This window comes from Anabrus simplex, chromosome 9, assembly GCF_040414725.1.
Source record: "Anabrus simplex isolate iqAnaSimp1 chromosome 9, ASM4041472v1, whole genome shotgun sequence".
NCBI classification, from domain to species: Eukaryota; Metazoa; Arthropoda; class Insecta; order Orthoptera; family Tettigoniidae; genus Anabrus; species Anabrus simplex.
In genome coordinates this window covers 11,089,578-11,216,841 of record NC_090273.1, presented here as the reverse complement: position 1 = coordinate 11,216,841, position 127,264 = coordinate 11,089,578, and the positions used below count along the sequence as shown (strand labels likewise).

At 41.4% G+C, this 127,264-nt stretch overlaps 1 protein-coding gene across 2 annotated transcripts; it reads left to right on the top strand.

The window, feature by feature from the left end:
• Positions 1 to 20,559: 20,559 nt before the first annotated feature.
• klhl10 (kelch-like protein 10) lies at positions 20,560 to 112,019 on the top strand. 2 transcript variants are annotated; one of them, XM_067153651.2, is made up of 9 exons: positions 20,560 to 20,753; positions 31,264 to 31,515; positions 50,756 to 51,035; positions 51,628 to 51,864; positions 71,605 to 71,774; positions 81,216 to 81,385; positions 96,736 to 96,894; positions 105,350 to 105,554; positions 111,382 to 112,019. In XM_067153651.2, the coding sequence occupies exons 1-9, from the start codon at positions 20,617 to 20,619 to the stop codon at positions 111,716 to 111,718; spliced, it is 1,947 nt and encodes a 648-aa protein (XP_067009752.1). In that variant the 5' UTR covers positions 20,560 to 20,616; the 3' UTR covers positions 111,719 to 112,019. The 2 variants fall into 2 exon arrangements, with proteins under 2 accessions (XP_067009752.1, XP_067009753.1); XM_067153652.2 differs by lacking the exon at positions 105,350 to 105,554 and having other exon boundaries at positions 111,382 to 111,544.
• Positions 112,020 to 127,264: the final 15,245 nt, after the last annotated feature.

Below are 127,264 nucleotides of genomic sequence, written 5' to 3'. Positions count from 1 at the left end.
TAAACACTTTCCCTTCAGGTCATATTGCACTGGATTCAGAAACTATGGCTACGATCTCCATCCAAAGTGGCCCTATAACAACTGGAGTATGTTGCCATGGATTCGGAGCCTCCCTGGGCTTCTGAAACAGCCGTGGCCATGTGAAGAATAATTTTATTCCTTTTTTTAAACCAACTCCTAGGATGTCTTTTGTAGATGTGCACATTCTTCGTGATAATCACAGCTAAAAATTTTACCGTTTAAAAGTTCTGTACATTCTGACACTCAACTCTCCTTCACAACTCCTCGGATACTGGCAACTCATTCCAACATTGGCAGCAAGAAACGTTGCCATCTCATTCCTCGGCGGCATTGGGTAAGTTTGGTAAACAATACGTCTTGGAATCTAAGACAATGATTGATTATTGCACGTGATAGGCACGCTTCTTGTTCGAGCTCACGAAATGACTGCCTGGTGAGGTGACTAGATCACTTCATGTTAATCCATTCAAGTAATCACAATGAAGACCCGGTCATGGTACGTAATTTCTAAGCCAATAAAACGCCCAATTGATTTCATTTTTAGGCACTTAATACTAGAGGTGATATAATGCAATAAGTTGGAGTAGATTCTTCCACTAGATGGCGATGTGAGACCACGGGTGCCCTTCGGTTGTTAGCCACCAATTCTCTCTCTTTCCTTCCAGTACAAAGCTGGGGTTACCGTACGAGCAACAGAGGATACTTTCCTGAAAATAATAGACATTTTTTTTCTATTGACAAAAGTCAAATCATATTCTTTCTTTTTTTCTTTCTTTCTTTCTTTCTTTCTTAATCTGTTTACCCCTAGGGTTGGTTTTTTTTCCCTCGGACTCAGCGAGGGATCCCACCTCTACCGCCTCAGGGGCAGTGTCCTGGAGCGTGAGACATTGGGTCGGGATGATGACCAGTACCTCGCTCAGGCGGCCTCACCTGCAATGCTTAACAGGGGCCTTGGTGGGGGATGGGATGATTGGAAGGGATAAACAGGGAAGAGAGAATGAAGCGGCCGTGGCCTTAAGTTAGGTACCATCCCGGCATTTGCCTGGAGGAGAAGTGGATAAACACGGAAAACCACTTCCAGGATGGCTGAGGTGGGAATCGAAACCCCCCTCTACTCAGTTGGCCTCCCGAGGCTGAGTGAACTCCTTTCCAGCCCTCGTACTACTTTTCAAATTTCGTGGTAGAGCCGGGAATCGAACCCGGGCCTCCGGGGATGGCAGCTAATCACACTAACTACTACACTACAGAGGCGGCCAAATCATATCAGCTAGCCAAGATACGTTTCTCTAAAACAAGTAGGCTACTATAAAACGAAAGCTTTCATGACGATAATTTTCTTTCTTCAATGTTTCAAGAGTGAATTTCACAATGAGGCTCCCTTCACCATCATTATCTCCCAGAGGAAGCAACTTATTTCAAATTTGTATTTTGTTAACACAATTAAAGTTAAAACTGGACTACACACACAAACATAGTGTATTTTTCATATTTTCAATCGTGAACTTGCTTATCTTGCAACGCATTTGTAAATAGGGCATGCTCAGCATTTGAATTGTCGCTAGCAATGGAGAGCAGATGAAAGATTCTCCGTAACTCACTCTGGCACGTGACTGAAGTATTTACATCCCACTTGACTCTCAGTTTCATCATGCTTCCTGTCGTAATATTAATAAACTTTATTCAATTATAAAACCGAAAAAAAAGTCTCTGTGACTCAGTCGGCAGCGCGTCGGCCTCTCACCGCTGGATACCGTGGTTCAAATCTCGGTCACTCTATGTTAGATTTGTGCTGGACAAAGCGGAGGCGGGACAGGTTTTCTCCGGTACTCCGGTTTTACCTGTCATCTTTCATTACAGCAACACTCTCCATTCTCATGTCGTAGCATCTATCATTCATTAATAAATCACTTTGGGAGTAGCGACCCCATCGTACTAATAGCCTATATATTTGCTTCATTCATTACATCCCTGACCCGGTCAATGACTGGAAAAGAGGTTGCAGGTTTTCATTTTTCAAAACTGATGAAACAAAGTATATAATCAATTGAAAATCCATTTCAGTGTGAGGATACTTCAACATCTCTCCAAGTCATTTATTTAGCGTATGTACAACAACCATCTCGAGTTCCATATCAATGTTGGAGAGGGAGAGGGGCAGCGTAAGTCATGTATAGAGCCCCTACAACCTAATGTACTGTAATATGGGCGATTGTATGTTCCTCTTCTCCGCAATCAGATTGTGGTGAAGTGTTCCGTCCCCATCTATCTTGCTCTATTTAGTGTCCTCCACTGTCGTCTGCGAAGGAGAAATCCATGTGGACGCTCGCAGGGATTCTTGATGATGTAATGCTGGGGCAACGAGGATTGCTGTCCTGTACGCCAAGAAGGCTGTCTGGATTTCAGTCGTTTGGCCGGGGTAGCTGCTCTGTCGGAATGTACAGGGAGGAGAGGACTGTTTTCTTCCATAAGTTAAGCAATGACTGTAGTTCTTAGGGACGGAGGTCGGTACCCTGTAATGGTACGCTTTGCTTGGTCCAACCGAGTGTCGCAGTATTCAGCAACGCAATCAGAAAGTGTAGGAGCAGTGGACCTGCCTGCTTTCGAAGGATGTTATTCCCGGTCTTGATCGTGGCTGACATGTTAGAAAGGTGATTGATTCTTATAGGACAAGGACCTATCCAGAGTGACTCCAAGTTTAGAAAATATTCGCGGTGGTAGTTTTAAGTGTTACTACATAGTTCAGTCTGACATTGCTTCCACTCACCTTCATCTCCCTTGTTCTCGTTTGGTACCAACGTTATTAGATTCACGAGAGTAGTTTTCGCCTCACCTTGTGAACTTGTTGCTGTACCACCCCTCCACCACAAGCAGAACTTCTCTGTGATCAACGTGTTTATGGACGGTCCACCACAGAAAAATCAGTTTCTGTAAGGAAAATATGCGCAGTTGTAGATTTTAAAGGTAATGGCAGATAATGTATTGATTAGTTTATCTATTTCATGCTTTCATTTGTGGCGAAGTTAGGGCTCACGGCCCTCTCTTACACGTAAACTTTTTTTTTGCTAGTTGCTGCAGTGCATACTAGATGAAGAAAACCCGTTCACCCAATGACTCACATCACTCAGTTATGGCGACGATGGCATAGGAAAGGCCTAGGAGTTGGAAGGAAGCGGCTGTGGCCTTAATTAAGGTACAGCCCCAGCATTTGCCTGGTGTGAAAATGGGAAACCTCGGAAAACCATCTTCCGGGCTGCCGACAGTGCGATTCGAACCCACTGTCTCTCGGATGAGACCGCATGGCCAACTCGCCCGGTACACCTAAACACATAATAAAGAATATAAACTTCAGAAAACAGAATAATGAACGAATCAAATATCCTAGCTACATTTATTCTTCTATTCATACTGGCATTCACAGCAGCTGGTTAGTTAATCTCGACAAGACCGATCAAAAATGACTAAAGAGGTGCAAGTTCTAACACTAACTGAAGCCTTCCACAGGACATTTGAAAAGAGCGGTTATATGTTGATGAACTATCCACAGGTATCGAGAGTGTAGAAGTCGATCGTGTGTTATGTTCATGACAGGAGGAGAGAGGATACATACTGGGGTTTTGATTCATTCAGCAGATGAAATACGAGAGTTGCAATATGAAGATATCGTATTGTGTCGATTTTTAACCAGAAGAGTATTTTACCATAGGGGAGAAATGCGTTGAAAATTTTATTGAAAATACACTGACTGACAGAGCAAATGCAACACCAAGAAGGAGTGGTTCGAAAGGGATGAAAGTTGGGGAAAAAACAGAGACGGCACGGACGAATAATTGATGTTTATTTCAAACCGATATGCAGGTTACACAATGCGCACGGCATCGACTCAGTAGGATGTAGGACCACCGCGAGCGGCGATGCACGCAGAAACACGTCGAGGTACAGAGTCAATAAGAGTGCGGATGGTGTCTTGAGGGATGGTTCTCCATTCTCTGTCAACCATTTGCCACAGTTGGTCGTCCGTACGAGGCTGGGGCAGAGTTTGCAAACGGCGTCCAATGAGATCCCACACGTGTTCGATTGGTGAGAGATCCGGAGAGTACGCTGGCCACGGAAGCATCTGTACACCTTGTAGAGCCTGTTGAGAGATGCGAGCAGTGTGTGGGCGGGCATTATCCTGCTGAAACAGAGCATTGGGCAGCCCCTGAAGGTACGGGAGTGCCACCGGCCGCAGCACATGCTGCACGTAGCGGTGGGCATTTAACGTGCCTTGAATACGCACTAGAGGTGACGTGGAATCATACGCAATAGCGCCCCAAACCATGATGCCGCGTTGTCTAGCGGTAGGGCGCTCCACAGTTACTGCCGGATTTGACCTTTCTCCACGCCGACGCCACACTCGTCTGCGGTGACTATCACTGACAGAACAGAAGCGTGACTCATCGGAGAACACGACGTTCCGCCATTCCCTCATCCAAGTCGCTCTAGCCCGGCACCATGCCAGGCGTGCACGTCTATGCTGTGGAGTTAATGGTAGTCTTCTGAGCGGACGCCGGGAGTGCAGGCCTCCTTCAACCAATCGACGGGAAATTGTTCTGGTCGATATTGGAACAGCCAGGGTGTCTTGCACATGCTGAAGAATGGCGGTTGACGTGGCGTGCGGGGCTGCCACCGCTTGGCGGCGGATGCGCCGATCCTCGCGTGCTGACGTCACTCGGGCTGCGCCTGGACCCCTCGCACGTGCCACATGTCCCTGCGCCAACCATCTTCGCCACAGGCGCTGCACCGTGGACACATCCCTATGGGTATCACCTGCGATTTGACGAAGCGACCAACCTGCCCTTCTCAGCCCGATCACCATACCCCTCGTAAAGTCGTCTGTCTGCTGGAAATGCCTCCGTTGACGGCGGCCTGGCATTCTTAGTTATACACGTGTCCTGTGGCACACGACAACACGTTCTACAATGACTGTCGGCTGAGAAATCACGGTACGAAGTGGGCCATTCGCCAACGCCGTGTCCCATTTATCGTTCGCTACGTGCGCAGCACAGCGGCGCATTTCACATCATGAGCATACCTCAGTGACGTCAGTCTACCCTGCAATTGGCATAAAGTTCTGACCACTCCTTCTTGGTGTTGCATTTGCTCTGTCAGTCAGTGTATAAACGGAATGCATGTCTTCATTACCTTCTGCAATTTCAGTGTTTCTTCCAATCTTTAAAACACCACAATAATTGAGTATGCAAAATGTAAGAGTCTGGATAAGTTTAGTTGTCATGCTCTGTGGAAGACGTGATGATACTACTACTGTCTGTTTCACGTCACACCGCCACAGATAGGTCTTATGGTGACGATAGGATGGGAAAGGCCTAGGAGTAGGAAGGAAGTGGCCGTGGCCTTAACTGAGGTACAGCTCCAGCATTTGCCTGGTGTGAAAATGGGAAACCACGGAAAACCATCTTCGGGGCTGCCAACAGCGGGATTTGAACCCACTATCTCCCGGCTGCAAGCTCACAGCTGCGCGTCCCTAACCACACGGCCAACTCGCCCGGTGTTATGTAAATCTATAATTAATGCAGTCGTCCCAAGGTGGAGCAGCTATTTTGAGGTACACCCCGAATGGAGGTGAATTTTCCGCACAATTTTATCCACATATTAGCCTTTCCGACGAAAGTATCTGGCAGTGCTAGGAACCGAACCCGTGTCTCCGAGGACGGCAGCTAAAATCGTTAACTGTTACTCTGGGGAGGAGGGCAAGGGAGATAGGCATAATTGTCGAGGTAGGTAACAAACATTAACCTGAGAACAAACTAATCACTTTCACTAGGTTACTGTAACAACTGCTTTAACAACGGGATAATTAATTTCACTTAACAATAATAATAACAACAGAAAGAGAAGTGCCAAATCTTGGAAGAATGAAGGTAATTATGAAATAAAACCAAGGACTATGCAAGACTCGCGGGTAGAAGAATTTGGGAGCTCCTGGTGGTACTCAGCCTCTGGGTCCTGTCAATCGCCCCCAGAAGTGTTTTCTCCACCACCTCATAGGAGTGTTGGGCAGGCCAGCTAACTACTGACTCTGCTAGTACATCAGATATGCTAGCGCTTCCCGTGACTGTTCATTGAAACTTCCATATCAAGCACTACTAGAATGCATGACCAGAACACTATGACACTATGAGAGGAAGTGGGGCTAGCAGGTAAGTGCAAGTTTTGGAGTGAAATGGATAGTGCAGCGGTCATTGTCTGAAGAGAGGGAGTCGGACAGAGAATCACAGCAAATGGACTCGGAGCGATTGTCACTGGTGGCGAATGGCATAAATATTCTCTCCTTAGCTGAAGGGTCAGCGTAGCGGCCTTCAGATCAAAGGGCCCTAGGTTCGGTCTTCGGCTACGTCGATTATTTTAACTGCGTATAGTTCATTCCTTCGTTCCCAGGAATGGCTGTTCGTGATCGTCACAACACAGACCCATGGTGCTCCGTACCGGCCGTGGGCGACCCGAAGAAACGAGAAAAATTCTAGGAAGAAGAAGAAAACTATTTCAGACGATCTACCGACAAGCACAGAGTAAACCCACATAAAATTATCGAGGATATCGTCAGATATCTCAGTTGGTTGAAAGCATACCGCTGTTCACAAGTCCTGAACGCCACAGGTCAGTTGTTTCTTGTACTTTGTTTTACGTCGCACCAAGACAGACGGGTCTTACGGCGACGATGGGATAGGAAAGGTAAATGAAATGGCGTCTGGCTTTTAGTGCCGGGAGTGTCCGAGGACATGTTCGGCTCGCCAGGTGCAGGTCTTTTGATTTGACGCCTGTAGGCGACCTGCGCGTCATGATGAGGATGAAATGATGATGAAGACGACACATACACCCAGCCCCCGTGCCAACGAAATTAACCAATGGTGGTTAAAATTCCCGACCCTGCCGGGAATCGAACCCGGGACCCCTGTGACCAAAGGCTAGCACGCTAACCATTTAGCCATGGAATAGGAAAGGTGAGACCGTGGTACAGCCCCAGTGGCATGTTTTTATAGCGCATGTGGTACGTACAAGCTGTCCAGACTAAATCAATTTGTACTCCCTCTCGAAACAATAACCACCATCCTATGACTGCGTGCTACCGACTGTGCACTTTCCCAGAGCGATACGATACCTACTTCTTGCCTGCCCAGAATGCGACTTCCAATTCTCCTATGGTATCCCCTTTCTGTCACAACGGGGTACCGAAAGATTCTTAACTTGGGAGCGTCAGTTCCTGACCACGAATACTCGTAATTTAACACTGTATGTATGTTCAGTCTTCAGCCCTAAGGCTGGTTGGATCCTCAACAGCTCTGCCATCAGCTGTCATAGATGGCCTAGGCATCACTGAAGAGGCGTACTAGGGAAATGAGGAGTGAGGTAGTTTCCCGTTGCTTTCCTCACCGAGCCAGAAGTTGCTATTACATATCAGTCTGCCAAGCCCACTGAAATGCATGCACCAACCGACCCTATGAGCAACATTTTCACACCATTCATAGCAGGGACTGGCTGCACAAGGAATGGCATTACTAGCAGCGCTCATACCTCAGTCACTTTCATATTGTCTAAGCCAAGGGTAAGACAGAGACAGATCAATGAAAGTAACAAAATTGCTCTAGCCCATACCAGAAGACATAGTGCACTGTAAACACTAGGTCTTGCCAGCAAAGGCATAATTTAACACTAGAACCGCCGAAATATATTTTATACCTAGGACCGCCGATGCAGTCATTTTGACCGCTAATGAAATTATTAAATTTTTGTTCTCGATACGCATAGTTATTCATTATCATTGTTCTGCCTCTGTTTCTGTGCATCGCTTTGTGTTTTTCAATATAGATTAATCAATTAAAATTCGCCACACAGTCGTTACATCGTGGTCAGGAACGTGGTGCTTCGAAGTCTGGATTTTCTATCAAGATGTTACGGCGAGCAAACTTAGCAGGCGTAGTCTTCCCAAAGTCTGCTGCAGTCCATTCTGTGATATCATCAGTACCTAGTAAGGAATTATCAGGTCCTAGAGGGCTTGGTTCACACACCGGCACTTACGGGTTACGTTTTCTACGGTTGTAATAGAATAATTGAAAAATTAATCAGTTCTCAGCCCATGCAAAGAACCATAATTTGAAAACGGTACAACTCGAGGAATTTCACAGAAGTTCATGCATATTGTAATAATAATAATAATAATAATAATAATAATAATAATAATAATAATAATAATAATAATAATAATAATAATAATCCTCTGTAATGTCATGCAATAGGCTCAGAAACTCTTCATCGGTGAGACATATGTACTACAATGTGACAAGATGACGAATTACAATACCGGAGCTGCATAGGAAGCAATGCTCGTAACTATTTTTATTATACCAGAGTTCCATTGTTGTGTTTTCGAACATTACCATTGTTGATAGGATAATTATGAGCAGTGAGAGCTGTGCAGACAAATGTTAAAATACATTTAATCATGATCATTAATGCAGTGGTCAAAATGACCTCTCCGGTGGTTCTGGTGTTAATCCTCATAGAACAGTTACTCGTATGTTGTTAGCTTAAGTCTAGTTCACCCGCAGGCAGAATACATCTATATTAGCCTAGAAAAGCATTATGATTTCGATTTAGGAGCCTGTGTTACTTTAGAAATGTATTTCTAATACCTCGACACAGAAGACAACTGGCCAGTAAAAAATGAAATGGCGTATGGCTTTTAGTTCCGGGAGTGTCCGAGGACAAATTCGGCTCGCCAGATGCAGGTCTTTTGATGTGACTCCCGTAGGTGACCTGCGTGTCGTGATGAGGATAAAATGATGGTGAAGAAGACGCTACATACACCCAGCCCCTGTGCTAGCGGAATTAACCAATTATAGTTAAAATTCCCGACCCTGCCGGGAATCGAACCCGCGATTCCTGTGACCAAAGGCCATCATGCTAACCATATAGTCATGGAGCCTGACAACTGGCCAGTTATGAACAGAAATTGCTGAATGGTATGGACAAAGTCTTGGAGAAGGAGTCATTACTATGTTTAACTCCGTCTTTCAGAGCTGAGCATGTTTCAGTAATTACCCGCTGATTACTCCAGCGTGGACAAGGACTAGAGGATGAAAACTCTGCAGTTCTTTGGTCATATAAACAACCTGGTGGGGGACAAAGATCTCAGCTAAGGTGCCCAGACCGAGTGCACAGGTAATGGCATACAGTCCATTAATGTTCGCTTGTTCTTAAAGGGTAATGAAAGGGCTTTCAACTTGGTGACCACGAGTCCACGAACTGGGTCTGAAACTTGTAAATATGAGCTTGTGATGGTGGATAAAACAACAGGGTAATCTGTCCCACTTATCACTTACGGCAGAAGTAAGGACAACTTTAAAAAATGCAGACTAGTGCAAGCGAAGGAACCCTTTCTTAAGACAACATATTTTGCTAACATCATATTTACATGAACATATTAGGAATATGCTTTTGAACATGTTTGAGGCGAGCATGAACAATACCTAGAGCAGAAAGAAGGAGAATAGAAGTTTGAAAAGTGGTGTTAGAGAAGAATGTTGAGAGTGAGATGAATAGATATGGATAGAGTTCGTGAGAGGAGAACGTCTTGGTGAAATTTTGTCCAAAAGAAGAGAAAGAATGATAGGACAAATCTTCAGACACTCAGAGCTTGTTGAGGGAAGTTTTAATCTGCACTAAGTCTGGTAGTATTCGAGAACCCCAAGACATCGGACCCCACTCTGAGGGACCAACACAAGAGTGGATGTAGGCTGCATTCAGGAATTGGTTTTCAATCAATCAATCAATCAATCAATCAATCAATCAATCAATCAATCAATCAATCAATCAATCAATCAATCAATCAATCAATCAATCAATCAATCAATCAATCAATCAATCAATCAATCAATCAATCAATCAATCAATCAATCAATCAATCAATCAATCAATCAATCAATCAATCAATCAATCAATCAATCAATCAATCAATCAATCAATCAATCAATCAATCAATCAATCAATCAATCAATCAATCAATCAATCAATCAATCAATCAATCAATCAATCAATCAATCAATCAATCAATCAATCAATCAATCAATCAATCAATCAATCAATCAATCAATCAATCAATCTGCACGTGGAGCTGCCATCCAGGTGACAATTCCCTGTCAGTTGTTTACTTAGTTTTATCTTAGACAATTCACAGACTTTTGGAAAATATCAAACATATTCCTCCGTAAATTATTCTACTCCCTAACTCATAAGCGAATATTTAACCCAGTTTGTCCTCTCGAATTCCAACTTTACCTTCATATTATGATGTTTCCTACTTTTAAAAATACTCTCTCCGCTGACAGTTCGGAAAATTGGCCTTAGTCGAGGTGTTCGCCTCTTTACTCTTCACAGACCAAAGTTTACAACATTTTCGTAACACTGCTCTTTTGTAGATCACCCAGAACAAGCCATGCTGCTTTTCTTTGGATCTTTTCCAGTTCTAGTATCAAGTAGTCCCGGTGAGGCCCCGTACACTGTAACCGGGGTCTGCCCAGTGTCTTATACGCCCTCACAATACCCTCATAACCGTATGAAAAGCTCTGTAACCTTTATTTACAAGTGATAACACCAATGAAGATCATTCCTTATATTAACACGTAGGTACTTACAGTGATCCCCGTGAGGTACTATAGCACTGTAAACTCCTCTTGGTAAAACTTACAACTTGACTTTTGATCCCGTTTGCTACCATGACATTGCCTGCAGTCGCTCACAATAGCGTTACTTATTTATTACTGCATACGTAGAAATGACAAACTTAACATAGGATAGAGTGACGTGATTACCTACATCTAACTAGTGCACGGACTGATGACTCAAGCAACAACAACAACAACAACAACAACAACAACAAAATGGGCACTATATAACCACAACATACATGTGTGTCAGAGTTTATCGGGAGCTGATGGTATTACGTGGGGAATTTTGGAATATTATTGTTTGAAGCAGAGCTATTAGGCACTTCTTCTGTAATTTTCTCTACAGGAGAAGTAGGTTATTTGATTTTACGACTTCGCAATTTGATTGTATAGTTTTGACACTACTTATGGGCAGTATTATTGAAGGCATTTCGAGCAATTACGGTTACAAGCTCACTAATAAAACGTTCACAAGTAACACATAAGTGTACGTCATTTAAACTCGCGTAACCAATTCGCGGCAGAAATGAAACTTAAAAATACTCTTCCAGCTGTGAACCATTCGTACAGTCTCATGGACGTATTGCCAACTTACACCGCCTTAACTATTCTCCTATGCTTCCAGTGTCCGATGGTCGTAGAGATTATTGTTTTAAGGGACGATCCTCCCCTGTACAGCAGTTCTAATAATCTAGTATCTTATATTTAGAAGGTCCTGTATAAATTGCAAAGGGAATTCCTCAACTTACAGCGTAAGAATGTCTCATGTATGTTGGTCACGGATCTCTACCAGGGATTTATCATGCAACTCGGAGTTTGGTGCTCATGAACTGATATTCAGTTGTTTGGACATTAAAATGTCACCAAGCAAAAAGCTTTGTTTCGATCGAAACTATCATCTCTTTGTACAGACGAATTATATGAAAGAAACAAGAAGTACACACATGAAACACGTCTATTACAGTTTTTATACAGTTATAACTTGGGAGATTAGTGTCCTAGTAGATATACGTTCAGTATTTTTAGCATAATATTTTAAAATGTATTTGAGGTTATGGTTAGTAATTTTTAGGCATGATTTTAAGCGAAAGATTATGCTATTTGAGATACATTTTTGAGTGAATTTTCATCGTACTTAAAGAATATTTTAATTTTGTTTGTTGACGCCCTTTTTATGATATAGTGATAGATTTAGTGGTATGCGATGCGCGAAAGTACTGAGGAAGATTTCAGTTTCTAAACATTTACTTGTTCTTCATTATCTACGTGTCCAGTTGTAAGAGCAACATGCATCCCAGAAAGAAGAGGAAGGTGAATATGAACTCTCAGCTTCTAAGCCGCTACGTATCGTCTGTCTCAGTATTTGGACTCCTGCTTGGGGTAATTGAAAAGAGAATTTTGATTTTTATCACCAGACTTACTGTTACAGGTACGTTTACACCACGTTGTTTCCAGCGAACATGTCCAATTGTAGTCCTAGATCCAGGATTAGGAGACGTGTGACTGTCATGTAATTACATTGTATTTAGAAAAGCTCAGACATTTCAAGGTTCAACTATGAACGACTTTACCATCCAAAAATAAGGAGTACTTAACAGAAGTTTCTGTGTTGGTATGGTGAAGATGTACTGGAGGCGTGGTCTCGAATCCGTAACGAATTGTATAGTAATTACCAAGTCTACAGAACTGACACGTGAGGATAGGAAAGACACTAATAGTATGTGGGAATCTGAAACTCTAAACATATACTAAGCTTTGACGTGGAAAGTCGAAAAGTGTGGGGGTATTAGAGGCATGCAAAGATATATTGCACGGGACTACGGTTTGTTAGACTGATTTATAACATAACGGGATGAGCCACGTATAATAATAAAGGGAAAATGATTGACTACAGAATATATTTAAATTTTTTAACTTCAACGAGATCCACTGACGATGAATAAGGATATTGATAGTTTCACATACCTATAAGCAAGGGAATAGAGAGGATTGAAACCACTATCGAGGTAGGATTGTATCTTTGACCAGGCATTTTGGAGAAGAGTAGAGGGTTAATGTGATGTGGTTTCAGACTGATCAGGACCAGATTTTCAATATACGTCAAGCGAAGACTTGTTTCGTGGATCTAGAGAAGGCAAGAGTACCAAGCATGGGGGAAATTATGTTGGTCATGCTGATGAATGGGATTTGGGGAGGATTTTTTCAGGCAATCAAAGGGAAACGTGTTAATAATGAGTCCTTAGTGCAAAGTGAGTACGATATGAGAATAAAGTGATGTCAATCGCGAAGAAGCCCTAGAAAATTCACGTCAGGTCGGGAATGCCGAACTGGAACAGATGGATCATTTAAGGTACTAGCTAACGCAGCGAGCACTCGCACGAATCGAATTTTTACATTGGTCTGTTTGCAAGTAGACTTTGCTTTACAGGAGTAAAATTCGGGAGGACTTAGGACATTTAAGGTTGAAGTAACGGATCTGAAACTAGTACACATTGGTGGGAACAATGACAGGAGGTATTCGGAATGAGGACGTAAAGGTTAAGTTGAAAAACTCTATGGATGAAGCTGCATCTCTAAACCAGCTTCGGCGGTGGGGTCATGTGAGTGAATGGAGGAGGATAGGTTAGCTGGGAGAATACGGGCTCTTTCATGGAAGGTAAGACAAGTAGAGGGAAGTATGAGTGTAATGAGACCACAAAGCTGTGGTTCACAGATAGAACGCTGAAGATGTATGTATGTACATACGTATGAATGAAAACCCATGTTCAGTTGTGAAATGAGATATATTTTTTTTGCCATTTGCTTTACGTCGCACCGACACAGATTGGACAGGAAAGGCCTAGGAATAGGAAGGAAGCGGCCGTGGCCTTAAGTCAGGTACAGCCCCAGCATTTGCCTGGTGTGTAAATGGGAAACCACGGAAAAACATCTTCAGAGCTGACGACAGTGGGATTCGAACCCACTGTCTCCCGGATGCGCCCCTAACCGCACGGTCAACTCGCCCGGTTTTTCTCGTTTTGCTTTTTACTAGTGGTTATCGTCGCACTAACACATACAGGTTTTCCGCGACGCTGGGAAGGGAAAGTAGTGGATGCGGTGTTAATTAAGGAAATGGGAAACCACGGAATCCATCTGAAGAGCAGTGGAGTTGGAACCTACCATCTCCTGAACAGCAGCTTTCAGCTATATAATGTATAATACTCTTGGAAACCTCGTCTCTTTGGGATGAGAAGCAAATTAAGAGCGCAAAGAGGGCTTGCATTCAAACAGAAAGGGTTGAAAACTAAGGCGCCAAATTCCTCTTCACCACCTTATAAATTCGCGAGGCCGCTAAGGGCCCTGAACTGAGTTTCAACTTTAACTAGGATTTTGTCAGCCGGTCTGGTCATATGTGAACATTACAGGCACAGTATTGGACACATTCACTGTGCAATGACATGGTGCAAGCGTAAAGCTCATTGTTGTCTCTGTGTATTGACATTTTATTCCAGGTGATGTGTCCGTCGAATGTAAAGTACGCTGTAAGCCTCTCATATGGGGAAATTAAACGCAACAAATTCCAACAACATAGGGTGATTCTTTTATAAACGTCCTTCACGACTCTTAAGTCATAGATCACGGGCGATGCAATGTTTTAGCAAATGCTCTAACTGTCGAATTGAAGTCGAACCTGAACAAGGAACTCCCTGAACTCCATTTGGAACTAAACAATAACGACACTGTCTTGAGGCGTACACTCTAGCGAGCTGTAACCACATACCTTCTGAGCGCGCTCTGCGAGCCTTTGCTGCGAAACAAGCGAGGTGCGCAGAATGCTCATGTGAGCATAGCGCTGCATGCAAAGACGTATGTCTGATATAGAAACAAACCGATACCGTGGAACCCGAAGAACAGGAATTAATACAAGAAGCGGTTGAAGGACGAGGCTGCATTTGACCTAAAGTGAATTTGCTCTCATCGTTCAGCTGGAAGAGAATGAAGAAGAATAAACCAGAGCCGCATCTTTCTTTGTACAATTCATGCTGTCAGAATCTTTGTTGGTGTGTGTCAGGATATACGGCGCACTGAAATGTCTTCACGGCGACCTCAGCTGGTTTTTAAAAGTAGTACACATCACAATATGAAGGTAAAGTTGGAATTCAAGGGGATAAATTGGGACAAATATTCGTTTATAGGAAGAGTAAATAGGGATTGGAATAATTTACCAAGGGAGATGTTCAATAAATTTCCAAATTCTTTGTAATTATTTAAGAAAGGACTAGGTAAACAGCAGATAAGGAATCTGCCACCTGGGCAACTGCCCTAAATGCAGATCAGTGGTGACTGGTGGATGATACATGACGTAGCGTTCATGCGAAGAAGTTATTTATGCAGCCGCTTTTTTAAGCTTATAATATTGAAAAAATAGTTCCATAGTTCTAAACGCCGATGACTTGACAATTCGAAAATCTGAAGATAGTATCGATCAGTTTGACATTCTATACAATTCTGTGCTCATGGTGATTTATTCGCGGAATTAAACACACTTTTGATCATCACCATATACGTGTACTGTACATGTTTCCAGGCCGAGCACTGGCATTCTGTAATTGTGACGAGATTTTTAGGAAGGAACTACCCAAACATTTTCAATGTGAAGGATGGAGGTTGGGCGGAGCAAAACTCAGGGTGACACATGAAGTCGAACGACTCAATCTAGCATCTCAGTCTTAACGTGGAGCGTGCCGTGCCAATGCTGGGATGATAGAATTATACTCGTTACAGTTCATGAGAACAAGTGTTGTATAAAGTCTTTTACTCTTCGCGTTTTGCAGAGGAATTGATATCAAAAGAAGAGACGCCCTTACTATATAAACTGTGAGTTTTTCCTGTAATGCCGATAATTGTGTTTAAGTTCTCCAAGCACAATCACTTCTCCGTCCGGCTGTTTGGCTGAACTTTATCTAGCTCGGGAACCAGTTGGGTATTAGTGTTCGTCACAACACACCACACCACACCACACTACCAACCACTAGTGAATAATTCCTCAGTCAGTAAGGGCAACCGGCCGTAAAACTGAGCTCAGTGCAGATGCAGTGTCGGTACTACCTTATTGGGAAAATAACAGGAAGAAGAAGTTCTTCACCTAGTACAACCATGTTCTTGACGTAGAAAAGGAGATATCTGCTAGACTCAGGACATGTCACCGAGAAGAAAAAACACATGCTGAAACAAGCATACCTCTTAGAAATCTCTATGGGCCTTGTTTTGTAAGTTCTAACTACAATTAATCAAACTCTCTCGTTGTATTCTACTTTAAAACAGTAATCATCACCACCACCACCACCACAAATATTACGAGAGGGAGTAGGCTTGGCACGTTATGTGGACCTCCAGTTTCCCTTATTATCCACAGTTTGAGCTGTGTAAGTGATTTGGTATTTTTGTTTTATATAATCCATCAGCAATGGTGACAAAAGCCAAGCTCATGCAGAAATCTAACATTATTTCGAAACTGAGGCAGAATTTGATTAGAGGGATGGACGTTTATCATTTCTTCTCAGCTGTGTATTAGAGCACATGAACAAGAAACGGAAGAAACAAGCATAAAAGCGTCTTGCCTTCGCAGATGATCTGGCAGTCCTTACGAATTACATCGAATCAACAAAGAGACGAGATGAGGCGACGAAGACTGGTCTCCGAATCTTGTCTGAGAAAACAGAAGTTATGAAAAAGTCAATTCAGCTCCAAGGTTCATGAAGACAAAGAAGAAAAGATTTAGAAAGTGAAGACCGTCAAATATTTTGGTGAGAAGATCCAACACAATGGCACAGAAAAGAAAGCAGTGAGGGAAAGAATTCCGTCGATTGAGCCGGCATGACGGTTAACAAGGAGTATATAACTCAGACATTAGGATATGTTAAAAGTGAACATCTGGCGGGAAGATGTTCTCAAAAAAATGGTATCAGATTTCAAGAGTTTCCAACAAAAATTTGGAAGGAAACCACCAAAGGTCGTCTTCTCGTATGAACGAAGAAAAGAAATAAGCAACCGAATGAAGGGACACTGGCGGTACATCAAAGGCAATGGGGAAGAAGATGAATTTATATCCAATATACTTACATTGTTATCCTGAGGTCCACAGTGGCTCGGATCGAAGTAAAGAAGAATGCAGTCACGTGGGCATTGTTAGAAAATGGCGGCGGTTCGTTACTTAGCAACGGGACGGTGAGCTGCTTCCCGAGTGCCACTTACAAATAAATAAAAATAAAAAGGCCATAGTTTGGACCTGTGTTGGGGGACTGGATGTTTGTTAGGTGCCAGACAGGAATGTCTGGACCACAAGTACTGTGACATGAGTACATGGGAGCCCAGTCTGGGCTTTCGCCTGGACCTTAGACTCGAGTATGTTAACATTTCTTTATTTTTATGTAATATATGTCATTACTTTATAAAGCATTTCTACTTTGATAATCTTCTGAGTAGTCCTGAACTTAATATATTGGAAGGATAGAGGCGTAAGTCATCCTTAGTACCCCTAGTTAAGATTTAGAGCCACTTATCTGAGTCAAGGACAAATTAGTCATTAGTACAAGATTGTGTCTTAATGAAGATAGTACCTGTTTGTTATTAGGAACCAAGTTTCTGCTGCCAGAGACGCTGATTCTTGTACAACTTCATCGGTCCTCCACTAGCCTGGATGGTGCGGTAGGCTCCTCTATCTTTATGCAGAGCTCGTATGAAAACCTTTTTGTGTTCACTGCACACGATTCTGTGTCAATTCCTGTCTGATTCAAGAATGAAGGCTATCACGAATCCTCGTCTGCAGCTAATCTGACTCTAAAAATTATCAGAAAATGTTAACACCATTCTGTATAATTGTTGATTCTATATTTCTAACTTTCTTTCAGTCAGTTTTATTTCTCCGTCATCTTCTTTCTTGAAACTCCTCATGCTGTTGGACACCGAAGTCGTTTAGCCACCATGCATATGCTGTCCTATCCTGATCAATATTTTTCTTCGTCTAGCCATCAGCCTCTCTACACACACCTCCCACTCCAGCCTTGGGCATCCTCTTCCTTGTTTTCCACGGTTCCCACTCTAAATAGTTGCCCCTCTTCTCTATCTGAGTTTGTATGGTGGAGTTCCCGATGTAGAGGGTTTAACTTCTCAGTACCACATAACCAGTGCAGTATATTCTCACATTCGTATCTTCCTACAATCTGACCCTACACATGATTTGCTTTCTGGACTCGGTGGTTCACTCCTGCAAACTGAGTTGGTTATTGTTCCAAGATATTGAAACTCTTTCCATCCCACTGGATACCTAGTTGTTCAACATTTTAGTTTACATATTATTATAGCAGAGCCACTCTCTTCCGACTAGCATATTGACATTTTCTACTGCTTTGCTTTCTTATGAATTATTCTTATCGAGGCCTCCAGACACAGTTCTAAAGATTGTGGCCATCATCATCGTTGATCCACTACAGCAAGCTAGGTACGGTTATAAATTACCCTCCTTCAATGTTTTCTTTCTAACCATATTTGTTGTTCCAGTTTTTATTGCCATCCTGCATCTCTCCCATACTTGATTTTCCCAGATGTCTCTACGACTGTGACAGTCTGATTAAATATGTTTTTGGAGTCTAGTAGAGCCTTCATTTACCGTTCCTTTTCCTGCACAAAATACTAATATTACCAGAAACATTATTGTACAGCCAACGATATCGACCGAACCTCTTCATTGAGTGTTTCGTCTGCAATTAAATGAATATGGCAATTAATTGTTAACCTCTCGAGATTCAAGACGAGATGAAATGAAACCGATAGAGCTTAGTGGATGTACATCTTACGTTATATTTTTGGAAAAATTGGAGAGTTTCGTGTAGAATAACATGTTATGCTCTCCTTTAATTATAGCAAGATTTCCTATTTCGCTATGTACTCAAGAAAGGCTGTTTTCAGAGGATGAAGATGGTCTGGACACGGATTGGCGTTTTTTGTTCAAGGAAGAACGTGTCGAGGTCACATTAATCTTCACTCACCTGAAATGTATCGACCTTGAGTAGCTCAACTAATACCCATTTCCTGAAGGATATTTAAAGTGATATTGCATAGATTTCCGGAGGTGAGCCACTCTTTTTTCGACAGCAATCGAGATTTCTGAAGGATTAAAAAACAAAGAATTTCAGGTAACGTGAGATCATGTTCCTTCTGGATCAATATCGCACGATAATACTGAACATCAGTAGAAAGAACTAGATCACCTATATGTCATCTCAATTTCGAAATTTCACAAACATCTTAAAGAAACTCAGTCTCATCAAACGAAAGGTGCTTTCAGAGACAAGATCAAAAGGGTTAGGGTGGATAAATTCGGCTCATACCCGCAAAAAGATAGTTTTTGATCTCATACTCCTTTCAAGAAAGTTAAATTGTTGAAGGAGAGTCGTGGTGCTACAAGATCCGTCCAGGTGGAAATGCCCACCGCCATCGGAGTGAAATTTACGCCGGAGAAAGACTGAAAACTAGCAGCAAAATCTTCCTTATGTTAAAAATTAGTAAAGATATTTTAATGAATCAGGAACTGGACACGCAAAAGAGAAAGAAAATATTTGTTCAGTAATTGCGGCTTGATTGTAATTGTACTCTTCTCTTTTTAATGAGCGTTAACTTGCGAGAAAGCTGTTGCAAATATCTCATTTGCAAAAAAAAAAAAAAAAAAAAGGGCAAAGAAAACACCAGCACCTTTATTTTTCTGCCCAAGCAATAGCAAAAACATTTTGATTTTGTATATATACGACTAATTATTTTCAATGCCTAATGTGTTGAGTGAGGAACCCGACAATATGTACACTGAGCATGCATATAACAAGTTTGTCCGCTATTCGTGAGTGGATGAAGATATCATGTGAGATTAACTCTGGACATTCATGTTCACCTGACAAGCTACAGTTACATCATACAATCCCAACGTTTTGAAGAAAAGAGCATTCGAAAATTTCAAGCTGATTTTATCACATAACACTTTCAGTCACTATGCTCTTCAACTGTGTCATGAATACCCTGGAAAGTGTGAGGAAATGTTTGGAGTTCACAACAATCAGAAGTCATTAAAATATAAATTCACTTGAAGGTGCTGTATCTTGTGTCTGTCAAGCCATCTTGATATTACTGAATATTTCTCTGAATTATGGTACCCCCTGTGGGTGGGGGCGGTAGAATAACACCCATGGTATCCCCTGCCTGTCGTAAGAGACGACTAAAAGAGGCCCCAAGGGGCTCTGAACTTTGGAGCGTGGGCTGACGACCACGGGGCCCTTATCCGAGTCCTGGCATTGCTTCCACTTACTTGTGCCAGGCTCCTCACTTTCATCAATCCTATCCGACCTGCTTTGGTCAACTCTTGTTCTTTTCCGACCCCCACGCTATTAGGTTTGCGAGGGCTAGGGTGTCTTTCATTTACACACCCTTCGTGGTCCTTGTCTTCCTTTGCCCGATGTCTTCATTTTTCGAAGTGTCGGATCCCTTCCATTTTCCCCTCTGATTAGTGTTATATAGAGGATGGTTGCCTAGTTGTTCTTCCTCTTAAAACAATAATCACCACCACTCTGAATTATGGTATTACTCTGGTATAAGCCGCGAGTTAATGACCTCTGCGATTCAGGAATGGGCTCTATAGTCATATAGTCATATAGCCGATCACTGAACAAATAGAAAGTACACAGTAGGGTGCGAAAAGGGTAAGTCCAATGTTACAACTGAGACGCTAGCAGCTATGAAGGGAGGGACATGTTCGGATGTTTTATTGCGTATTTCTTTGTTCCAGGCGATGGAAGTAGTAGACACATGCTCATCCCACGAACGACTTCTTTCTCGAATTGGGAGATGCATGAGCACGCAGGCGATGCAATCTCTGTACGACCTGCGACAGAATAACCAGTTGTGTGATGCTATCTTGAGACTGGAAGATGGAGGTATTTTCCACGTGCACCGGGCCATTCTCTCCGCCTGCAGCACCTACTTCAGGTATTACTTGTCAAATTCTACTTGGTTTTGGAGTTAATGGTGGAGTTACATCTTTCGCTAATTTACATTTTTAGTGACATTATTATGTAACAAAGTTATTCCTGTCGTTTAAATACTACTGTACGTAGACTCAAAGGAATGTTATCTGTTGTACCTTTAAGAAGTATTGTTCACTCCCTCCAGACATATCTTACATTGAACTGGTCTCGTTAAAACAAATGTGATTCTCGAGCCATAGAATTGCTGCAAAATAAAATCATTAATACAATTTACTGATTACAGCTTTTTTTTTTATGAACTGACCCTTTTTGCCTCTCACAGCATGTGTCCAGTCTTCTGCTTGTGTCTATATAATCTCAAAGTAATCCTGCAGACAATACTCACTTCAGTCCAGCACATCACACTCAAGTTTCAAAAAAATATGATCTGCCTGAAGTTGAACATTTCACGAAGAAATATTGCAACTTATCTAATGAAATGAAATAACTCAAAAGTCTCTTATATTTTTCAACGTCTATTAAATATTTTCGCTGATCTGAAGCAGTTACTACCACATAGGTAACAACAATTTTGTATTCATATTTTATGTTTAGGCTATGTCTACGTTCGATTTATGCAGTAATTATTGTTATTATTGAACATCCAAAGCAGTTTGGAACCCTATTTTACATAGTATACTAGGATTATAGTTAAAATACATATTCAATTTTACAATGAAAATGAATTCATGTATCTAATCGACGGAAAATGAAGTGGATGAAGTTAATAACAGCATGGCTTCTTAAACACATGATACAGGGGTTTTGATAATGCAATGTTGCAATAGTTCAAATGAGAGTTCAAGTCATGCCTTCTTCTTTCACATGCACTGTTTGTGAGGATCCACAAACACACGCGTAGCCATCAGGACGATTGATTTCAAATCTATTAAAATAATAACCAAATTTGCCATGACCGGTCAAAAATTGAGTAATTTCAAATCTTGGCACCAACACGTTACTTTGCAGGCGGTTGAAAATCTCAGGAAAGAATATTTCTCTGGTGACTTGGCCTCTAGTGGAAGAAGTCCAAATGTTGTTCCATTGATGGATCATGTGCTTCTTTATGATTTTTTAGCGTAGCTAGGTGACGTTTTGTCATAAGAAATTTCCAAATTAGATTTAGCCACTGCTTTTGCCAGAAGATCAGCTTTCTCGTTTCCAGATATTCCACAACGACGGTGAATCCAGTCAAGACAGATGTGCGAATTTTGTTGAGCTGTGGTTCTAATAGCTACAGCTATTGGATTCAGTTTATATTTATCGCATTCAACGCAGCTTGCGAATTACTTCATAACTGAGATTTCTTATTGTTAGATTTGCACCATTAGATCGTAGATTTGATCGCCCACAGTTCAACCTGGAAAATAGAGCATGTGGAAGAGAGTTTGTACTGGGATGAGAACACCTCAAAATCGTTTTCATGAACAACGAAGGCGCATCCAACTTTGTCCTGTTCATCTGTGCTTGGTATGCGAGATCCATCTGTGTAAATAAAGCAGTCATGGGTAATTGAACAATTTTCATAAATGAAGTTTTTGAAGAGACTTGGGTGATCAGACTGTAGAAAATGACAAGGTTGCTCTAGAGTGGTATTCAGAATGGGCATTGGTGATACTTTGTTTTTCTTAAAAAAAGTGAGTTCAGCTTTTGCTATCGCCGTAAGAATTAGTGGCTTAATGCCTGCAATAAGAAGAGCTGCGTCAGTAGAGGTGGTGCGGTAAGCACGGGAAATACGAAGAGCAAATCCTCTCTGAATTTACATCAATTTATGCTGAGCCCATTTCTTATCAAGTGTCATTCGAAAAGAGGAAACACAATACAATATCGGAGGTACAAACGCTGTATCATAAATAATTCTTAGTACCTCAGAATTTAGTCCTCAAGAAGGTCTCCAGGCAATAGCTAAACAAACTTACTGCCTTTCTGTTGTAGTTTGTTGAAATGGGCCCTGAAGGTTAACTTCTTGTGAAGCACAACTCCCAGATAAAGAATATAATTTTCCATAGTGATATTTTGTCCATTCATTTTAATTTTAGGCTTTCCTAGTTTCCTTCTACTTGTAACAAGCATAGTTTTCTGGGGATTAAACTGCAATTTATTATCAGAATCCCAAGTAAATAAAATGTAAAATAAAAAGTAATTAATGTGACTACATGGAGCGAACTGTCTGAAGAGTTAGTTGTCTGCGTCATGAAATAAAGTATCTTTCAACCATTATTAAATTTAAACTTAGGAAAATTCTTGTTTCAGCCCTGCCTGATTTAAAATATTTATTTTTTTGTAAATCCCTAACTAAAAACTACAGACGGTGCTGGAATTGAAATGCGGTTGAAAATCTGCCAAGCAATATGGAATTCTAGAAGATGGCCAGAGGAATGGGTACAGTCAATCTTTGTCCCAATCCACAAGAAAGGATCGAGGAAAAAATGTGAAAATTATCGCTCAATTGCTTTGATTTCACATGCCAGTAAAGTTATGCTTCATATCCTGCACAAGAAACTCCGGGCATTTCTAGAGTATCAAATACCTGAAGTCCAGACTGGATTTATGAAAGGAAAAGGTACTCGAGAACAGATCTTAAGCCTAAGACAAATCATAGAAAAGGCTAGAGAATTCAATGTTCCGGTATATCTGTGCTTTATTGACTACCAAAAGGCCTTAGATACTGTCAAATGGAACCATCTTTGGAAAATTTTGGATGACATGGGTTTGCCACTCCATTTGATTGATCTCCTCAAGTCCTTGTATAAGGAAAATACAGCCACTGTGAAGATTCAAAACAAACAGTCTCAGCAGTTTCGTACAAGGGCTGGAGTTCGCCAGAGATGTATCCTGTCACCGTTACTTTTCAATATCTATGGTGAATATGCAATGAGAACTGCATTAGATGGCTGGGACAAAGGGTTTTCCATTGGGGGATGCAAGATCAACAACTTGAGATTTGCTGATGACACCACCTTGATAGCATCATCTGAAGAGGAGTTGACAGAGCTGATCAAGAGAGTAGAGGAAGCAAGCCTAGAGATTGGATTACGCCTAAATCGACAGAAAACCAAAGTCATGATTGTTGATCGTAAGAACAACAGTCCACATATCAAACAGATTGGAGGGTGTGAAGTTGTACATCAGTATGTATACCTAGGCTCCTTACTATCCAATTCTGGTGGTTCCAAAGACGAAATAAAGCGAAGAATTGAAATAGCAAAGGTAGCAATGATCCGTCTGCGGAAGATCTGGAAAGATAACAACATCACCATTAAGACAAAAAAGAAGCTCGTTGAATCTCTAGTCTTCTCAGTGTTCTTGTATGGCGCAGAGACGTGGACCATCCTCAAACGTGATCGTGAACGGATAGAAAGCTTTGAAATGTGGTGCTGGAGGAAAATGTTAAGGATTCCTTGGACAGCTCATCGCACGAACACATCAATCCTGAACCAACTTCAGATAAAAGTTCGTCTATCGTGTAAGGTCTCTCAACGAATTGTACGCTACTTTGGACATATAATGCGCCGAGATGGTAGTCTTCAAAAGCTGATTGTTGAGGGCAAAGTCCAGGGAACCAGACAACGAGGACGAATACCAACGCGATGGACTGACATGGTGAACGGCCCCCTACAGTGTTCTCTCAGAGTAACCACAGTGAAAGCTTTAGATAGGGAAGAATGGCGGAGTATGGCTCATCGGCTTGAGGGCTGAATATTATGATAGTCACGACGCCTCAGTCATGAGGCAAAACGAAGAAGAAGAACTAAAAACGTGTAATCGTTATTTTATCATTTGTTAGGCTATAATTTAGTTTGTTCCAGTCTTCTCGTTTAGATTATCATGAATATAATTGCAGTAGTTTTTATTTAATTTTCATTGGATCTTATTGATTTTTTTGCACATAATGAAATTGTTCCAATTTTATCATTGGTATATCATGATGATGATGATGATCATCACCATCTGGAGCAGTTTCCAACCACAGGCTGGGTCTGCTTGGAACATAAGCTCTCCATCCACCACTTGTGTTCTGTCACTGTCGTCCAGTTCCCTCCTCTTCTTTACACCTTTCAGCCATCCGTCCCTCCGTCTCCTTCCCTTCCCTTCAATTCCATTTCTATTTATTTATTTATTTATTCCTGACTTGCATATGTGACGAAGTTAGGGCTCACGGCCCTCTCCTACACTTAACCACTATAAACAATGACGTTTTAAAATGTGAACATAAAAGTAAGACAGTAATTCTACAAAGAAATAATACTACGGACAGATATACTAAGTTAAAAATCAGTACGGCAATTAGTGTGACAATACTGATAATACTATAAATAGGAAATATAGTAATAATAAGAATAATGAAGTGAAGAAATGAGGTCACGACGCTCAGCAATGAGTAAACCGACTGATGATGATGATGATGATGAATAATGACTGAAGTGCATAATAGATGAAGAAACTCCCAAGAAAAGCATTCGGCAGGCAGATTTGACTTTATTAGAAGAGAAGTAAGGTGCCCAATTTCCATTGGGAGTGTATTCCACAGTCTCAATGCAGTAACTAAAAAGGAATGATTGTAGGAATTGGTTCGATTGAGTGGAATTTCAAGTAGGGAACCAGAACGGGTACTAATTTCATGGAATGAGGAAATGAAACGAAAATTAGAAGGTAGGTAAGTAGGAGTGTTCGACGACAGCACTTGGTAAACAAGTGTCATCAGGTGAAAATTCGTTCGTTCATTTATGCGTAGCCATCCCAATGTTTTGAAATATGGTGTAACATGAGTGTCATGTCGCAGTTGGAAGGCATATCGTATGCATGAGTTTGGTGCTCGTTGAAGTCTCAGTTTGTTCAGCATTTAGATTGACTGTATCACAGTAGTCTAAAATTGGGAATAGTAGTGCTTGGATTAATTTTAAGTTTTTGAGGAAAAGAATTCTTGTGACGTTTCAGGGGATATAGAGCTGCATGAACCTTTCTACATACATTTGTTACGTGTTCATTCCAGGTCAGATTCTCATTGATGGAGATCCCAAGATTAGTTACATTTTTAAGGTACGGTACAGCAATGTCATTGATTATGATTGGAGGAGGATTGATATTGCTTATTACATGTAATAATTTAGAGTTTCCTATGATGGAAAATTTGTATTTTACGAGGATTTAGGATTAAGTGGTTGTTTTTAGAACCAAAACCAAACCCCATGGCACTACAGCCCTTGAAGGGCCTTGGCCTACCAAGCGACCGCTGCTCAGCTCGAAGGCCTGCAGATTACGAGGTGTCGTGGGGACAGCACGACGAATACTCTCGGCCGTTATTCTTGGCTTTCTAGACCGGGGCCGCTATCTCACCGTCAGATAGCTCCTCAATTCTAATCACGTAGGCTGAGTGGACCTCGCACCAGCCCTCAGATCCAGGTGAAAATCCCTGACCTGGCCGGGAATCGAACCCGGGGCCTCCGGGTAAGAGGCAGGCACGCTACCCCTACATAGAACATACTTTTTGGTATCCTCTCTTCTCCCATTCGCTTAACATGTCCATGCCACTGCAGCCTTGATTTTTCTATCTTTTCTGTAGAGGTACCTCATTTATCATTTCCCGAACTCCCTCATTTCTTACTCTGCCCATTCTTCTTAAACCTGTGTATGTCAAATGTATACAGCCCCTTACAGTGAGCTTTGCTCGTTGGAGCCTATCAGATAAAGAGATAAAGTAGAAAATTATAGCCCAGCCAACTCAAATGCTATTTAAACAAGTATATGAAATAATGTTCTGGTTTTAAAGTAAAGAGATTTTGGCGAGTAAAAAGACACTTCTCGCTTTTCTGACGTGTGGGAGTAGTTCGAAAATTTGGTGAACTTTAACACGGCTCAAATCCTGGAAGCCTGTGTGTAGGGAAGCCATGACCCAAGGCAGATAAAGCAGACATTTGTTACACTTCCTGTAGCTGAAAGAAAAGTGTCATGAAGGTCATTCATCTTCAACCCCCACCTTAAACTACAACCATAGTTCGGGGAACAAACCCTGTCCTCTTTTCCATCTAATATATTGAGGCACAGTTGACAGCGGGCATGGGGGAGGAGGAAATGCTTACTTGCGAGTAGTATACTCCTTACTGTGATACTTTACATTTAGAGGATGAAGAGTCCAGCTCCATGGCTCCATGGTCTTTCGTCACAGGGGTCCCGGGTTCGATTCCAGGCATGGTCGGGAAATTGAACAATTATTGGTTAAATTCACTGGCACGGGGGCTGGGTGTATGTGTCGTCTTGATCGTCATTTCATCCTCATCACGACGCGCAGGTCGCCTACAGGAGTCAATTCAAAAGACCAACACCTAGTGAGTCGAACTTGTTCTCTCAACTAAATGCCATACGCTATTTCATTTTACCTGTTCAAGAAAGAATAGTAGCTGGCGATTCTCGGGCAATACCTAGCCTGGCCTTCCGAATATAATTCTTGACATAATTTTGGCAGGTAATCCGCGGAACGTACTGTATATCGAGCGCTGTGTTCACAGTTGGAAAGCGCTAAATGACCACTACTATTAGACATCAGGTACGAAGGAGAAAACACATGTTTTGACAAACAAAAGCACTGTAAAATTGTATCAGAAACAAATTTTCAGATAAGCAAGATCATAGTCAACTAACATAAAATCTGTTTCTGACTGTTGTTTTCAAGGAAAAAGTCCGTATATGCTTCTTGGTGGTAATTATTAATTTGTAAACATTCCAGGCAATATTCTAGCACCGAACATGAAGGGCCATGTGCTACGAAATATGGGAAATATTTTAAACTCAAATAAGACGATTATCTGTTGACCCAGTAAGCATGCAGCAGTATTGAATCCGGTTTTATTACGTGTCTTACAACATAAGAGTAATAATACGAGTACAATGATGCTGAACATCAACAAATCGTCATGGAAACAGCACGTAAGATTACACGCACATGTAGAGGATATACATCGTCAGCGTTATGAGAACAAATACAACCACTTCAAGCAAAATAATATAATCACACATCCGGAGGTCTTCTCGTCTTAAATGTCTCATCAGCAAGTCCCAGTTACATCTGTCCTGGAAAGGAAGAACAACAACCATGTCTAAAAGCTAGGAAGACTTAAATAAATAATCCAAATATTCAACCCTCTTTCACTTCTACTCCTTCCTGTGATGTTGATAATGAAGATTTTCCACTGTTTTAAAATTTCATTTCGTCGTGATATTTTACGACAATAATTATTACTTATGAACGCTCCATGTCCGCCTCTGTGGTGTAGTGGTTAGTGTGATTAGCTGACACTCGCGGAGGCCCAGGTTCGATTCCCGGCCCTGCCACGAAATTTGAAACGTAGTACGAGGGCTGGAACGGGGTCCACTCAGCCTCGGTAGGTCAGCTGAGTAGAGGGAGATTCGATTCTTTTCTCAGCCGTCCTCGAAGTGATTTTTCGTGGTTCCCCACTTCTCTTCCAGGCAAATGCCGGGATGGTACCTAACGTAAGGCCACGACCACTTCCTTCCCTCTTCCTTGCCTATCCCCTCCAATCTTCCCATTCCCCACACGGCCCTTGTGAGGCCGCCTGGGTGAGGTACTGACCCTCCTACCTAGTTGTATCCCACACCCAAAGTATCACGCTCCAGGACACTCCCTTGAGGCGGTAGAGATGGAATCCCTCGCTGAGTCCGAGGAAAAAGCCAACAGATTAAGAAAGAAAGAAAGAAAGAACAAATGCCAACAGTTCCTCTATGCGTAGTTTGTGAGGCGTGCCAAAACAGAAACCTAAGAAGATTGGAGGATCATTTCAAAAAACCCTGAGCGAAGGTAACTCGCAGTTGCAGCGCTGTAGTCCCAAACTTTTCACTGGATAAACTCTAAGACTGGGCATGACAAATCTCGGACGCCCGACCACCCGACGTCAAAAATGAATGGCTTACAGCTAATTACAGCATACTTCCCTCAATTTGGCACAACGGAGAAATAACCGTAAGACCAAGCGGAATGTCCGCTACGCCTCTGCAGTCGGGAGACAAGTGGGTTCGAACCCCACCGTCGACTGTCCCGAGAATGATTTTCTGTCGGTTTCCCAGGCAAATGCAAGTCTAACCACAACCGTTTCCTACCACTTCCCTATACAACTTCATTCACCTTCTTCATTTCATCTTCATCAGCTCCTCGACTGAGGTTGCCGCATTTCATCCCACCTCATGCCCGACCTCGTGCCAGCAAACAGGACAAGGCAGGCATTTTGAGATGAAAAGGAAGAAATTCGTATTGAACCATGATGGACCAAAGGGTTCAGTATATAGTGCATACTTTGAGGAACTTATTTTTCTTACACATTGGTGTTCTGCTGGATCAGATCTGAGCTATTTAAACACTCCAAAATATCTTTTATGATTTGAGATCACATTCCTCACTGGAACAACCTCTTGGGCGGGGCATTTGAACGAGTGTACGGACGCAAGGCAGGTGATGTAAGCAACAAACATTAATGACTTATGAAGTTATTCATCAAACTGAACCTTCGATGTTCGTAATTACGACCGTAGTTGGAGAGTTAAAACTCACTGACGGAATGGCGAAATTAAGGAGAAAAGAAACGAAAACAGATGGTATACGCAAGAAATCAGAAGGCATACTCTAATGAGTGGAGTTAAGCGGATGGCATACGCTCGACTACAGTCCTGGTGAAGTCAACACAGGGACGAAAATACCTTTACTCTGCTTTCAGACCTACTTTGTTGTAGTGGAGTGAAAGCTGGGTGGACTAAGGATATCAAATTCATAAGTTACAAGTAACAGTGACAGTACAAGTCAGAATTATCGCTCGTACAAATAAGTGGGGACAATGCCAGGAGGGTACTCGGAAGGAGGAAGTAAAGGCTGAGTTAGGAATAAACCCGATGGTGAAGCTGGCGGTGGTGGGGTCATGTGAGGCGAATGGAGGAGGGTAGAATAGGTAGGAGAATAATAGACTCGGCCATGGAGAAGCAGAGGGAGACCAAAGTTAGAAGTGTGGAACTACCGAGGAGTAAATAGAGGGTTGTCCAGTCCGTGCGTTAGACTTGGTGCAGGTGGCGGGGGAAATGTATTATCTCAAAGTAGCTGACAGACGGAGGAGCTTGCTTTTTATTGCCTATTTATTGATTTATGGTATTGCCAGAAGAAACCAAGGCGATGAACGGAGTGGTAGAATTTTGATGCGTCTTGTTACTTATTGCCTATTCCTTGGTTTATGGTATTGTGAAAAAATCTTCTTTGGAATAATCACATTAACGATGTTGTAAAGAAAGGCTACACAACATTTCACTTGGTTATGAAGGTATTTAGGGGTTGTAATCATCATCATCATCATCATCATCTGTTTACCCTCCAGGTTCGGCTTTTCCCTCGGACTCGGCGAGGGATCCCACCTCTACCGCCTCAAGGGCAGTGACCTGGAGCTTCAGACTTTTGGTCGGGGATAACAACTGGGGAGAATGACCAGTACCTCGCCCAGGCGGCCTCACCTGCTAAGCTGAACAGGGGCCTTGTGGAGGGATGGGAAGATTGGAAGGGATAGGCAAGGAGGAGGGAAGGAAGCGGCCGTGGCCTTAAGTTAGGTACCATCCCGGCATTCGCCAGGAGGAGAAGTGGGAAACCACGGAAAACCACTTCCAGGATGGCTGAGGTGGGAATCGAACCCACCTCTACTCAGTTGACCTCACGAGGCTGAGTGGACCCCGTTCCAGCCCTCGTACCACCTTTCAAATTTCGTGGCAGTGCCGGGAATCGAACCCGGACCTCCGGGGATGGCAGCTAATCACGCTAACCACTACACCACAGAGGCGGACAGGGGTTGTAATAAGGATGTAAAGAAGAGGGCATATGAGTCTGTGGTAAGACCCCAGTTACAGTATGACTCCAGTGTATGGGACCCTCACAGGATTACTTTATTGAAGAACTGGAAAAGAACCAAAGGAAAGCAGCACGAATTGTTCTGGATGGTTGCCGACAAAAGAGTAGCGTTACAAAAATGTTGCAAACTTTGTGCTGGGAAGACTTGGGAGTAAGGAGACGAGCTGTCAGTGGAGAGATTAGTAGGCGAATATACTTGAATGGAGGTTTTAGAAGTACGAAATACCACAATATGATGAAGCTGGAATTCAAGAGGACAAACTTTGCAAATATTCATTTATAGGACGAGGAGCAAGAGACTGGAATAATTTATCAAGGGGAATGTTCGGCAAATTTGCAAGTTCTTTGAAAACATTTAAGAAAGGGCCAGGTAGCCACAATGCAACGAGGTAGCCAATTAATGGAGAGTCTGACACCCTAAATGAGGACCATCGACAACTGATCCCTAAGTTATTAATAATATCTACTTCATTTTATACTTGCAGGTGGAGTGCTCCATCATCAGCAAACCAACGGCTGATGACCAGTCCCTTTCTTTCAATATTTTCTTGCCAAACATCTAGTGAATGTGCACTACTTCCAGAGCCCTGTTCACGACGACGCTCCATGCCCGCGAGAAGACGGACGTGCTGCTTCCTGGTGTCAGCTCGGAGATCATGACGCTAATCCTGGAGTATGCCTACCTCCGCTCCCTGGAGATCACCGAGGACAATGTGTGTCGACTGCTCGTCACAGCCGACTACCTGTGTGTCCTCGGGGTTCTCGAGATGTGCTGCGAGTATCTGCGCTGCAACCTGGAGCCTGAGAACTGCCTGGGCGTGATGCGCTTCGCCAAGTGAGTGCTTTCCTTCATTTTAGACTGTTATGCCTTTCAGCGTTCAGACAACAGTGTTCAACGTATACATACCATCGGACTACGATAATGCAGGCACTACAAGATCTGATCGCTGTTACCTTCTCCTTTTCTCATGCTGTGAGACGTGAACGCCCGTAACACACTCTGGGGTTCTCCGTCTTCCTGTGCTAGGGTGAGAATGCTTGAGCGATTGATCAACCAGTTCGATATTTGTGAGCTTTACACATGGGAACCGATATATTTCAGAGCGTACACGGCACATTCTTACATCTGGATGTCACTTTGTGCACTTGTACGGTGGCAAGTACACGACGACCTCTGTGATAGTGACCACTTCCCGATAATTCCATCTCTCTTGAATCAAAGACAACCGAGCTCGATAGCTGCAGTCGCTTAAGTGCGGCCAGTATCCAGTATTCGGGAGATCGTTGGTTAGAACCCCACTGTCGGCAGCCCTGAAGATGGTTTTCCGTTTTTTACCATTTTCACACCAGGCAAATGCTGGGGCTGTACCTTAATTAAGGCCACGGCCGCTTCCTTCCCACTCCTAGCCCCTTCCTGTCCCATCGTCGCCATAAGACCTATCTGTGTCGGTGCGACGTAAAGTAAATAACAAAAAAAAAAAGAAAAAGAATCAAAGACAGACCGAACTAGACAAGCGCTGATTACTTCGGCGGGAAAATTGGTCAGAATTTTCCAAACGCGCAGTGATGGTCGACGATGATATGCTGGAGTCTGTTGACGACCACGTTTCTTTCATTACTACTGAGGTACTAGCTGCTGCAGAGGAAACAGTTCCATCCCCATCTGGTATTCCCCGCCAGAAACAGGTTCCATGGTGGACCGACGAAATTGCAGCAGCCCTACGTGATCGCCGACGGGCTTTTAAGCATTATCGTCGGAATCCTACGATGGCCAATCATATCACATTTAAGCGTCTGAGCGCAAAGGCCCGTTCTTTATTCGAGAAAGTAAGAAAGCTATGTGGGAAAAGTATGTGTCTTCTATGACCGCACATACTCCGTCATCACAGGTGTGGACAAAACTCCGTCGTATTGTCGGAGTACAGTGTGTGCCCTCCGTCCCCGGAATCTTCATTAATGGAGGTATAGTTACGATTCCTTCAGTCATTGGAGACCACATCGCGTCACATTTCGCAGATACGTCCAGCTCCGGGAGGTACGACTCTGCATTTCTACCAATTAAGCGCGAAGTAGTGGCACATCATCTCTCTTTTGTCTCTAGTGCTTTGCATCCCTGCAACGTGCCTTTCACGGAGTGGGAGTTGCGGAGTGCACTCACGCTATGCTGAGATATTGCTCCTGCACCGGACAAAATCCACAATCAAATGCTTAAGGATTTGAGTGACAGAGGTTTCAATGATATCCTCACCCTATTCAACAGAATATGGAGTGAGGGTATGTTTCCATCTCAATGGCGTGACGGAATTGTGATACCAATTCCCAAGCCAGGTAAAGATCCAAAATTATAGATAGTTATAGGCCATTATGCATTACAAATGGCCTTTGTAAGTTATTTGAAAGGATGGTTAACCGGCGTATTGTGTGGGCCATATTAATCTACCAGTGTGGATTTCGCTCTCATCGGTCTGCCACTGATCATCTGGTCAGACTGGAGAGCGCCATTCAGGAGGCCTTTCTCCGGAAGGAACACCTAGTCGCCGTGTTTTGTGACCTGGAGAAAGCTTACGATACTAACTGGTGACACGGGATTCTCTCCGCTCTACACCAGTGGGGATTTCGGGGAAATTTGCCAACGTTTATTGAGAACTTCATGTCCCTCCGGTCTTTCGAGTCCGAGTAGGGAATGCACTTTCTCAATATTACGTTCAGGAAAATGGAGTACCTCAGGGATCGGTATTGAGTGTCACGCTGTTCGCAGCTGCCGCTGATGAGCCCGCAGTCGTTACATCGCTGTATATAGACGACTTAGTTCTATATTACAGCTCCGGAAGGGTGACGTTTGCTGAGAGACAGCTACAGCAAGCTATTAACCGAGTCGGCAGATGGGCCCTGCAACATGGTTTTCGATTTTCAGCGGCGAAAACCTCAGTTGTACACTTCTGTCGACATCGGCTTGTGCAACCCGAACCAGAGCTCCGATTGCGAAACAGTGTCGTACCAGTGGTAGACGTCGAACCATCTTGGCGTTCTGGGAATCGGAGTGGCTAGCTATCCGAACTCCCAACAAGCTGAGAGCAATTAAGAAGACAACCACCGTGTGGCAGTCCTCCTTCTCTCCTTCACGGAAAGAGGCCATAGTATTGTGTAGGCTGAGGATAGGCCATGGACGATCTACGCACTATTATCTCCTAAAGAGGGAAGACCCCCTTGTATTCTTGAGGTGCCGACTTCACCGTGGCCCAGATCCTCACATAGTGCGCCGCTCTCTGTGGCCTAAGACGGAGCCTCCGCCTACAGGGAACACCCGAACGCATACTAGCCGATGACGCGACTACTGCTGATCTCGTCATCCGCTTTATGTGCGAAAGTGGATTAATCAAGGGTATGTAAATTACAAGTGTGCTGTTACTCAGGGAACACACGTTCCGTTTTTATTCGTTAATAATTTTTCGGCCTAATTCAATACTTTTTGTGTTATTTTGTATAGCGTTTCCAAATTCCTTCGTTGAATAAATAATTTTATTTTATTTTAAATTTCTTTTCCACTAATTTGTTCAGAGAGGATGATTACCTAGTTGAACTTCCTCTTAAAACACAAATCACCACCACCGCCGCCGTCGCCACAATCCTCTGTTTGTAACTAGTTCTGTGGCCTCGTTTATTTCTATAACTCTCCTCTTTAAATCATTAGAAACTGAGCCTAAACATCGTCGTCTTGGTCTTCCTCTACTTCTCTTACCCTTTACAACAGAGTCCATTATTCTCCTAGGTAACCTATCCTTCTCCACCACCGAAGTCGGTTTGTGCGCACAGCTTCATCGATTGAGTTCATTCATAGCTTAGCCTTTATCTCCTCATTCCCAATACCCTCCTGTCATTGTTCCAATCTCTTTCTACCAGCAATCATTCTCTCGACTTTTATGTCTGTTACTTGTAACTTATGAATGGAATATCCTGAGTCCACCCAGCTCTCACTCCCGAAGCAAAGTTGGTCTGAAAACAGACCGATGTAAAAATAGGAGCTGACTTCCTTTTTACAGTACTGTTGACCGCAACAGCTAGCTCACTGCATTAGCTTTACTGCAGCTTGATTGAGTCTCACTTACCACACACATCCTAAATACTTGAAACGATCTTCCTGCCCAACCTGACATTCAGTTCTCTTGGGTTACTCACCTACTGACATAATTTTAATTTTGGAAAGGCTAATTTTCATACCATACTGGTTGCACCTATTTTCAAGTTCCAAGGTATTAGACTGCAGGCTTTCGGTACGATCTGCCATTAAGCATACGCCAGACTACTCGCTACATTTTCACCTACCTGAATCCCGCCCTGCCACTTCTTTCAGCAGGTGATCCTATGTAAACTATGTACAACAAAGGTAAAGGATTACAGCCTTGTCTAAACCCTGTAAGTACGTTGAACAAAGAACTCATTCTACCATCAATTCTCACTTAAATGCCTTTGATCGCTTTTAATAATTCACCCTCAATCCCATAGTCCCACAGTACGGCGAACATCCTTTCCCTCGGTACTATGCTATTTGGTTTACGTCACACCAACGCAGGTAGGTCTTATGACGACGATTCGACAGGGAAGGACTAGGAGTGGGCCTTAAGGTACGTCCCAGCATCTTCACGGCAACCGACAGTATGGTTCGAAGCAACCAACTCACTCTGCTGAGATATGGCTTACAAGGGCCAGTCTTGCTCTCTTGCTGCACAAGACTGGGCCTAACGCAGTTTCCAGCTACTGTCTGAGTTTGTCCATACCCATTTGGTTCAATTTCTAACGTTATCAAACAAGTTTTGGGTCCATTTGCTCTTCAAAAGTTATTCCAGGATGTCTTAAGTCTTCTTCTTCCTAGCCAATAAGATCGACACTTGATATTGACGGCCAGTTGCCCTTCCTCTGACACGCAGTTCCCGAGCCTAATAAATTAACAACGCGTAGTTAAAATCCCCGGCCCGGCGGGGAATCGAACCCTGAGCCCTCTGAATCAAAGGTCAGAATGTAGTTCATTCAGCCATGGAGTCGAACCCTGGATGTCTTAAATAGATTGGATAAATTAAAATTCTATAAATTCACAGAACAAATAGAGAGTCTGGGTGAGAGAGTCAAATTTATATATAATATCGTTGTGATGTGTTCTTATGAGATCGGGAATATATCAGGAGAAGAAATTGTCATTTTATGTAGAACAGTATCCAGACCAAAACTGGTACTAAAATTAAGTGAAAAATTCCACAGAACAGTGAAAAGTTCGTTATAAGAAGCAGTTATCTGCAGCGAGCAAGCCAGAATTCTGACTTCTGGCAATATCTCATAGCTTGCTACTGTAACATGCAGGCTTCTAACATTTTGAACAACAATCATTTGGTAGAATTTCTAACGTAAGAGAAGTGCACAATATAATTAACGTTTGAAATGCAGAGAATGAACCGAGTTTCTGGCATGAGAAAGGAAAAAGCTTGGGCGATGTAACATATTGAGAACATGCGGTATGATGGATGCAGGGCTTTCAGTAAGGACCTCTCTCTGCCTTTCATTATTGTGGTCTATTTATTGAAGCAACTCCAGGTCACTGCACCCTTCTACACTTCTGCCTAGTCAGATTCGTTTCATATACATATTCCTTTTTATTTGTTAACTTTCATAATCTCACATAAATGTTGCGTTACTCTCGTGACTCCATTGATATTGAAACTGTTTGAACTAACTCGCACTGCAATACCTATGAAAATAAATAACGAAAACAACTGTGTTAATTTTCCAATTCTATTGATCCTGATAACAACAATAACAATAACAACAGCATTTTAGACTATATTTTCATTCATTTGTTGTAACAAGGATATTCACACACAATGCGGTAACACGTGGAAGTTTTACCGATGTGCGGAGGCCTAATGATTGAAATAGTTTTAATACTTTTACCAAATGACACTGCAAGTGTTTAATATGCCTTATTTCACGCGATCTTAACACTAGACATGCAACACACACACAGCATGACGTCGGAGTCGCGAACCCCCGACTCCTTGGAAAGACATGCGATATCTCAAATTGCATTAAAGTACACAAACAATCAATTTACAAAGCACGGACATTGTATGGAATCTCCCTCTTCCTGTGATAAAGTTACAACAAATGTGTGTCTGTTTCACCTTTAAAAGCCGGTTGAAATCAAGTTAAACTTCATGTTGGTGACAGTGACCTCTTTATTAGCTCAGACAAGGAGAACGCTACACCCAAACAAATGACGTCAGAAAACTTCTTCTTTTGGCAAAGCCAGGGGACGTGCAGCGGGCTGAGCGCCATCTTGGATTCCTCAAGTGATTTATGACCTCCCAGGGGATGAGGGAGAGGTAACTTCGAGACTATATTCATAAATATAAGCCCTAACCAATGGACCGAAACGTTATGCCCTCTCATTTACATCGCAGACGTGAAACTATCACATATATTCTCATTATACCTGGTGCGAATCCCAGCACCCCCAATTAATTCATAAATAGAGCTCGACTTAGAGACTTCGTGCTTTTATTTATCCGTGCATTTACCTGCACGCACACATTTCCATTCACATGGCTCATTCTCAGCCATTCCATATCACATCAATGCTTCTATTCGCATCATTTGCGCGATTTAGGGCTTTGTTACCTCTTATCGTCCGTAGGCTTAATACACAGATACCTCTCGCCTCTGATATGCTTTCTGCGTAAATACATGGCGGATCGATCCCCGTGCAACGTCCCGAGGTGCGTTAAAGGAAGTATTACAAGGACCCTACAGCTTTGCAGCTGACAACCAACAGAAACTTAAGTCTAAACATGCCTCATGCATTTCTAAACAAGCCCTAAGACACAAGGTCTACCTATACAAATTCATAGACTGCGCAAGTCCTTCAATGGATGTTCTAATAACCATCCCTTCCTCAAATCGAAGACAATGTCCCATAAACTAAGACACAAATGAAACTGCAATACAATAATATAACAAGCAAACCCTAATCTACCCTTAGTCATGTATAAATTTGTCCCGAGTATAACATTTACAAGTGCCTGACTGGCATCAATTTTTTAAAAATATATGCATCTTACAGGCGTTAAATTTTATTTACAAGTTTTGCGAAGCTACCTATTCTGTCCTATACTTATACATTAAGAATTTGTCTGACCTTCATCTGTGGTTACACTTAGCGGCCCTCCGTGATGGACATCAGTTTAGTGATCCATGTTAGTGCGGGTGGTCGAAAACAGTGGTCCTGGGTTCGTGCTTGGCGACATTACGATGGTCTTCGTTCTTCGACGGGAATCCCGTACCGACGACTGGATGGATCCTGCTAACCCAGCACATTCGAACTTGATTGCCGTCTCCTCGCTGCTTATGGTGTCTTGACTGGACGTGATGCCTACCGCCAACAGGTCCTGGATCGTTGTCTCTCTGCGGCGAAGGATGTCCTCGTTAAGCTGCTCGTGCTGCCGGCACCTGGCGTGATGAATTAGCACTGGCGGGCGAATTATTGATGTTAGACAACTGTAAGGAAATAACCGTGTTATTATATATCATTAGTTAGATGCATATGTCCCTATCTTGCCTTCAAACGCATTCCTTGTAGCTACCTTGCCTATCATTTGAACTGCTATTAGTGATACAGTGCACGCGAACTTCCCATACAAATAAACTTGCAGTATGACATAGAATATCCTAAAGCAATTGAAGTGAAACAGTTACTCCGAGCCTACACTGACTTAGAACAAGTTACCCTCAGACTACGATACGTATATTCAACTCTCCGTAGAGTTATAGTGGCAAAGAAATGTTTACAAGAAAATAATTTAAATCAATTCACTGTTCAAAATTCGAATATGCGTTTAAAAAATTGCTACTTACTTGCCACTCGGACAACGAAGTCTCTCTTAATTGTCAATCAACAAGCTGAAGGGTTTCTTCTCTCGGTGAGCTTCTGATACACGACGCACACCTCGCAGGCAGCGTTGCTTACAGAGAATGCCCTCCGCGTCCCCAACGTTCAGTATTTATTGAAGTGACTTACCCACGCACGCGTAATTCTCCCTGGGAGGTCCACTTGATCTCCTCTCACGGAATAGAAATTCTCTCACGGTGCTTGAGATAAATACTCATTAATTCACAGAGATTATGAATATCTTCATGTGGCATATCAAATTGCTCAGAAAATTGCGCCCATTCCTGCTATCGTTTCAGAATCTCTATATTCCTCCTGTGGGCAGAGATATCCGTCGAGTTTTATTTCACTCCAGCCTAAATTCTCCCGCTATTTCTTATAGAGATGCTGGCATCAGACGCTATAAGTGAAGTGGTTGGCGTGGCTTCGTCTCTCTTATTGTTCATCCTGGGAACTACACCCTAATGCTGACTCTCTGATATCTTCAAAAAGCGCGCAATGTTGGGTGGTATTGAACAATAATATAAAGCCTTACATCATTCATGTGTGGTCTCATCTGCATACTATAATTACATGCAGATCATATCTAATGGGTCATGAACAGAATGGTTCAATACATTGATCAAGCTACTGAACTTTTGTGGCCCGAAACACTCTTCCCTACTCAGTTACGACGTTAGAAGGAATAGTCTGAGCATAGCCCACAAGTTACTCCATCTATCACTACATTTCATTATTTTCATTCTGCGATACTCGAACCTATCTAAAATTGAATACATTACCCAGAAATGCTTCAGGAACGTAGTACTCCTTCATTTAACTGCGGCCCTTTAAATGCTATACAGCATTTTATTAAGACATTTATCCGAATGCTTAGATGTGTTCTTAATGATACAGAAATAAATTATTGCACAATATTTTTAACCACACCTGTAGCTCGTAGACAGCCAGTCCTAAGTCTGGAGAAAGTTGGGAAGGGAATATTGTGCAAATTTCAACGGTCATTCGGATAAATGAGAATACATGCGAGTATCTGTGTATATGATATCATGTGAGTAATTAATGATCGTGAATGTTAGCGAGTTCGTAAAAGTTGTATATGCATGTTGATTACATTTAGCATCTGTGTCGGATATGCATAGGGAATCAGTGTTGGCTTACTCTTTGTCGGCGTATTCATATAAAATTTATGAAATGGAATGACAATGAAGTTTGTTTAAAATATACATGGCAGTTTCAAGAGAGACAAATGCACCAAATTGGCTGCGTAGTTTGGACAGTGTAGCTGTTAGCTTACATTCGGGAGATGGTGGATTGGCATCCTATGTCGGTAGACCTGAATAAGACGTTCTCTGTTTTCCCGTTTTCACATGGGGCAAATGCTGGAGCTGTACCTTAGTGAACGCTTCTGTCGTTTTCTTCTCAATCCTAGACTGTCTGTGTTGGTGCGACGTGAAGCCAAAACAAAAACTATTGCTGATAATTCACAAACACCATTTATATTGGACGTATATAATAATAATAATATACCCCAGCTACTGTGGTCAGACGTTTTAAATTTATGCCATCTAGGTTGCCTACTCGTCAGTTTTGACGTTCTAATTTACTCTACCAGATGACAGAGTAAGAGAGATATCTCTACAGATGTATTTTGATTTAGTTTTTCAGATAAACCCCAAATTTGACACCGGAAATCTTTTACATGTCGACGTTGTACGACATCGAGAGTCGAATGGCCTTTCAAAAATCCGACTTCCTCTACCACTGTTCCGCAGAGGGACACTGAAGGTCAGACAATGCGGCGAGAAACGCTAGAAAGTTACAGGGCAGAACAACTGGAGGAAGAGGGAACTTCCGAGAAAGATTACTGAGACCAAAAACATTAAATGAAGGATCGGAGTGAAGATGTAGGAACGAACTGTACCGGAACATGAAGACGATCTCGGAATAAATCACATTCAAAAGGGCAAGATTTTCGGGGCACGTCATTACGATGAACATCGCCAGAATGACCAAAAGTGTATGGAAGACAGCGGACAGGATAAGAGGGAAGACGGGCATCAAGTGGCTTGTCGAACTCAGGAAGGAAGAACTGAGATGGGGGTCAAGGAAGAAGGGACCTCACCAACGTGCCGGAGAAGGTAGAACACCAGTGAGGTGGTGGTGGTGATTATTGTTTTAAGAGGAAGTACAACTAGGCAACCATCCTCTATCACCATTGAGGGAGACAAGGGAAGAGGCTATAATATCAGTGGAATAATTAGAGAGAAGGAGGGGTATTCTGGGAGGAGAGGAGGAAGATCAACCCATGGAGAGCTATCTGTTATCCTACAGAGGTCGCAACGGAAGAAGAAGAATAATAATAAGAAAAGTGATGGTCAACATTGTTGTTTTGAGAGGAAGTGAGTACAACAAGGCAACCATCCTCTATGAAAAAGAACAAATGGCCCAGTTATACAAATGACTGTTTCCTGATGGGCATGAGCAAAAATGTCCATGTATACGGTACGTAGGTAAGTACAGTACACTACCAGACAAAAGAAAATGAAGCACCCAGAGGAAATAGTGGAATCTCAATGTAACTTTGTTCATGTACACACCATCAGTGGGAATATAAATTAGAGTTGCATTTCTCTATGATACGTAGAACGGCCACCAGAGTGCATGGGTGTTGTTACCAGGCGTGAACAGCGTCAGATGTTGACTAATCACTGTGAAGGACACGGAGATGTCGCGTACTCGTCAGCACCTGACAGAGTTTGGTCACCTGGTGGAATCGTGCAATATCCAGATTTAAGGGGTATTCGGATGTGACAGTGGCCCGATGCTGGACTGCATGGGGCCGTGAGGGCAGGCATACTCGTTGTCAAGGTTTCGGTCGACCACGTCTGACGGCCACAAGGGGGAATCGCCAAGCACATCGTAACCCCTTCACACCTCCGCCTGCCATCCGGGAACAAGCAATGGGCTCCCTGCAACATTCTGTGTCATTTCGCTCCATTGGTCGGAGACTAGCAGCAGCCGGACGTAGGCTGCCCTAACACCACAATACAAACGGCTGCGTTTGGAGTGGTGCCGTGATCGGGAAGCAAATGGCGTGACATTGTATTCAGCGATGAATCGCGGTTCTGCACTACCCCGGATGTCCATCGTCTGCGAGTATGGCGGCTACCTGGGGAGAGATCCCATACTTCCAGCAGGCACAGCAGTGTTACTCCTGGCGTCATGGTGCAGGGAGCCATCGGATATGACTTCAGGGCATGGCTAGTAGTGATTGAGGGAACAAGGGTACGTCACGGACATCCTGCATCCTCATGCGACAGTGTCAGCAGTACAACACTTGTCTTTATGAACTGTCTGCGTAATGTTGAGGTACTCCCATGGCCAGCAAGATCCCCAGATCTGTCCCCGATAGAGCATGTGTGGTACCAGCTCGTCCCAGTGCCAGTATCCAGGATATCAAAGACCAGTTACAATAGTTGTAGGGCAGCTTGCCTCAGGAGAGGATACATCGGCTTTATACCAACATAGTGAGTGCATACATCCAGGCCCAGGTAGTGTATCTGCGGTGATTTAATCTGCAAATCATTGGAGCTATCCTAGGCTTCATGTATTTTCTTGTCGATAAAAGCATGCTTTAGTCCTCAAGACTAATTCAATAGCCTCTTCATTAATTATAATTTTTAAAGGAAATATTAGTATTTAAAAAACTGCAATAAATAATAATAAAGGAAAACATCAGCTACACGGTAATCCCAGTGCCTTGTCTCCTTCTTGGCGTACCATCAGCCACACCCTGAAGAAATTTGCTAGCTCTTCACTGGCGATACTGTGTTGATGAACTTGCGTGATCAAAGGCAGACCGATTTAATAGATCCCAGTAACATTCAAGTCTGGAAAGATACTTACTGCTGTGCCCATTGGTACGCCAGTTGTTACTTGGTCTCACCTTCACACTCCCGCCATTTACTTGTCTGCTGCATTACCCTCCTCTTATCTTCCGGCCCTGATTGCAGCCTCCTGTTTTTGGTCCTCGTGGTACTCACATTCTCATATACGCCCTGTCTATCTCAATATCAGTGTCTTTAAACAGTTCTTGGACCTCCTAGTTATGATTCTTCCTCCTCCGTACGTTGATCCTTGTTTTCAAAAGTTCCGTTTGTTACCACTGGACGTACTATTATTTATTTGCGCCTGGAACCTATTATCTACCGAATTTAATCTGCTAAGTATCTCCGCTTCTTCAAACGTTTTGCTGTGTATCTCTACACCAAGGTAGGTCAATTCATCTCCGTTGTAGAAGCTGTGGTTTGCAGCGCGAAGTATCGTTGTGCTTCCCCTCTACCGATTGTCCTAAACTTTGCCTTTGAATATCAGCTTTGCGAGCAAACATAATGCCAATTTTACTAGCACTGTGATCGTGAGTTGTTGTCTCAGGAGATGAATTTTTCTGAAATTCCAATGCATAACGAGTTGGAGAATGTTATAACGGTACTGACTAACTAGGAGGTCGTGTGGCGACCACATCCTGAAGTATCATTGAGCCTCCAGTTTGTTATACCAGACCTGAAACCTTAAGAAACAATGTTTGCCCAGAACAATTAGAACAATTATCACCACCACCACCACCACCACCACCACCACCACCACCACCACCACCACCACCACCACCACCACCACCACCACCACTTCTTTCCTAAATCTCCGCAAGTACGTCGGCGGCGATTGTCAGGAACAAGACTTTCAGAATAGTTTGTGTCAGTGCGGAATATTCCATCCTACTTTATGCTCCATCCTTCAAAAGTATGGTTTTGAAACGATCACTCTATTTATAGCCCCACCACAGCAGTGCATTCTGATGATATCATTTGTCAATATCTGCATTAGTTGTGTTGTTATAAATTAAAAGGTAAGATGTTGCATTTAATAGTCAATGAAAGGTTAGTGTGTTAGTGCAATGTTTGAGAAAACAACCGTAAATTACATTTTTCAAACCCGTTTCCCTAATAACTTATAAACCATGAGGTATATATTAACTTATTCTTAGGTATCATATCTACAAACTAACGAGGATCATGTGATTAGGGTCGATAATTAACTGGACAAAAATAATCTGCATGCACGCATCGACCAATATATGTTAGTGTAACATGATGGAGAACTGGAAAGAAAGCAAGAAGAAACATCAAAGACTGAGGAATTGAAATTGGCACGTGGCCCCAAGTAAGCCATAACTCGAAGAAGAAGGAGACGAAGAAGAAGAAGCAGAAGAAGAAGAAGAAGAAGAAGAAGAAGAAGAAGAAGAAGAAAGTAACATAAAATAAAAATTACCAATTTCGGAAATATATTTTTAAAACCAAGGGTCAATGGTTTGATGAACAATGTAAAGATGTGGGGGAATAAAAACGGCAGGACAGAGGAAGCCTGCACAACGATTAAAAGCTTCACGTCCGCTAGGACCAGAACTTCAGGTGTACTTATAGGGAAAAATGGTGAACTGCTGATGGACTTAGGAGAGCAGCGACAACGACGGAGGCAATATATTGAAGAACTATATAATGATAACGCAAGCATTGCTGATTCCATATCTTCTGATCATGTGCATGCTATTCTCCGGAAAGAATTTGAAAAGGCATTGCAACAATCACCGTACAATAAGCCTCATCATACATGTATCTAAATACTGTTGGAGATTCTGATAATTCCGTTACAAAGATCATTAGATCATTATTTAGACGATTCCCAGTTTGAATTTCGTAAGCAAAAGTCAACTCGAGTTGCAGCCGGTTGTTTTCAGGTCCTAGCAGAACGACTAATTAACCTCAGCATTACTTTGTGTGCCTACTTTATCGATTATGAGAAAGCGTTTGACCAAGTAGCGTGGGGTACATTGTTTCCTTTCTTTTTTGGAGAAGATCGGTTACCCAAGGAAAGAGATCGCACTGGTAACTGATCTATACAGAAGACAAAAGGCACAGTCGGATTTGGTGGTACCTATTTAGAACCGGCAAGAATATGCAAGGGAGTTCGCCAAGGATACTTAATGTCACTAGTTCTCCTCAATTGAGCCTTAGGAGGAACAAACACGAGCCTAAAGGTTGCGGGTTGAGTTGTGCGCACACTGAAATTTGCAGGTGATCGAACAATACTAGCAGGAAGCCCTAGAATCACCAAAGGATGATACTACGCATATGCGAAATGTCTGAAAAAATATTTGATGAAAATCAATATAAGAAAGACCAAAGTTATGTCGGTAAGTAAATGAAGGAAAGGTGTCAACATTTCTATTGATGTGTGGCTCTTGAACAGGTATATTCGTTTAAATACTTAGGAGGAATACTAACCGAAGAATGGCAAGAGCAATGTTCTACAGATACCATAAAATGCTAACCAACAGGTAGCGATTTGTTAAGATATTGGAGTTATACTGGGGAGAAACGTGGACGCTGACTGCTAACTTGACTAATCATATCCAAGCATTTGAAATGTGGATTTCGAGACGTCTTGGACAGATCGACTCACAAATGCGGAGGTATTCAATCGAGTTGGTGAAGGAAAAGTACTGCCTTGGGCTGGCCTGGATCGGGCACACGCTGCGTCACGGAGGTCAGGAAGACTGGAGGGCAAGAAGCAAGCAACGGCACACTTTCATTGACCAACTGAAGCAAGAAATGGTAGTTAAAAGAGATGGCCCACTGTCCTGACAACTGGAAAGTAAACCAGTCAAGTGGCTGTATGAACGAATGAATTAATTAAGTTTTGAATTTGGTAACTTTTAACCAGCACAGTTAAAAAGAATCGAACGCAAGACTGCAGAGTGTTTGAGGAAAAATAATAAACATTTAAACGGTCATATAGACACGTGTCCATTGTGCATTGGTGTTTCTGCGGCTAGCACAAGAACAGCCTTGCATTGATTCGAAAACCTTACATAATGCACAACACTTCTACATAAATGACTTACGGATGCACACATTTAAGTTCTTTTGAAGAGTTCGCAATTGGCCTGTCTGTTCAAAAATCCCATTACCGACTTCGCTGAACTTCTAGGTGCTAGTACACGTAGTTTGCCGGACGTCGTCTATAAGGGAAGAATGCGAGTGATAAATTCGTCTGTTGTGTTTACCTATCTTCTGTAGACTTCATTTTGCACCCATCCTCAAAGACAAAAATTGAATAGAGTATGGTTTGTACGTCAATCAATACATGAATAAGTCATTTGTTTGTCTCTGTACGGTTGTACTTACTCTTCTTTACTCGAACCTGTCTCCTCCTGAAACAGTCTGTATGAATGGCTCAGCTATGAAGGAAGCGGTGAATATCGATACCTAAACAGTCGCCATCTTGAATAATTCGTAAGTGTGTTTGATGTTGCGTAGGCTATGCCAGTTCTACGGTAAAATACTAGTTCAGTTAAACAATTTTTGAAGGTTGTAACATAAGGTATCCCATGATATGGGGGTGAGAGAAGAAAACCTCACCAAGTTATCAAAAGTCAAGATGAATACGTCGTTCCGTGGCGACCCCACCTGGTCTGACAGCGTGGTTAGCCAGTTCAAGTTCCGAATGTTGGCCGGCTGGGGCTGTAGAATTTTAAATCATTGGATTGCGTTCCAAAGGCCTCGGTTAATTTCCAAACCTCTCCGCAGTGTTCATATGCAGTGATTCGTCTGTCGAATGGAGACATTAAGCATCAAGCAGACTTTCTGGGGCTATTCGACAGGAATAGGCTATATGCCGGCACTGGGTTTCGCACTCTCCCTCCTGTCATATCACGCATCCATTTCATCTCACTTACTCTTGTGATGAGGCTGACGCCAGGAAGGTCATCCGGTCGTAAAAATTCGCCACGAAGATTCACCTCACTCCATACCCGACCCCGTAGAGAAACGGGGCAAGGATTGGAGATACATTTAAAATAACAGTACATCCATCCTATCTGATTTTCTAGGGACTCGCAGAGCTGTACGCAAGAATAAAAATAAAATATGTTTCGAGCTTCTCAAAGAATAGTATGGAACATAATTCTCAGTCAACTGTGTTAATTTGCCTGCAGTGAGAGTTTGAGCTTCTTTCGGAATTCTTCTCGAAACTCTTACATTACAGTTTGAGAGCTCAACCTGGGAAGACAAGGAGATTCACACATGCCATCAGATACTGATGCCATCTGGTGTGACGATGATAAAGCCAAGCAAAGAGAAGAGAGAATATCTCTATGACCTGTATTAAGTGTCTCTATTGTTTCTTAGAACTTCCGGTCATCATGTTCGGATCAACAGATGAACCTACAGAAGTTCCTCAAAAGTAAGAATATAGTTTACTGCTGTTCTGCTCTGTGACATTTTTGGTGTGTTCACATTAGTCAGTATCATATTTATTGCTAACAACATTTGCAGACGTAAGAAGTAAAAACTATCGAGAATGAAAATTAAGTCATGCCAACATCAACACAACTATTCGTTACTTAGTCTGGGAAATTGCGTATTAGACCTGGAATTATGAAGCAGTTACAGGTAAACGTTCATCCCAACATCGATGAATACTCGCTAATATCGCGAGTGGGTAAGGAGAGCGATGTATACCGAACATGAAGTGAGATCTTGGTTATGTGCTTACAGAAATCGCATTTACTGTTTCTGTTTTAGTTCCACGTTCACTGGTAGATCGTAGTGACGGACATATTCTACAATCGAACACAACGTGTTGACATTTTTAAGAATTTGATGTTCTCGATTTATTTATAGTGGAAAAGTTCGTGAAAAAGTTTAATTGGAATATGATACTTGCCCCTCCCCCAAAAGCCTATGCCAATGGATGTTCTCGAATGGTAAGATATCATCTCTATAACTCGAGTAATGATTTTACGCTGACTTACGTTGTTTTCCCAAAGTGAAAGACAAGACGTCTTATGAAGAAAACTCACTGATATTACTTCCACTTGAACTTATTTAAAGCTGCAATGTTTTTTCCTCATGGCCACTATTTATCACTTGCTCTCTCACAATGCCTTACAAAGTCAACTGAAGTGTTAGATAATATTTAAAAGCAATCAGACGTAGTCAAATAATCAGACATTTTCAAACAGTCATCCCAAGTTATAAAAGTTAAATAACTGTTTTCATATTTACGAGAAGATGCGGTACATCGGCAGCATAGCGAAATTATTTATTCGGGGTCAAGACTTAAAGAAACTTTCTAAAATAACCAAAAAACAACCGTATGGATTTCGTTGTCGCGTTGACCTTTGTTTCCAATGTCCTTTATATTATTAAATTAGGAAACATAGAAAAACAGAATCTAATAATCAGGTCCGAATTAAGACGGAGGCATCGGACCCTGGCTCCCATTCTATGTCACGTAATGTTAAAAAACAGAGAAAGTTATTTTCTGTATATAAATATGATCTTGTAACACGGGGCGTGCTACGGAAGCTGCGTCTGTGGATGAACATGATTCGTCAGATTCTATACATGAGGTCAAAAGGGACCTGCTCCTTTGGGAGAAATAAACACAGACCAGATACCTCTTCTGAATTTCATTTTATGAAAAATTTGTCCTTTCTAAACGAAATAACATGCTAACTTATTCATAGTGAAAACGTTTGTGGAAAAAATTATATGATCTTTGATCATCCCCTCCCCCAAAATATGATCTGGATCCGCCACGGCTAATAAATCTACCTCGCAGTACGTTAGTGTGGCGGGTTTCGTCAATGAAAATACTGACTGCGGAGTGCAAAATGAAACCACGTACAGGCGTAGTCCTGTATCATCTTCTCAGAACTCCCCGTTTTCGATTCAAGTATTCAGAACTTTTCAAGGACAACGGCTGAGAACTGGTCAGGGAATATTTTCACCGGAGGTATTTGAATACTTTTTCCAGAATTTGAGATGTACTGAGAACTTTGTTCAGCTCCATGGCTAAATTATTAGCGTGCTGGCCTTTAGTCATAGGGGTCCCGGGTTCGATTCCCGTCGGGTCGGGAATTTTAACCATCATTGGTTAATTTCGCTGGCACGCGGTCTCGGTGTATGTGTCGTCTTCATCACCATTTCATCCTCATCATGACGCGCAGGTCGCCTACGGGAGTCAAACCAAAAGAACTGCACCTGGCAAGCCGGACTTGTCCTCGGATACTCCCGGCACTAAAAGCCATATGCCATTTCATTTTTCACCGAGAACTTTACAAAAATCCAATTATTTTCCATTTTGATCTCGAATACTCCCATCATTAAGTAGATGTCGGATAAAGACTAACATTATTTTCATGACCATTCTCCCCTTTCGAATGTACCTTTATCCTTTTTAATTTATTCATGTTATGTTGCTACCAAACAAACACAACGTTGATTTAATTTCATCTATTCAGTGATATTGGTATTTATGTGCATATTAGAGTGAATGACTAACTTTTAGAAGAAGGTGGACCAGGCGAGTTGGCCGTGTGTTTAGGAGCGCGCGGCTGTGAGTTTGCATTCGGGAGACAGTGGGTTCTATTTACAGAGAACTGGGCTGTACACCAGGGAACAGAGCGTTAAATTCAATTAATGAAACATTTCATGCTGTGTAAATCAATCCACTGGAGAACTCAGTTGTACATTATCGTTATGAAAACGCTGTTGTGTGTGTAAATCCATAACCAGGTAGCCTGCTACATGTGTTTAACAAGCTCGTAGTCTACCAGTGTATTTAACTACGACGGATGAATAATATCCTACAGGAGTGTTCAAGAGATGTCATTAAAGATTGATTCTCTGTGTTTTCATGAAATAATTAGAAAAACGAAAATTAGCCTATTAAGAAGGAGATCCAACTTTATGAGTCCAAAAATGTCATTTTCAGTTTATATTTTTCTTTACAGAATATCTTTTCCTATTTAATCTGAAATTATCTCCACTACTTCAAGAGAAATATTTGTAAATGTCTCGCTCAGTCATACGTTTGCTGTTCTTTTTGAGTAACTTTCATCTTTACCTATTGTTTTCGCCATAATTAAGAACCATCGAACATATTAGCACGGCATTCTCAAAGCTCTTACCTGTAACACAAGTATTTTAACTTTAAAACATAATTAATAGTGTATAAATAGAAAGAGTGCTCCTTTAGAGTTTATCGTTAACAAACGTGTTGTATCCAGGTGGTAGTGGGTCTACAATTTGTGCAGAAGTACTGTACTAAACTTCGCTATATCGTTTACATCTAAATTAAACCTTCTTTTCACCTAGTTCAGTTTCATACAACAGCAGGATTTAAGAAGAAAACTGTACGTAAATCAATAAATCTCACATTTATTTTCATTCTTCAGGACGTTACGACATACTGCTCTTTCAAATTTCTTCTCACATCTGACAATATAGGACTACTGTTCGGAAAGAGTATCGGTCGGTGTTCGGGGTGACGATTTCTCTCTACCATTAAGCCTCAATCTTTTTCCCTTTCTCAGAAATGTCTTCAAGTTTAATTCAACTTCCAGTTCATACTTTCTTTCTTGGACATTTCAGGGACAGGTATAAGCAGAAGACCAGTACTTGGGAAGAATTAGGAGATCCTAACCATCAATGGTTATGAAGATTTTGACATTTGAATGTAGCTCTTGATATACGGTATGCAATCTTGTAATTCTTAATCATACACTCCACCTTTTCAACACAAAATGCCTGTCTTTATTAAGACAACATTAAAATTAGATACATATTTCATCCTTTATCAGGACATATTCAGTCGAAAAAAAATGTACAGACCTTAAAATTGTAGCAAGGATATTGAACTATAAAAATTAAATGACGATTGCGTCCAGCTAAAATGCGAAATCTTAGGTGAGTCTGTCTGTATGATGACGATGTCTGTGTGCTATTTTAAATTCAGTGATATTTTAGTATTGTTATGACATGACGTTTCATACGTCGCATTTTAGCTGGACGCAATCGTCATTGAATTTTTTTTTTTTACTTAATATGTTCAATATCCTTGTTACAATTTTAAGGTCTGTGCATTTATTTTTCGATTGAAGATGTCCTGTTAACGGACGAAACATGTATCGAAATTTTAACGTTTTCTTAATAAAGACAGGCAATTTGCACTGAAAATGTGAGTGGATGATTGAGAATTGCACAAGTAGTTACAATACGTATTTCTGTTGCAGGAGGTACTTTTGCTCGAGGCTAGAGGCCGATGCCCGCCGCTACGTGATGCGTCATTTCGTTCAGGTCGCTCAGGACAGCGACGAACTGCTGAACCTCTCTCTGGAAGAACTGCGCAGCCTCGTGGAAGCCGACGAGCTGAACGTTAAGAGCGAAGAGGTGGTCTGGGACTGTGTGCTGCGGTGGATCAACCACGACCCTGAAAACCGCAAGATGCACATCGTCGATCTCATGAAGAACATCAGACTAGGACTTCTGGACACACAGTTCTTTCTCGAGAACGTAAGTGCCACACTCTGACATAACCAATGTGCTACGGGAAGACCGCACGTGAAAAGAGAGCTGTTTCCCCTGCAAGACCCTGAGAACGAAGCTGAAACCCTTCGTGGCCAGACGGTAACGCGGCGAGAAGTTCACTTGACTGCCGGTTTTCTTCTCCTCGCTTCACCGCTGGCTTGTGCTCACTTTCCTATTGCTTCCTATATGTAATTCAGGGATTTATTTCTGGGACCTTGCAGTGGTCTTCTCGTAGTACACTGGTGATGTTACCACGGTTTCGAGACAGGTTTCCCTTGTGAGTAAGAGGAGAGTTAATTAACACTTCCACAGCGAACTTCAACCTTATTTTTCTCCCCTTTGGTCTAAGTAGGGTATTTCCGGTTTACGAATAAGGGGTAAAGTCAACTATATACCTGTACAGCCAGACCCACCTCAGTTAGGTAGAACTAAAATATACTTGTAGGAACAGGATAAAAATTTAGCGAGGTCTCAAACTCTTTTCTCGCCTAGAGAATTACACAATCACGAAACTTATAAATTAAAAAATATAATTTAGAGGAAGTTTTCATGATAAAATACTCAACTCTGTTTGTAGGTTAAGGACCACCCGTACGTGGCGGGAAATGAAGCGTGTCGACCAGTCATCATCGAGACGCTCAAGTTTCTCTACGACCTGGAAATGATCACTCAGAAGGATGGCGAAGTGCCCACTCCAGAGATAGCTCGACCTCGGGTACCACATGAGATCCTCTTCGCCATCGGAGGGTGGAGCGGCGGCAGTCCTACGAACTTCATGGAGACCTATGACACCCGTGCAGATCGGTGGGTTAAGGTTGGTTCCCTCTGTACCAGTCTTGATTGTTTACCCAATAACTACACCACTAAATTCAGTTATTCCCTACAACTATATCCTACACTACAATCGGAGGTTCATATCTTCAGATCCACATACCTTCCAGAACTCATCCGGCTTTTAATATCTTTCAGGATTTTATATCTCTCAGGTTCCTCCCTCCCCCTTTCTTCCCTGAATCTTTCCTTCTGAAATTTCTTTCATGCCTTAAAGAATCACCTACAAATTTAAGTTTCCAGTTATATTTTAATATTGTTATGGCATGAAGTTTCATACGTCGCATTTTAGCTGGACGCAATCGTCACTGAATTTTTGTACTTAATATGTACAATATCTTTGTTACAGTTTTAAGGTCTGAAAATTTATTTTTCGATTGAAGATCTCCATCGTCTCCATCAATCTCTTGATTCTAATATATCACCGGAAAAATAGGACGCTTTTTGGGAGGTTACTATTGTAGGAACAATACACATGGATTTCATGAAATGACTATATTTTCAGATGAATAGCTCAAGCTGACCCAAGGTACCACGTGTAGACCCATGTTGAAACACCCATACTAGTACGCGGTGTAACCTCCAGAGGCGTCAAAACAAGCATTGACTCTGACTTGCAGCCGATCATACAGGTGGCAAGTATGTCTTGGGACACATTATTCGCAAAACTCTGTAAGAGTTGTGGGTGGATGAGTTGTACGAGTCACTTGTCGTCCAATCATCTCCCACATAAACTCGATTGAAGATACATCCGATGATCGTGTTGGCCAGGGAAGGTGTTGTACGTCGTGCATACGCATTGATTGAACGTTGTTTTGTAAGAACGGCAGAAAAACGGGTCGAAAAACATTCTGCACGTACGGAACACTGGTCTACGATCCATTCACAGACACAAAAGATGAATGAGAGTGTTGTAACAACACTCCACAAACCATAAGGTCTGGGGTGAGAACAGAGTGCACTCTACAAGAAGGCGCCCACCAGGTCTACATCGTATGCGCGTACGTATACAGGCGCTGTTCCATCCTCTAGGTGATCCTCTGGCGACACCAACCAAGTCGTGCATGTCGATGCTGACGGCCTAGAGCTGTGCGTGTTCGTAACCAGTAACCGGTTCGCAGCACTTCTCGGGTCAGCTGTTGCCCTCATAATACGACCATCTTGGTTGGCTTCTGTGCTGCCTCGTGAGACTGTTCACTTGTCCACTGTTACCAGAATCGCTGCACAACCGACGCGGCACGTCAAACTTGTGTGGAAATTCTTTGGAAGGACTATCCGCCTCTAGAAAGGTCACAATTTTACCCCTTTCAAACTCGCTCAGTTGGTGGTACGAAACACGAGTGCGTGTCTACTTGCTCTGCATGGAACATCATGGCAGTGTGTAATCGCAGTTGCCATTACACCGCGTTTAAGCTTTTATCAATACATCTACTATCTCTCAGGTGGCGTATGGTGTAGACATAGTCTTTGTAGGTGTTCCGATTTCTCTCCATGCAATGTATTTCTTCTTTTTTCTGCTCTTATCTATTCTCTCTTCCACTGTATCCATCCACTGCTTTTGAGTCCTGTCTCATGGTGGCGGTGATTTTATTAAGAGGAAGCACAACTGGGCAGCCATACTCTATCGTATCATGTGTCCACGCCATTCTATCTTGCTTGTTTATATTCTGTCTTGTAGTTTTACAACCCCAATCCCTTTTTTTAACCTCTTCATTTCTAATTATATCTCTTCTTGTTTTCTCTATAATACCTCTTCAGAATTTGATATCGGTCGCTCCCCGTGTGGGTGGGAGAAGTATAGAATATATCCATGGTATCGCATGCCAGAAGCTACTTAAAGAGTGTCCAGGGGCGCTCAACTTGGAAACCACGGGTCTCCTAGCTGATACCTTCTTTCTTTTTCCCTCCTGATTAGTAGTATATAGAGGATGGTTGCCGGGTTGTACTTCCTTTTATACAATAAGCACCACTACACCATCACCACCATATCGACCGCTTGAACTATACTCTCATGTCGTACCTCTGCACATGGTATATCGCTCACACTCTCGCAAAACAATTCATTTATTGTACTCTCTTTCCAATTCCCTCGGTTATATTCCAATCTTACGAGAATAACCTTTTTCATAATGTTCATTAATTATCTCTTCTCCAGTCTGCTTTAAAACTTGATGTATCTTTTCTTTTCTGTCCACATTCTTCGTGACATCCACCTCTACAGCTGTCTTATATCCTATTTACCAATTCTCCGACTCTAACTTAGTACAGTAACGTGCTCCAAACGAAAGTTTTAGCTATTTTTTGCTAATTTTGTCTACACGTCTGTGTTACGGTCATTTCAATGGTTCGCACAGGGAAAGAAGCGTGAGGTTTTAATGGCTGCGCAAAGCATTAATCAGAGTTTAACTAACAAAATATGAGAAAACATTATATTCTTTCTTAAAAAAAGGATAACAATTAAACACAACTACAACAAGTTAACAGAGTAGAAGAGAGAGTAGAAGGCTCAGGAGCATTCATGCTCAGTAATCTCTACAATTATGTACTTTATAATCTCAAAATGTTCACGGTAAGAGAACTCTTCAGCTCTGAATAATTTACAAAAAAGGGAGCTCAGAAGTTCAGGATAAATTATAATTGGTGAGAACGAAAACTCAGAAACGTTTCATTTTCAAGGGGAGGAGACTTCCTTTTCAAATGACAGTCAAATATTTTTGACTTTGGAAGTCTTTTAGATATTACATTTTGAAAAGGAGGCTAGCCTGTACAGAATTTAATAAGTACACTCGATACCAAAAAGAAGCCGTAGCTTCTGCAAAAATTTTACATCATACGGTTTTCCAAACCCTAGAATACAAGTTACAACTGTTTTTACAAACACCCTTTTATGTGGACCTGATCACGTTAATTAAATTGTCTGACAGTACAGACTCTTGAAGCATAAGAGGCATCTTACCCACAGAGTAAATTACCACATTTGGTACCACTTTGTTAGGAGAGCTACAAACAAAAGGATCGTAAATCCACAACAAACAGGGGCGGCAGGCCCATAATACATGGTCATAATCAGAAAAATCATAATTGACGGTTAATTAGAAAATGTCGAGAACCAAAATGAGACCGGAGGCGGATATCAAGCACTTCAGAGAATAATTTAATCTGTACAATACCTAATGGGTCACAAGGCGCGCTGTAACAGAGGCTAAGCCATGCTACAAGGCGACTAAGTTGTAGAAAATGTAAAGGCTGAACAGATAATAATACATTTTAGAAGGCTAGAGAAAACTTATTCACCAAAAACGAAGTACGAAAAAAGTGAACGAGGGTACCCTTTGGAGATTCCTTACATTTTACAAGTTCCCATTAGGGAAAACAATTTTAGTCCAAAGAACGGCAAAGAAACCTACATTTAATTTAAGTTAGAAACGTGAAAAATCCTAAATTTTAATTTAAGAAGCCTAATCCTGACATTTGCATGCTAAAGGGGTTCGTAGGAATCTTCCGAATGATGACACGCAGAGAATTCACATGTACAGTGCCTTGCTAAAAATGCTTCCTCATGCCGGCTTGCCGGTTCCTCACCTCCAGCACACTCAGCGATCGCAGAGAAACTCAGATTTCCAGAAAGAATAAGCGGCAGGAATCGTGAACGGAGGATAGGATTTAAGTGTCAAGCCGTATGCTTGGTGGATTAATTTAATTACAGGGATGGTAACAGCAAAATAATTTAAGGCAGATTAAATTACCAATCGGGAAGCAATAACTTTCTCGATAGAAGTTAGAATTTCTAAACACTACGCTTCGCTAATCAAGGTCTGTCTAGGGAGGTCTGGTCACGCTACCACAATCCTTTGCGGTGGCGGCCATATTGGGTCTCAAATATCGTTGTTATGTGGGCGTGCACGATGTAATGATGTGAGTTATTACTTGTATTTTGAAAGAAAATGGGATACTGTGCCGCTCCAAATTGTCAAAATAAGACAACTGACGGAATTAGAGTGTTTCGCTTCCCGAAAGTTAAGCAAAGGAGAGCTCAGTGGGTACAAAACTGTAGGCATGACAAATGGTAATCTACAGATAATTCCGTCTTGTGCGCTGTTTTGTGAACTTGTACACTCGTATTATTCCTGAATAATACAGTAATATGTTTGTATGAACGATGTTTTATATTTATAGGCCTTATTATGTATTTTCTTCTAGCATAATTGAAGGGTCAGGGGAAAAAAACAGGAGAGTCAATATTTGTACAACTTGAGAAAAAGCAACTTTTGTGCTTGAATTCCCTATTTCTTTCCCCTAACAGCGAAACTTTGAGTGCTAATTTCTCCTGACTTGCCTGCTTTTTTTCCCATTTCCGACCTCTCAATAGATGCGTATGATCACTCTGAAGCGGACTGTAACAATATCTCAATTTCGATGAAAAAGTGACTTGCCTGGTTTTTTCCCCCGACCCTTCAATTTTGAAGAATCGCAATTTGAACTAAAGAGGGCAGATGGACGGAAACTACTCAAGTGGAATTCCATCCCAACAATTTTCAACGTCGCTAATCCACCCAAGTCTTTGACATATGATAGGAAACCTCCCAAAGAAAGGGAACTGTCTTTCAAAACAAGCAAGAAAAGTAACAGGAAATGTGTAATAGTAGTATTGTTGTTTATGAAAATTTCCTTTTCATGCGTCCGGCTCCAATGATTAGCGTGCTTGCCTTTTGGTCATAGCGGTCCCGGGTTCGATTTCCGGCAAGGTCAGGAATTTTAATCGTAATTGGTTAATTTCGCTGGCCTATCTCTTCAAACCAACAATTTGTGTCCAGCTTGTCATCATTACAACAATAATTGTTAATAGCAGTCTTTTACGGTACTGTAGTTATTATTTACAGCTATATTTCATTCACCTTAAATGCTCTATGGAGTACATTATCTGGCTGGACAAATACTTAAAGATCACAACACTCGCACTAACCAACTACTGTAATTTAACGTACCGTAGCCTAACATAATATCCTAATGTAATCCCTAAAAAGTCTAACCTAGGTTAACTCAACTTAATAGTGACTGAATTTCTATTTCTTAAGGAATCGTGTCTACCAATGGCTGTAATTTTCTTAACCACTATTATTATTATTATTATTATTATTATTATTATTATTATTATTATTATTATTATTATTATTATTATTATTATTATTATTATTATATGCATGAACGTTAGGACTCAGTTGAGAGCCCCGTGGTCGCCAACCCACGCTCCCTAGTTAGGAGCTCCTGACGCCCCTTTCAGCCACCTCTTATGACGGGTAGGGGATACCGTGGGTGTTATTCTATTGCCCTCGCCCACAGGGGAATCAATCTGGGTTGTGACTACGAGGCCCTTAGCTGAGTCTTGACATTGCTTTCACTTGTGTTTGGCTCTCACCTATTCTATCCCATCCGTCTTCCCCTGGTCAACACTTATTCTTTCCCGACCGCGACGGCATTAGCGCATTCGAGGCCTAGGAAGTTTTCATTTCCACGCACTTTGTGGCCTTTATCTTTCTTTTGCCGATACCTTCATTTTTCGAAGTGTTGGACCCCTTCCCTTTGTTTTCTTCTGATCAGTGTTTATAGACGATGGTTGCCCAGTTGTACTTCCTCTTAAAACAACAATCACCACCACCACTTGGTACTATATAACGTCGGCTTACTTCTAAAACCTCGTATGTTACAATGCTCTTCCTACCCATTATATTCCTTAAGACTGGTCACGCCTCCCAGTCACATATATATATGCACTCCATCAAAACCTTTTCCGGAGTGTTCATTTTCCTGTGCAACCGTGTAAAGGAAAATGGACCTTATCATACCGTATTGTAGGGACGTTGTTTTAATGGCGAATTTAAGCACTCCTACAGTTTAATGTATTTGAGGTTCATTTTCCTTTACACATCAGCATAGTAAAATGAACAGAACGAAAATGGTTCTGATGGACTGTACATCCATATGTGGCTGGGAGGCGTGACCAGTCTTAAGGAAGAAAATGGATAGGGAGTGTATTGGGAGATACGAGGTTTTAGAAGTAAGCCATCGATAAGCTGCATGGGTTATCAATAAACTAGTTAAGAGTAGCTAAGAACATCACTCTTGTTGCACATGTGCAGAGTATTTTTGCCTTAGAACCCAAAGAAATACCACATGAATGGATAACAACAGTTACCGGTACCATACATCATTTAATGCACTCAACTCAAGAGGCATTCAGTGATCGTCAACACACTGGGGTAACCCCTTAGAAACGCAGTATCGGTAATTGCTTTCTTAATAAAGAAAACGCTGAAGGTAATTTATTACAACTGTCTCTTAGTACTTTAAGTATAGTACTTCAAGTTCAGTATTTCATGTACCGTTAATAATAATATGACACAGGTACTGTACAGATTTCTATGTTTCTGTCAATAAGATTACGTATTTGACAGATGATGTTAATAGGAAACACAGTAAGACCTAGTTGTAAAGAAATAAAAGAGTAGGACATGAGCTTTCCTGTTGATTCTTGTTTCTAAAAAAAAAAAAAAGGAAAAAAAAAAGAATTTCAGGCTCTGCTAATTATCTTCCTATTCAAATAGCTGTGAATGTAATTAATATCATTTAAGTGTTATACAGTTATATATACATGAACAGTACATGCCCAGTTAAATTCTTTACGAAAAAAAGTTGATGTTCTGTTTTTATTTCAATGTACGGCACCGAAATCCTCTAAATTCAAATGCACTTGCCTTTGGTTACGCTCGCTTAAAGATCCAATATGGCGGCTCCATAAGAAGCATTCGTGACTTGACCTCCCTAGACAGACCTTGCGCTAATAAATAGACACTAGATACATCTGGTATGACAGTTCAGTTACTAGAAAACGGAAAACATCACAGTAGAAATTCCGCGGTAGATTTATACAATCGGTGAGGCTAAACTCATGGCTCAGTCTGCATACTTATGTACTAAATTCCTTATTTATTTTTATTATCCAGCTGATTTCATTAGTGCATCTCCTATAAATAACATATTTTCACCTGTTCTAGTTTTATGCTTCCTATCATTATACTGGCATAAGTTTCTCTATTGTCCTTTCTTAAAACTATCAGTTTGATTGTATTCATATTTCACAAATAAATAAATAAATAAATAAATAAATAAATAAATAAATAAATAAATAAATAAATAAATAAATAAATAAATAAATAAATAAATAAATAAATAAATAAATAAATGTACGTCGCCCGATCTTTTTTTTTTGCTAGGGGCTTTACGTCGCACTGACACAGATAGGTCTTATGGCGACGATGGGATAGGAAAGGCCTAGGAGTTGGAAGGAAGCGGCCGTGGCCTTGATTAAGGTACAGCCCCAGCATTTGCCTGGTGTGAAAATGGGAAACCGCGGAAAACCATTTTCAGGGCTGCCGATAGTGGGATTCGAACCTACTATCTCCCGGATGCAAGCTCACAGCCGCGCGCCTCTACGCGCACGGCCAACTCGCCCGGTCGCCCGATCTTTAAGGCATCATGTCGCTATGGTCTGACACCGTGGTTAGCCGGTTCGAATCCCATTGTTAAAAAATCACCAACATAATGTTGGCGGGCAGCGTAGCAGAGGTGGTGGTATTCAATTTCTAATCACCAGACTGCGTTCCAAAATCCTGGATTTATTTCAAAACCCCTCCGCAATGTTCCTATGGAGTGAGGACATATGACGCTATTGATGGTGATTCTTCCGTCGGATGGAGACGTTAAGCCTTGAGCACATTCTTTGATATTATTCAATAGGAGTAGGCTATGTGCCAACACCGCATTTCACTCTTTCTACTATATTACCCTTCATCATAGCACAACCTGGCACGCAGGTTGCCCAATGGCGTCAGCTAGAAGGACCTGCTCGAGGCGTCACATCACACCATTATAGCTACATTCACTGTCCTGTACAATGATGTTATTGATGTTCGGCCTATTTGCTGAAGAGGCCATGTGTGCTGATATCGCACTCTTCTTATTATCTATTGTGTTTATCAAGAAATATATTATAGAAAATCATTCCTATTGCAGCACTTTATTAGCACTATTAACAACGCGCGGGACTGCGTAGCCGACGTGGGTTCGATTCTCCGCTAGGAAGATTAAAAGTTTAAGAAACGAGATTTTCAGTTTGGGGTGGCATCTGGTCCGCCTGCATCAGAAATGTGTACCAGGTTAATTACTAGGAGCAAGGACAGCTAACCACTTAGTGTCTAGGAAGCCTACATCTTCCACTCCTTCAAGGGTGTTCATGGCTTCGCACCATTTTCACACGGGAGCAGTCTTGACTTTATGGTGACAAGATTTCCTTGTAGACGACGCTAGTGTTGTTCCTGTTAGCTCGCCCCATGCTGTATTTAAACCAGTTTTGTAAGTTACATAGTATAAATAGTATTTTTATCTTAATAAGAGTATTGAGGTGAATAAGCAATTTAACCATTAAGTGATTAATCTCAAACTATGATTTCTTAGATTTTAGGTTGTTCTTTTTTCCCTCAAACAGTAACATAAGAAAAATTATTGAGGTAGCGGTAGGTAGACCTATATACCATCACGGACTATTTCTTAGAGCTTTTTGTGCTCAAGAATATTGTTTAGGCAATGTAAGTCAAGAAAGTGCTAGCTTGGCCGTTGTTTCTTGATTTCGTCGCCACTGCTCTGCTCGGCTCCTGCACATCCAAACCTTACTCATTTTTCGAAGTGTCGGATCCCTTCCATTTTTCTCTCTGATTAGTGTTATATAGAGGAAGGTTGCTTAGTTGTATTTCCTCTTAAAACAGTAATGACCACGCCCACCATCGCCACGGTTAAAACTGCATGAAAATCCGTCGGGTTGCTTTTCGAGGCCATCCCTTACAAACACAGATGGTCTCATACCAGAGAATTTATTTAATAATGTGTGTGGATTTCTTTGAAGAATTACTGTCGATTATTTTATTTCTCATACTGTAACCTGTTTATATCCAGAAATTCTCAGCTGCTGTAACCAGAATTTCACGAACGACTGTTATAAGCATGGATATAATCTACGGTAAAATTCCTTTACAAGGCAAAAGGAGACACTGAGGACTCTAATAATTCTAGAGATTTGCGCTCGAGTACGCACTATTTGGGACAAACAGCAAGCTGGTTTATGCTCATTTGCCTGAACAAAGTTGTCCAGTGCCTCCAAAGTGACATAGTGTCAAGGCCTAAAGAAAAACTGCATGCTGTCTTCATTGGTTTTAAAAGAGCACGTGCTGTGTGTGACCACAAGGATCCTACTAGTAAATGTAATGTTACAACTCGGAAAAGCTATTCGTATGCACAAATAAAAAAACTGCTTGGACTTTACGGAATGCAACACATCCATAGGGAATTATCACACCGAGTTGCCTACATTGACAATTATGAAACATAAATGTGGTGCTACAGATCTTAATTAGTCGTTGATAATGCCTATCATGATGTTGAGTACATTTTTTGGGGATATCTAACCCTTTTAAGACATTCCAGGTGTATTTTGAAGTACCTCCACTGCTACCAAAAAAGCAATCCTTTAACTGACCAACGCTCAAATTGGATGTTGTAATATTTGCTTAAATATGGCAGGCATGGCTCATAAATATCTTTGTTTTCTCCATCAACCTCAATCACGTGCTCAGTGCCCTTTCAGAACAAATGGTGGGATCCAGTACTAAAGCAGTGTGCATTTTTGGACGAAACTTGCCACTTCATTCTCCTTAATGCTGAAGCTAGAGCTGGCAGTGCTCCCCTGGGATAGATACCAACCACGTGTGCTCCGCAGTCAGGATGATGGCAGCAGGTTGTACTTGTGCACCCTCCAGGGACTGCTCGAATCGCCGAGATGTTGGACGACATTTTAAGGGTGCTTGTCCACTACGAAGACAATAAACCATTGCGATTATTCACCAAAAGTTAGCTTTGGGTAGGTCAGCCTATACTGAGACACCCTTTCCTCTCAAGGAATGAGTAGCCAATGTAAGAAAGTCTTTCTCCCTTAAGACTTTTCTTAATCGCCCGCCAGTCCAGTTGTTATCAGCTTCGTTGATATTTAAAATGCCAAGGACAGACTCCTCTCACTCCGAAAGTCTCTGACAGAGTGGAGGTGGGCATTTTTGACTCGAAGCAGACGGTTACAGGTGTTGAAATGTTGTAAGGAAGCCTCCCATTTAGTTTTCACAAGACCCAGTCCGCGGCAATTTCTTGTTCATCTGGGCAGTCGTGAGGAAGCCCAATGGTTTTCTTCACAGCTCCTCTCAGTAACTTACCTAAACCATCTAGAAAGCTACTTTTAATCTTTACTAACGGTGCACAGTGCAGGGGATATATGAGACTTGGCCAAATATACTGATTTATGATGGCGAGTTTCTGATCAGGTTTCAGCAAAGGTAAACTGCATGATTTGTTGATGTTTATATTCAGATCCTTTATGACTGCAGCTTCATCGAAGACAATTTCATCACTAAAGTTAACGCCAAGATATCTGATGCCTTCGTCAGTATTTGTCAAAGAATGTATAATAAAACCATCCGCAGTGGCAATTTTGGTTGGTGCAAGATTACCGTTTTCGAGACAAATTAATTTATTCTTTGCTGCGTTTGTTTTAGACCAATGGATGCCAAAGAGCTTTCCGCAAGTTTAATGAGGTAGCTTATGCTGGTTTTATTATATCATATCAGAGCTAGTTAATCCACAAAAGCAAGTCAACTTGCTTAAACCATCTAGTACTGAAAATCTATATACGGTACATCAGAAATCTCGTGGTCAGTAAGCTCCGTAATTATTCCGTCTATTTCTAGGTTAAAAAGAGTTGGCGTCAGAGGGCTGCCCTGCGTAAATCCCGCCTATTTAATGGTATTGCCTTTGTTAGGACCTATTTCGATTTGGATGCGGCTGTCGATTGGTAATTTCACAATTAAAATTCTTAATTTCTCAGGCATATCACAGGAAGAGAAATATCTGCTAATATGTTCGTGTCCTACTGAATCGAAGGCTTTCGTTACATCTATGAATGACACGCAACATACCTGTTTCTTTGCCTTAGCCGTTCTGAGGCAGCGATTAATCAGCGAAGTGTTTATGTGTGTTCCTGGTGAAGAGACAAACACTTTCGGAAGGCAAGAAAAGCTTATGAGACTGCGAAGCATCTTATCTAACCCACGTTCAATTCTTCTTCTTCTAATAACTGAGAAAATAACTGAGGCCTCCAGTTTTTTAGGTCAAGTGGGTTACCACCTTTGAATATAAGAAATGTTTTTCCCCTTAAGTTCTGTAGGAACTACTACAAAACGGATCATCGCAGACACTAATGATGCGATGAATTTTTCTGCTTTCAAATGCTTTAAAATTCTCACTGAAATTTTATCAGGATCGGGAGAAGTATCCATACGCATACCAGAAAGGGCTCCCTTAACATACTCCTCCGATAACATTAGCGTATTAGCAACGCCATTGTTTGTTTGAAAAGAGGAGTCCAAAGATGTCATATCATTAGTAGGCCCAAATAATTCTGAGAAATATCCATCGACATCATTTAAAGGTGCTGGATAATTAGGATGTGATTCGTTATTCATTATGCGTCGTACAACTCCTTCCTTTTACGTGTATGCATATTTCTGTATTTTCTTCTCTTTCTCTATTTTAGATCTTTTTGCAGGATTAGAGCTTTGATAGTGAGTGAAAGCACGATTACCGATCCCTTTTTTACGTAGGTTCCGCCGGGTGTTGTGGTCAGGGTGATGTATTCATCGAAGTGTGAAAAAATATAATTTATTTGCTCTGGTGTTTGGTCTGTTATTACTTTATGCATTCTCGCCTCCCATGATTTTTATTAAATTAACGGAACTATCGACTGCACGGCAGTAGTAGTAGTAGTAGTAGTAACAGCACCAATTCCTATATTAATCTCTATGTCGGCAAAGTCATCATTTGCATTATCTTTAACGATATAACGTTCAGTTAATATCTGGCTATGTACTTCTGGATGTGCCTTATTAATATGTGTATTTATCGATTTATATGATTTTTCACATAATCTGAAAATCTCTTTTTCATTCGAAGAATTTCGACAGTTATTAGCTCCCTTCATATCTCGTTGGCGAAATATGAAAATAACCGGATAGATTAAAAACACTAAAAACCGTTAAAAACACGAGGAGCAAATAGTCACTATAAATTGTATTTCATAAAACAACTGACCTATACTAAAGAGATGCAGGGTTGCAAACATGATAAACATCTTCGCATGCTCTACAAAATTAAATCATAACTTTGCTTCCAACTAAGGTACTTTAATTAACGTTCATCTACAAGGAATATTGTTGGAATGAATTGAAATTTAACTCTGCCATAAGTAGTTCTTCCCAGAGACCTTACTCTTGGCAAGTACGTACATACATACATACATACATACATACATACATACATACATACATACATACATACATACATACATACATACATACATACATACATACATACATACATACATACATACATACATACATACATACATACATACATACATACATACATACATACATACATACATACATACATTATTTCATTATTATTTTATTTATTGGTGACAAAATGTCCCATGAGCCTCTAGCTCGTGATAGGGACAATACAGTACATACTTTTCTTAAGGCGACACAATAATTACATTCCATATACAATAGCTTTTTCTGTAAAGTGACAAGTACATTTTTGGATAACTAAGACATTGCTTTTTTTAACATGTTAGCATCATAGTTTTTCAGAAGTATATTATGATATTGCATGGCTATAATATATTAAATATGGACAATATATTATTGTATTAATTAAAGCAAGTTATAAAGAGATTATATTAAGATATCTGTATAAGAGTAATATTCCTTCAGTCTCAAAACATATAACCGATTTAGAGTTCTTTATAACAGGAGGCAACATATTCTTTTCCCTAAGCAGTGATGATTCTATGTCTTTCACTCCATACGTTACTGAATTAGAGTGAGAGTAATATATTCTTAATGGTCCTCTAGTTTCATATATATGAATTTCACTAAAATGGGAGAAGTTAACAGTAGAGTGGGTTAATTTCCTGTCTAGCTTATATATAATGACTGATGATGAAAATGCAATTTTTTTATGGAATGGCAGAATAATTAACTCTGAAAAAACTTCATGCGACGGTTTGAGGAAGGGGAATCCATATATGATTTTGATGGCTCTTTTTTTGTAGGATTTCCAAATTATTAATATAATCTTTCCTACATCTTCCCCAAATAAAGCTTGTGTATGTTAGATGTGGGTGGATCATTGTATAATATATAAACTTCAATTGTTGATGAGAAAAATTACTGTATCTTAATCTGTGCAATATTCCTATCAAAGGGGTAATTTTGCTGATTACATAATCAATATGGCTTTTCCAGGAAAGTGTTGAGTCTATTACTTTGCACTTTAGGGTAACAGTATTAGCCGCTGTGATCTTATGAGCTGTTTTATGAAAGATTAAGTATTTTGTTTTAGTCACATTTATGGTCATTTTTTGAGATAAAGCCCAGTCCGATAACTTGTTCAAGTCACAATTTATATCTTCTATAATTTGCGTTTCACTTAGTCCTTTATATGTTATTAAGATACCATCGGCAAATAATTTACATTTTCCTTTTAGTGTTAAAGATTGTATGTCATTAATATAAATCAAACATAGAATAGGACCTAGTACTGAGCCCTGCGGTACTCCAGTTTTTGTTTGATGCTTAGAACTTTTAGTATCATTAATCATCACATATTGTGTTCGGTTTGTAAATACTTTTGGAACCATTTGTGTGCTATACCCCTAATTCATGCTATTTTTAACTTGTTCAGAAGTATTTTGTGGTCAACCAGGTCAAATGCTTTTTTAAGATCTATGAGTAGCCTTGCTGCTAATTTATTTTCACCTAAGGTCTTTTGAATATCTATTACTGTATCAAATACGGCATTATCATTTCCTCTATTTGGGAGAAACCCATATTGGTTATTGGAAAAGTAATTAGTTTTACACAGAAAATTTACCAATCTAATTTTTACTACCAATTCTATGAGTTTTCCAATTGCAGATAATATACTAATTGGCCTGTAATTGGATTGATCTTATTATCTCCTGATTTAAGGATAGGTACAATTCTGGCACATTTGAGTAATTGGGGTATTTCTCCACTTAGAATTGAACGGTTAATAATTTCCACATTAGATGGCACTAAACTTCCAACACAGGTTTTTAGCATGAAATTGGTTATTTTATATTCTGGTAAAGTATTTTTACTTTTTAGAGAAGTGATAATTTTGAGCACTTCACATTCATCAGTTGGAGACATGAAAATACTGTTAGTTTGACTTTCAGCTGTTGTGCTGCCATGAACTTGCTTATCTTCAGGAATACCTTTCCTTATATTTTCAGCTACGTTAACGTATAGTGCATTTAGATTACTGAATATGTCCTCTCTGTTCGTAATGCTGATTTCATGTTTATGATATCCCACGTCCTCCCATCTTAAGTGATGGGTCGGCGAACGAGGCTTCTCCACCAGTTTCGGTCTCTGAACTTCTCTCCTTCTTCGATGCTTTCCAAAGTATGTCCTCGCTGTTCAATATCAATCTTTACCATGTCCTTGTACCTGAGTCTTGGTCGCCCTCGTGGTTTTTTGTTTTCAAGTTTTAGATCGTACATGTGTTTCGGTAATATATTATCTCCCATGCGTCGCATATGTCCATGCCATCTCAGTCGCTGCGCTGTTTTTCTGTCCTGAAGTATTAAATATAAAATCCCAAGAATAGAAAATGACGATTTCAGCTTTAGGATAATAATCTTACTGTTTTAACGCCCCACAAACTACATTTGACTGTCTTCGAAGAAGCCGGAATTTTGTCCCAAGGATTTCTTTTACGTGCCAGTACATCTACCAACACGAGGCTGACGTATCTGATCGCCTTCAAATACCACCGGACTAAGCCAGGATCGAACGTGCCAAATTGGAGTCAGAACGCCAGCGCTTCAACTGCATGAGTCACTCAGCCCGGACCGCCTTTAGGAGAGCACAGTTTCAGGCAAATGAGATCCTTAACTGGTACAAATTAACAACGAACACAATACGTAACTATGGTTACGTTCCATGACATGCACAAACCTTCTTCAACGGCAACAATTCATCCAGAAATCACATTCATTTCTTTACGTTTATTGCTGAAGTCATGTTTTGTATTGTTTTACAGACTGGTTAATTTAGAAACGAATCCACAAATTTAGAAACTGTGTCGCGGATTGTTTTCAAACCATTTTAAAACGACACCTTATGGTCATTATGGACGAGCGATATTAAAGATAATCAGACAATCGAATAAATAAGAACAACCGAGCAAGTGGCTGCGTCGTTTGGGTCACGTAGGTATCAGCTCACATTCGGGAGATGTCGGTAGCCCGGAAGATGATTTTCCGTGATTTCCCATCTTCGCTCCATGCAAATGGTCGATTGCTTCCCACTTAATTTGTTCATAGGGCGATTATCTAGTTGTACTTCCTCTTAAAACAAAAACCACCACTACCACTCTAATAACCATAATTCCTACCAAAATGCTCGCTTTATCAGATGTTTGATAAAAGAAAATAAACCCAACGGACTAATACATGCCCACTGTGACGAGGTAACAGGGCTTTACATACCGTATCATCTGACAAACACGAATGTATCAATGAAGTACAGTTTGAGTGTTTGTTAAAGTTCAGAGTGTAAAGATATCCAACGAGGTTCAAGAGTAAACATTTCTGATTACGAAATGTTGCTTATTTATTTATTTCGTATGGCGTATAGAGGGCACAGAGAAACTATATATAATATGCACTTAAAACTATATATACTTAAAGTAGATAGAACAACAATCGGACAAAGGATCAACGGATGGTAATATAACTTATAATTTAATGTCCATAGAATTTAGCCAATTCACTGCCTCTTCACTTGCCGCATGAAGATCGTGGTATCCTTCCTGGAAGCTCCGAAGTGGGCACATCATTACAACATTGTGGACTGCCTGAGCTACGTCACCGCAGTTGCAATGTTGGCTGGAAATTTTCCCCACTTGTGGAGCCAAAAGTTCATATTCCAAGACCGGTCCGCGCTCTGTTCAACGAAGCCCAGATTCTTCTTGGCAAGTTGAACCCACCAAGTTTCCTACAAGGGTCAGATATCAACCCTAGCTGGTCAGGGTTTGAAGCAGCCCACTCTTTCCTTCAGGCGTTATTCATGTTGAACTGTGACTAGACCAGCCTCTTTCCTAGTTGCCATGATGGATGTCGAGATTTTAATCTTCCATGCTTCTGAGGATTGCAGTCATGATTAATCGGCAAGACTGTATTTACAGTACATTTTAACAATTCCTTCTTTAGAGTAGTTAGCCTTCGAGGGTGAGGAGGATGGATGTCAGTTAATACTGGCAGCCATTTAACTGGTGAGGATTTTAGTGTGCCAGACACTGCCCTCATGGTATCATTCAGCTGTGTGTGCGCTGTTGATCCATACAGGGCTGCAATATTCTGCAACTGGGTATACTAGGGCAAGAGGACATTCGCATTTGCTCCACAACTAGTGCCATTGAGTTCGTGAAGGTTGTTGTTACGTGTTTTAACCTTTGCTGCTGTTCTGCAGAGGTGTTCTTTATACGTCAAAGAGCGATCCAGCACAATACCCAAGTATTTTGGATGAGCACAGTATTTTAGCTGTTGGCCTCTGAATTGAAATTGTGGAATGTAATGGGCTCACCTGTTGTCTAGATGAAAGGTACTAATCTCTGTTTTGTTTACATTGGGTTTCAATCGCCAGGTATTGAAGTATCTACCCATTTTTAGGAGATCTTGTGTGAGAATGGCTTCAGCGGTCTCAAAGTCTGTGGACTGTGCTGTTAGGGCTATGTCATCAGCATATATAAACTCTCGGCACGCAGTAGATGGAAAAATCTGTCGTGTAGAGATTGAAGAGAAGTGGAGCAAGAACAGAACTCTGCGGCAATCCATCATTTAATCTGTAGGATTTGCTTCTGTTTCCATTGAGGTGTACTTGAATTAGGCGATTGCATAGCACGTTGTTGAGCAAGGAAGCTAGGGTCTTGCAAGGGATAATTTTCAGTAACTTCAGGACCATCCCTTTTCGCCAGACTCTATCATAGGCTGATGAAAAATCCACAAACACAGCAACCGTTTTCATTTTTCTTGAAAGCCCTGCTCAATATGGCTGGTTAGTGCCAGAATCTGATCGTGACAGCTCCTGTTAGGTCTGAATCGTGCTTATTCAACTGGAATGTGGTGAAGTACTATAGCTGAGATTCTGTTATAGATCAATCCCTCTTTTAGTTTGTAGCAGATACTCGGTAGAGCAATAGGTCGATAATCTTTCGCATTGCAGCCACTTTTCCCAGGCTTCACAACAGCAACTACTTTAGTTCTTTTAAGAAGAGGTGGGAGCCTTTTTTCATTAGGATGTCACTAAGAATTTAGCAAACCATTCCATAGTTCTAGGAACACTGTGCTTCAGAAATTCGGGATGGATACCATCCAAGCCTGCTGCTTTCCCCGATTTTGTTTCTTTCAAGCAGCTGAGATCTCTGCAACAGAAAAAGCCTTGGAGAATTGCGAGTTTGTTTCAGCTTTGGACAGTTCTATCATAAGCTCGTTTAGGATTTGTGTATTTGCTAATATAGTGAGACTATTTGCATTAAAGCCCGACCACGCGGTATTCTTCTTATCGGCGAGTGCGACAGTTCTTGAAGTTCAGCCACCATACAACAGCATCATGAACTATTTCAAGAAGTTTGTTACTTACCAACGTTATGAAAGGAGATGCTGAAACTGCCTGCTTTCATTGTCAGCACATTTTGAAACCTATTTAATAAACTATTCATCACTCGCTGCTGATGATGATCCTGTCTAAATATCCTACAGTGTGAAGCAGCTTTATCACTGACTGTGAATGTGTCTTCGAGTTGACTTCCCATAGGGCAGGTTGGTCAGCGAATATCTTGAATTGCACCTCAGTCACATTGAGCATTCTGTGTATAAACACAAATGTTGAGTGTAGCCTTGGTTCTAGGCATTTCAGCTCTTATCCTGGTTAGGGTCTTCCAGACAGGTTAAGGTTGTGAAATATGCGCGCGATTTCCTTCTGTTGGCCGATTCCACCCGGATAGTGTGGACTGTTGCTACCAGTATTGGTTCCTAAGAACACATGGTGTGCCTGCAGCTGCCTTGATGTTATTAATGGAACTCCTCCGTGACATGCGACGTCGTTGTACTGTTTCATGGACATGGAGTGGATGACGAACATCCACTTCTTGTTTGAGTTTCAGCTGCTACTTGCCATCGGATCCTAGGTAGAGCTATGCCACAAGCTTGGTATAACTTTTCGACGTTTTGTTCGTTTGAGGCAGCCAGAAACCACACAGCAGGTATCGTTCAGAGCAGCGTCCACTTTCTTGGAGTTAGCAGATTTGATCCACTAAGGACAAGTATGCCCAACTGTTTAGAAATAAATTGCCATGGTTATAGTTCGTACAGTTGGTGGATGTGTTCCCGTGAACCTGTTCGCATGCGTAGTAAACTATTCCTGGTTCTGATATTCATACTGTTAGAATGCAATGTGTTTTGATAGGAATAAACTGATCAAGCTCAACTCCAAGGTATTTGACAATAGGAGTGAGCATAAATTGCCTTACTTCCCAAATGATGTTAAGTTTGTGATTTGCAGCATGATTATGCAGAAAAAAGGTGTAACTTGTATTTTGCTAGGATTTGTCTAAAGGTAGTTGTTCCTATAATACTTGGACAATTCACTGGGACATTTATCTATCCCGGATTCTACTTTCCGAAATGATCTGAAAACAACAAGATTGTCAGCCAAATAGGAAGTGCCTGGTATTCAGTCCAGTATGCGAGAATGGCCTCATCGTAGCATATCCTGGGAAACGTTCGATAGCAGAGAGGCTGAACACCTTCAAGTCTCTTAATGCTCTTGACACAAGTGGCTTTTCTGAACATCTTCCCCTTATAGGGAAAATGAATTAGCTCTCACGGTGACGATCAATCTCTGTAGTTCGCGTTGTGTAATTCCCTAGCGGATATTTTGATTTAGTTCTTCTACGCTGCGAGGATTTGTCTCGTAATGTGGAATCTTGTGAATTAGGACTATTGTAAATAGTATGGATTGTTGTATGCCACGAAAATTGTATACAAGTGAATCTTCCTTTAAATCATATTTGAACTTGACGGGCTGACTGAATTAACACATATAAAACAAAAGTAAATACACTTCGAGCAGAAATAAACATATGATGAGCCATAATGCACTTCGTGATTTAATACACAACACAGAATAGAAAATATCTCATAAAAATATCTTTCGATAGGCATGCACTCACTAGCAAGCCTGCCTTGCATCCACGGCCAGGACAGCTGCTCGTGCGTCTCGGCACATGGCTGTCGTGTCGTCGACAAGGAAAAACGACTTTGCTGGTTCTAAGTTCAAATGCTATCCCTTTACTTCACTAAAATGCTAGACATACCCTGGCTGTGTTGTGAGAACGTACGATGTCTAATTTTAAAACAATAACACGTGTTTGCTGCAGACTATCATGCTATATGCAGATTTAAGGACGCATGTTGCAGGTCGAGGAGGTGGATCCTATGGGGCCGAGAGCCTACCACGGCACTGCGGTGGTGGGATTTAACATCTACGTGATCGGAGGCTTCGACGGCATGGACTACTTCAACTCGTGCCGGTGCTTCAACGCTGTCAATAAGACATGGCGGGAGGTGGCGCCTATGAACGCGCGAAGGTGAGATCAGGTTAGCACCCTTTGTGCGTCCATCTGACTCAGTATAGATAGCGATAGAAGAAACTATCGATACTTCCAACTTGAGTGGCTGGTGCAGTTTCTTAAATCAGTACAGATCATTTTGGGCAGAAGTTGCTATTTCTTATGTAGGACAGAAAATTATTATTAATTTGGAGGTGGGGGTAGGTAAATGTGCTAGATTATCAGCTCCTTTCTTACTGTGATTGAAGACACAAATTATCAACATATTGTAAGAAAAGAAGAATGGAAATGTGAGATGTCAAGTACGTCGAGGGTTCCAACCAGAACAAACCAGAATACTCTGCATTTCGAGGCCACTTTGTGCATTGAGCTTATTCATATAGAAATCTGCAATATTTGAGTCCGAGTTTGTTACGTTGTTATTTAAGCAATAACATACATACATTTTTTTTTGAATTTCATAGTCCATAATTCGAAACAACATGCAAAATTATACACAATGAAGTCGCAGTAAGAGTTAACAACACTGTCAGCAGAGGTGCGGCCTGTCCTCATAATCTACACGAACGCTCTTAAAGGCTTCTTCACTAACAGTAACATAATACACCTTGATAGGATGCTGTGTGCTGCTGACTGGGTAGTATTTGTTAGTTCAGGGGGTGAGTTACAACTCTCTGCCCACTTTCATCTATCCTATCCGACCTCTCTTGGTTAACTCTTGTTCATTTCCTACTCCAACGGTATTAGATATCGAGGCTTAGGGTTTCTTTCATTTTCACGCCCTTCGTGGCCCTTGTTCTTCTTTGGCCGATACCTTCATTTTCTCTCTGATTAGTGTTATATAGAGGATGGTTGCCTAGTTGTAGTTCCCCTTAAAACAATAATCATCACCTTTCAATCGCAACGAAACAGTTCCCTGTAAAATTATACCTAATAATAGCCCAGCAGAACGAAATAACTTCATCAATTATCTCGACTACACCATATAATTTGACAGCAACATATATCGGTAACATTGCAAAAGTTAACAAAACCATGGACACTATAAATTTAGTCACGAGATTGTCTTTAGTCCAGGGAAACACAAGAATACACATTTACAGGCCATTGTACGGGAGTGAAGCAGAGACTGTCAGGAAAGAGACTAAACCAGAATAACCGCTGTAGAGAACGTACAGCAGGAACCGAGGTAGCAACGAGGAAGTGATAACAAATTTAAAGTAGAAGGCTAGGAAGAAACCAGAAGAACTCGAAGGACTACATAGAAAAATTCGGAAGCAGATCTTACGTTTCCAGCCCAGAGGAAGTCGCTGTATTGGACGCCCAGCCAAATATCGGTCAGGATGTTGATACTTTAAAACCATTTGTATGTTATTGTTAAAATAACTACGTAAGAAACTGAGAAAATGCACAGTTATAAGATAACAGTGTTCCCTAGATAAAGGTGACGTTAACAAACCAGAAAATAAGTCTTGAGGGCGGGGGTGGGTGGGGGCTGTGTGACTCAGTTCGAACTTCCATTGCGCAGAAAATATGTTGCACGGAACCGGGGCTCGTAACGCTTTCGCAGCTGACTGAAAACTGTACTAGGAAATGTTTGATTGCACAAATAAAAAAGTTTAATCTTGTCAGATGATGCAAAATTACTTTATAACATAATGCAATATAGCCTTAGGCAATGAGATCAACAGCACACTGTTGTGTGTGGTGTCGATGGTTTCTTGTGTCATTACAGAGTAGGTGAACTGATCAGCATTAGAGCTTAACCCTTTATTTGGCAAGTTCTAGACTATCACAATAAAGGGAAATTAAAAAATCTTTTAAAGGGTATTGCCAATAACTTATAAGTTATATTTACGTTGTGCAGTAAGTTGCATGTTGCTTGAGATAGACACAAAAACACGAGCATTAAATGGTGTTGCGTGAGAGCAACTTACCAAATGAAGGGTTGAGGTTCCGTACGCTACACTTTAGAAAATATTCAATATCTCAGCAATTATTTGAGATATTTTCTTGAAATCTGGTCTATATGTACATTATTATAGCGTATTTTGTGCAGTGTAAAACAAGATATTGTCTGTATAACTGCTTATTCAAGTTTCTTCAAACGTAAACGCTCAGTACCCACAAAAATAAAATATCCAGGCAATCACGTCACTCCTCTTAAAATCAAAAGATTTCTAGACGATTAACCACGTGAGATTATTAGGTACATTTTTTATACAATTGACGAAAATTGAAATGTTAATTTTTGAAGTTATCGACATTTTTGGTGATTTCTCGCCGGAAATTTCTTCAGTTCTTCATTTTATATGGCCTTTGTGCTCAGCGTCTAGAATAGCTGTAACAAAAGAATCATCCACTAAAGGACACATGGAAGAGATGTGATTTGAAATTAATGTTAGCTTGAAGTTTCCATTCTCCCGCAATATCGAACGGAAAGTAGTGAAACGTTGCACATGCACCAAAAGTATTTCCTGAAGCTAAAATTAAGAAATGATGTTTGCATCTCTGTTGCTGAAAAAGTATTTATAAATTTCAGGCGATTTTTTTCTCAACATGCAGCATGAATTTATAGATATAATATTAATTGTAAGTATCCACAGTGCTTGTATATACATGTTAAGTGAACTACCGTATATTTTGATAACAGCTCTAATTAAATCTAATAAGATATGAAATAAAGGTACATAATCAAAGGTAAATATTTTAAAATTATTAATTAATACGAAATTAATAAAATCTCTTATATACAGTGTGGATTTAGGAACATGTTTAGTATGTATAAAGTTTATTTTGGCTCTATAGGCCTTTTATGAGATATTTGTGCCTAGAAATCATTTTACATTAAAACAAGCATTTTTCATCTGGAATTTTAAAAACAATTTTCCAGCAGCATAGTGACGGTTTCGTGGCTAACTGCTTAGCATGCTGATATTTGGTCCAAGGGGTTCCGCGTTCGTATTCTAGCTGAATCGGGGTTAATTCCTCTGGCTCGGAGACTGGATGTAGATTTCTTAATAGGTAAGGCTCCATCCTCACCATGGGCGTCACCTGTACCGCGCCTCTCATATGCCATTAACATTAACAACATAGACGCTTCCTTCATTCCATATTATGGTTTTGTGTTAAGGAGATGCCATTTGGACCATGTGGAAAGTTTTACTGCTTCTTATTGAATATTGTGGGGGGAATGAGAGCCTCAAGCTGTTGATGACATCTCATAATGAGGCTACTTAAAGGATGCAACAAACGATTAAAAGAGAAAAATTACTTAAGTATGGTTCGTCCATTATTGGAATATGCAAACAGTGTTTGCGATTCTCGCCAGAAATACCTAATAAAAGAAATAGATGGCGTGCAGAGGAAAGCAGCAAGGTTTTTAACAGGGGAATTCAGGAGAAAAAGTAGTGTATCAGAAATATTAGAGAAACTTGGGTGGGAAACTTTAAGTAAGAGAAGGGAGAAAACTAGACTTACAGGGTTATATAGAGCCTATAAAGGAGAGGAAGCATGGGGAGAAATCCTTAAGAGGCTTCAGTTGGAAAATAATTACATCGGCTGGGCTGACCACAAGTATAAAATTAGAAGAGATCTTAGCAGAAGCGATTGGGGTAGATTTTCATTCATTGGGAAGGGCGTGAAGGAGTGGAACAGTTTACCAGGGGTAGTGTTTGATCCTTTTAAAAAATCTGTACATATATTCAAGAAAAGAATAAACAGCAACAGAGAAAAGAAATGTTAGAGGGCATTCGACCTGTGAATGTTATTGTAAATAAAGAAGTTTTGTGAATAAATTAATTCCATGTCCTGGTGTATGGTGATTGAACAGCTGAAGCAGGGGACTGCCTGTAGAGGTGAAGTATAGTGGGGACTTCGAGGGCTTTGGGACCGCTACGGTAGCTGTGAAGGCCCTTCAGGAACTCTGAAAAGCGGTGGCAAAAATACATGTTAGGTTCCAAATTGGGTAAAAAATAAAAATAAATGCAATGTAAATTTTAATTTTATAACAGTTGCATAGTATTATTTGAAGTAATTCCACATACTGTATATGAATTGATTATGTTTTTAAGTACAGAAGATATGAGTAGAATTTTGTAAACAATATATATATATTTGCTATTTGCTTTACGTCGTACCGACACAGATATGTCTTATGGCGACGATGGGATAGGAAAGGCCTAAGAATGGGGAGGAAGCGGCCGTGGCCTGGTGTGAAAATGGGAAACCACGGAAAACCATCTTCAGGGCTGCCGACAGTGGGTTCGAACCCACTATCTCCCGATTACTGGATACTGGCCGCACTTAAGCGACTGCAGCTATCGAGCTCGGTATAAGTTTATTAAGGATGAGCTGTGTTTTTAATAGAAAAATTCTTAGTGGAAATTGTGAAATACTGTATTCTAGGAAAATGTCTTCTTCTCTTGTTAATTTACAATTTAGTGCTTGATAATAATGTATTTCAGTGTACCATTTGCCACCAAGGTAGACACCTCATTTGCAAATAAAGTGATTTTGATTTTGACGTGCTCAGTACAAGTCACACGTATTCCATGTGAACTTAGATTGTTTTAAATATATCGGGTGAAAAAAATGCGTGTTTATTTGTTGACCAGGAGAGGAAATAATATAAATAAAACAACAAACGTCATACTCCTATACCACTCCTACTTTTCTGACTGGAGGACACTTCTGAGTTATATTAGCTCAGCAGACAATGAAGGATGGTTTCCTTCTGAACGAAAAACGCAAACTTTTCACTAAAAGGCAAATATTTTTTCATAAGAAAACTACTGTACTTACGACTTTTGCGTGAAAATTGATACAGAGACGAAGGGAGATAATGATCAATCAGATGGACCGTAAGGAGGAAAAACTTGTTGGGACACAGCCGTAAGTTTTCCTTTTAACGCGAATACGTCATTTATTATTATTATTATTATTATTATTATTATTATTATTATTATTATTATTATTATTATTGTTATTATTATTCACAAACAGTCGTATCAGCACTGGTTTCTAAGATGGCTTTGATAATTTTTAATAATTATGAATACGTTCTTGAGAATGGGGAGCGAATAGTTTCAATTAACTGTAGGATCAGTTTCAAAATACGGTATGTGGAAAAACAAACGACACTAACATTTTTGCTCATCTGCTGTTCACGAAGTGCTTATAGTTTGACATATTGTGTCGAATTCTGGAGTTGTGGTTTATCTAATGTTCGATGTCCTTATACAGACACCAAGACACGACATGTGCCCCCTGTCCGGTCTTATTTTGTCGAGGATGCTGGACCAGTTAGTGTACAGATACCTCATTATTACTCCATTCGTGCAAAATTTTTGCTGTTTTGTCCCGCAACAACAATGGATACAGCAAGTTGACCTACAGCCGACAACCACGGGGGAGTTTTACTCTTCTGCAACGACACTTACGAGATTCTCGTGGAACTGCCTTGCATACCCTTCCTGCTCCCCGGATCCCATGGCCCTCTATTCCTAAATATGGGGCAAGTTGAAAAAATCAGTTTTGAAGGTTAATACAAATACCCCCAAATTATGCGAGAATATAACGTCATGTTTGTGTCCTTACAGCAATATGTTCAATACCTTCACGCGGTTGAACATATTTTCAACACCTACGCACATGTCTTTCTCTCTGTGGATATCAGCACTGGTAAGTGGCACCACCGCTAGCTGCCCATTCTTCCAATTGTCGCCGTGATGCTGAATTTTTTCCAGAACCACTATTTTTGGCGGACGCGTAACATCTTGCCCTATTGCGCGCATTTGATAAAGTTTTGAAATCTTCCCTATTTTCATCTAGCTCAACTTTTCAAACTAGCATCCCGGTTTAAAGACGTATTCAAGTCATAAGTGAAGACTATTGTCGTGTAAAAATTACAGTTCGCAGACTTCTCTAGCGCTGGTGGCCTTGATCTAAGTCACGTACCGGGTACTTTCAGAAGTGTGCTGTCCCCATGTGTTAGAAAGTTTTAAAGATACCATATAATACACGGTTATGATAATTCTAATAATTTAAATACTTCTCTGAGCAGCACACACATTAAGATGATCACAAAAGTTCAAACTTGTCTATAATATTTAATTTCCTCCGAAATTCAAACGATTTCTTTGGAAGTAACCTTCTATTGATACACATCATATTTTGGCAGAATAGAAGGGTGGATTGCCATATCTTCCCCCAACTTTTCTGTTGAGATTTCCATTCCCTTAGACAGGCTGCTTTAACTGCAGGTAAGGAGTCATGTCTACCCCTCCCAGCTGCTTCTACAGTAATATGGCATGCAGACACTATAGTAGCCCCTGTGATAGACATAAAGCTGAAAATTACGAGCCAGTAAGTTCGACATGCATTACATGTAAGCTTTGGGAAAGCATTATTTCTGATTATATTTCACATGGTAATTGAATTTTCACGACCGCATTGTAATCGAAACAGACTTTCAACGTATTAGGTCGTGTTACGTATGTTTACGATATTAATAACTGGTTGGATAGAAGACAGTTCGAGTTTAGGAAAGGTTATTCCACTGAAGCTCAACTTGTAGGATTCAGCAAGATATCTTGGATTCAGGAGGTCAAATGGACTGTATAGCGATTGATATATCTAAAGCATTTGATAGGGTAGATCGTGGGAGGCTACTGGCAAAAATGATTACAGTAGGACTAGAAAAAAGAGTGACTGAATGGGTTGCTATATTTCTAGAAAATAGATCTCATAGAATTAGCGTAGGCGAAGCTTTATCTGACCCTGTAATAATTAAGTGGGGAATTCCTCAATACAGCATTATTGGACCTTTATGTTTTCTTATGCAGTAATAAATGATATGAGTAAAGAAGTGGAATCAGAGATAAGGCTTTTTGCAGATGATGTTATTCTCTATAGAGTAACAAATAAGTTACACGATTGTGAGCAAGTGCAACGTGACCTCGAAAATGTTGTGAGATGGACAGTAGGCAATGGTATGATGAAAAACGGGGTTGAAAGCCAGGTTGTAAGTTTCACAAATACGAAAGGTCCTCTCAGTTTTAATTACTGCGTTGATGGGGTGAAAGTTCCTGTTGGGAATCATTGTAAGAACCTAGGTGTTAATATAAGGAAAGATCTTCATTGGGGTAATCACATAAATGGGATTGTAAATAAAGAGTATAGATCTCTGCACGTGGTTTTGCGGGTGTTTAGGGGTTGTAGTAAGGATGTAAAGGAGAGGACATGTAAGTCTCTGGTAAGACCCCAACTTGAGTATGGTTCCAGTGTATGGGACTTTCACCAGGATTACTTCGCTTGAGAACTGGAAAAAATCCAGAGAAAGACAGCTCGATTTGTTCTGGGCGATTTCCGACAAAAGAGTAGCGTTAAAAAATATTGTTAAGTTTGGGCTGGGAAGACGTGGGAGAAAGGAGATGAGCCGCTCGACTAAGTGGTATGTTCCGAGCTGTCAGTGGTGAACTGACGTGGAATGACATTAGTAGACGAATAAGTTTGAGTGGTGTCTTTAAAAGTAGGAAAGATCACAATATGAAAATAAAGTTGGAATTCAAGAGGACAAACTGGGACAACTATTCATTTATAGGAAGGGGAGTTAGGGATTGGAATAACTTACCAAGGGAGATGTTCAATAAATTTCCAATTTATTTGAAATCATTTAAGAAAAGGCTAGGAAAACAATGGCTAGGGAATATGCTACCTGGGCGACTGCCCTAAACGCAGATCAGTATTGATTGATTGATTGATTGATTGATTGATTGATTGATTGATTGTGATTTTATGGATTTTAATTTCGTAATCCGATGAACCATTGCCTACCTCAAGGGGCTCATCTACCCGAATCCGTTAGCTCGCTTAGGGTTTCAGGCTATTTCCTACCACCCAACCCTCGGCGCTCGGTCTACTCCATTACCGTAGGAGACTGTTATGGATTCCATCTGCTTGATTTTAAAAGTAATTGTGAAGGTGACTGCACCCCCTAAATCAAATGAAGGGTGTCTGTAGGAGGCAGGGACATCAATTAGAGAACCACAGTGCCATCGTTTTCCCTATGGCCGTTTATGGTTGCGAAGCCCTGAATAATAAAATGCTGACTGTTGATGGTGTGATGCATTTTAGCTTTGGTGTTGATGAAGTCCGCTGAGAATACTGTATGTCTGTCACTTCAGAATAGTTGGGTCCTCAAATAGCAGTACCAAAGATTATGCGTTTATAGGGTAAACACAAAAGGCGATGGCAACACCAAAATGAGACATACTACGCAGGGTGAGGTAGTTTGGTTCTGCTTTCCTCACCGGACCAGCACGGCCGAGCCTATGAGTACCACCTATCATCGCATTCGGACAATATTTGTGTTCTGAATGTCGTCACTCAGCACCACCCATACCACAGCAACTTCTATACTGCCACAACCATGGATGAGACTGGGACTTCTGTGGAAGCTATAGTTAGCTGTGGTCTGTGTCAAGAGACAGATACAAAATTATTGTATGGCAATAAGCGGAGAGAATACTGCAGTCAGCCAGAATTAATAATAAGAAAATCTTGAAGCAAGTCAAGCCAAATTTCTCCTTGCAAGGAAGTATCGTGAGACAAAAGTGAACCTGTTTCGGCACACGAAGAGAAGGATCTTTATGGGAAACTATGTCGTACATGGAATGGCGGGTGGAAAAAGAGAAACTGGAAGGACAAGGTCGCTGGTTTCACGGCGTCAAGGGAGACACTGCTGCTCGAATGGAGCTAATGCAGTTACATGTCCGACAATGAGGAGCCCATTCCATTGTATCAAGCCACAAAACTGCAGGATGAACAACTCTAGAGCAGATAGGCTTATTGTTAGTTTGGGGAGGGAAATACGCTATTCATATGCTAGAATAAACATTTATGATATGACATTCTCAGTGGCTAGGAAGAGAAAAAAGAAGCTAAACAAACGAAACAGAATAAGAGAAATTGAGTTGGAATCTTGCACTAGTAATTGGTAGCATTGCCAGTGCTACATAATCTCAGCCCCAACGAGATTTACCTCCAGTTGCCTGTCCACAACCGAGGCAAATGTAGAGCCATGAAGACGCTTAACCTTCAGTTTTCTTAAGACGAAATGGACGAATCTATACATGTTCTGAGAATTCCTTCGTGCTGCGTCTTACACCAGTGTAACAGTGGAAGACTTAACTTTCCACTACTCCATGAATCTTCATAGACGAAGGTAATTTTGCTTTGCATTCCACCGGGAGAATATTTATGCGAGCTATTAATAGATTTGTGTTTGTTAAGAGTTTGGAACGGCATAGCAGGAACGTTTTAGCAGCAGCCTTGGTGCGATTGTTTCTAGGATTAGCAGCATGTCTCCCTAAACTAACCGAAATATTGCATGTTGCTGAATGTTGCAAATGTTGTATTCTAGAAAGCGCTAGTTGATTGATATGTCTTTATGTCCAGATGCTACGTGAGTGTAGCTGTACTGGATGACCTGGTGTACGCCATGGGAGGTTATGACGGTCACCACAGGCAGAACACGGCCGAGAGGTACAACTATCGTACCAACCAGTGGTCGCTCATCGCCCCCATGAACGTTCAGCGCTCTGACGCCAGTGCCACCATGCTCAACGGTAAGTACACGATACTGTGGGGACGTCATTTTCATGCAAGTTAGAATAAGCTTACTTAAATACCAAATTCGGTTCCTCACACCGTCGTGGATACGAGCGGTGGTAAATGTATGCACGAAAATATGCCTTTAGAGACAGTTGTTCTGGGTATATTCGAAAGATCTTTAACATGTCATGTGTTCTATCGGACCCTCAGTAATACGGATTACCGCCCGACATCTTACTGTAGTTTGTGTTGGTGAACGAGAATGAGAATTTTGTCCCGCTCCTCATGACAGGCTTTGGAAAGACCACAAAATCCACTGGACTGACATTAAGGATTTTCACTAGAATGTTCTGAAAGTGGGTAACACCGATGCCCGTTTTCTGTTCCATCTCTTGATAAGCTTGGCTAGACGACTTATCCATGTGAACGCGCTCATTTGGAATGTTCTGTTCGTACAAAAGACGATTGTCCGTACGGTAGATGGGGTTTTTAATGACTGCTTAAAGGTACGCATCCTTCTGTGTAATAGTTTTCCCCTCAGTTTCTCTGCATAACCGAATCCGGTAGCAATCATGAAGCCGTTTGGTGAAGTGCCCTGGCAGTGGTGAACAGGTTACTGTGCGCCGTGGTATCGGTGTTACGGTAACTAATGCGATCGCTGATAATCAGATAAACGTATGTTTCGTTCATTGTCATTAGCCTCACCAGATACCTTTGATATTCCTGCAATCCGCCAAAGTGGTGCGGGAGGGGTCCTCTCGACGCGAGTTGGTGCATTATCCTGGCACGCTATTTGTGCTTGTCTCAAAGCACTGATGACTTCCTACTGGAGCCGTTTGGATGCCACTGTTTACCAACGGTCTCCTGTAGAGTGCTACGGGGCGCTATACCGTTCAAAATGCTCTTTCCGACAAACCTGGCTCAGTTTCACTATTCGCCATAAAAGGAAAGGGCTATACTCTATCGTTTCCCATAAAGTGTTTATTTTCGACAATCTTATAGATGGCAGTGGCGTCGCAACATCCCGAACAAGGTCTGTCTAGGGCGTTGCCTACGTTATAATACAAGGCCTGGAAATAGAGCCCATAAAACGCTGTGGAAGTGGTTACACTGAAGTTCAATGCCGGGCCGCTAGGATCGCTATCTTGCCCCCTGTCTACCAGGCTCGCGCCTTTAAACGTGTTCATTAACTGAGTTGGTTGTGAATGTACTGTATTATGTATTTGCCTGATGTTAAGCATTCGCAGTTCCAGTCATGGTTTATTCACGAGAAAATAAAGGTAGTGGAATTTCGTTTCACAAGTTTCCAGTGAATATTCGAAACATTATACAGAGGAAGTATTACGCATGAGATACGACTTCAAGCTGATGAAATTAGACCTCTGTTCCTAAGTTTTGATCCGAGTTACGTCATAAGAATCGGACGATCCCAAAATTTGTCACTGGACTTTTTTTAAACGATGCTACCGTGATCGGCGATCATTTGAGAGGCATCTTCAAACTCAGAAATCTTAAATTAGGAAATCAACGAGGAAAATAATTTGCCCAACAAATTTCACGAAAATGAATGTAGCAAGAGCTAAAAATATTGTCTTTTCCCCTGAAACAATCTCTGGTTTGTAAAGTATGGAGGTGGTTTTGTCCCGAGAGCATAAAATACAGTTTAAAATAAGCCATTTGTTTTATTGAGCATTTTATTAAATTGTTCAATGCGCATAACGTCTGCAACACCTCACATGGGACATATTCAGGAACGAGAACAAACGAGCATCTTTTAACCGGGCGAGTTGGTCGTACGGTTAGGAGCGCGCGGCTGTGAGCTTGCATCCGGGAGATAGTGGGTTCGAATCCCACTGTCGGCAGCCCTAAAGATGGTTTTCCGCGGTTTCCCATTTTCACACCAGGCAAATGCTGGGGCTGTACCTTAATTAAGGCCACGGCCGCTTCCTTCCCACTCCTAGCCCTTCCCTGTCCCATCGTCCCCACAAGACCTATCTGTGTCGGTACGACGTAAAGCGACTAGCCAAAAAAAAATAAAAAAATAAGCTTCCTTCCAACTCCTAGGCCTTTCCTATCCCATCGTCGCCATAATACCTATCTGTGTCGGTGTGATGTAAAGTCACTAGCAAAAAAAAAAAAGAAAGCACCTTTTAGTACTGAAGATGAACTCCTCAGTTGGTTAATTAATGATTTCCTGTCACATATTAAGAAACTTAAAAGGCATTCAGAGAAAGTAAAAAGGAATCAAGAGAGAAATATATCAGGCATAGATCTTGACTACCCAGTCCACTGTGGCCTGCGTAAAATACCTCATAAGTATACATCTGCATTATGGATATATATATATATATATATTTTTGCTATTTGTTTTACGTCGCACCGACACAGATAGGTCTTATGGCGACGATGGGATAGGATAGGCCTAGGAATGGGAAGGAAGCGGACGTGGCCTTAATTAATGTACAGCCCCAGTATTTGCCTGGTGTGAAAATGGGAAAACACGGAAAACCATCTTCAGGGCTGTCGGGAACCTAACGAGCTATGGCATCGAGCTCTTCTTCAGCTACCTAAGACGCCAAGCGGAATACAATGACATTATGGTTCATGTGGCAAAAGAAAAAAACAGACTGTAAAGGCTGTTTAGAACATATCTGTTCTCCAGCTACTCAAAGTCCAACATTGTGTCTTATTCGTTTTCAAGATCGAGGAGCCCTCAGATACCGAAAATCGTCTGTGGCACTTCTGCAGTGAACGATGGAATTTGTCACTTGCGCTACGCAGTACTTGTCCCGAAGAGAGTTACTAAAAGGTGTACGTTTATTTTTTCGAAAGACATGTTCAACAGTGAAATTAAATGTGGAAAGTGTAAAGGCGACAAACCACCTCTTTTTCTACAATGAAAATTTCTGATACCTCTGTTAGACAACGTTGCTTTGAGCCACTCAAGTAGAAGAGAGAAAGTTTTGAAACTTGATAAGAAGCCCCTCAGAAGGAAAGTTTTGCAACTTCAGTGACATATCCAAGCCAATGCAGCACCGCTCTATAAATACAGTACTGTCAATACTCGCAAAAACATTCAGCTCTTTTTATTTAGGATGTAATTTCCTTATTGACATATACGGCCATGCGAATACAAGGGGGCGAGAACGCGATCCTAGCGGCTGAATGGTGAACTAGGAAGCAACCCGTTTCCACGAGTGCATTTCAAGGCCTTGCATTATAGCGTAGGCAACGGTCTAGGGAGGTCTGGTCACGCTACCACAATCCTTTGCGGTGGCGGCCATATTGGGTCTCAAATATCGTTGTTACATGGGCGTGCCCGATGTAATGATGTGAGTTATTACTTGTATTTTGAAGGAAAACGGGATACTGTGCCGCACCAAATTGTCAAAATAAGACAACTGACGGAATTAGAGTGTTTCGCTTCCCGAGAGATAAGCAAAGGAGAGCTCAATGGGTACAAAACTGTAGGCGTGACAAATGTCAACCTACAGATAATTGCTTCTTATGCGAGGTTAGTGAAGTTATACATTCGTATTATTCCTGAATAATAGTATGTTTATATGAACGATGTTTTATATTTATAGGTCTAATTATGTTTTTTTTGTTAGTGGCTTTACGTCGCACCGACACAGATAGGTCTTATGGCGACGATGGGAGAGGAAAGGCCTAGGAGTTGGAAGGAAGCGGCCGTGGCCTTAATTAAAGTACAGCCCCAGCATTTTCCTGGTGTGAAAATGGAAAACCATGGAAAACCATCTTCAGGGCTACTGACAGTGGGGTTCGAACCCACTATCTCCCGGATGAAAGCTCACTGCCGCGCGCCTCTAACCGCACGGCCAGCTCGCCCGGTGTATTTTCTTCTAGCATCATTTTGAAGAATCGCAATTTGAACTAAAGAGGGAGATGGATGGAAACTACTCAAGTGGAATTCCATCCCAACAATTTTCAACGTCCCTAATCCACCTAAGTCTTTGACATATAACAGGAAACCTCCCAAAGAAAGAGAATTGTCTTTCAAAACAAGCAAGAAAAGTAACAGGAAATGTGTAATACTAGTATTGATGTTTATGAAAATTTCCTTTTCATGTGTCCGGCTTCATGGCTAAATGGTTAGTGTGCTGGCCTTTGGTCAAGGGGTCCCAGGTTCGAATCTCGGCAGGTTCAGGAATTTTAACCATAATTGGTCAATTTCGCTGGCACGGGAGCTGGGTGTATGTGTCGTCTTTATCTTCATTTCATCTTCATCACGACGCGCAGGTCGCCTTCGGGAGTCAGATCAAAAGACCTGCACCTGGCGAGCCGAACTTGTTCTCGGACGCTCCTGGCACTAAAAGCCAAACGCCATTTCATTCCATTCCTTTTCATGTAAACTACAGACAGTATTATTCTAACCCTACATGCAACGTAGAAATGTTTCACAGATATTTGAATGCTTGTTCCTGTTCAGTTACCAATTATAATCACAAACAATAGGCCTATCACTTCAAACCAACAATTTATGTCCAGCTGGCCATCATTACAACAATTGCATTGATAATAGCAGTCTTATACTGTACTGTAGTTATTATTGACAGCTGAATTTCATTTATCTTAAATGCTCTATAGAGTACATTATATGGCTGGACAAATACTTAAAGATCACAACACTCGCTTCACTCGCACTAACCAACTACTGTAATTTAATGTACCGTAGCCTAACATAATATCCTAATGTAATCCCTAAAATAGCCTAACCTAGGCTCAACTTAATAGTAACTGAATTTCTATTTCTTATGAAATCGTGTCTACCAATGGCTTTCATTTTCTTAACCATTATTATTATTATTATTATTATTATTATTATTATTATTATTATTATTATTATTATTATTATTATTATTATATGCACGAATATCAGGAATCAGCTAAGAGCCCCGTGGTGGCCAACTCACGCTCCCTGGTTAGGAGAGCCTGACGCCCCTTTCAGTCACCTCTTATGACAGGCAGGGGATACCGTGGTGGTTGTTCTATTGCCCCCACCCACGGGGGGAAATCTATTTTGGGTTGTGACTACGAGGCCCTTAGCTGAGTCTTGACATTGCTTTCACTATTCTAGCCCATCCGACCTACCCTGGTCAACACTTGTTCTTCTCCGACCTCGACGGCATTAGCGCATTCGAGGCCTAGTAAGTTTTTTCATTCCCATGCACTTTGTGGCCTTCATCTTTCTTTTGCCGATACCTTCATTTTTCGAAGTTTTGGTCCCCTTCCATTTGTTTTCTTCTGATTAGTGTTTATAGAGGATAGTTGTCCAGTTGTACTTTCTCTTAAAACAATAATCACCACCACCACTTTGTACTATATAGCTGCATAGGTTATCAATAAACTAGTTAAGAGTAGCTAAGAACATCACTCTTGTTGTATACGTGCAGAATATTTTTGCCTTAGAACCGAAAGAAATACCACACGAATGGATAACAACAGTTACCATACATAATTTAATGCACTCAACTCAAGAGGCATTCAGTGTTTGTCAACATACTGGGGTAACCTTTTAGAAACGCAGTATCGGAAATTACTCTCTTAATAAAGAAAACGCTGAAGGTAATTTATTACAACCGTCGTTTAGTACTTTAAATACAGTACTTCAAGTTCAGTATTTCATGTACCGGTAATCATAATATGACACAGGTACTGTAGAGATTTCTATGTTTCTGTCAATAAGATTACGTATTTGACATATGATATTAATAAGAAACACATTAAGACCAAGTTGTAAGGAAGTAAAAGAGAAGAACATGAGCTTTTCTGTTGATTCTTGTTTCTCAAAAAAGAAAAAAAAATAGAATATCAGGCTCTGTTAATTATCTTCCTATTCAAATAGCTGTGAATGTATTCATATCATTTAAGTGTTATACAGTTATATATACATGGCCAGGATTTGCCCAATTAAATTATTTATCAAAATTGGTTGGTATTTTGTTTTTATTTCAATGTACGGTACCGAAATCCTCTAAATTCGAATACACTTGTCTTTGGTTACGCTCGCTTAAAGACCCAATATGGCGGCCCCATAAGTAGTATTCGTGACTTGACCTCCCTAGACAGACCTTGCATCCCGAACAACTTAACGTGATACGCGATCGAGGCAGGAAAACAGAACGTCTAAATTAATTTTTTGTGGTATGTACGTTGAGTATTTAGCGCAAAGCCTGGTTTGATTCTCAAGAGTTACGCCTTCAGCTGTTATAGATGACCTAGATGTCTCTAAAGAGGCAGACCAGGCAACTGAGGAGTGATGTAGTTCATATTGCTTTCCTCACTGTGCCAGAAGTTGCTATTATATATAGTCTGCCAATCTCACTGGAATGTATGCATTTGCCGATCCTATGAGCAACATCTTCACACCACTCATTGCTGGGACTGGCTTGCGTAAGGAATGGTATTAGTAGCATCGCTTATACCTCAGTCACTTTCGCAAGGACGAGACTCAGACAGTGCAGGACTCGCCACCAAAGGCACTGCGCCCTAAACACTGTAGTTTAGATGATAAAAACGATAAATTCACTCCTTTTGTTGATTTTTCTCCGTAAAAATCATCTTAAGACGAATTGTCTCTCTCTTGCCGTAGCGTAAACATGCACGGTATCCGCTGCCTGTCGTAGGAGGCGACTAAAAGGGGCCTCGGGGTTCTCAACTTGAGAGAGTTGGTTGGCGACCACGGGATCCTAAACTGAGTCCTGACATTGCTTCCACATAATTGTACGAGGCTCCTCAGTTTCACCTATCACAGTCGATGTCCCTTTGGTGAACTATGGTTCTTTTCCGATCCTGAGAGCAATTAAGACAACTATTGTGTGACGATCCTCTTTCCGGCCTTCACGGAGAGAGGCCATAGTATTGTGTAGGCTGAGGGTAGGTCACGGACGACCTACGCATTCTTATGTCCTAAAAAGAGGAAAGAAACCCCAGTGCCGATCTCTCTGGCCTAGGACAGAACCTGGGCCTGCTGGAGACACTCGAACTCATACTACTGCTGATCTAGTTATTCGGATTATGTATGAGTGGATTAATCAAGGGTTTGTACATTTCAAGTGTTCTGTAACTCATCGAACTTACTTTCCGTTTTGATGCGTTTGTGACCTTTTCGGCTTAATACAATAATTTATGTTTTATTTTTAAATGTATTTTCAAGTTGCTCCGTTGAAGGGATCGTTTTTGTTGTATTTTAAATGTCTTTTCCTCTTAATTTATTCAGAGAGGATAATAATTATCTAGTTGCACTTCCTCTCGAAACACTTAAAGACCACGAATCAATGCATCACTGTCAAATATATACGAAGCAATCTTTACCAAAAGTAGCCACAATAAGAAATTAAGTACAGATCACGAAAACCATTCTCTTGTTCTTATCATAATAGTACTTAACTATCTAAAGATGATCAGATGGTATTTCTAATGATACTCATCACTTATTATTATTCATACGTTGTTCAATTCATAACCATATTATATCTTCCGAACATGTGCCACCACAATAGGCTAAGTCAAGTATAGCGTAAGCCATAAGTACACGATACAAGAAGCAGAAACGAGCCCTTTGCGAGATAATATAGAGCCACCGCCGACTTGATTGGGTGTAAACGTCATCCTCGTTACCAAAAGTTACCAATGCAACATTAAGAAAAGTTATTAGATACTTTGGCAGAAGTGCAGTTGTTTTAATGAACAAGGAAACAGTCTTCGAACACTTCCTTTAGCTAAGAGTACGTACACTGTACAGCCATTGTAACATACTAAGTAAGACTGTTTCACTTGCCGCTATCACTCCGTATGCATTTGATAATCTGTGACTCGTTCTAATGGCTGACAATCAATCAATCAATCAATCAATCAATCAATCAATCAATCAATCAATCAATCAATCAATCAATCAATCAATCAATCAATCAATCAATCAATCAATCAATCAATCAATCAATCAATCAATCAATCAATCAATCAATCAATCAATCAATCAATCAATCAATCAATCAATCAATCAATCAATCAATCAATCAATCAATCAATCAATCAATCAATCAATCAATCAATCAATCAATCATATGAATTCGGGTTGCAGATTCTTTATGAAATGTTTTCGTAGTCTTTTCTTAAATTATTTCAAAGAATTAGGAAAATTATCGAATGCTTGTCTTGGCCATTATTATTACATTTTCGGGCGAGTTGGCCGTGAAGTTGGAGGCGCGCAGCTGTGAGCTTGCATCCGGGAGATTGGGTTCGAGCCCCACTGTCGGTAGCCCCGAATATAGTTTTCCGCGGTTTCTCATTTTCACACCAAGCAAATGCTGGGGCTGTACCTTAATTAAGGCCACGGCCGCTTCCTTCCCATTCCTAGGCCCTTCCTATCCCTTCGTCTCCATAAGACATATCTGTGTCGGTGCGACGTAAAGGGAATTCTAAAAAAAAATTACAATGCCTAATTCTTCTCCCTATAAATAAATATTTTCCCTAATTTGTCCATTTGGATTCCAAATTTATCTTCATATTATATTTCTTACCTTTAAAAACTCAACTCAAATGTATTCGTCTACGAAAGTCGTTCCACGCCATCTCTCCATTGACAGCTCGGGACATACCGCCCAAATGAAGAACTTTCCTTATTTTAACAGATCTGGTAATCTCCATGAGTCACTGCAGCCTATCAGCATAGTAATTAAAACTGAACTTGTTCAGGTGGATTCAAAGAGTTTACTTCTGAGGAAAACGAAAAATGTTAATTTTGATGACTTGAGAATACATAGCACATTCCCTTAAGATGGTGTAGAGGCTTTGTAGCCATTTCACATTAAGTTCCAAATTCTGCGCTGTGGTATGCAACATGTATCTAGAGCGACGTATTTGGCTTGTAAATAATTCAACAGCTGTCGTATTGAGGCTGGCCATTATCGGCTCTTCTCATCTTACATGGGATATGTGTTGTATTGAGGCGCGCTACTTCACATTTTACGATCCATATGCAGACCACGTATTAGAGATTCATCTCCCGTTTCCTTTATTAAAGATTTGAAAATCGAAGTGGCGATTATGACGCCAACGTGAGAGTAACAAAGAAGGGATGAGCACTTTATCTGTAGTCCATAGAGCCATCAAACACAATCTTGTAGAATATGCTGATGGCAGGAGTTACCACTACGTACGTTAAACAAGATCTTCCTGAAGTTAGTTGAAAAAAAAAGTCAGGTACGTATAACCTTTGTTTTTTTGGCATCCGTTTAGCAGCATAAGCGCCTCCGTGGCTCAAGCGGCACCTCGCCGGTCTCTCACCGCTGGTTTCCGTCGTTCAAACCCCGGTCGCTCCATGTAAGATTTGTGCTGGACAAAGCGAAGGCAGAGCAGGATTTCTTTGGGTACTCCGGTTTTCCCTGTAATCTTTCATTCCAGCAATACTCTCGAATATAATTTCATTTCATCTGTCAGTCATTAATTATTGCTCCAGAGAAGTGCAACAGGCTTCGCCATCCGGCACAATTCCTATCCTCGCCGCTAGATGGGGGCTTCATTCATTCCATTCCTGAACCGGTGAAAATGAAAATCCACAGCCTGTTTCTGGTCATTGTGCCGGAATTGTGCAGCTGCCGAAGCCTGTTGCACTCCTCTGGGGCAATGGTTAATGGATGATAGATGAAATGAAATGATAGTGGAGAGTGTTGCTGGAATGAAAAATGACAGGAAAAACAGGAGTACCCGGAGAGAAACCTGTCCCGCCTCCGCTTTGTCAAGCACAAATCTCACATGGAGTGACCGGGATTTGAACCACGGAACCCAGCGGTGAGAGGCTGGCGCGCTGCCGTCTGAGCCGCGGATAAGAATTAAATTTAGAAAAAGACAAAAATTAACAATTGTTTTAAAAAATGTTATATACAGCTCAGGATTAGATAATATCAACGTTACAAGTACTGGCTATTGATTTTATAAGTGGGAAATAATTAAATATTTATGTGCTGGCACGGATAGATTCTGACAGATGAAGTGCAGGATTAATAGTGTAAAACTAAAATCCCCTAGTTTACAGACAATTGAAGTCCATTTGTATTATTGACAAACAGTTTGTATAATGAATTCCATTTCTTATTTTAAAATTGATATTTGTTAAATATTGTTTGTTAAATAATTCTGCAGACATACTTGGAAGACTGCTAGCGACATTGAGAGATCTATGGCATGGTTTTTGAATAAGTAATTAAACGAAATACTAGACATCCTTAGTAATATCCAATTATTGTGAATTAATACACCGACTGAGCAAATGTCATGGGATAGCGGAGCACTGACGCGCAGGTGTGTTGTCTGCGCACCACACGCCCCCTGTGCCAGAGGAGACCTTGTGAGCAGTGGCTGTGCATGTGACAGGTGTAACATGGAACGTCGTCGTGAGCTGACACCGTTCGAACGGGGTATAGAGGTCCGTGTCCGACGGATGGGAAGTGCGATTTCGGAAGTGGTGCGGGAATTCTGCTTCACACGATCGACCGTGTCCAGGGTGTATCGTGAATGGTTGAATGCGGGTGTCACCGTCCACAACAGATGAACGACCGGCCGTCCAGCCACCCTCAATGACCGTGACCGGCGACATCTGAGACGGATTGTCAATAGTGACAGACGGGCAACCGTGCAACAAATCAAGGCTCAATTCAACATAGGCCGTGCTAGACACGTCTCCCAGTGGACAATCCGTAGGAACATGGGTTCTATGGAGTATGAGAGCCGGCGCCGCACACGGGTGCCACTGTTAACCCAACGTCATCGGGCACAACGACGCGCATTTTCCCCCAGTTACCAGGGATGGACACTGGAACAATGGCGTAACGTGATATCACGATTTCAACTGCACCATGCCGTTGGGAGGCACCGTGTATGGCGCAGACCACATGAAGCGTTGGATCCCTCCTTCTTCGAATGTGTGGTCCAGGGCGCTGGTGTCTCTGTTATGGTATGGGGTTCATTTTCCTGGTATGGAATGGGACCCCTAGTTGTTCTGGAAGAGACTTTGAATGGTACGCGATATGTTGAGCTGCTCGGAGACCATCTCCACCCATTTTTGGCCCAGACGGTTCTGCGGTGTTTCAAGATGATAACGCGCCGCCACATCGCTCCCTCGTCGCCTGGAAATGGTTCCAGGAACATGCAGCGGAGGTCCAACGACTGCCATGGCCACCCAGGAGCTCCGATATGAACCCTATCGAGCATATCTGGGCTGTCCTGGAACGCAGGCTCCGTGCCATGGATCCTGTACCCACGAACAGACCAGCATTGGCGGCCGCTCTGCAAACGATTTGGTGTCAGCTGCGTCCAGAGGAGTACCAGGGACTTGTCGACTAACTTCCACGGCATCTCACTGCAGTTCGCAGGACCAGAGGAGGCCCCACACGCTATTAGGTGACTATTCAATGACATTTGCTAAGTCAGTGTATGTTGTATAAGGAATATTTAAAGTACATCCAGCTACGTAAGTTTTATTTGCTTTCTTTGAACTGTATTCTTGCCAGCGGATCACTACTATCTATAATACCATTTATAATTTTGTGTAGAAACATTTGTTGATACAATTCTCGGTGAGCGTTTAATGGAATTTAGCTCAATTATTTTAACAAGTGACAGTGAAATTCTCAGCCTGTATACTGACTGTAATAAACCGTTCGAATTTATTTGGAACCTTTTCAGTTTTATTTCTATACTAGCTCTGCTGGGGCACTTCACTCTTTGAAGTGATCTTTTTCTAGATTTCTTTATTGCGACGTTGACTGAACTCTTTTGCAAATATAAAGTTATTGCTGTGTTTAATTTAGTTCGGGATCATAATTTCGCGTTAAACTATTTTCTTGTGGCAGCCCACATTGTAAGGGAACTAGAGGGTCCTTTCAAACAAGTAAGTTATTCTTCTTCTTCTTCATGTGCCATGTACTCACAGAACGTTGGCGATCAGTAGCATGATCTGTTGTTTGTCCATAGCAGTTCTGAACAGAGTAAGCTTTGTCATCCCAAACCACTGGCTCAAGTTGCTGAGCCATGATGTCCAACTTCAACCCGGACCACGTTTTCCATTAATTTCCCCTTGGAGTATTACTTGCAGAAGGTGGTATTTAGAGTTCCGCATCATATGACCAAAGTATTCTAGTTTCCTTCTCTTGATGGTAATGAGAATTTCTGGTTCTTTGTTCATACGGTGCAAAACGTCTATATTGGTCATTTTCGCTGTCCAAGGTATCTTCAGCATGCTTCGGTATGTCCACATTTCAAATGCTTGCAATCTCTTGCACATGGTCTCAGTTAGTGTCCATGCCTCAACGCCGTACAACAGAATGCTGAAAACGTAGCACCGGAGTAGTTGTGTCCATAGTGGAATGGAAAGGTCACGGCTTATCAAAAGTTTCCTAAGTCTCTGAAAAGAAGTTCTGGCCTGCTCAATTCTGCATCGGATCTCGTGAGTAAGGTCCCAGTCATCATTGATGTGACATCCCAGGTATTTAAATGTTGCCACTCTCGCGATCTGTTCCTTCGCTGTTGTGAGATTACCTCGAATGCCATCTTCTTTCCTACTTATAACCATCCACTTGGTCTTCTTTACATTAAGCCTCAAGCCCATTGCGCTGCTGGCTTCAGTGACAGCACTAAGTAGTTCCTGTAGATCCTGGAGATTGGTTGCAAGTAGCACAGTGTCATCGGCATATCTGATGTTATTTATGATGAAACCATTAACCATAATTCCTTGAGTCTTTCCGTAAAGAGCATCCCGAAAAATCTTTTCTGAATAGATGTTGAAAAGCATGGGGGAAAGAATACAGCCTTGGCGAACTCCTTTCATAATTGAGACTTCTTCCGAGACACGACCATCAACTCTTATGCCAGCACACTGGTTCCAGTAAGTTATAGCTGTAAGTATTTACGTCTCATGCAATAGATATTAAGCACTGCCACTGGAACTGTCACAATCAGCCTAGGGACCGCGTAAACAGTGGACTCAACATAAATATTGGTCATTCTTGTTCACTCCTTCTCAACTCTCATACCGATGGAGGCTGAACTTGGACTTAAATGGCATTCAGCGTGCCACAGTTCATCTCAGCGACCCAGAAAGCAATGGATTCGATACTAATATCGGTCATTTTTACACATCAAATCTCCATTAGGGGTGCTAGTAATGTCTTACCTCCACAGTATTTTTTCCAGGTAGGGAGTAATGTATGTACCAAGTTTGGTTGAGAGCTGTGCTAGAATATACACATATTCATCTGTCATTTCCGTGAATTTAGACATTTTTCTTTTCACCCCTTTTAATACCCATTCCGAATTGGGCTGAACTTTGACTTACACGGCATCCAGAGTGTCAAATTCCATCCTAGCACTCCGAAAATTAAGGATTCGATACTATTTTCGATTATTTTTATAAGCCATCCCCTTCCTACTCCCACCTCTAAGGCGGCTAGGGGTGGCTTATCGCCACATTGTTTGTCTCCAGATGGTAAGTCATAAGTGTACCAAGTGCTTTAGGAGGAGATGTATTTCATAAAACATGGCGGCGTGTTCCCATCCTCTTATACAACATTTCTTAGCAGACTATCATTAAACCAAATATAATAAGTGAGTTATTCCACCTTTTCATTACAAATTAAATATTGTTTATTAATTAAACATTTAATGCCACTAGTTTCGACCTGTTTAAAAGTTATCTTCAGCCATATCGCGTGTAGAAAAAGTATTTGAAACACAGTTGTTTTAAAGATTGTCTTAAAACCTATAAGTTTGACACTATGAAAAATTGTTTAGAAAATTTCCTGGAAACACATTTGTTGTAAGAAATTATTTCGCTTAGCTGTAGGAATGTATGAGAAGAAGAAGTCTTAAAATATTCTCCTTAGTATTCAAGAACGTAGTCTTGCTGAGATGTGAAAATGGGCATATACGCGTAGTGTTGTTCAACTCACATTTTACTAAGGCATACATGCTCAATTCTACATCAAGATTATGAATGATTTTAAAGTGTATCTACGCTTCGCAGTGATAAGAAGAATATCGTAAGACTTCTTCTCCTCTACCACAACAACAAAATTACTCATCACAGAACACGTATTGTATTTCGTTCAAACAACTTCCTAAACCCTTTCTGGAGTAATAAGAACAGATTGTGAGATTTTCAGCGAAATCAGTCCAGTAGTTTTTGAGTCCATTCGAGACGAACAAACAAATCTTCATTTGTATATATTGTTAAGAAGAGGATGCGTGCTCATCGCGCTGCCGGGGTTAATTATGTGTGTATTTATTGTGAAGTTGATTGGTATTTTACGGACTATTTTATAGTTTTAGAGTCATTGTTTAATTTAACGTTTTAGACTATTTGTTCCGCGTGGAACTTTGTCCTAGTGGCATGTTCTATTTCTCTTACAGATGTTTAAAGCACAATTCATAGTCCCTTTTCTTTTCAACATCAACCTCTTCCGCCTTTGCGTTTCCTCCTTCAAACCTCACAGTTGGATCGATAACGATGTCGACACATTTAATCCTGATCACATGTCCCGCAATTTCGCTCTTGAGTCTTATTTCCTCTGAGTTTGTCCTCATGGTTCACTACAGTTCGTCCCTTGATCTTTGTTTCCATCTTTCAACTCTTTTGGGTCCCAGTATCTTCCTCAGGATTTTATTTCTTATTTTTCGGTTGCTCTGCCCCACGCCTTGCTAGTGACATCGTACCGTACTGGGCGTGTAGTGCCTCATCTTCGCATACGTTGATATGTTTCTTTTATCGTACACTCCTTTGGTCGCAAGGCAAGTCCTCCTCCGTTTTCACCCGCTTTCCCCCCTCCTGCTCCTTTCTGTTACGTATTCTCCAAGTGCTGAAAGTTGTCTACCTTCTGCACGGTGTCTCTGGTGTTGTTCAGAGTCTTTGTCTTTAGCTGGTTACATACTAAAGGTGCTTCCTGACATTTTTCAGACCTCTGCATACGACTTTTGCGTATGAGGAGTGTCTGTTCAGAAGTGCTATTTCTGTCTTAAGCTGTGGGAAAAGCCCAAGTGCATGGAACGTACCCATGATCGTGTTTGGTACAACTTTTAAGTAATTACATCTTTCTGGTCCGAATTGCTCATGGCGGTCGATAATATTCAACTCCTGCAATGCATGTGGACCAAATGCAGATTTATTTTTTGGAAGGGAACAGACACTCCTTATACATATCCGATGCCTACTAATTAGAGATTTATATTACTCCCAATATTCTAATTTTCGCAAAGTATTCGAAAGTTAAAATTAGCCCTTAAAACATTTTCCTAAAATTTTGTTATCATTTTCTGTTCAGCCCATTTGGTTTTGTTGCATTTGTGGCAGATAAGATCTACATCACTGGCGGTTTCAACGGCCAGGAGTGCATGAACTCTGCGGAAGTGTATGATCCAGAGACGAACCAGTGGACACTCATCACTGCCATGAGGTCACGTCGGAGTGGCGTCTCTTGTATCGCCTACCACGGCTGTATCTACGTCATAGGTAAGTGATCCATTCCTTTCTTCACATGTGGAAATATATCGGCAATGGTCTGTGGAACACGTTGGAGCAGAAGGGTATCAGCGGAAATATTTTCGTGGGCCGTCATATCCTCCCCGTACTCGCAGTCAATTTTTGTTTCTATCTTGGCTCATAACTGAAGTGCGACTTACTATTTACCAGAATTTATCTACAGGGTGAGCATTTGAAATAAGATCCAACGTGGTCCTACTTCTCCAATCGGCGAAATGACAGCCGTCTTGCACAGGAGGTGCGCGCGCAAGCTTGTTAGTGAGCGAATATTCTGCTTCCTATATTCAATCACGAGGTGTATTATGTCTAGACCTGGGATTTCAGGCTCTAAAAAATTAGTTTTAGGCCCCTAAAATAGTCTTTTAAAACAAGTAAATAGGCTTTTAAAAGAGAAAATAGGTACTTAAACATGTTTTAAAAATGTATGGATAGGCAGGAAATAGACTTTAAAATATTACAATATACACTTAAACTGTAACGTGATACTTTTTTACTTTAACAAACGTGGTATCCCTATTCTTCACCGAAATAACTGCAAAATTAAGACAGAATAAAAAGACATTTATAAAAAACAATATAAAAAAGTCATGTGTCAAAAACGTTATGGATTATATGATATATCATTATCAGTACTGATATAAAACCTTAATATTAAACTCAATGTACACAATTACAGCACTGTAGGCATCCAATAACGGTGTAAACGCGAATGGAGTATGTGTTTATTATTTGTAACATTCCTACGGTACTTTCATTCGTAGTTTGCTTTACAGTACATAACAATAATCTTCTCCAAATTTTCCACAGTCAGGCTGTGTCTTTTGTCTGTTAAAATCATTTTGAAAGCAGAAAAAGAGCGCTCCACACTCACAGATGTTAGAGGGGCATAGGAAAATTTACCTACATTTTTCAATTCAATTTCACTTGGCAAGTCTACCTTCTCCCCATCCATTCCCTGATGCACCCTTTTCAGCACTGAATAACCTGGGTCGTTCTGCAGTACGCTAGACCACTTGTCTCTTATTTTATACCCTACCTTGCCCCTAGCACCTTGTATGTTATTCTCAACTTCCTCAATTACAGAAATTTGCTGTTTGAGACTGTTTCCTTTTCCCTCCATTTGTGTAATGGTGACTGGAAAAAATGAAAAATTTGCCTGAATATACGCAATGTCTCTCTGAACACTGGAACAATCATTTAACAGCTCTTTGACAGACGACACACATGCAGAGTTGTCCGTTAAAGGCAAATTGTCTATCACAGTCATGATTTCCTCCAGATGTTCTGCATAATACAGGGCAGCTTCCATCCAGGAACCCTAACGGGTGATGATTGACTGTGGTGGAAGGGGAATAGAGGGGAGTTTCTCTCGAAAGATGGCTATTCTTGATGGAGCCTTACAGAACACTTTCTTCATTGTTGAAATGAGAGTATTTACTGCAGGAAACTCGGCCCTAACTGTTTCTCCGAGTCTGTGCAAGGTATGGGCCATGCAAGTAACATGAATTAAAGAAGGATGGAAAGTTTTGAGCAGAGGTGCAGTGGCAATCATGTAGGAAGCAGCATCGGAGACAAGGAGAAGGACTTTAGAATCAACACTCCAAATTGCAACCCCTTGTTGGTGAAGTATGCAATGCTTTGACTATTGACTTTCTCAAGCTGTTTAGAGCAAAGAAGGTGAGCGGTAGATCCCTGATTGGGTTCCAGTTTTCCTACTATAAGGTTAGCAATGTACCTGCCCATAGAGTCGGTGGTTTCGTCCACACACAACCATATGCAAGACTCCCCATTCCTCCCTGATTGACAAAATGACCTCATTGTAACAAATATGTAAGTAGTTTTTCTTTAATGTAGATTCTGATGAAATGTGCTGCTTGGTGTATTTCTGTAAAAAAATCTCTGAAAACCGTATTATGCACAGCATTCCAGGGGATATTTGCTGCAACTAGGGCTCTACACATATCATCATAGAAATCATTATGTGTTGAAGGAGATATAGTTTGTGTGTGCAGAGTCTGTCTAATGTTACTTTTCATGGCTGCTTTCGCTTTGTGACTGGCAGTATCTGCATGCTGCTGACGGTGGCATTTTTTCTAATCTGAAATCTAAAATACAATAAAGTGATGTCAATTAGAGACTAAGATGAGGAATATAAAAGGCGAGCTATTGAATAAAATTTGTAATTTTGAACTATTTAAACTAAGCCATTATTACTCTAAAGTTAATTAAAAACAAGAACACTACAGTTCCCGAAGGGCCTTGGATTTCAATAACGGTTGCTACCCAGCTCATGACCTGCAGATAATGGGTGGAGTGTGGTCAGCACGATACATCCCTCAGTCGTATTGCCTTGCCTTCGTGACCCTTGCCCACTGTAGCTTCTCAATTGTCCTCACGATGCTGCGTCACCACCGTTCCAGACCTCATAGATTTCTAAATTACTGCCGGTACTGGGAATCGAACCCAGGTCGCCTGGACTAGGTCTCTACAATTATTTAGGGGAGCAAATATCAAAACCTTAGTTTTAGATTAATATGAAATTTAAGATATATGCACATATCTGTTTATTGCAGTACTGGCAGAAAATAATCTTGCCATCAAAAGTCATCCCTGGAAATTGTACAAGCCATTGTTGTATAAGCGCACTCTTAGATGATTTCGTTTTAGGCATGATGAACTATATTCGCTTAAACAGATGTTCTTTGCTCGTTGTTCTTCTGAGTGAATCCTCCACCTCCACCCTTCACTCAGCATTCCTTTGGTGACAGTTGTCTGGGAAGAGCACATTTCTGTGAAAAACCCACCCTCTGCTGTTCTGCTCGTTCCAGGGATGTCTATTGTGTGATTGTAAAAATTACAGAAGTTGAATTTTATTATAAATCTATAAAATAGGCATTTTTAGGCACTAAAATAGTAAAATAGGCTCCAAAGGTCCAAATAGGCATTTTAGGGCACCGCACTATAAAACTCTATTATTGTAAGGGATATATCATGAAACGTCGACATATTTAAAAAAATGTTATAACGTAAGGAACGAAGTAGGCATTTGCCTTAAAATCCCATGTCTAATTATGTCTCAGTATATGTTTACTACTGCTCACAGTGTATTTATTTGATTCATATGAGTTAACTCAGCCAACCCTTCAAGTTCAAAATCGAATTCAAAAAAGATTCCCTGTCGTACAAGTTTCAGCTCTTTATAATAGTATCAAAAATCGCGTATACAAGGCAATTTCACACGCCCTACACTAACAAAATATCTACCGGGAAAGTGACAACATTACGGGACGTAAACTACAGCGAGTGATGTATAGTTTGTTAGAGATGTCAAAATGTGTGGGCAATGAAGAAGCTGTGCTCGACCTTCAAATCACAAAGTTACGCTATAAGTCAATACTTCAGTACACTGTATGATCTAACAAACCAGAATAATTCTGAAATGATCTGTAACGGACCGCTCCAGCCATAAATTAGGGAAGTCAGTTAGAGAAAGATATTGGAAGCGAAACAATACAATGGTAGATGTGTTGACTTCAAATGCTGAATTTTTGCAAAAGAACATGTGGGAAAAACAGGATGGTTTGAAACTGAATTCGGATTAATACATGGATATTCTTTCTACTGTATTTATAAATGCTATGAATTATATCATGAGAGACGTATTGAAACAGGAACGCTCGTACTTGTGGAGAGCCTGGGTTAACGCCAAGGCGTGTACGGTTCATGCTTTAGAGAGTACGAGAGAAGGGCAGTGAAATGAGTTCATTTTTTAAAGTGGAACTTGCAGTTTATTAAAAAAATCATAGAAATTATATCACCTTTTACAGACGAATAGTTTGAATGCCCTCAAAGATGTGGAGAAGGCGTCATCCTGCGGCGTCGGTGTCGTCCCACGGCGGTTGTTAGCCCTTGATGTTGAAGGAGACTCGAACCCAGAGGCGGTCGTCTGACGATAGTGCAGCGTGGAATAGTTGTTGAGTTTTGTATTCCTTGAAAGGCGCAGAGAAATGTAAAACTTTCGCACAGAATGTCAATAGAATCTGATACGACACTTCTCTACCACACTGCACTGCAAATTATGGCGAGACACTGTTTACTGGCCGAATAAGTTCCACTATAAATGGTGTTGGACGCACATTTGAAAAGAGAGATGAATTCAAAATCACAGTTCTGTGAGAATAATGCAATAGTCACTATCGAACTTGAAGTGATAGGCAATGAAAATAATCTGAGATACGATGGTTTACCACTTCACTTAATCTCAGTCGGACACAGTCTCTGCACTGTTTGTAATGAGTACATGCAATGTTCTAGCACACACACACGCAGAAATAAATTAAAGTTTCTGCGAAGACAGAGAAAAGAAATAGTTTATGACACAGTCTCGTGAAAAGGAACCAAGTTCTGTTACGACTCAGTCTTAACAAAAAATCACATAGTTTCTCGGAGATAAATTTTCCACTGAGGCACATTTTTACACGTAATTTAATACAACTTTCCGGCGATAAATGTAGACACAGTCTTTTATGAAGGGAATTAACATAGCCCCTTGAAAAGAAATAAGGGCACCGTATTTCACGAATCAGCACAGTCCTTGAAAGGAAATATCAGCACAGTTTTATGAAAGTAAATGTTAGCACAGTTCTGTGAAATGGATTGACACAGTCTTTTGAAAATGAAGGTTGGCACAGTCTTATGAAAGAAAATGTCGACACAGTTTTTCTCACGGAGTGAATTGACACAGTCTTTAAAAGAAAGGTTGGCACTGTCATTTATGAAACAAATAACACTGTCCATGAAAAGAATTGTACTTTCACTAGGGCACAATTTCACGAAATATCCTAACAGTCTCTTGTAGAGGAAACAACTAAAGCACAGTCTTTATATCCTAAGTCCTTTAAGCACAGTTTCAAAATATCAAGTGATTACTGTACAGTCTCTTCAATTACACAATTTACAAAACGAAACTCGGCTCGACAGGCTGATATTATCAGTGAATAAGCTTTCGCTTACACGCGAAGTTAGAGTCCACAGAGAAGTCTTTCAACACTCGTATTACGTACTTTCAAATCCCGGTCCTTAGGCGGGCAGAGTAACGAACTCTATCACATCAGCGAGACGACTGGTTCATGACAAAGTACTGTGACACACTGACACACTCTGCTCTCTTCGATTTTTTTCTTCGAGGGGGGGCCCCCGAAGCCTGCTCCCACCGCGTGACCATCGACTCAATCTACATGGCCTCCGACATGCTATTAGTTTGTAGTAAGAAAGAGACAGCAGGGAAGAGTGGGAAATATACAAGGAGTATCTGCCTGTTTCCATGTCAGACACGTTACCAGGCGAGGTTTTATTGGTTGGATAGTGTTAAGGTGAGGTATTGAAGGGTAAGGGAAAAACCACATAGGCAGAAAAGAGAAATAGCCTACATGTAAACCTGACATCTTGCGATAGCACATGCAAGGATGTGGGTTGGAAAAGTCCAGTGGTAGTGTTAGTTGGGAACAGGTATCATGCACAAGTCATAAACCTATTCCTCGCCATTCCATCTGCCAGGGGATCAGTCCGTCTGGGAACTGCCGTGACTAGCGCGAGCCTTGCCGGCTGCGGAGCTATGCGTCGAGTACCATTAGAGCCCGCGGCACAGCACCACCTCCTTGGGGTCCCTCGTACCTGGTCTCCGATCCCGGAGAATGAGACCAAGCCCGCCGAGGCGGGAGCCTCCTGAAAGGGGGTGGGTCGTGACGCCGGGCCTCCTTCCTCTCTGCCCGCGCCATGGCCCGGTAGACTGGGCAACTGCGATGGGAGGCCGGGTGCCCCCCGGCGCAGTTGGCACACACCGGCGCCTCCGTAAGTGTTGCGCAGGCCGTGTAGTGGTGATCACCCCCACAACGGTTGCACTTCACTTGGAGCCTACACCTCCCCTGCGGTGGCCCCACCTCAGACAGCCGAAACACTGAAAGAGCTGCTGAGGGGGACGTTTCAATCTCACCTGACTGCCGCTACCCCCTGAGGTCCTCTCGTGATTGGCTCCTCGCTCGGCTGCTGTCCTGGGAGCAGTCCTGGATTGTGGCTGGGTGGCCCTCTCCTGGTGGGCCTGGGTCTTCTTCTTCCTCCTGGTCCTGGGGCGGCGTCTTCTTCCCGGGGGTCTCTTTTCGGCAGGGAAAGAGGCCTCTTCCTGGTGGCCCTCCTCCTGGCCTGGTGATCCCCGGGTAGCGGGTGGTTCCGTTGCGTTGCCGTCTTCTTCTTTCTCATGGCTGGCGGCGGTGGCGTCGGTCGGTGCTAACACTCGACTGCGTTCCCTGTCCTGTGGGGCGCACATCTATGTCTGCAGCTCGACGGTCACACTGGCAGGCTGAACTTGGACAGCAGCCTCCTAACGCCAGGGGGCGTCCTCCTCCACTGCTGTGCTGCCATCCGCCGTCGTTGGCGCCCTCCTTGATTGCGCCCGGGTGACAGGCCCTTCCTGGTAGGCCTTGGTCTGCGTCCATCTCGCAGAGGTGGTCCTTTGGAGGAGCGGTCTGCGTCCACTTTGCAGTGCCGAGCCGCTCATCCTGGGTCGCACAGTCGGGGCGCCAGGGGGCGGCATGCTCCACCTCCGTGGTGGCGTAGCTTGTCTCCGGCGTGGACGGGAGGACTAAGTCGGTATTAACCGCCTTATTCCTCATCCATCGGTCCTTCCTGTCCGTCTGGGTGGCGGCCGTGCTGGTAAAGCGCCTCCATATGTAGGCGTCGAACATCCTTGGAGCGTAGTCTCTGCCTGGTAGCCGGATGACCTGGTATATCTGAGAGAGATCCCTCGCGATATTGTCCAGGTGCTCCTGCCTGTGGTCCCTGATGATCAAGCCTCCAGGGAGGAAGTTCTCGACGTGCTGCGTAGGGGAGATCCTGGCCCCTTGGACACGGCATGGCGCATCATATGCAGGACCATGTCCAGCTCAGTGGCTGCGTCCTTCCCCCAGCATGTAGTACACGAGGAGAGCCGAGCTTCTAAAAAAAAAAAAAAAAATTCAGATCTCGGCCATCTTTCCGCCGATTTTAATGAAATTTTGGGTAGTAGCATTTGTTGTCCAAGCCTACAAGATGACGTTCTCGAAATTACGATTTAACCTTCCGTTCGTGATGAAATGCCATATAATCGAATAGAACTTTCGGTGTGACGTCACTTGGCCTTGGCTGGCACTCTGTAGCAGCACTTGCTTGCATGCTGTCCCCCATGATGCCTGCGCACTCGGCGCTCGTTTTGAATCCATTCAGTCGGGTGTTAGTGCGTTCCTCTCAAGAAATACACGATCGCGAATGGTCGCAGGGCATTCCCGTTTCAGTATATGCAGCTGTTCGCTGATGATGATGTAAAAGGAAGGGCGCGAGGTCTAAGAACAATTTCCTACAATAAACAAAATATTGAGTGTTACAACCAGTGTGCATATAAACAAGCAGATCAGAGGAAGTGGAGAAGGAAAAGGGCAATAACAATTGAAAAGGATGGTACTGATATTGCGAAGAGAGTTAGAAATGAATAAATTGAAAATCCTTCCATTAATGTCAATGTACGTATTCTGGTTTATTAGATCATGCAGTATACTCAAGCATTAACTTATAGCGTAACTTTCACATTTGAAGATCGAGCACAGTGTTGCTGACGTATTTAAAAGCTTCATACGATATCTTGTTCAACATTAGCTGGTAATGTCTACAGCTCTACTGCTGAATGGAATGGTCGTGCTCAGAGTTGACAAAATGTTAAATACAGACTTCTTTAGAACTCATTCAGTGTTCTAAACATTTCAGGGCGATAGAGTATGTACTGTAGTGTAGACTTCTTATACACACATGACCGTCCTAAAGGACTTTAAATGCTGAAAGTTTCAAGTCTGGTTTGATCACTTTGGGGACTATCACCACTGTGTAACATATGACTCTTGTCTCTTCCTATTCAGAGGATTATGCTTTCCACAATATTCAAAATTTCCATCGTACTCCTGAGGAAAATGTTTTCCATTAGCAGCCAAGACTGCACACGCGAACTGTGTGATGCTGTCAGTGATATCAACACACTTTACTTTCCTGACCTCAAAGTGGGACAAGATCCTCTTTAGTAATTAATTATCATCCCTTCATTTCTTGAATTCATTGTCATCATCATCATCATCATCATCATCATCATCATCATCATCAATATTACTATCGACTTACACCAGCTCCAGTTGTACGAGCCCCATTCATCTCGCCCTGTCGTTGAACCACTATTCTTCCACTAATTTTTCCAAATCATGATCTCTCTGCAGCACGCCCTTCCTCTCGGTCTTCCCACTGGTCGACTTCCGTTCACTCGAATTCACTGGCAGCAATGTAACTCATATTTTTTATGTGAAAGATGTAATTCTAACTTTTCTTTCATATAAGGAATGGACCTGATTTACAGGTGGATTCAATGGCATCTCGCGTATGTGCAGCGGTGAGAAGTACAATCCGGCGTCGAACACGTGGACGCAGATCCCAGACATGTACAACCCGCGGAGCAACTTTGCCATCGAAGTGATTGACGATATGATCTTCGCCATTGGGGGCTTTAACGGGGTCACTACCATCTACCACGTGGAGTGCTACGACGAGCGAACTAACGAGTGGTGAGTCGACTATCGACATCTTATGTAGACTACGGTGACTTTTTAAGGCTTTGTGTGCACTAGAAAGAACATTTGGTTGTAAAAAATAATCCAGTGATTACTAGGGTTAGCTTGAAAGATGTAACACACATAATTTGCACATAACATACCTAGTTGCAATTTATTAAAGAAACAGTTTTATTTAATCTCACCTTGAGGTTGTATGGTAGCAAGTAGCTCTTAGGGAAAATTTCGAAAAATGCGAATATGCATTTTCATAAAATTATGAAAATAAATTGTAGCGTAAAACATTGTTTTGTAGAAATGATGTAGTTCTTTTGTAATAATTGTAAATGTCGAAAGAGTGGATTTAACACATTTAGAGATCATCGGCGAAAGTACAGTTCACTTCAGCAATGTACAAGAGAGGCCACATTCTCGTTGCACACAACACTGAGCATTCCTCACGAACATGTTGTTACTGGACAGACCAAGTTAACCTGATCCACTTTTCTCAAAGAGGCCACAAGAAAAGTCTGTGTAAGTCTGTGGAGTACATATTATGTAAATTGACAAGTTATAGAATAGTCAAACACTTGCAGGATTGTAACTAGGAAAAGACCTCGACAATGTCGTCATATTGACAGCAGACAACAGTATGATGGAAAACGGGATAAAAAGTCAGGTTGTGAGTTGCACCAAGGGGAAAATCCTCTCTGTTTTAATTACTGTGTTGGTGTATGTCGTGGGGAAGGAAGCGGCCGTATTCTTAATGTACAGCCCTAGCATTTGCTTGGTGTGAAAATGGGAAACCACGGAAACCCATCTTCAGAGCTGCTGACAGTGGCATTCGAACTCACTATCTGTCGAATGCAAGCTATCTAGGGAATATAATACATAATATATAACAAAAACCTTAAAGGTTTCCACCTATTGGATACTATTTATTGTGGCCTAAAAAATTACATACATTTGATAAAGCTAGTTTCGGTCTTGCTAGAGACCATCATCAGTCAAACTAATTAAAGTTAAGGCACGGCATGAATTATCTATATACATATACAATAAAAGTTTTGTCTGTACGTAGCTCAAAATTTAAAAAGGGTGGTATTTCTGTATCGGTAATGCTTAAATAATGGTTTTATCTACTTTCGTGTCGTAAAGTCTTCCGTTTCTCGTGATTTATCCGGTCCAGATGTTGGTGATAATCAGACCTATTCCACTCTTATTCACAACTTGGCAGATGGCAGTGCAGACCACTGGCGAATGTTTTCAACGGCATCTAGGGCCTCTTTTCACGAATAAATTGCTTTCTCCTCGTTGCGCATAGCGTGTCCGACATATTCTAGCTTCCACTGCTTCACGATTTTCATTTGCTCTTTGTCTTGGTCGATCCCCTGCAGAGGTCCATCCAAGATATTCTGAGGAGTCTTCTGTAGATGCACATTTCGAACGTGTCCAGTTTACTCTCTGTTGCTTGCGTTAAAAAAAATAGAATATGCTTTTTGTTCGGGGCGTCGACCCATGTTGATCTTTTGCTCCTACTGGCACCATATTGCATGAACCTGCGTGTAACGGGAATGGCGGTAGTGTGGAGTGTTGCGCGTGAGGATCGGAGGATTAAGGACGTCACAAACACCCAATCCCCAGGCCAAGGATATTAATCATTTACAATTATAAACCCCTGACCCAGCCCGGGGCCGCCGCGTGACAGGCGGACGCGTTGCCCCCTACACCGCGGGCCGAACTGTTGCTTGCGTTAGTGTCCACACCTCGACTTTCTACAACAGAACAAGGTAGACATAATATTTGACGATGCGCAGTTTTTGTCGATAGGCTCCAGGCACAGCAAGTGCCTCATTTTAGTGTAGGTCGAACTGGTGATTTCTATTCGGGCTATGATTTCTGAATCGGGGTCCCACAGTGCGTTGAGACTGCTTCCCAGGTGAACTCTCTGAATTTCTCCGATGTCAGCCATTTCTGTGCGATTTGTAACCACGAACTTGTTAGTTTTGCTTCGCTCGCAGTTCACGCTCGGTTCAGATCCCTCAGGTTGGTGGCTAGCAGGACGGTGTCGTCTGCGTACCGTAGGTTGTTTAGGTACTCCTCGGAGTAGATGTTGAGCAGAGTAGGGGAAAGTAGGCAACCTTGCCTGATGCCCTGCGTATTTCTGATCTTCGACTCGGACTCGCACGTGCTGTTGTAATGACTTACTTTAAAGCACTGCCACTTTATGTAATCAAGATACCATAAAGCCCTAACTATGGAAATACTCGTAACTGAGGACAAACAAATACAGCCATAAATGAGCACTGGTGTACGTATAAAACTATGAATATCAATATCAATCAATACTGATCTGCATTTAGGGCAGTCGCCCAGGTGGCAGATTCCCTATCTGTTGTTTTCCTAGCCTTTTCTTAAACGATTTCAATGACATTGGAAATTTATTGAACATCTCCCTTGGTAAGTTATTCCAGTCCCTAACTTCCCTTCCTGTAAATCAATATTTGCCCCAATTTTTCCTCTTGTATCCCAACTTTATCTTCATATTGTGATCTTTCCTACTTTTAAAGACGCCACTCAAACTTATTCGTCTACTAATGTCATTCCACGCCATCTCTCCACTGACAGCTTGGAACATACCACTTAGTCGAGCAGCTCGTCTCCTTTCTTTCAGTTCTTCCCAGCCCAGACTTTGCAACATTTTTGTAACACTACTCTTTTGTCGGAAATCACCCAGAATAAATCGAGCTGCTTTTCTTAAGATTTTTTCCAATTCTTGAATCAAGTAATCCTGGTGAGGGTCACATACACTGGAACCATACTCTAGTTGGGGTCTTACCAGAGACTTATATGCCCTCTCCTTTACATCCTTACTACAACCCCTAAACACTCTCATACCCATGTGCAGAGATCTGGTATCCTTTACTTACAATACCATTTATGAGATTACCCCCATTAAGACCTTTCCTTATATTACCATCCAGATACTTACAATGATCCCCAAAAGGAACATTCACGCCATCAACGCAGTAATTAAAACTGAGAGGACTTTTCTTATTTGTGAAACTCACAATCTGACTTTTAACCCCGTTTATCATCATACCATTGCCTGCTGTCCACCTCACAACATTTTCGAGGTCACGTTGCAGTTGCTCACAATCTTGTAACTTACTGTACTTATCACTCTATAGAGAATACCATCATCCGCAAAAAGCCTTACCTCTGATTCCACTCCTTTACTCATATCATTTATATATATAGGAAAACATACAGGTCCAATAACACTGCCCTGAGGAATTCCCCTCTTAATTATTACAGGGTCAGATAAAGCTTCACCTACTCTAATTCTCTGAGATCTATTTTCTAGAAATATAGCAACCCATTCAGTCACTCTTTTGTCTAGTCCAATTGCACTCATTTTTGCCAGTAGTCTCCCATGATCCACCCTATCAAATGCTTTAGACAGGTCAAGCGGGATACAGTCCCTTTTACCTCCAGAATCCAAAATATCAGCTATATCTTGCTACAATCTTACAAGTTGAGCTTCAGTGGAATAACCTTTCCTAAAACCGAATTACCTTCTATCGAACCAGTTATTAATTTCGCAAACATGTCCAATGTAATCAGAAAGAATGCCTTCCCAAAACTTACATGCAACGCATGTCAAACTTACTGGCCTGTAATTTTCAGCTTTATGGCTATCACCCTCTCCTTTATATGCAGGGGCTACTGTAGCAACTCTCCATTCATTTGGTATAGCTCCTTCAAGCAAACAATAATCAAATAAGTACTTCAGATATGGTACTATAACCCAACCCACTGTCTTTAGTATATCCCCAGAAAATTCCAGCTGCTTTTCTAGTTTTCAACTTTTGTATCTTATTGTAAATATCATGGTTATCATATGTAAATTTTAATACTTCTTTAGCATTAGTCAGCTCCTCTATCTGGACATTTTCCTGGTAACCAACAATTTTTACATACTGCTGACTGAATACTTCTGCCTTTTGAAGATCCTCACATATACACTCTCCTTGTTCATTAATTATTCCTGGAATGTCCTTCTTGGATCCTGTTTCTGCCTTAAAATACATACCCTTCCATTTTTCACTAAAATTTGTATGACTGCCAAATATGCTTGCCATCATGTTATCCTTAGCTGCCTTCTTTGCTAGATTCAATTTCCTAGTAAGTTCCTTCAATTTCTTCTTACTTCCACAGTCATTTCTAACTCTACTTCTTTCTAATCTGCACCTCCTTCTTAGTCTCTTTATTTCTCTATTATAATAAGATGGATATTTACCATTTCTTACCTCCTTTAAAGGTACAGACCTGTTTTCACATTCCTCAACAAGTTCTTTAACACCATCCCAGAGTCTATTTACATTCTTATTTACCGTTTTCCACCGATCATAATTAATTTTTAAAAACTGCCTCATGCCTGCTCTATCAGGCATATAGTACTGCGTAATAGTCCTACTTTTAAAACCTTCCTTTCTATCACATTTATTTTTAACTACGACAAAAACAGCTTCGTGATCACTAATACCATCTATTACTTCGGTTTCTCTATAGAGCTCATCTGGTTTTATCAGCACCATGTCCAGGATATTTTTCCCTTTAGTTGGTTCCGTCACTTTCTGAATCAGCTGTCCTTCTCATATTAACTTATTTGCCATTTGTTGGTCATGCTTCCTGTCGTTCACATTTCCTTCCCAATTGACATTTGGTAAATTAAATTATCCCGCTACAATCACATTCCTTTTCATGTCGTTTCCAACATAGCTGATTATCTTATCAAATAATTCTGAATCCGTGTCAGCACTGCCGTTTCCCGGTCTGTACACTACAAAGACATCATGTTGCCTATTATCTTTAGAAATGAGCCTTAGACCTAGACTTTCATGTTTCTCATCTTTAACTTTTTTTGTAGCTTACAAATTCTTCTTTCACCAGAATGAATACTCGCCGTCCCACCATTCCTATCCTATCTCTACGATACACACTCCAGTGCCGTGAGAAAATTTCTGCATCCATTATATCATTTCTCAGCCATGATTCAACTCCTATTGCAATATCTGGTAAATATATACCTATTAAGTTACTTAATTCTATTCCTTTCTTTACAGTACTTCTACAGTTCAACACTCACAGTTTAATGTCATCACTATTTCCAGATCTCTGTACCCTCATCACCGCTCCCTAGACAACACAGTTTCCCTGAATGTACCTCCCTATTACCCTTCTAAACACATTTCCTAACTTATACGTACCACTGCGATTATAGTTACGGAAGAAATGAAAAGGAAAGGAAAAATAAAATAACTTGTTTTGTGCAAAAAAAATGAAAGAAAAGAAATATTGTCTAGGTTAGTACTCAAATATCACACGACAATTAGGTAATTAATATACTACTATGAAGTCATTCACCTCAATATTTTCACAGTTTGTACAAGTGATTTCTGAAGAACATGAAGCAACATAAGTATGAACTGTAAATAATTATAAATACAATACAACTCTGTTGGTGGACGTATAGAACAGCTAATACTGAAATATTATAATACAAGTTTAACATTTTAGTTTAAATTATTGTTTCCTTGAGAGTGGAGTCACTGTGTTCACAGAGGCTTGCAGACTGAAGGCTGAAAGGCATATCGGTCTATAATGATGAAAGGAGGTAAAACGTTCTACTGTATTCATGTTGTAGCACCCGGCTTCACCTCGTTTCACAACTTTTCCATATTTTTGTGATAACATGTATTATCTTGTCTTCCTTGCAGTCAGTCAGGTTCTCCTGTTAGTGTAATCATTGTGCTGAAACTATTTCCCTTTGTTCAAGGTATGAAGCCACAGATATGAATATCTACCGCTCGGCTCTCTCCGCCTGCGTAATCATGGGTCTGCCGAACGTGTACGATTATATCCACAAGCATCGCGAGCGGCTCATGGAGGAGAAGAGGCAGAAGTTATTGGCGCTTGAGACACAGCGCAACCAACAAAACACGAACATAGAAGTGATTCAAAACCTTAACAATCAAAACAACAATAATAACAACAATAATATTGCTGCTGCAGCTGTTGTCAATGCCCCCAATCTGAACCTCAATATTAATTTGAATCTCCCAGCAAACAATAACAATAATGATGAGAATATGGAAGAAGACAATGGCCAATAAAAAAACGAAAAATGAATATTGATGAAGCAGACAAAATGTCTGATGCAAGTGACGATAAAAGAGAGCTATTTTTGATGGTTTTAAATCTGAATACCAGGAGCGAAGTGAAGGGGAGTGGTCTCTATAACTACGTCACGAATGCATACTTTTGATGGTGGTACCGTGTACTGGGAAGTGCGCGTGGAGGAGAGATACAAAGATAAGAAATTGTTCTGTAGAAAGTTATTTTAATACTCTGAATATTTATGCTGGTACATAATAAGGTTTAGAAAAAAGTATATAGCAATAAAGATAATTTCAGATTCCTAGGTCTAAAACATGTTTACTACAAAAATTCAATCCGTAATTTTACCAGTAACAGCACATTGTTGGTTTAGTAAGCAGTTTAGCCTGTGGTAAACTGTGTTGAAATCTTGCAGCATTTCCGAGACTAAAGAGACATCTGTAGGGAAGAAGGCTGAATGTCGGGTAGAGACCACAAAACTGGAACAAGCGGATCATTTCGAGTAACAAGCATGAGGATAGAAGGTACAGATAAAGGCTAGTTAGGAATAAACTGTACTGTATGGATGCAGCTATACGCATAAATCATGGCGTGATGTAAGGTGAATGGAGCAGGAGAATAGCGGGCAGGATAAGAGGTGTGGAACTAAATGAAGTCTTTGAGCTGGTTGCAAACAGAGGATTTTGGAGGCACTTAGTTAATTGACCGAGGTTTGCAGACTGAACGCTGAGAAGTATTACAGTCCATAACGGAGATGTATTTATGTTGTGATTCCCAAGCTTTTCTGTTCGCGGTGCCTTTCGCATGGCAACCTGAGCTATAACATCCTTCATAATTAGTTGCTGCTAGAGTGATGACGTACATTGTGTCAACATAAGTGAAACACTTAATTATCACAGAGAAACGTGTAATGAACGTACAGATAAGTACATTTCCTCAAAATCTAGAAATCATACTGAAGACTGCCATCTGCATTGATTTCCACTCCGTATTTACACAGCGGCTGTACAGATAACACACAAGTGGAATTAACATTCGTTGATCTTCATTTGTTATTGACGTAGAACTCACTTCTTTCTGGTTCTCAGTAATGAACACATGCGGCAAAACTAACGACACTTTCATTTTGTTAGTACAGTATGAGTTACCGCCACGTGTCACAACGTTTCTGAAGATTAATGAACATGTTGAAGTACGAAGGTTGCAACACTGATGTTCGGGAATATTTATAGGTAGGTCATCTGACTTGGAAACGTGCTATGGGTCCTTGCTATTCGGGGAGCTTAGGCGATCTCTTAGTATGTTTACAGAAGGGGAGTGACTCCCCGAGCTGTACTTCATCTTATTGGAGGGGTACGTTGCTGGCGCGACAAGAACACCACAAATGGGGCAATAATGAGGTCTCGGTAGATTACCTGTTGAATGCACGTCCATTCAGCTCTTTATGTCCGTCATAGAGTACGATATGGGGACTGTAACCCCTGTTGGAAGAAACGTCCATGATTCTGTTTTGTGGTGACGGTTCTTTGGCATCCTCTCGTTGACATATCAGTGATCCTGTACGACGGAACTTGACCAACCCCCGGGATCGACCGCGTGTCAATCTCATCAGAGGAGTTAATGAGACCTAATGAACGATGTGATGTATGATAACAAGAAGGGCGAAGTTGAAACTCGGTGCCGGCACATAACCTATTCATAATACTCAAAGCTCAACGTTCCATCCAACGGACGAATCACCATCAACAGGCTCAATTCATACAAACACTGCGGTGATGTTTGGATTTGAATCCAGGATTTTTGCACCCAATCTGTTGGTTAACATTCTGATGGTATAAACTGTTTCGACGAACGGGAGTCTAACCCGCTAACCACGGTGCCAGACTTGACGTCTTAACGGCGGTCTGGTTACCGTCAATTAGGTTTTCAAACAATGTTTTAATAATATTCTGAGTAAGTGTCTATTATTTAATGATTTAATATGGTTTTTCAAGGTTACTCCAAAGAGGCGGCTATTCATTTCATTTGTAATTTGTCGTACTATACAAATGGTTATTTGCAGTTTGGAGAGAGTCCATGAGAATATTGGCGGCAATTTCTTCTAGTTTCAAAATACTAATGCTAAAACTCCGAAAGAACTTCCTATGTCTCCTCGAGTACCAGACTCCAAGTTTTGGAGCAGAACGTTGTATTTCTCCTCTACAGCCTCTTCTTCTCAGCATCAAACTCTTCTGCTTCTGTGTTTCCTTCTTTAAACCTTACACTTAGATCGATAACGAAGTCGATGTCGATTGCTATGATGTCAGGGCGCCCATGGCAACCCACAGATAAAAGACATGGCACTTCTACACGTTCTCGACTTTTTGAGATTACTAGCAATACAGCTCAGAGCCTGTGGTGTCTATTGTTTCCGGCAGGAATGAACAACATCGCACTGACGGCAATGGGTTTTTTGGGTTCTACTGCGGACTACAGGTGTTCGATATTGACCTGTCCTACGACCAAATACAGTAGAGACAGTACGTGAAACTCAGCGAGATATCGAGGGACAGCTATTAGAGCGGCCCCAGGGGCTCTGAACTTTGGAGCGTGGGTTGGCGACCACGGGGCCCTCAGCTGAGTCCTGGCATTGCTTCCACTTACTTGTGCCAGGCTCCTCACTTTTATCCATCCTATCCGACCTCTCTTGGTCAACTCTTGTTCTTTTCCGACCCCGACGCTATTAGGCTTGCGAGGGCTAGGGAGTCTTTCATTTTCACGCCCTTCGTGGCCCTTGTCTTCCTTTGGCCGATAACTTCATTTTTCGAAGTGTCGGACCCCTTCCATTTTTTTCTCTCTGATTAGTGTTATATAGAGGATGGTTGCCTAGTTGTACTTCCTCTTAAAACAATAATCACCACCACCACCAGCAGCTATTAGAGCTCTCTCTAGCGGATTGACTTGAGAACTACTGATTATGTCATAAGAGCACGTGTATTTGTGTGTGAAGTTTTTGGTGTTATTTATGCGTTTTCAGTGAGTTGACATAATTAAATAGTAGCGTGTGTCATTCCTTGATATCTCCTCACAACATGAGAGAAAAGGTATGTGCTATGTTTGGCTGCGGTAACTATGAAGTAGAGAAGAACGCGCGGTCTTTCTACCGTTTACCTCGTAACAAGAAAATGTAAGTAATATTGTGTTTGCATATATATTCTTCCAGTGACAAAGAGATTTTTATAGTACTTCATAATCTTCTGACCTGCTGGACCCATATTTTAACTGGCTTAAAATATAATACGCATATTTTATTGTATAGTGTAGCAGTTAACCTTCAATACCGATGTGTTGTTGAAGGTGTGATCTGTGGGTTTGATTTAATTCAGGAAAATACATATGCATATGAGTGTGGCTGGTTGTGTTCCAAGTTACCCCATTTGGAATGCCGTAATGCGTTGTCAAGCAGTGAAGAAAATATGGGTGCTTTAAGAAATGTACACATTTTGTTGAAACAATTTGATGATGCAAATTTGCTTTACCCTAATGTAATGGCATTTTGCTTATAGGGAAATTTTGAATGTTTTTGAGGCTAAATTTACAGATTTTCTTTCTGTTAGTAGGCTTCAAGTTAAAAGGAAAATTGTCCAGCTCTTAATGTAAATTCATTGAGTCATGTGTGTAAGGAATGTGCGGATATTTTTGTTGACAATATTAGTGTTTTAATATGATGATACAATGCTTTTAAATGAGAAAAAAGAAAAATCTTTCCTTGAACGTTCAGGCAGGAATTCTAAAACTAAAAAAGTAATGCATAAATGAAAGATCCAGCCCTTTTACAGCAGTCCATTTCACATCTTGACTATATGTCTAATTTCAGTCTTTAAATAATAACCTGTTAAATAATTCTTCATTCATTTATCCAGAATTGCTTTAGCAACTTTGAAGTTAATATCTTAGTAACACTTTCTTTCTAGACGTAATTTATTTATCCATTTCCGTATATACATTTCCATTGATATTTGAATTTAGCGCGTATTTTCAGGTCAAGCCACTAGGAGCGCCACTTGCAACTTGTCTCCCATTTTAACAAGGCTAAATCTGGAAGCGTCGCGTATTGTCTCCACTGTATTTGCGACTACGGTGGGGTCGGGGTCAATTTTTACAGATCTCATACTGTTTATCTCTTAAATTGCCTCTCAATTTCCGCACGTTTGGTTCCTCATCGGTAATGAAACCAAAACGCCTAAACTATCCTTGATTTGACCCTCGAAGTTCGTAGACTGTTCGATAAGGGGTCTGCAATGGATTTTAACTGATTGCACATACAGTATTTATGTTTTGAAGGAAAGCTTCCCATTACGTTCGAATAACTCCTAACTTCCTGGAACTGTAAACCATGGAATCGGGACTATCGGTAAAACAATTATTACTTTACAGCACTCTTAATTAATTTCTCATTATTATTATTATTATTATTATTATTATTATTATTATTATTATTATTATTATTATTATTATTATCTCAGTATCATATAAGTAACCTCGCCGAAAGTTTTTGAAGGGGTACATTAATAATAATAATACCTAATAATAATAATAATAATAATAATAATAATAATAATAATAATAATAATTTCGTGTTGCTATTTCTAGCCTAGTACAGCCCTTGTAAGGCAAACCCTCGGATGAGGGTGCGCGGCATCTGCCATGTGTAGGTAACTGCGTGGTATTGTGGTAGAGGATAGTGTTATGTGAGTTGCAGGGATGTTGGGGACAGCAGAAATACCCAGCCCCAAGCCATTGGAGTTAACCAATTAACCCCGACCCGGCAGGGAATTGAAGCCGGGACCCTCTGAGCCGAAGGCCAGTACGCTGACCATTCATCCAACGAGACGGAAAATGGGTACATTGTAATGGATACATCAAGCTGGGTCAATTGTACCTTTTTATTATATTACGAAACTCTGAGTACATGAGATTTTTATGTTGCTGTTTAACTTATTGATAATGCCCGCCTGGTGGCCATGACCGTTAAGGCGTTGAAGTATAAACGGTCTGACACCGAGGTTAGCCGGTTCGAGTCCCGTTGGTTGAAAACATTTTCACCATCAGAATGTTGGCCGGCAGGGGAGGGGAGTTGGTGGTATACAATTTCTAATCACTAGGTTGCGTGCCAAAAGCCTGGATTACATTCCAAACCTCTCCGCAGTGTTCATATAGAGTGAGGGCATATGACGCTGTTGATGGTGATTCGTCCGTCGGATGGAGACGTTAAGCCTTCAGCAGACTCCTTATTGCTATTCGACGGGAGTAGGCTATGTGCCGGCACCAGGTTTCATCCTCTCACTTGCTACTATCATGTATCACGTCATTCATTTCATATCATTACCTCCTCTGAAGCGGTTGACATAAGAAAGGGCATAAGTTATAAAAACCCGCTACGACAGATTCATGTCACCTCATACCCGACCCCGTAGAGAAACGGGACAATGTCACTGATAACATAATTTTTCACTAAGGTTCCTTTTCATCATTGAATGCAACCCCCAGGTATTTCATCCTTTCTTTATAGCCTGTGGAACTGATTTTGGATTCCGCCTATTGTTCTAAAAATAAAAGTTTTCTGCTTCCCATTTTCAATCACTATAGAATTTGGTTTACCAGCATTGAATAGAACACCAACTTAAATGATGGTTGGCAGTAACACTCATTGAAGATGTTGAGTCTTCATTTCTATTAATTAAGACAAGGTCATCTGCAAACCCTAGTGGTGCTATGCTAATCTGATCTTCTACAAACTGGTGACTGAAGTCGGAGGCGTATTCTGTCTCGTTTAATTCCTTCAGTTTGAAGTCGATTGCTAAGTAGAAAGCAGTGGTGAAAGTGGTGAACCTTACTGACTGGGAGTGGTCGCGTCTACTTCAATGTTTACACAGTTGTGTTTTAGGAGAAAAATTATTAAAGATTTGAACTGTTGTTCCGCATCTAGGAGACAGCTGCTTGCTAGCGACGAATTAATAAAAAAATCCTGGTGTCGACACAAAGCCTCTTAGTTGGACTGATAATTCGACTTGCGGTGTAATTTTATTCTCTGATTCCCTTTCAGTAATCCTTCTTAGAATGGAAAAGATGGTTACAGGAAGCCAATTAGCAATTAAATTAGGATCTATCAACTTATCAAAGTGGTACGATCTTTCTTGAATTCTTAGGAACATAATCCCAGATTAACCTTTCGTTGGCATTTCTACTGATAATCCTGTGTTGTATCCTATCAGGATCAAAAGCTGTAATATTCATTCCCTGTAATGCTAGTTCAGTTCTGTCTCAGTTACACAACAGTCCCAATCACTCCCATGAGAATTGTACGCAACCAGTGTAGCAGGATTTCCAGCGCCTATTGTACTGGAATGAAATTACAACATTTGTGAGGTTGGAATTTTTAATTGTTTACCCTCTTTAATGGCTATGACTGAACTGAATTCATTCTTCTGTAATAGTAGTAATGCTGTATGAGGTATTGATTTATTTTCCTTCAAACGTTTATCACGGTGTTGGGTATTAGGACATTGAGAACGCTGTAACTGTTTCCTTCTTGACTGCCTCACTTTCCTAGTTCCACAGTATTTTGCAGTAGGGTGTTCAGCACCCTTGCATTTTGTAGGAGCATTTCCAAAAAATCAGTGAATTGGTCAACAATGTCTTCAAATTTATTGTTATCCCTGTATTTACCTAGTATCACTAAAAACGATTTTCCAAAAGTATTAAATCAGAATCAATGGAATTAACTTTTGATTTATCATCTCTAATGAATATGGAGTCATTCGTTCCAAATCGTTCTGTAATTGCTTTACTATACACAGCGGGCGATCTGACCGTTGCAAGTACAAGAAATATTTCTACAATTTGTGTCTTTACCTGAGTATTCTCTTCGAGGTTGACAGGTGAGATCTCGAGCGAGGGTGGCGGAGTTAATTCATCTTCATGTGGCGAGATAGAACACAGGGAAAAGTATTTCCGAGATTGGTTCTGATGCTAGCTTTCAAAGTTGACGTACATGGTCCTTACATGGTATGATCAGCTGTTTAAAAAGTCAGTTTGTCGCGATGTAATTTGGAGATATGGTTGTGCTAGGAAAACGTGCACAGCAGATGAGCAATAATATCGGTGTTGTTTGCCGCCACATCATTTCTTTAATCACCGCAATAAATATATTTCTTCTTCTTCTTCTTCTTCTTCTTCTTTGTTGTACGGGGCTCGTATCTACTCTTCGGTAAAGTTGTTGCTTTCTTCTTCTTCCAATACTCCTTCATTTGGTGGCTATGAGCCACCTTTCTCTCCTCTGTCCACTTAGTTCCTGTAGTCTTCCTACTTGTAAGGGACGTTGGGAAAACTCCGTGTCGGATGGCTTGACGGAACAGTAGTCGGTCATGAGTTTGTCCCGGTGGGATATCTAGTTGTTCCATATCTGACTTACCTGACGTGATCCATTTGTTCTCAGAAGCCTTGCCTCTTCCTGTTACTGTGAATATCCTGTTGGTGAGTCTTTTGGAATCCAGACGGGCCAACTGTCCATAAAAGGTCAGGCGCCTTTTCCTTATAGACGTGACGATGTCCTCCAGGATTTCATACAGTTCCTCATTATGACGGATACTGTAAGTGCCTCCTTCCTCTCTAATTGGTCCTAATATTCTCCTCAGGATCTTCCTCTCTTTTAACTCCAGCTTTCTGAGTGGGCCCTTCCTAGCCATTACAAGGCACTCGGAAGCATACAGATCAGATGGTTTGACGACCGAGTTGTAGTGTCTGAGTTTGAGGTTCTTGGTGAGGCACTTAGATGAATAGAAACTACGACACGAGTGATAAGCCCTTTCAAACTTGGTATATCTGGCATCTATGGCTAGGTTCTCGCTCTGATTCGCAGAGATCCATTCTCCCAAGTACTTAACTGCAGGTACTTTTCGTATGGCAGCGTCTGTGAGAGAAATTGTAGAATGGGCCTCCTTGATATTGGTCATAAATTCAGTCTTCTGAATGCTAATCTTCAGACCAGTCTTAACCGCAACACTATAAAGACTCTGTAAGTTGTAGGTAGCCTCCTCTATATTGTTTGCCAGTAGAATGAGGTCATCGGCAAAAGCTAGGCACGGGACAATGAGGTTGTCTCTCTTGTACCCAAGCTTCAGTCTAGCTCCCGGTGGTAGCATCGTTCTCCATTCCCTAATGATCTTTTGCAGGACACAGTTGAAGAGAATGCTGGAGAGACCATCTAACTCCTGTTCTGATTGGAAAACTTTCGGATAGTTCACCTCTGAACCTGACCTTGAACGTCGTGTTCCTCAGAGTGGCTTGACCCAATCGTAGGGTCTTCCCATCCAGACCAAGTTCCCATAATATGGAGAAAAGCGTGTCCCTGTCCACAGCGTCATAAGCTTTTTTGAAAATCTACTAGGGCCATCACCCAGGGATGTCCACCTCGACTTTTGTAATTGAGAACTGTCTTAAAATTGTGTATCTGTTCTGGACAAGATCTAGTCTTACGGAAACCAGCTTGGTATTCACCTAACTGTGAGTCTAGCTGTGTGGTGACTCTATTGAGCAGGGCTACAGAGAGGATCTTGTAGGTAATTTATAACAAGGAAATACCTCTATAATTGTTGAGGTCTGTCTTACTTCCCTTCTTGTGGAGGGGATGAATCACGTCAGACATCCATCCTTCGGGTAGGGACTCCGTTGTCCATATGTCCTTTATGATTTGATGGATGCTCTGCAAAGACTGGTCATCTGCATGTTTCCACATCTCGGCAACTATGCCGTCTTCACCTGAAGCCTTGTTGTTCTCGAGACCATTGATGATGTCCTTTATTTCTTCTGTCGTAGGTGGTTGAGAATCAGGGTTCCTGTGTGAAGGCTCATGGAAAATAAGCTTTTCTTTAGGTTCCTCTGCGTTTATTAGCTTCTGGAAATAATATGCAAGAGTTTTGGTGCAGTCTTTATTGTTCAGTTGTAGTTTTCCATCTGGCCCGTGGAGGATAAATACCTTTAATAATTAACTGAGTTACCAACCAGCTTAACTGAAACAACATTCAATTGATACAATCCGAACACTAGGTCTACACCGCAAGAAACTGATAGCTCTACAAATGAAAAGTAGCAAGAAAGTTTAGCAATACTCGAGCCCAGCATCTCAAGTTCCACATCTCCTATTCCAGTGCTAAGTACCATCAATACCTAATTTATAAGGACAATATGAATGAAAATCCACAGCCTATTTCAAGTCATTCGACTGAATGAATGAAGCCCCCATCTAGCGGCGAGGATAGGAAATGTGCCGGCTGCCGAAGTCTGTCGCGCTCCTCTGGGGCAATGATAAATGACTGACAGATGAGATGAAATGTTAATGGAGAGTGTTGCTGGAATGAAAGATGACAGGGAAAACCGGAGTACCCGGAGAAAAACCTGTCCCGCCTCCGCGTTGTCCAGTACAAATCTCATATGGAGTGACCGGGATTTAAACCCGGTATCCAGTGGTGAGAGGCCGGTGCGCTGCCGCCTGAGCCACGAAGGTCCTATAAGGACAATAAAGGATAATAAAACCTGAATCGTATTCTGAGAAGTAATTTATTCGTCAAGCGCTGGGTAAGTAGTTAGTTACAGATAGAGCATTGTAATTTGAAAAAGTAGGTACAATAAATTTAACAATGAGTGATACTAAAGAGAGAAATTGTCTCGTCATCCATCAACACCTTACATCACAGCCTGCACGGTTGCTAGGTGACATTGTCTGTGCATCCATCCATACCCTACATCACCGCCTGCACGGTTGCTAGGTAACATTGTCTGGCCATCCATCCATACCTTACATCACAGCCTGCACGGTTGCTAGGTGACATTGTCTGGCCATCCATCCATACCTTACATCACAGCCTGCACGGTTGCTAGGTGACATTGTCTGGCCATCCATCCATACCTTACATCACCGCCTGCACGGTTGCTAGGTTATATTTTTGTCAACCATGACACTATTTGATTACAAATATTTTCGGATTACCCCCAGCTCTGATATATTTATATGAAACGCTTTTCGTATTAGTATTTCACATGGTTTTTGTCACGATACATGACAGTTGTTTACAGGCCAATGCCTGAGACACGCAGTGACGCTAAATGCAGATCAGGTTCGATATTTATCCGATTGGCAGCGTTTGACTTACAGTCGGTGGTATATTGAGAGCACATGTAAGACTGGGGTCCGACTGCATGTTGTTGTTTGTTACTGTATAATATCCCTAGGTCTAGATACCACACAGCAAAATAAAAAAATGCACTAAGCCGGAATATGTAAAACATTTTTGAGCTCTGTGTATTAAAATATCAATTGCTATGAATTGCCGTTAAAGTAATGCATTATATTTGCTGAATTTGAACCAAACATCTCACTCCATGCCTCTGTGTTTTGATAGAAATGCTACCAATATAAATAACGAAGAGGTTTCTTTAAATTAGTGAAAAGCAGCGCCTTCAGTCTCTTTGTGTTCTAAATGCGCAGGTTTCAAGGGAAGTATATGAAAAATGGACGTAACGTACGGCAGTAAACATCGAAAGCATGTTTCATAGTAAATTAACATTAATTTGATCAGACAAATCGTAAATATCTTTGTGAGATGGAAATCTAAAAACTAAAATTTTCTATTCGTAGCAGAAACGTAGATAAAAGTACAACACGAAAATTAATAAGAAGAAGATCGAAGTCATGTTTAACATTAGAATAAATGAAATACCAGTGAAACAGTTGACTTCACTCAGGTGGCAGAAAAGCAGAACTTCACGAGAGAAAGGTGCCCTTGTGGTTGGGCGTGGTAAAATACATTCACGGTAAGAGGCGACTGAAAGGGGGGCCACGGTTACCATACCTTCCACTTACTTATACCAGGCTTCTCAGCTCCATCTTATCTGGTCAGCTCTTGTTGTTTTCTGACCCAACAGGCACAATCCAACCCTGATAGTAGCTCTACGTGGTCTTTTCCCGATACCTCTATTCTTGGGAAATCTTCCTTCTCTTCCTCGGGTTAGTGTCGAGAGAAGAGGTTTGTCCAAGTGTACTTCACTACCACCAATCGATACAAGGTGAGAGGGGGAAAGGAGGACGAGGAAAAGAAACATAGGGGCGGAGGAGAGGAGAGGCAGCGAACCAATCTTCGGATTTGGAATTAAGAAGGTTTCCGACTCCCCTTAAAATGAGTCACAGTGGTTCCACGGACCTCAGAAATACCAAGGATAAGCGTAGGGAGGTTTTAAGGTACGGTATTCGATTACATTTGGGTACTGAACCACCAAGAGGGAGGTCTTTGAATTAACTCATGTCCAATCCTTTTTTATTGCATGACATTCACTTTCCTTGGCACGATAAATTTGAGGAGTGTGAAAACAGGTTTGTACCTTTAAATGGGGTAGGGAGTACCAAAGATCCACTATCTTATAACAGAAAAATAAAGAGATAAAGGAGGAAGTGCAGACTGGAGAACAGTAGAGTCAGGGACGGTAGTGGATGAAAGGAGAAACTGGACGCGCTTACCAGGTAATTAAATGTAGCGAAGAAATCAGCTAAGGATTTCATTGGCACTCATATGAGTATTAGTGAAAAATGGAACGGGACATGTGGGTAATTTAACGCAGGATCGGGTTACAGGAAGGACATTCCGGGAATTATAAATAACCAACGGGAGTGTATATGTGAGGATTTACACAAGGCATAAGTATTTACTTAGTAGTATGTAAAGATTGTTGGATATAAGGATCATGTCTAGGTAGAGAAGGTAACAAATACTAGTGAAGTACTGAATTTTACACGTGATAACAGAGATATTAACAAATCCGTACACAATTTGAAAACTAGAAAATAGCCCCAGTGTAGAAAGGAAAGGGTGGAAAAGCCGAAAGGCCAGTCAGTTTGACATGTGTTGCACGTAAGCTCTATGGATGCATTCTTTATGATTATATATTTTTTTTGCTATTGGCTTTACGTCGCACCGACACAGATATGTCTTATGGCGACGATGGGACAGGAAAGGGCTAGGACTGGGAAGGAAGCGTCCGTGGCCTTAATCAAGGTACAGCTCCAGCATTTGCCTGGTGTGAAAATGGGAAACCACGGAAAACGATCTTCAGGGCTGCTGACGATGGGTTTCGAACCTACTATCTCCCGAATACTGGATACTGGCCTCACTTAAGCGGCTGCAGCTATCGAGCTCGGTATACGATTATATTCGACATATTTGTGAAATTACTAACTCGTTTGATAGAAGGCACTTCGCGTTTAGGAAAGCTTATTTCAGTGAAACTCAACTTGTAGGATTCCAACAAGGTATAGCAAATACTTTAGCGATGCACCCTCCTGGACTTATTGACCTATCCAGGGCATTTCACAGGACAGATCATAGAAGGTTATTGAAGAAAATGACGGCTACTGGGTTAGACAGAATCGTGATTGAATGGCTGGTTACATTTCTAGAAAATAGAGCTGAGGATTATCTGATCAAAAAATGGTTAAGTAGTGAGTCCTGAAAGACAGTGTGATTGGACGTCTGTCTTTCCTTATTCATCAAAATTATATGACGATGGTTAGACTCAGTTCCTAGCAATTTAAATATAAGAGGTATAGAACTAAACGAGGTCTCAGAAATAGTTACAGAGGATTGTGGCGGCGATTAGTAAGTTCACAGAGGCTTGCAGACTGAGCGCTGAAAGACATAACAGTCTATAATGAAGATGTATTATATGAACAAACGAACATTAGTCCAAATTTGTCCTTATGAATTGGAGCTTATCCTCGTGATCTTCCCTACTTTTAAAAGCTCCGCTCAAGTTTAATCGTATACTAACGCAATTCTACGCCATCTGTCCATTGACAGCTGTGGAGCATACCGCTTAGTCGAGCAGCTTGTCTCCTTTCTGCCAAGTCTTCCCAGCCCAAAGTTTGCAACATATTGGTAATAGTATTCTCTTCTTCGAAGTCATCCAGAACGAATCATGCTCCAGTTCTCGAAACAAGTAATGCCGATGAAGGTCCTCTACTCTAGTTGGGGTCTTACCAGTCACTTATACGCCCCGACTTTTCCTCTCTGTGAAACGCACAACAGACTTTTACCATCATACCATCTCTCAACTTCGAGGTCTTGTTGCAGCCACTCATTATCCTGTAAATTATTTTACTCTGTCACATTCGAGCAAGTCGGCCACGTGGTTTGGGTGAATTTGAACCCCACTGTTGGCGGTCCTGAAGTTGGTTTTCCCCGTCACTTCAGCTTATTTATTCCCGGTGTGAAAATGGGAAACCACGGAAAGCACATTTAGAGTTGCCGAAGGTCGGTTTCGAACCCTCGTGTTCCTTGCGACTAACAGGAACTCTCAACTTGGAAGCACGCTCTTCATAGCTTCACTTACTTGTGCCAGGCTCCTCATTTTCCGACCTCACCCCGCCGGTATAGGTTGCGAGGGCTACGGAGTCTCTCATTTTCTCGCCCTTCGTGACCCTTGTCTTTCTTTGGCCAATACCTTTATTTTTTCGAAGTGTCGGACTCCTTCCATTTTCCTCTCTAGTTATTGTTGTATAGAGGATGGTTGCCCAGTTGTACTCCTCTTGAAACAATAACCACCACTATTTGTGTCTTCTACCGCGTTTCCTGCGCCGTGGTTGTGAATTGTTTATTGCATGCGGATTTGGTCAAGTTTTACTGCTGTATGCTCTTCTTGACGCCAGGATGTATTCACTATTACCTGTTTCTGTGGCCATTGATAGTGTGCTGTGTCGGGACGAGCGCTAACACCCCAGCCTCAACGCTGACCATAGAGCCGGATGGACGTGTGTTCATTTACACACAGAACACTCGCCTGTAAACTCTCGCTGCCAGGAAGAACAAGAACAACACGTGTCGAAACCTGGACCAAATATGTTAGTAGACCGATGGCATTGTTTTACAGGATGAAGTTGTACTCATTTCAAAAGCATTTTTGCCATCCGAACAGCCCGCCTGTTTTATGAAGTCCGATACCGGTGTTAGCCGGTTCGAGCCCTGTTGGTCGAAAAAAAGTTCACCGTCAGAACGTTGGCCGGCAGAATAGGAGAGAAGGTGGTATGCAATATCTAATCACTAGATTGCGTGCCAGAATCCTGGATTCAATTCCAAACGTCTCCGCAGTGCTCATATGGAGTGAGGGTATACGATACTGTTGATGGTGTTCGTCTGTCGGATGGGGACGTAAAGCTTCGACCAGATATCTTGGTGTTATCCGAGAGGACTAGGCTACGTGCCGACACTGGGTATCACCTTCTCCCTACCTGATCATCATACCCACCTAATCGCATCCAGACGCGCATGTCGCCGATGGGCGGCTGCACCAGGCAAACCGAACATGTTCCCCGATACTCTCGGCACTAGGAGCCAAACGGTAAATAAATAAATAAATAAATAAATAAATAAATAAATAAATAAATAAATAAATAAATAAATAAATAAATAAATAAATAAATCTATACAAACAGCTTAAATAAAAATGGTAGGCCTATTGATTTTAGGAAAGTCATGGAAATACATAAAGTACTTAAGCAACTTCTGCACAACTGCTTCAACATTTTATAAGTTTGATTTGATTGGATGATAGTACATCACGTGGTATATATTAAAGACGAATACAAACACCCAGTCCACAAGCCAGAGGAATTGGCCAAACTTTCGAACCCTGGATCCTCTGAACAGAAGGCCTCCATGCTACCCGTCCTTGGCGGGACAGGAGTACTTCCATCTGATTTCCTGAGCAACCATTACAGTTAAGGAGAGAACAAATACTCATGGTGGGCTTTCTCTGTGATAGAACTACTATTTGACTGTTACTTCGTAATTCGCACATAAAACGTGCGGAAGTCTTGGGGTAGCGTCTTGCTTCATACCAGGAGGCCTCGTAATTCGATTCCCGGTCAGCTAGGGATTTTTACCTGTACCCGATGGTTGTTCGAGGTTCACTCAGCCTACGTAATTACAATTCAGGAGCTATCTGACGGTGAGATAGCGGACCCGGTCAAGAAAGCCAAGAATAACGGCCGAGAGGATTAGTCGTGCTGACCACACGATACCTCTTAATCTGCAGGCCTTCGGGCTGAGCAGCGGTCGCTTGGCAGGCCATCGCCTTTCGGAGCTGTTGCACCTCGGGGACTGGGTGTTTGTGTTTGACCCATCACTTTCCTCTTCATATTCAGACAACACACTACACTACCAACGAGCACAGAAACACGCAATAGTGATTGCATCCCTCCATATAGGGTTGGCGTCAGGAAGGGTATCCAGCCGTAAAACAGGGTTAAATTCACATGTGCGACACAGTTCGCACCCGCGACCCCACCGGTGTGGGAAAAGCGGTAGAAAAAGACCAGGAGAGTGTCCGTGCGGTTAGGGGCCCGCGACTGTGAACTTGGATCCGGGAGATAGTACGTTCGAATTCTACTGTCGGCAGCCCTGAAGATGGTTTTCCGTGGTTTCCCATTTTCACACCAGGCAAATTCTGGGGCTTTA

What these genes read in the sequence shown, in the direction of transcription:
- klhl10 (XM_067153651.2), top strand. Translation starts at nt 20,617, where the DNA reads ATGAGCACGCAGGCGATGCAATCTCTGTACGACCTGCGACAGAATAAC. An exon ending in GCGCCTATGAACGCGCGAAG is followed by an intron (nt 71,775 to 81,215) that starts GTGAGATCAGGT and finishes CTTTATGTCCAG; the next exon opens with ATGCTACGTGAGTGTAGCTG. An exon ending in GACGAGCGAACTAACGAGTG is followed by an intron (nt 105,555 to 111,381) that starts GTGAGTCGACTA and finishes CCTTTGTTCAAG; the next exon opens with GTATGAAGCCACAGATATGA.